Source organism: Gopherus flavomarginatus, chromosome 1 (assembly GCF_025201925.1).
Source record: "Gopherus flavomarginatus isolate rGopFla2 chromosome 1, rGopFla2.mat.asm, whole genome shotgun sequence".
Classification (NCBI taxonomy): domain Eukaryota; kingdom Metazoa; phylum Chordata; order Testudines; family Testudinidae; genus Gopherus; species Gopherus flavomarginatus.
The window spans coordinates 62,142,437-62,286,615 of record NC_066617.1 but is presented as its reverse complement, the minus strand read 5'-3'; positions in this window follow the sequence as shown (position 1 = coordinate 62,286,615).

The following is a 144,179-nucleotide window of genomic DNA, read 5'->3' as shown; positions in this document are numbered from 1 at the left end:
AAAAAAAAAAAAAAGGGAGTTCTCCTAGTATCAGTAGGTGCCCTTGAAAGTAGAATTCTAACCTTCATAGGTATATTGCTAGTGGTTTGTGCGGCATAAGAACATAGGAATGGACATACTTGGTCAGACCAAAGGTCCATCGAGCCCAGTATCCTGTCTTCTGACAGTGGCCACTGTAGCATTTTATGCATATCCTCAGTATATTCTGCACTTCAGGCAGCATACAGAGTTCAGACACTGCATGCCCAGCTGGCACAAGTATAAATAGCAGTAGATGGTAAGACATTGAGTAGATGGTGAGATGCAGTTTAGTTGAGTAGAGTGCCTTGCCTGAACCCCAAGGTATATACCCTACATGGTTCTCTACACTCCCAAGCAGTTCCTCCCTATAGTGAGGTCAGACTCACCAGCACGGTGCCTCCTGCTGATTATTTTGGGAATTAGCTTGATTCCAGCTTGGAGCACCTTCTGCAGGCCAGTATCTCGCCTGCCTTAGGACCCCTGTGTCCCTCCCAGACCCTGGTGCCACTTGCTCTCATGTTCTGCCCACTGCAGCACCCTCACACACTGGGTCTCCTCTCCCAGGGGAACCCCCAACCCTTTAACTCCACCTTGCCTCAGTGGCTACTGCCAGTCATCATCTAGCCCCCTTTCACTGGGGCAAATTGCAGTCTGTAAAAGCCACTCATCACTGGCAAGAGGGTTGGACCAGCCTCGGCCTTAGCCCAGGCTGCACCTTCGGTGACCAGACAGCAAGTGTGAAAAATTGGGACAAGAGGTAGGGGTTAATAGAAGCCTACATAAGAAAAAGACTCAAAAATCAGGACAGTCCCTATAAAATCAGGACATCTGGTCACCCTAGCTGCACCTCCACAACCCCTGTACTGCAAGGCCCATAGCCTGGGGGTTTGCCAGGCTGGAGCTCCACAGCTCCTCTTGCCTTTCCCCAGCCCTGCTTTACTCAGGTACCCTTGCTCCTTTAGGCAGCTAGATCTTTCTCTCTCCAAAGAGAGAGATTCTCCCAGCTTCTGTCCCACAGCCCTCTTATCAAGGCCAGCTGGGCCCTAATTGAGCTGCTCATAGCTTCCCCAATCAGCCTAGTTTGGCTGCTTCTAACCCCTGCCTATCAGAGTAGGGCAGTCACCCCACTACGCTCCCACATCTATTTTTTAGCAGTGAAGCATCCTACTGCCTTTCCTCATCACAGTGCAAGGCTCCATCATCAGGAAAAACTCCGGTAGCTTTTTGCTGCTGAAGTCTTTCTTTGCTGCCAGAGCCTTTCCCTGCCGTACCCCTGCTGCCATAGTAGCTATACACCACAATTACAAGTGTGAACTTCGCCTGCTGTCACTTCAGCCTGTACCCTACGTGCCACCATAAGTGTAGACATACTTTCAAACTCTTCATATTCTGATAGCTAATTCACTGATATCCAATTCTAAAGAAAACTACTAGTATAAGGTTTTGTAGCTAGTCTGCATGTTAGATCCTGAGGAAGGACCCTGGCCTTTAGCTCTTTGAATATATCTACACTGCAGATGGGAGTATTCCTCCCAGATGTGATAGCTCCATTCAAGCTACATTCACTACATTTGCAGCACAGGTTAGTCACCTGAGTATAAGCCTGCCCATTCCCATAGGTCCATGGTCAGCTGGCTAGCCTATGACACAACATCTATGCTGCTATTTTTAGTGCAGTAGCATAGTGGAGCAAGCATCTGTCTGTCTACCCAGTTTGGGAGGCATGATCCCAGCGGCAATGTAGCCATACCCTCTGTGATTAATTGTGAAAGGTTTGTATTCCTGGAAATCCAAATATAATGCTGCAAAATTACAACAAACTTGGGCCAGTCCCTGGCCTATACTATGGAATCTTTCCGTCACCGACTTTCCCCTCTTCAGCCCTTTTGCCTTCCTCAGCCAAGTCAGGGAGGCTAGAGTTGTGGCTAGACTATACTGAGCTCCAGCAATCCTCACCAATGAACCATGCCGGATAGGGCCTTTACAAGCTAGCACTCCTGAGTCAGGTCTAATTTAAGCCCTGGTCCAAGTGGTTCTGGCAGCCCTAAGTGTGAAATCTATCTTGGCTGTGTTCCTCTCACTTAGCCCCCTATAATTTCAGCTGCACCAAGTGGAGCTCATACATACCTGAGAAGACGAGCCTTGGATTTCAACATAGCAAGGTAAGCCATTTTTTTGGTAGCATATGCAGAGATCTGTATGCTTAATGTCTGGTGCAGAGGATTTGTACTGGATGGCACATGTCTAATGTAATAGTATCAGCTTGCTTAAAACTAGAACAATTTACCAAAAATTGCCTTTTTTGTAATCTTACGAGATGTCTGTTTTGAGAAGACTATATTTTATGTCAAGTGTTATGTAATATATCTTCTATGTCACATTCGGCATGGAAGTGTGGTCCATACTAGGTCTCTGGCATTGAATACATGTCTAGTTTGGCTTACAGATAGTTCTTATGGGCCTGATCCTGCACCATTAAAGCCAATGGGAGCTTTGCCACTGATTTCAGTGAGCACAGGATTAGCACTATGGTGTTTCCAGTAAAACAGATTTTAAACTAAATTTCAGTGGGACTGTTTGATTTTAATCAGATTATTCATAAAGTAAAGCACTACTCAACAAGAGTTAAGGGTGGGAGAATCAGCCCTCTGTTTTTTGCTCAGGCATATTCCCAGTGAATGTCCTATAAGAGGTGTGATTTGATGAAATACTGCATTCCTTATTACTGGTCAAGTTAGTGAGTACTGCTTTTTATTTTTAATTTTATTTTATTTTAGTTACTCTTGGATATGGTAATAATTTCTCCCATTTAAAGGCCACACTAATGAGCTACACAGTAGATGTTATGAATAGAGTGAAACATTCTACTCTGAAGTGTTATAGTTAAATCATGACTTAACTTTTTGGTTTCCCCTTGAATTTGAGACTCTAGGAACCATGTACTGTAATTAAATTCATCTGAATAAGTTTTGGCATATTTGTTTGACTTTATAGTATGGTCCTTTTTTCCAGACCAGATTAGGGTAATAACTTTTTAATATTATGCCTTCAGATTGCCAACTGTTCATTCTAATAGTAGTGTGTAATTGACTTTCTTGAGGATCATCTTCTTTAATCGCCACGTGTGATTTTTTTTATATTGGCTAGGTGTGTAGGCAGTTGGCATACCAACATACAAACAACCATTTCCTTTCAAATTGCAGATGCTCTGCATTATTTTTGCACAGCAACATGTTAAATGATTCAGCACAAAATGACACAGCATAACTTGACAATGAACGGTATCCAAAAAAGCACAGCTCCTGAAAAATGTTTGGAAAGTTCTTCTTATTGTTTTTAACTCTGTTCTTTTATAAGCATTCCTTTTAAATATGTTCCCACCAAAGCCACAGCTGCTACAGTATTTAACAACTGCAGTGGACTCCAGCACACCAGAAAAAATTCAGGAATATGGCCCAGCAATTGCCTAGGAACAGGAGGTCTGTCCATGTCCTGCACACAGTGTAGACTGGATTGAATTTACAGGCTTATTGTTCCTCTTCTGTCTCTCTCCTGACAACTTCATCACAGACATAATTTGATGGTGATACAGGGTAAGAGAAGAAAAAGTTGGACATTTACTTGCTGAAAACAATTTCTGTTACTCAAGAATACTGCTGAACTACCTGGAGAAAAGTACATTAGCTAGATGTTTTAGACTAAGCCTAAGTCTTCTCCCATTGACTACTGTGGGAGCAGAAGCTAGCCCATAAAGAGATATATTATTCTGTCAAGATGTTGTAATATTCTTCACCTTGGACAGAATCAGCTTTATCCTTAGGTATAGCGATAGATATTGATTTTAGTATTGCATTGTGTTGTAGATTTTTTGTGTTTACTATGCCAACCCATGAGATAGCTGCCAGCCCCAAAGACCAAATCCTCCTCTCAGTTAACCTCAGCCAATTGCCTTAAATCACTTTGGTTGCATGATTGTAAATGAAAGCAGAATTCGGCCGCAAATCTACATCTATAGATAGTTTTTTCCAGCAGTAAGTTCTTATCCTGCATTTTTAAACTGCATATTTTATAGCACTGCTATAAATATTATTATTTATACTGGAATCAGAGCAACATATTTGGGTTAAAAGCAGAATGCATCCTTCATTTGGTTTCCAGATGCAACAGACCTATGCAAAAATATTTTTTCTGCAGTACTTGTAAAATGTTCAGAGGAGCTGGGAGTTAGATTAAATCTCTTTTAAAGCTTATGTTTCAACTGCATTGACTCATAAAATTTACCCGTTGCAAATCACTTAATTTCTATTTCTCAGTTTTCCCATCTTTAAAAAGGGGATTATCATATCCTCATCTTTGTAAAGCACTTTCAAATCCTCAGAAGAAAAGTGTTAGAAGGGTCTGATCCAAAGCTCAATAGAAAGCCTCCCATTGCCAGACCTCTATATTTGTAACTACTATGAATCTTTCTTAGCAATTTTCCAAATGGTAATATTTTAGCTATTTTAAAACACCCAGAGGACTCAGTTACAGCTGTGTGAAATGTCTGACTTTAAAGCTGAGAATTATCAAAATTAATCTTCATTTAACACTGAACTACATCTGCAAACCAGCCGTGGTTCATTACAGGCTGTATCAGTAGAGCAGACATCTGTCGGATTCCCCAGGTGCTGAGTGATTATTAAACACCACACCATTCAGGCTAAATGAAGGATCAGTTAAATGTCTCTTTGTCTAATTATAGCCAAAACAATAGAAGCCACCACCCAAAAAGCAGAGCTGCATGGCAAGGCTAAGCAGAAGCTACGCCATGTGGACTGATAAGGTTTTTCAGGGGCCAGTAAAGCAAATGCTGGGGCTAAGGCACTGATTGCTGGAGCTGTGTGTGTGTGCATAGGTACGGCTACACTGCACACTTCTTTCAGCAGCATGTAGTATACATACATGTATAGCCCACCTAGCATTAAAAGCAGTGTAGGCAGGGAGGCATGGCTTAGACAAGTAGTGTAAAGACTTCCCTGAAGAATGAGGGTATGTACCCAAGTACATATCCTATATGGCTCTCTTTTTGCCTATTTTTAGCAGTGTAGTCTCCCACTCCTTTCCCACTGCTGGAGTCTTTCCTCCAGGAAAAAACAGGGAGAGGCTCTGGCAGGGGGGCATTAACAGGGAAAAGCTCCATCAGTTGCCCACTGCTGGAGCCTTTCCCCAATGCGGGGAAAACTCTGGCAACAGGGAAAGGCCCATTGCAGGGAAAGACTCCAGCTGCGGGGAGGAAGCAAGGAAAGGCTCTGCCAGCTCCCTGCTGCTGGCGCCCCTCCCCACTATGAGAAAAGACTCCAGCAACAGGGAATCAGCTAGGAGTGACCTATCTTTGTCTCCATGTCACCTGTTTCTGAGTCTAGCAAATAATCTCTCTGTGGAGTCTCCTCCCTCTCTTGGAGTTATCTGTGGATAGTTCTCTGTCTCTCTGGTCTGTTCTCTGGAAGTTCTCCTCTTCCTTTGGATTGCTTGTCCATCTTACGTAATCACCTTGTACGACATGTCACTGCACCCCTCACAACTCCTTTAGTCCACTGCTTCTGGAAGCTGTCTAATGACTGGGTCCTCACAAGATTGCCTGTCTCCAGGGCTGGTAGGCAGGGCCGGTGCTACCATTAAGGCAAACTAAGCGGTTGCCTAGGGCACCAAGATTTGGGGGGGCCAAAAAGCGGTGCTCCCAATTTTTTTTTACAGCTGTTCCTCCCCGAGTGTGCGGTCGCTGCTCCACTTCTCCCACCTCCCAGGCTTGCAGCACCAATCAGCTGCTTGGTGCCGCAAGCCTGGGAGAAGAATTAGAGCGGGGGTGGTGTGCTTGGGGAGGACGCGAAGCAGAGGTGAGCTGGGGTGGGGAGATGCAGCATGGCTCCCCGGGCTGGGGGAATGGGGTGCTGCCTTGGGGGTGCCACCCCAAGCCTGAGGGGAGGAGAATTAGAGCGGGGTGGCATGCTCGGGGAGGACGCGGAGCAGAAATGAGCAAGGGTAGGGAGATGCTGCACGGTTCCGCGGGGTTGGTGAGCTGCCACGAGGGGTGCGCCTCAGGGCAGGGGGGGAGCTGCCATTGGGGGGGGCACCTCAGGGTGGATGGGGGGTGGGGAGCTGCCGCAGGGCTGCAGGGGGGTGGAGGGGCACAAGGTGGAAGTTTCGCCTAGGGCGTGAAACTTCCTTGCACCAGCCCTGCCGGTAGGTCCTCGGCTAACCTGTTGTACTTTAGTGCCTGCTTTCTCTGATAGCTGGCCATTTCCTTCCAGTGGTGTCTCCATGCTTCTGGCTGCAACAGGTCTCCCCTCAATAGAAGCATGGTTTTGGTTCTTCGTCCCATCAATGCCTGTGCTGAACTGTTCTGGCACCCCTGTAATGGGGTATTCCTATGTGCCAAAAATGCTAACTAAGGAGCTGAACCAGAATAAATAGTCTTGTGTAACAGTTTTTTAGCTGTTTTCACAGCTGATCCCACCTTACCGTTACTTTGTGGGTATGCTGGGGAGGATGTGTGGCTGTCAAAGTCCCTTTGCCTGCAAATTCCTTCAGTTCTTCTGAGGCAAGCTGGGGTCTGTTGTCAGTGAATACAGTGTCTGAAATGCCATATCCCAGAAAGTGGGCCTTCAGTTTGCCAGTCACTGATTTGCTTCTTGTTTCTGGCAGGGCATTCAGTTTTTCACTGAAGGTAAATAAGTCTGCTCCCATATTTTCCCATGGTTGGGTGGACAGTTTCTTTTTGCTGGTGGTTATTACATGACCGGCAGATGTCACATCCTTCTATCAAGGAATGGATTCCTGTATTCATTCCCAGCCAGTAAGCATGCTTTTGAGCCTAAGACAGCTGTCAATGAGGTGGGGACAGCAGCTCTCTGTTTTTGAAAAGTGTCCTCTTCCATAGCCACTTTGAATTCCAGCAGCTTTGCTGTTGAAACTGGGAGGCAGTGCGGAATGTTAATGGATTCTGTGTTTTGATCCCCTTCCCCCAACTTGCTGATGCTGATTACACCAGTAATCAATCATCTTGGACAAGATCTGATCTCTACCTGGTAGTGCCAGGGACACTTCAACAGGTGCTGCAATCTCTTTGGAACACTAAGTAGGGGCTTTACCATGATTGTCTCTAGGGGGTTGTGGTCTGATTGAACTATTATTGGATGGACATAAGTGTACGCGTGGCATCACACCAGTCCAAAGCTAGAAGTTCTTTTTCTATTTTGCAAACTCTTGTTCAGTCTCTAACAGGGGTCTGCTGGCATAAGCGACTGGGCGCTCCTGCAAAAAAGTTATACTTCATCCTTTCTCCAATGCATCACACTGGAGTGTCACTGGTTCTTCCGGCTGGTAATACTTCAGGCCAGGGGAATTCAGTATCATTTTTTTCTGTGGGTCAAATGCTTGATGCTGGGGACCTGCCCAGTCCCACTCAACATCCTGCCTTGTGAGCTGACGTATGGGTTCCGCTACTGCAGCCAGGCTTGGACAGAACTTGGACAGGCCATCGTTCCTATGAAGCACTGTACCCCTTTTACCACCACTGGAACTGGCTTGTCCCTGGCTATTTTGATCTTGTTGGGATTTGCTTTCATTCCCTCTGCTGTGAGAAAATGTTCAATGTATGATATCTCATGCTATTTGAGACCATTTTGTCTGGGTTGAATTTTATATTCTTATCCCTGCATCACTACAGATACGTTTTATGTTATGGTCTTGTTCAGCTTCTGAATCATTGCTTCCTTCACCTACAGTGAGAACAGCATCTGCAATTATTTTCATCCCAAGCAGTCCTTCTAGCACTTAGGTGAGTCAACTCTGGGCTTACGCCCATCACCATGTGCAACCATCTGTAAAAAACAAAGACCAAAACCTATTCCTCATGTCACAGACCATAAAGATTCTGAATCTGGAAAGTTCTGGCAAGATGTCATCAAGTAGGCAGTAGATCATGGCAGCTTTTCAATGACTGGTTCAGTAATTGTGGGTCTACGCAGATGTATAATTTGTCTGATGGCATCTTTACCACCACCATGCTGCTTACCCAAGCTATATTGGCATCTACAGGTGCTATGATACACTTGCTCTGAAAACTTTCAGGTTCCTTGCATCTTGGATTGTGTACCTGGAATTGTGATTTGTGGTACGCAGTTTCCACTAAGGGTTTACTTCCAGTGACAGCTTTCTTTCAAGGCACCCGTCCCCTTTGGAAACATGGGTTTTTGGGTAATAAGCAGGAAGAACTGGAAGTGCTAATAAATAAATACAACTATGACATTATTGGCATTACTGAAACTTGGTGAGATAATACACACGACTGGAATGTTGGTGTGGATGGGTATAGTTTGCTCAGGAAGGATAGACAGGGGAAAAAGGGAGGAAGTGTTGCCTTATATATTAAAAATGTACACACTTGGACTGAGGTGGAGATGGACATAGGAGAAGGAAGTGTGGAGAGTCTCTGGGTTAGGCTAAAAGGGGTAAAAAACACAGGTGATGTCGTGCTGGGAGTCTACTACAGGCCACCTAATCAGGTGGAAGAGGTGGATGAGGCTTTTTTCAAACAACTAACAAAATCATCCAAAGCCCAAGATTTGGTGGTGATGGGGGACTTCAACTATCCAGATATATGTTGTGAAAATAACACCGTGGGGCACAGACTATCCAATAAGTTCCTGGACTGCATTGCAGACAACTTTTTATTTCAGAAAGTTGAAAAAGCTACTGGGGAGAAGCTGTTCTAGACTTGATTTTAACAAATAGGGAGGAACTTGTTGAGAATTTGAAAGTAGAAGGAAGCTTGGGTGAAAGTGATCATGAAATCATAGAATTTGCAATTCTAAGGAAGGGTAGAAGGGAGTACAGCAGAATAGAGACAATGGATTTCAGGAAGGCGGATTTTGGTAAGCTCAGAGAGCTGATAGATAAGGTCCCATGGGAATTAAGACTGAGAGGAAAAACAACTGAGGATAGTTGGCAGTTTTTCAAAGGGACACTATTAAGGGCCCAAAAGTAAGTTATTCCGATGGTTAGGAAAGATAGAAAATGTGGCAAAAGACCACCTTGGCTTACCCTTGAGATCTTGCGTGACCTACAAAATAAAAAGGCGTCATATAAAAAATGGAAACTAGGTCAGATCACGAAGGATGAATATAGGCAAATAACACAGGAATGCAGAGGCAAGATTAGAAAAGCAAAGGCACAAAATGAACTCAAACTAGCTATGGGAATAAAGGGAAACAAGAAGATTTTTATCAATACATTAAAAGCAAGAGGAAGACTAAGGACAGGGTAGGCCCACTGCTCAATGAGGAGGGGGAAACAGTAACGGGAGACTTGGAAATGGCAGAGATGCTTAATGACTTCTTTGTTTCAGTCTTCACTGAGAAGTCTGAAGGAATGTCTAGTATAGTGAATGCTTATGGGAAGAGGGTAGGTTTAGAAGAGAAAATAAGAAAAGAGCAAGTAAAAAATCACTTAGAAAAGTTAGATGCCTGCAAGTCACCAGGGCCTGATGAAATGCATCCTAGAATACTCAAGGAGTTAATAGAAGAGGTATCTGAGCCTCTAGCTATTATCTTTGGGAAATCATGGGAGACGGGGGAGATTCCAGAAGACTGGAAGGGGGCAAATATAGTGCCCATCTATAAAAAGGGAAATAAAAACAACCCAGGAAACTACAGACCAGTTAGTTTAACTTCTGTGCCAGGGAAGATAATGGAGCAGGTAATCAAAGAAATCATCTGCAAACACTTGGAAGGTGGTAAGGTGACAGGGAATAGCCAGCATGGATTTGTAAAGAACAAATCGTGTCAAACTAATCTGATAGCGTTCTTTGATAGGATAACGAGCCTTGTGGATAAGGGAGAAGTGGTGGATGTGATATACCTAGACTTTAGTAAGGCATTTGATACAGTCTCGCATGATATTCTTATAGATAAACTAGGAAAGTACAATTTAGATGGGTCTACTATAAGGTGGGTGCATAACTGGCTGGATAACCGTACTCAGAGAGTAGTTGTTAATGGCTCCCAATCCTGCTGGAAAGGTATAACAAGTGGGGTTCCGCAGGGGTCTGTTTTGGGACCGGTTCTGTTCAATATCTTCGTCAACGATTTAGATGTTGGCAAAGAAAGTACGCTTATTAAGTTTGCGGACGATACCAAACTGGGAGGGATTGCAACTGCTTTGGAGGACAGGGTCAAAATTCAAAATGATCTGGACAAATTGGAGAAATGGTCTGAGGTAAACAGGATGAAGTTCAATAAAGATAAATGCAAAGTGCTCCACCTAGGAAGGAACAATCAGTTTCACACATACAGAATGGGAAGAGATTGTCTAGGAAGGAGTATGGCAGAAAGAGATCTAGGGGTCATAGTAGACCACAAGCTTAATATGAGTCAACAGTGTGATACTGTTGCAAAAAAAGCAAACATGATTCTGGGATGCATTAACAGGTGTGTTGTAAACAAGACACGAGAAGTCATTCTTCCGCTTTACTCTGCACTGATTAGGCCTCAACTGGAGTATTGTGTCCAGTTCTGGGCACCGCATTTCAAGAAGGATGTGGAGAAATTGGAGAGGGTCCAGAGAAGAGCAACAAGAATGATTAAAGGTCTTGAGAACATGACCTCTGAAGGAAGGCTGAAGGAATTGGGTTTGTTTAGTTTGGAAAAGAGAAGACTGAGAGGGGACATGATAGCAGTTTTCAGGTATCTAAAAGGGTGTCATCAGGAGGAGGGAGAAAACTTGTTCACCTTAGCCTCCAATGATAGAACAAGAAGCAATGGGCTTAAACTGCAGCAAGGGAGATTTAGGTTGGACATTAGGAAAAAGTTCCTAACTGTCAGGGTAGTTAAACACTGGAATAGATTGCCTAGGGAAGTTGTGGAATCTCCATCTCTGGAGATATTTAAGAGTAGGTTAGATAAATATCTATTAGGGATGGTCTAGACAGTATTTGGTCCTGCCATGAGGGCAGGGGACTGGACTCGATGACCTCTCGAGGTCCCTTCCAGTCCTAGAGTCTATGAGTCTATGAGTCTATCCCCATATGCTTTTAAAATGGTCTCTATTGTTCGTGGGATTCACCTTTTTGCTTCTTGTATAAATTCTGATGATGTCTTCTGATCAGATCCATGGCTTGTATGACTGTATTCCCCAAGGGTTGGGGCATCTGTGGTGCTGACCATTCTTCACCACCACAAACTTTTCTTAGTGCTGTCTGTTATTTTGGGGGTTTGTTATTATTAGTCACATTTTCTTAAGGGTTGCATTATGTTCTCATTGTATCTCCTTAGATTCGGCCTGCTTTTTTTAGTGAGTGTGTTTAAGTCCAATTTACACCAACTAATCTCAATAGAGGAGGCCCTGCTAAGCAGCTGAGATCACGCATACAGGATTCTCCTCTGTGAACTGTCTTCTGATATTAGGTGCCGGTGTGCTTTCTAATTAAAAAAAAAAGAAGAGAATTGGTGCTCCCCCTTATAACTTTTAGCTCAGTGGATAGAGCGCTCATCTGGGATGTGGGAAACCCAGGTTCAGTTCCCACTTCTGACTGATGTGGAGACGTGACTTGAGACTCCTGTATCTCATGAGAGTGCCCTATCTACTGGACCATTGGGTATTCTGGATTTAGGGTCTCTCGGTGTCTCCTGTTGAGGTTCTTCCACTTAGTATTAAAAAATTGAGAGAGAGAGACTCTATAGCCCAGTGGTTAGGGCACTCACTTGGAGTGTGGAGTGTGTCCCAGCCCCCTGCTCAAATGCCTATTGAATTGAATACACAGTGAAACAGCGTCAATAGGGGAGATTGAGAGAGACCTTCCTCCTCTGGTGTTGTTTTGTGGGGAATCTGATCTGGCATGTGGCTTCTGAGAACACCTACCAGATTGGGCCCACAGGTGTGATGGGGGCAATGCCTAGTCTGAGGGTCCTACTGAGGCTTAACTTTGAGCTGGGTACCCAAACACCTTGACTGAGGCAGCTGTTTGCATGCTTACTGGCAGGTTTTTAGGCATCTAGGGCATATAACCAGCAAAAATGTGGGTATCTACAAAGTTAGATAGCATCTGAGCAAAGGGTTTGAGGCTCCAAATTTTGGAGTTAGGCACCTAAAGTGTCAGGCACCTAAATCCCTTTGTTGATCTAGCCCATAGCTATATGCTGGCTCTTATGAAATCAGCTGATCTTTAGAATATCATCTTGTCCCTCACCTCACGGCTGATTAGACAGAGATGGGCCTAAGCCCAACTCCCACAAAAGGCCACTCAACTCTGTGACAGGTCTTTAAGCACTGTTGGCACTGTAGGCACTGTTGGCACTGTTGTGGAAGAATCTCCCTGGGTTTGCTTAGAAGAGCTCTGAATTTTGTTACCAGCAGGCCTGGGACACAAGCAATGTGGGAAGGCAGCCAGCCTGGTTCCTTCCATTGTATTATCCAAACGTGAGACTACTTAGGGACAAAGGAGGACTTCATGAACTCACAACACAATAAATAAATAATGGAGATTTTTATTTACCAAATTTAATTTTCTGGTTGAACTCATGAGCTCTGGAGAGTATATCCCTTCTCAGTAAAAGATCGTACTCACCAGATGGTGCTTTTTTCCCTCTGAACCCTTGTATCTCTATGATAAAACCCTGGCAAAAGCTATCACAGCTCTTACTGTTTAGCAAGATATTTGTGGTGCCATTTCTGTCACCCCCTATAAAGCAACTTACTGCAAGTCCTGACATCAGTATTTTGTTGATACAACAAAACACTTGAAACAAACTTCATTTACAGTATATTTAGGTTATTCATTTATTCACAAGCATGATTTTGCATTATTAGCAGGTTTACGCCTTTAAAACTGGTTATAAAGAATATATAAGTTTGTGAGAAAATATTTTCCTTATCATTTGACTGCTGTGCTTTGGTGTGACCCATCATTCCCTTCTGAACTTGAGCCCAAACTGTTTCAAGTTGGTTCAGTCTATGATCTAATACTTTAAGCCAACCCCTCACCTCCCCCCCAAAAAAACAATGATAGAAAACATGCTCAGGCAAAGTATTTCAGGCTGTGAAAGAATTAGCATAAGAAATAACTTAGAAAGAATGTAGCACTTAGGGAATTAAATGATAAAAGCAATGAAACATACTTCGTTGTAGCAAAAATTTGATTAATAAATAAAATGGCTTATAAGATATAATTGTAGTGAGGAAGCATATTAATTATTTAGACAAACCAAAAGAAAATGAAAGTAACACATATGTAGGACTTTAGTGCAAATTATTTATAAATAGACGTGTGTTCTAATGCTTAGATGACTGTCTATGTTGGATTCAGGAAACAGAATCCTCTTGAACAAGGCTTATACTCTAAACACAGGTACAAATATTTAGATATTACAATTAAGGGCCTAATTTTGCAAGTCTGCACCACACAACACAACTGTTTTTGCCTAAACTAGGAGTTCCACTCACCAGGGGTTTGCAGATTAGGGTCCTGAATGAAAGGCAACTAAGTAGCTTGTCCTTTCGGTGCTGTGGTTCCAAAGTCCAGCGCCTTCTGACGACTTTAGTATCTGTCTGCACCATGATTCATGCATGGCAATCATATAAATAGATCCTTTTGGACTATTGTCATTAGATGAGTGCTTTTGCAACAATATGAACATGATGCTTTCTTTTTTATTTTAAATCTCCCTGACAGCTATAACAAGAAGGATGGTTGTTCCCAATTTTTTTGCCAAAAAGTTTTTCATAAAAAAAGATTTCAGCAAATCAGAATTTTCTTTTGTAGATGCTGAGAAATTATTCAATGGACAGATTTTGTAGATTAAACACATAATTAATTTCAAAGATGGTCACATACAAAGAACAGTGTGCATTTTGAACCAGTAAATGGTAAATGAGAATGCGGACTGGACTGAATAGAAGTTGCTGATAAAGGGGCAAAGTCTCACAACGGAGAGGAAGAGGGTCTGGATCCTGTGAGAACCAATTGGTCTGAGACCACTTCATGGTCCAGTCTTCAGTGAGTACTGTTAAAAGTCCTCACTGGGCCTGCACACTTTTTTCAATTACTGTCCTAAGGGTCCAAGTTCTTTTAGTTCTTTATAGAACTGGAAATTGTTTTAGAAGCTTTCAGAATAACCCACTACAGCAGCACAGCTGCACTATTGTAGTGTTTCAGTGTAGACCAGCTTGCCTACACTGGTGTAGACATGATCTACTTCAACAGGAGAATTTTCCCAGGAGGGATTCTCCCATCAACGTAAATAATCCACATTCCCAAGAGGCAGTACTTAGGAAGAATTCTTCTGTGGACCTAACACTGTCTACACCGAGGATTAGGTCTGTATAGTCACATCTCTCAAGGGGGTGGATTTTTCAATTCCTGTTATATTCAGCCCTCAAAAACAGTTTAATAGAGTCTCTCCTGCCTTTTCCTCTGCATGATCTGTCTAAAAGCCAGCATCAATTTGCCCTGGTGAGATCTTGCCTCATGGACAAGGGAATATTATATATATTGTGCCTGATCTGCATGATGCAAAGGGGTTTTAACACATTTTAGAGAGAGAGAGAGAGAGAGAGAGAGATCTAAAATGTGTTACAACACCTTTGCATCATGCAGATCAGGCACAAGTGTAATAATCTGGCCACAAATGCTCAGCAGAAAATTCCCCTGCTGTGAATTCCTCACATCTGTGCTACTGCCAGATCTTGTACTTTTGCCACACTTTTCCCAAGATGCAAGGGGAAATGGCAAAGGAGGGAAAAGGCAGGCAGGATAGGAAGGGATATGGGTAACTACGCTACACCAGTTCTTCATGTAAGATCCATCCGTTAAGGACGCTATGCAACTGGAACAACTTAGAACAGTCCAGCACACATCTGGGCTGAGACTTGTTGTGAGAATAAGAGCCGTAACCAGCTCCCTAGTACATCTTGCTCTCTCCAGTGCCAACCAGAGCTTTGGTCCACAAGAAAAATCTAGCTCAATATAATTTTTAATTCTAAACCACCACTGATTGTGATGATTTTTTTCATTATGAAACGTATAAAACTATCGAGTTAAATCCTTATCAAGGAAAAAAAACCTCATTGAGGTCAATGTGAATTTTACTTGAATAATAACAGAGTAAGGTCCTCAGTTATTGGTGCAGATACAATTGTATTTTTTCTTAGGTGTGGGGGGAGTAGTGTGTTGGGGAAGATGTTGCATAAAATTGCCCAACTAGAATCAAAGATGTTAATGAAAACACTTGCCCAAGATTTCTTCATCATACTAATATTCATAACCCAACCCAATCTCTTCTGTCTTTCTTGAGATGCTGAACTAGATACATGAGGATGCATGAATTAGTGGTAGCGTCCTCTTAAAAGTAGGCCTTGCATGTCTGAAAAGGTGTTAATTTCGTCTCCAGTGAGTCTCCCATGCACAATATCAGGTATGATTTTATCCAGGTTTTCATATACTTAACCCTTTTTCATAAGCTTTGGAAACTATCCCACTATCAATTAGACTTTGCTGTTATTCTTGCCACTGCTTTCTGTGCTATTTCCTTATAATAATATTGACCATCTAGAGATCAACATAATATTAACAAATGTATGGCCAGATTTTCAACAGTGTTAAGTACCTACCAAGTCCCATTAAGAACAATGAGAACTGTGCTGTGCTGAGCTCTTTTAAAAATTTGGCCAGTGCTCATGATCTGCAAAATTTGGATCTGAATCCTAAATTCCACAGCATCCACTCCAGAGTTTCCAGTCAAGTCTATCTCTTAGGACAATTTTCCATGGCATCAGTTTGGCTCACCAAGTCAACTTGGAATTGTAGCCCTGCCAAATATAAAAGCTCTGCGCTGCTGTTGAATGTCCTAGTGGCATCCAGGAGTTCTGCTGATTTGAATGACATTTAAACAATAGCACAGAAATGTGCAGTAAGTCTGTTAACAAAGGCGTTAATGGAGCCATTTTCAAAGAGGGTAGCATTTTATAACATTCTCATTTCTAGGCACATATTCTGAGCCCATGATCTTTAGTGAATAAGAAATTTATTTCCAAGTATATTCCCACAACTAGTTAAAAGGCCATGTCTAACCATATGTGCTGCCACACAGACAAACAATGGACTTATTAAGATTGTCTTTTGACAGACAATTACTCTTCTCTTAGTTCGGAAGTTTCTTGCTTTTGTGGATTATGATGTCAGGCCTTTATTATTTTAACACTGATTTTTGCATTCAATTTACAGAAATATTCTACAATTGTTAATTAGCACATCATAGTTTCTCAAGAATATTTTAATCGTGCTTTCAGCAGGCCAGACTTAGGACAAAATAACTGAGTGCCTGATTTTTTATCAAGCTGAGAGTCCTGGAAATATTTTGTTGTATTGATTAAGGACTCAGCCTTTCTGTACAACACAGATTGTTTGCATTTCTGGCAATCTGCCAGTACCATGGTGCAATAAGATAGAGAAAAACTAACAAATTTATTTTTTACAACTAAGTTATGTATTGATTTTTATTTTTATTAAATTTACTGTGGATAAAGAAAAAATGTCACATGTTTTTCCTTCCTTGAGGGAGTGCAATTTATAATTTTACAGCTTGTTACTTGGAAGTAGGTTTGGGGGTTTTGTTTGTTTGTTTTTTGCAAATTTGTAGGCACATAGTAATACCCACATCAGGCTGCTTCATGGGGCATGGAAAGTGTATCTGAAATTGGAATGAAATAAAAAAAAATGGAAAATTTTGAGGCAATGCAAAAAATACAATAAAATAAAATCAAGTTTCCACAAACTTGTGAAAGTAGTGATGGCGGGTGGTGACTGATCTATATCAGAGGCTAATGTGGAACTTAGTTCTTAACTACCAGCAGTAGAGGCCCCTTTAGTCTGAGTTGCCTCACATTCAAACCATGGTGATGGTTCTCACACAACTCTAATTCATGGTAGCCTGCTATGTCCTTAGCCACGCATAGGCACCAGAGAAGTTCAGGAAGAAATTTCCTCAGGGTTAGTTGTGGATATGTTACCTTTTTTTTCTGAGGCAGTCAAGATTGGCCACTGTCAGGGACAGGATACTGCTAGACTAGACGGAATGTTAAGGGAAAAGAGAGAAATGATTGATTGATTGATTGATAGATTGATTTACAGGGTTTTCTATAGTTCTCCCAAAGGTATCTTTGAAGCACCACTAACTTAAACAGTTATGGCCTACATTTTCAAAAGTGAGCAATGATTTTAGGTGCAATTTCAGACAATTTAAATTGATCTGACGCTCAAAAAGGGTGTGTTTTGTGAAAATCAGGCCTTTTTTAGGCATCTCAAATTGAGAATGAAAAACGGTCACCTGTCAAGTAAGTACCATGTATCGTAGCCCATTCAAAAGGGGGGGCGGGTAAATTAGATGTAAAAAAGTTTTGTTCAGCAGACCCTAATATTTTTTCTTATAGGTCCAGATTAGCAAAGTACGGTAGCATGTGCATTACTTTAATCACATCCAGGCCATGTCCATGTAAGCTTGGGGTGTGATTCCCAGCTTGCATACATATATTTATGCTAGCTTGATGAGAGCTAGCACTAGTATAAATAATAATGTAGCTGCAGTATCACAAGTAGTGGGAGTGGTGGCATGGCTTAGCTATACCGAGTATATGCCCATGGGATTCAGGTAGGTTGGTACTCAGCACATCTAAGACATGCTACAACTGCATCTGACAGTACTACAAGAGCTACACTCCCATTTACACTAATGCTAGCTCTTATCAAGCTAGCACAAGTATGTGTATGCAATCTAGGAATCACACCCCTGGCTCAGAGTGTAGAGGTGGCTTTTTTTTAAAGCAACTTGTATGTGGAAAAAATACAAAATATTATTATATAGAAATATGTAATTTAGAACACAGTAACACTAACACAGACTATGGATAAATCAAAATTTACTGACCATACTGTTGGATTGAATTTTTTAATCCTTTCTGCATAAAAATATCCCATTAAATCAAAATGCAGGAGATACCATGATGTATTGTCTCATAGAATTGAAAGACCTTGCCTTCTAACTTAAGGGGCATTGACATTTATCAACTTTTAATATTCCCATTCTTATCTATATTCACAATGAAGAACCTACTAGGAAGCAAGGTGTTCAGATTATGATGTTAATTTGTAACTCACTGTATTCCCTGGATCATACCATATTCTCATGAATGATCTGAAAGTCTCTCCTCCTCCATTAGGCTACTCTGAAGTTGACACCTGAGAAAAGTGCCACTGGTGCTCTTCTTTGCAGATTTTTATATATTTTCTTTGGTCTATCATGAAAAGTCACATATGTTATTTGACTTTTTCTCCACAGAAACTTTTTCTCCATAAATAAATGCAGAATAGTTGAAAAAAGCTATCTTAGAGGAACATTGTCTTGTCTACACTAATTCTGTTGCATCTTATCAATACAGTCACAGTCCATTATCCAAATCTCCCTGAACGGATACTATTTTTTAAGAAGTCCTGAACCTAGGATTTTTCTAATAAAAGCTTTGGACTTTTTCTAGATGGTAAACAGTAGAGAGTTCTAATGATTCATTCTCTCTTTGGTTTTATTATTGCCTTCCAGCCTCCAATCTAAAAGCTTTTAGCATCATAATTACCTCTTTTGGCTTTTGCAAAATGTCACAGTGCCTATTTAGCCAATAGATCACATCACGCAAGGCTGCAGCTTCTCTTATAAACACTATATTAATAGTTTAAATGTCTGACAGGCTGAGTTATAAGCTTGGAAACAAAATGGTCTCATTTGTGGCCTTTTCTAGACATCTTTCTCCTACTTTGTAATGGAAAAGCCACATAAATACTTTTCAATGGCAAAATATATCATGGGATCCTGATCTATATATGACTATGTGACTGGTGTGGAGAAAGTAAATAAGGAAGTGTTATTTACTCCTCTTCATAACACAAGAACTAGAGGTCACCAAATGAAATTAATAGGCAGCTGGTTTAAAACAAATAAAAGGAAGTATGCACAATACACAGTTAACCGGTGGGACTCTTTGCCAGAGGATGTTGTGAAGGTCAAGACTGTAACAAGGTTCAAAAAAGAACTAGATAAATTCATGGAAGATAGGTCCATTAGCCAGGATGGGCAGGGATGGTGCCCTTAGCCTCTGTTTGCCAGAAGCTGGGAATGAGTGACAGGGAATTACTTGCTCATTCTCTCTGGAGCATCCGGCATTGGCCACTGTCAGAAGACAGGATAATGGGCTAGATGGACCTTTGGCCATTCTTATGTTCTTATATACTTCGTCTAAGGAAAACTTAAGCTTTTCAAACATGCTTCTAGAAAATATAAAGGTAAGCATTAAACCATCATTATCTAAACATATTTTTCTGGTCATCAACATAAGTTGTTGGTTTTCCATAATATAATATTTGTCCTCTAACAATAAGAAAAAGAAATATGGCTGATTTTTTTCATAATCAGAACTTTCTTCCACCAGTCACCACACCATATGGCATTCCCTCCCTTCTCCTTTCTTAAAGTTGTGGAAGTCTTGTGAGCCCCTGTAGAGGCTGCCTCAGAATGCAGCATAGCTCTTGGGCAATTAGCAGTAAAGTCAAGCTTTCACACTGATTCTATTCCAACATCTGCTAGTCTGTGTTTTCATCATATATATTTAAGTAGCTTTAAGCTCCTCCTCTCAACTGGTCATCAATAAGTTCTTTGATGTCTGGGGTAAACAAAGTGCCATTATTGGCAATAGACAGGCTATGTTTCTTTTAGCAAATAGCTTTTTGCCAAGATGAGAAACTTTTCTATGTGCAGGAGCTGCATTCCATCCCTGTGAAAAGCCTTCAAACAAGAATGTAATTACATGATTTTTTTTCTCCCATCCATTTAGCAGAATATGATACTTGGTTGCTACAGTACTTCTAATGGGAAGTACTTTTAATGGCACTGATGCAACATGACAGACACTGGTTGTTGAGAATGAACATATTGGGGGAACAAAGCACCTAGTGTGTGGATCAATATGTTGATGTGATCCTCAATATGGCGAACTCTAAGATCAAAATGGAATGATAGGATTAGAAGTGAAGTATAAAACAAAAATATATATATATACCCTTATGATCTGTAAAAATAGCTTCAAAGTGATGTTTTATCTTTTAATATTAAAAAAAATCAGGAAGAAAAGTGAGCCATCCTCATACATCACAAATGAGCATCCAGGAACAAAATGTAACCATGAATCATTCACAATACTACATGAATTTAGAGTGAAGGGTATCATGCTCTGTTGAATGTTCTGGACCATTTTGATACAGCATAATTATCCAAACTGGTATTTTGCATGGATTTCGAGGTTAATATCACACTTGAAAAAATAACATGTGATTTTCAATTATCACAGTTATTCAGGGCCTTAGTTTTTGTTATCATGTGAAAAGGACAAAACCTATCACAGAACTCTAAAGAACTAAAGTGGGATTTGGGTTAGTTCAGAATTAGAAAGAAAAATAAGTGCCACTTACTAGGTCACTAACTCTACCTCTTGAGTAGCTTTTAAAAAAAATATTATCCATTTAGTTTTACTTGGGCTTTTTTCATCCAAATACTTACCAAACCCAGATGCTATGAAGTCTGACAGATCATGGCCTGAGGAAATGTGACCTCAGGTATCAACAAAAACAAACCAGAACAAGTCTGGGATCCTTTTCTGAACATTGCATTGCAGTTCCTTTATTTGGAGCAAGTTAAATGTAGGCTGTTAGGTGGCTCAAGTTATATTTGTATACAGCCACCACAGTTACTAAATAGTTTGTGTGAGTGTGCCCACTTGGCTCCTTGTGTCAGCGGTGTATGTTGCCACCCAGAATGCTTGTATTGATGCAGAATGCAGTGTATTATGGGTAGGTAGATCCCTGTGCAATATGCCACTTTCCAGGCCAGGGTCTTTTAGGAAGTTTTTGCAATGCCTGTTGGAGCCAAAACAAGCCAAGCAGGGGTGACTGGGAGCATAGGGTCAACTTCCCATAATACAGTGTTCTCTATCCTGTAATTTTTTCTGCAGTCCACAAAGTCCCACAAGCCTGTAAATCCCTCCTCGCTGTGCACCACCATCTCCAACAGAAGCATGAGGCCTTCACAGCTCTGTACTATTGTCATGAGCATTGCAAACACAGAGCCCCTGATCCTGCAGCATTTGCAGAGCTGCAAGAGGGGCAATAGGGAACATGATGATTCCTTGCAGGCCAATTTGCTGAGGGACATAGAAACAATTTGGAGTTGTTGCTGGTGTTCATGGAAACAGCGGAGTGCTGGTTCTGGGCCCAAGAAACAAGCATTGACTGGTGGGATTGCATTTTCATGAAGGTTTGTGGTGATGAGAAATGGCTGCAGAGCTTTTGTATGCACAAGGCCACGTTTCTGGATCTGTTTGCCAAACTTGCTCATTCCTTCAGTGTAGGGACACCAAAATGAGAGCAGCACTGACAGTGGAGAAGTGAGTGGTGATTGTACTGTGGAAATCTGCCACACCAGATTGCTTCCAGTCAGTTAGCAATCATTTTGGAATTGGGATATCCATCACAGGGGCTGCTGTTATGCAAATATGTGAGGCAATTAATCACATCCTATAAAGGACTGTGGTTCTGGCAATGTGCAGGACATAGTGGATGGTTTTGCACTAATGGGCTTCCAGAACTGTAGTGAGGCGATAGATGACAGACATATCCCTATTTTAACACCAGACTCCCTTGCCACAGAATACATCAACAGAAAGGGCTACTTGTATATGGTTATGCGAGTGCTGGTGGCTTTCCTGACATCAGTATGGGTAGGTCAGGGTAGATGCATGATGTGCTCATCTTTAAGAACACAGGACTGTTCAGAAAGATGAAAGGAGGGACTTTCTTCCCTGACTGGCCGATTACAACTGGCAATGTTGAAATGCCAGTAGTGATCCTGGGAGACGTAGCCTATCTCTTGCTCCCATGGTTTATGAAGCCATACACTGGTCACCTCAACAGTAACAAGGAGTGCTTCAATCATAGACTCAGCAGATGCAGAATGACAGTTGCATGTGCCTTTGGTCATTTGAAGGGTCGCTGGCATTGTTTACTTGCAAGATTGGACTTCAGTGAGAAAAAAATTGTTATAGCTGCCTTCTGTGTCCTGCATAATATCTGTAAAGCAAAAGGGGGGAAAGTTTATGCTGGGATTGAGGTGGAGCAGCTGTCTGCTGAATTTGAACAGCCAGATAAAAGGGCTATTAGAAGAGCTCAACATGGAGCTATACAGCTCAGGGAGGCTTTGAAAGATCATTTTAATAGTGAGTCAGATAAGTGTATGTTGCTATCGTGTGTGCTACCTAGCCTCTCTCTTCTGTGGCCCAGAATGAATCTTGTGCTCATTGCTGTGTATGTAGGAATCTAACATTGTCAGTGCACCTATCAATATTGTTTGTGAATTATATCATAGGGTCTGTGACACAGGGCAGCAATAGGAAATTGATAGCTGTCAGACTGCTCATGTTCTGAACTAATGAAGATTAGTTATGTTCAGGGCCAGCTCCAGGCACCAGCATTCCAAGCTCGTGCTTGGGTCGGCAATCTGCAAGGGGCAGCAGTCTCTGTTGTTTTGCCCCCAAGCAGCGCACGGAATTGCCACCGCGGACAGTGGGGGCAGTCAGTGTGCCTTTAGGGTGGCAGGCGCATTTACGCGGTGGCGGCAATTCGGCAGCAGCTTCTATGTTTAGCTGTCAGTGGTAGCTTCAGCTAAACATAGAAGCTGTCGCTGAATTGCCGCCACCGCGGAAACGCACCTGCCGCCCTAAGGGCAAACGGACTGCCCCCGCTGTCTGCGGTGGCAATTCCGTGCTCTGCTTGGGACGGCGAAAACTGTAGAGCTGGCCCTGGTTGTGTTTCAAAATAGAAGTTTATTCTGTAACATGAACCAGGCAAATAAAAGAAATACTTAGAACTTAATAAAACTTATTAAGAACAGAACTTATGAAGGGGTAAGAACAGTCATTTCCATTTCTGGTACACATACACAAATCATGTTTTTCACAGGTCAGTTTATGTAAAGCAATTATTTTCTTTAATGTCCTCCCGGGTGGAGTGGTGCACCAAACCCTGATGCCATGTGGAATGTTCAGGGGGTATAAGGCGACCCCAGTATAGAGTTGTCTGTGGGATACAGAGGAAGGCAAGCATGGAATTATTGAAACTTCAGGGCCAGCAGAGTTTGCAGCATCTCTGTTTGGTGTTTGAGAAGTGCAGCTCCTACTTTACATCCCTCTCCTTTTCCTGTGCCTTTCTCCTATCTACTCTATCCTTGTCCAGGCTGTCTGCAAGGGTGATCTTCCAGGCCCTGTGCTTGTTTTCCAATGCAGCACTGCCTTGCAGGATCTCCTGGAACGTGTCATCCCGAGTCTTCTTCTTTCTCCTCCTTATCTGGCTCAGGTGTTCCACAAGTGTGGCGGGGGAGACCGTGAGGGCTGTAATGGCAGCAACTGCAGATACAACACACAGAGGTACCATTGTCAGTGCATTCAGGACAGAAATCAAAACTTAAGATGCTGAAGTCCCTTCCCTTTGTCCCCAAAAGTTGTAAGCACTACATTCTCACTTCTGCCTAGGAGTGATTGAGAATGGTGCCAGTCACAGCAACAGCCATTGTGAGTATGCTTGCTTGCATGATTCTAGTTGTACAGGGCAATGGAATTGAATTCTGGCACCATTTTCCATAGGCAGTGGTGATTTTAGGTGATCTCACCCCTGAGGGTAACAGAGGCAGAAAGAGCACAGCTGCTGCTGGGATCCCGATGCTGCCCGATACTGCAGTGGTGCCTGTTGAAGTAATTGCTGAGTGGCCTGGGAAAGTGTCCCACCATGGCGGAAGACATAAAGTAGCCCTCTCCAGAAACCTTTGGCGGAGGGTTGCAGAGTACCTCCATACAAGCTTCACCAAGATCTCTAGGGAGGATTCACAGGAGATCCTAGTACATATAAACAAATTGCTGCATGTGGCCCCCTCTGCCTAACTCTAGAGAGGAATGAAAAGCAGATAGCAACTCTACCATCCTTGGTTATTCCAGTACATCTTCTAGTACAATTAAAAATGAGCAAATCAAAATATGTGTCCTGCTACTTTGGGGTGCCATTCCTGTCATTTCAAAGTAAACCACAGACTTACCAGAGGTTCCTTCCCCTGCATCTAGCTCACCCATGCTTGACTGTTGGGACAGGCTGGACTGTAGTGGAGTCAAAAACAGGCCCTGGCTTGCTGCACAGCTGGATCCTCAGATTGCCTGTCCCCCATACTTCTCCTCTTCCTCGCTGCTCATGGCAGGGGCCTGGGGCTTGGACTTCTCAGAAGTATCCGTGATGCTCTTTGGGGAGGTGGTGGGATCTCTGCTGAAGATGGCGTGCAGCTCTTTGTAAAGGTGTCAAGTCTGCTGTTCTGCCCCAGATTGAGTGTTGGCCTCCCTGGCTTTCTGGTACATCTGACAGAGCTCCTTGGTTTTCACTGATGCTGGTCCCCATTGTAGCCCTTCTCCTGCATCCCTTGAGCAATCTGCTCATACTATACACTGCCTCTTCTCCCCACAAGCCCAGGAGATTCAATCAGACCCAGCTCTAGGTTTTTGCTGCCCCAAGCCAAAAAATTTTTGGCTCTCCCTCTCCCCTCCGGCTTTTTTTTTGGCTTTTATATATGTTTGCACTTTGCAGTTTTGATTTGACTGTTTAAATTTTTTTAAAAATGAAAACAGAGAATTTGTAGTTAGTGAAATAAAACAATTTCCTACTAGTAAAAAGAATAGGAGTACTTGTGGCACCTTAGAGACTAACAAAGTTATTTCAGCATAAGCTTTCATGGGCTACAGCCCACTTCATCGGATGAGCTGTAGCCCATGAATGCTTATGCTGAAATAAATGTGTTAGTCTCTAAGGTACCACAAGGATTCCTGTTCTTTTTGAGGATATAGACTAACACTGCTGCTACTCTGAAACCTTTCCTACTAGTGTAATTTTAACATTTAATTTTAACAAAACCCTCCTGCCTGGCCCAATTCTTACCTTGCTGCAGATCTGGCCCAAGGTGGATTCATCTCCCAACACCGCTGCTCCCAAGGCCAGGGATTGGGGCTGCTGCTGGATCCCAGCCTCGCTCATCCTTCGTCTTCGCCTTGGCCCTGGAACGAGCTGAGCTCAGCCCTGGCTGCCACTCCTCTCCCCTCTCCCCTCCCCTGGCAGGAAGCAGTGCAGAGGGGAGGAGGAGGAGGACACAGAGACGGGGACAAGCCGAGGAGGAGTGACCTGTCCTCTGCAGCTGGGGAAGGGCCATGCTACCAGCTCCCACCGCTCTTCTGCGGTCAGCAGCCAACCACCCCCCCACCACGCAGAAGGAGCTGTTAGCACAGCCCTGTCCCGGCTGCAGAGGACGAGCCACTCCTCAGCTTGTTTGCGCCGCTCTCCCTCGGTCACCAGCCACTCCCGACCCTCCCAGGCGGGAGCAGGTGGCACGGCCCTGCCCCAGCTGCAGAGGACAGGCCATTCCTCCTCAGCTTGTCCCTGCTGCTGCAAGCCAAGGAGCGGTCTGTCCTCTGCAGCCGGGCAGGGCCATGCTACCAGCTCCCGCCTGAGGGGTCAGGGGTGTGAGTTGCCTGGGGGATTGCGGCGGGGACAGGTTCCCCACTTAGCCGGCTCCCTGCCCTGCCGCACTTGGAAGCAGAACAAAAGGTCGGTTACCGCCCCCTGGGGAGATCAGGATCCAGCCCGGATGCCACTTCTGGTATGAGCTGGGGCCCCAGTATTATGCCACCCCATATATTTTGCCGCCCTAGGCACCTGCTTGTTTAGCTGGTGCCTAGAGCTGCCCCGGATTCAATATCTCCTGTGTAGTCTAGGCAGGAACCCATCTGGAATGTGTAGCTCGCATGGTCAGCTGGGCAGTTACTCTCAACAATGGAGAGCTGCTAGGTGTGCTCACCAAGCTGGGAAACTTTGAAAAGGAATTTCAAAAAATTCACAGAGCTTTAAAGGGGAAGGATGGCTTCCTCTCTGCGTGACCCCTGGACAGTAGAGTTCACAACTGTGACCAAAGCAGTTACTGTGGGGGCATTGTGGGACAGCTTCTGGAAGCCAGTAACAGTCAATATAAGTAATGCAGTGTCGACACCATTTACATTGCTGACCTAATTACATTATATTTACATTGCTGACCTAATTACATTGGCTATGACTCTACACCACTCAGGGAGATGGTGTTATTAAGTTAGTGTAATGGGGCACTTACATTGATGGGAGCCAAATTTAAGTGAAGACACTTCCACAGGTAGGTTGACGTAATCTGCCTTGCATTGACCTAACTGTGTAGTGTACACCAGGCCTCAGATTCAGAAGATGAATTTATCTTCCTAACTTGTAACTTAAGGCTCAAGATCAAGAATTCTCTTCGAGCAATTCTAAGTTTGAAACTTCTGTAAACACTGTTCTCTGGTTGTTCAAAGAAAGCAAAAAGTCTGATCCAACATTCTTTATAGATCTAGAATTCCCACTGCATGAAATCCCAGCCTCAGTGAAGTTAATGGCAGTTTTTCCAGAATAAGGAAAGCAGGATTTGGGTTTTAAGGTTTGAGTTTTCTGTCTTAGTGGCTATTGAATGTGCAACCTTTCCAAGTTGGACATCATTAACATTTAAACAATGCAAACAGATTATATGATTCAGAATAGAAATTTCTAGTAGATATTCTAACTACAGCAGTATGAAAAATTCCCATTGATATTTTAAATGGCCAGGAAAGAGAATGCTTCTCTCATTGTGTATCATTTAAACAGTTTCACTAGTGAAAACTGGTAGACATTCACAGCCCTTATTTCCAGATACAAAAAATTTGCTATGGCTCCAATGAAGTTACTCGTGTCCTTCTGCGGAGAATACGGACCTTCTTTTATAAAGTACTTAAATACAGAGAGAGCCATTTTTGTAGCCCGAGAGTACAGTGGCCGAGATCTGGAGATTTGCCATTTAGTACAGGTAGCAAATCTGCTTCACTTCACAGTGCCAGGTCAGCACTTGAACACTGAATGGCAGAAAACTAAAGGATATCTTGCAGTTTTTCTTTGTGTTAGATAGAAATTGAACCATCTGTCCCAGAACAATTATTATAGGCTGACAACCTCTGCATTAAATTTTTAGGCAGAAGATTCATACAACAGTTTCAGGAAATATTTCTATCCAACTATTAAAAGAAAAAAACATGTTAAAAATGGCAATGAAAATAAAACAGTGTGCTTCCTTTGGGGTGTCAAGAAGCAGCTTTATTGTTTGGGGACCAGACCAATGGCTGAATAAGGTAAAAATGGTTTGCATTTGAAAAGCGCTCATCACTTCATGCTTTGATGGATGAGACATCAACATTGTTATGAAAATTCCAACACAGTATAAAAAACAAATTAATTTGAAATAAAGGCATTTCCAGGAGGAGAGGCCCATGTATGGTTTTATTCCAAGAAAAAAGTGTTAATTCTGTTTAATTATGCCAAGTGATTGCAACTAGCAGGGGAAATTAAGGCCTATCTGAGTTATTCTGAGCTGCTCACACTAGATGGGCACTGTTGCACCATGAGAAGAAATCAATAGACAGGATCCAGAAGGAGCCTATGGTGATTCTCAAGCTTGCCAGAGATTTAATGAGAACCTGCACACATGTGGCGCTGCTGTCTCTCACATGCAGCTTTGTTGCATAGGAAACAGGTGTTATTCTACTAAAAGGCTGGATGTTTTTCCTGAAATCCTCCTAGGAAAACAGCAGCTCCAAATCACAAGTAGCTTGAATGTATATTTTCTATTATTTGTTCAGGATGTTATAGAGTCATTGAGTTTAAGGCCAGAAGAGACCACTAGATCATCTAGTCTGACCTCCTGTGTATGACAGGCCACAACCAGCACCCACCAGTCTCACACTAAACCCAACAACCAAAAACAGACCAAAGTATTACAGCCCATGGGAAACTAAATTTTTATATGCCACAGGCAAAGAATAGAAGGGACTGCGGTGCACCAGTATCCAAAGCTCCTGCAATGTCAGGGAAATGATTAAATGAAACATACCCAGATAATCCTGGCAAATGACTCATACCTGCCTGCTTCAGAGGAAGGTGAAAATAAACCAAGGTCATTGCCAGTCTGAGCTGGGGGAAAATTCCTTCCTGACCCCATATATGGCCATCAGTCAGACCCAGGGCATGTGAACAAGAACCAGCCAGCCTAGAAAATGAGAGAGAGAATGTGTAGTGTTACTTCAGAGCACTGACCTACCCCTGTGGCTATCTTTGATGCTTTAGACTCTAAAGTTTAGAGGAAAGAAACAGCTCCCACCCACACACTCCAGAATACATTGGAGTGGAGAATCCCTTCCTGAATCCTGCAGGAGGCCAGCTGAAACCTCAAGCTTTCAGGAACAGAAGACATGAACTGGAAATGAGCCCCAGAGCTGCTAAGACTCTCCCCCTGCAGCCCCACCACAAGTAACCCTGTCATACAATCACACATAAATTTGCCCAGGTTTTTCTTAAAACTAATTGTTTGCCTCAAAAACTCCTATTTGGAGGCTGTTGCAAAAATCTCACCCCTCTGACGGTTAGAATCCTTCTTCTAATTTCCAGCCTGGATTTGCTCATCTCCAGTTTGTATACCTTTATTCTTGTGCCAACGTTGTCCCATGGCTTAAATAGTTTTCACCCTCCCTTTTAAACATTTTTGGGACAGCAAAATATTCCTTCCTGGCTCTCATTCACTTTGGTTTCAATATTGATAATTTCCAGTCTTTATTATTATGATTATTATTATTTATTATTTTGCTTGTTCATTTTTAATTTGCTTCTCCCTGGTTTGGATTTGGATTTTTATTGTTATCAGGAGTGCGCCAGACAGTAGTGAACTGCAATATTTCTGTCTGTTTATTTTCCCCTAGTGGAACTCTTCATGCTGATTAATAAATTGGCCACGCTAAGAACTACCTGGGAAATTTCCAGTCATTTGTTTGACATCACCAGAGGGAGAGCCCAAATAATGTTCTTCTCTTGGGGTCCATCTACTTCATGTTGTTTGGAATCCTACAAAACAGCTCTTTTGGGTAATACAAATATGAGACATGGGATAGCATACACACCCCTGGCTTTAGAGTTTCACTTGTACTAATGTCCAGTGCTTGTTGTGCCAGGAAACAGCTTGACATGCATAAAAAGCTGTTTGCAAGCAGCTGAATTTGAAAGTGGATTTCAAGTAGACCTATTTGTAATCCTGTGATCATAGTTTGCAAACCTATGTGAGGACAATGAATTTTGAACTGTAGTCAAAATTCATTTATACTCAGATTTTTAAAAGCAACACTGATTTTGGATGCCCCAAGTTTGGGATGCTCAGCTTGAGAACTTGGAGTCTGTCTAGTTGGCACTTGAAATCAGTGACTACTTTTGAAAATGTTGACCTTTGTCGTGGAATAGTTGTAAGCTCTTTGGCACTGCAGTCATGTCTTTCCAATGTTCTTGCGCAGTGCCTAGCACAATTGGGTCTCAATCTTCATTGGACCCTTGTGTGACACCACAATATAAATAATAATTGGATTATTAGATGCTTGACGTATTTGCAGTTTTTACCAACTTGTTGCATTTGCTTCACCTGCTTTAGAAAATTCTTCTTATACCTCTTTCTTTCACATGAAAATATTAGGACTGCAATATCAGGTCGGATCCTCAGTTGATGTCAGTTGTCCAGCTAGCTTCACTGAAGTCAACCTTATTTTTGGTGAAATGTTTCATACCACTCTTGTAAGACTCTGTTTAAATTTTTAGAGCTGAATCCAGCTTTCTCTGGAGATAATGGTTTCCCATTGTTCAGTTTGTTAACTTCCAAGTCGCACTCCTTTGGGATAATGCAGGGCAAAAAGCTCACAATGACACAACACTCATGGGGATCCAGCTTTGGAATGGACACAGATTAGACAAATCTAGAATCTGGCCACCTTTAGGAATGCTGCAAATCCTTTTCCCATTGATAAATGTTTTTTGCCATAGCGAGAACAACATTCACAACATCAATCATCCCCGTCTACTGCCAAGAACCAAAGAACCCTACTCCTAGCAGAAGCTAAAATGAAGTCAACAGCAAAATGCCAAGTTGAATAGAGTTGATATTTCACCCAGCTTTTTTAAAAAAAAGCCAAAACAGAAAGGAGCAAGAGAGTCCATGAAGTCCACTTCGAACTTCACTATTGTCTGTGTACTTTCTGTGGGTGGCACTTGGGATGGGCAGCAGCACAAACTCTAAGGTAAACAGACAGACTTCACTGAGAGCAAGATGAAGCCCTACATTAGTATTCCAAAAGGCAACCTATTTTCTCCTAAGAAAGCCAAGTTCTATCATTTTATGATAATACTGTAAATTAATCTAGATTATGTAAACTTGCTGAGGAATGATGCCTGCAAAATAGGTACTCTATGGATATAGAATATTGAGGTTCTGCTCAATAAGTATTTTTTTAATAAGCAAGAAGATTGCTAGTGTTTTGACTACCATGCTGCTGATTAAACTGACCCCTGAAATAACAGAGCTAGAGGAGATAAAAACTTAAAATCCCTAGCAGAAGGATGGATAAAACCTTTTTATTGTCTGAGACATACCTGTGAGTTACCTAATTGTGAAGTGACAATAAATGATTTAATTATTTCCCATCTGTTATGATTTCAATTAGGTGCCACTCAATTTGGATAGTTACAAACTCCCCATCACTCTACTCTGCATTCCCTATCCATGCTCCTACCACTGGAAGATGAATTATGTTATTACCATCTGGGGCAAAAGGACGGAAGGGACTTTCTTTTTAAGAGCTGCTATTTAAGAAAAAATAACCATTCATTGTTATAACCCTACCGTGAAGGAGGTGACATCTGCTTATTGAATTGTATGTGCCCTATTTTCTGGCTCAGAAATGTAAGAACTGTGTCTTACTCCACATTAACAGAGAAGAAAACTTTGTGAACTTTGAGCTAATGTTGCTGCTTTATGCTAATTACATTTACAGTTTAAAACAAATAAACATTGCACCTCTAAAACTATGGACATGAGCAATTAAGAAAGGGGAGATAAACAGTTAAATACATTTACCATTCTCTTATTAAATGTACAAGTATTGAATATCACCTGTCATATTCCAAATACAGCCTTCACTCCTTCCAGCTATCCATCACCCTGTGTCGGCCCAATGCATTGGAGATCCCCTAATACCTCTCTCAAATCATAAATATTTCCCAAATTACCATTCACTCGACTACCACATATGGCCAAGGAAGCATACCACCCGTTTGCTCACTGTTGTTAGATAGAAACACTAACTTCTATCTATCTGCTAGAGTTGTTTGGGAAATGTCAGTGAGAAATAGAGCAAACAGAACTATACAAACAGAAAATTTCTTGAAATCCTCCAACCCCCATTTTCTAATTGGCCCTTCTGTCTAATTTCTCACATAACATCCATCACTGTGATATTAAACACATCTAATAATGTTTTTACAGAGAAGAATCTAGATCCTTGCCAGTCCCAACTACCATATGGTCAAGGAAATACAAATATCACTCTTTATTCTTCCAATATAGTCCAGAAGCACCTTTTCACCATCCGCTATTCTATTCTCAGACAGATAACTCAATCTGCCCCATTTACCTTCCTATATGGAAATCCTATTTCTTTCCCTTTTCACCCTCCAGTTACAAATCAGAGATCCCATCTTCCAGATATAAACCATGCGCCCATCTTTATCCAAGGGATGAAGAATTCACAGTACCCAGTTCATCAGACCAGACCATTTATTATATAATTTATCGTTGGAGACAGAAGGGAATCAATGCGACTGTAGAATGCATTTTTCATTCTGAGCTCAATTATTTCAAAATGCTAAAACCTTTAAATGCTTTGCTCTTAGATATGGTACTAATAATATATGTTCATACAATTCTTGATAACAGAATGTAGTCTTTTCTGCTCACTCAGTCTTAATGTTATATGTGTCACTCCTATTACAGTTCTTTCACCACTATTTAAATTCTAATAATTTAAAATTCATTTTATATTTTAATATCCTGTATTTTTTATGCCCTTGAATTTACTGTAATGCCCAAATTCATTATTTTGCCTGCACTGCAAAGTTTCCTAAGAGAAAAAGATGAGCTGCAAGGCAGGAATCCTATGGTGAAGCAAAATATAACTAAAAACCTGTCCATCATGCAGCATCATTCTTTGCAAATGAAACATGGTGGCACCACTGGAGCTGTGATTTCTCTTGACTGTAGCGGATAGCAGTATGAGCCATGGAACTCCGTCTGAAGGATTTTGCAGACACAAACTGAGCCCAGTGAGGCACCCAGTGGAAGGAGTTTGAGCTGTACTCAGACCTGGCCAGGCAGGATCACAACGGCAATAAACTATTTATTTGATTGGGGAATGAGGCTAAGGGGTCTACAGCACTTTGCAGCTCACCACTTCCTCAAGATTCACAGCAGTCCTAGGAGCCCGGCGACCTGTTGCTCCCCAAAGCAGAACACAACTGTGGAGTTCTTCAGTAAAGACCAACCTGAAGGGGAAGGCCCCTATGTTGCAGCCTTACACATACTGTCTGCTACATGCAATTTTAGGGATTTGACAGACTTCCTAATTCAGGACCAGATAATTTGTGACACTTGGGATCACAACCTGAGAGAGTGGCTGCTCCAGGGAGGTGATCTCACATGCTGAGACATGGGGCATGCAGTGGAAGTGTGAAGAGAAAGGATGAATGCTCTAGGAGGCACAACATTTCCAGAAGAATATTCAAGGAGACGACAGCAAAGGAGAGCAGGTGGGCAGGGTTTGCGATCCTTAGATGTATTTACTGTGGGAGACAGCACGATCAAATGAAGGAGGAGTTCTCTGCACTAAGACAGCATTACCAGGTATGAGGCAAGGTGAAGCATTTCAATAGTGTGTGAAAGAGCAGAAGGATGTCTCAGAAAGATTCTGTCAGACGTGTACAAGAAGGCTGTCATAACTATGAAGGGAAGGGAATAGCTCTCCTGTATACAATACTATAAAATTTCTCCTGGACAGAGACACCAAAATCCTTTTACCTGTAAAGGGTTAAGAAGCTCAGGTAACCTGGCTGACACCTTACCCAAAGGACCAATAAGGGGACAAGATACTTTAAAATCTTGGTGGGGGGAAGGCTTTTGTTTGTGTGCTCTCTGTTTGGGGGTTGTTCCCTCTTGAGACTAAAAGGGACCAGACATCAATCCATGCTCTCCAAATCTTTCTCCTTGTTTTAAGATCCAAGGATTTGGATCGGAGTTCACCAGGAACTTGGTGGAGAAGTCTCTCAAGGCTACTCAAGAAAGGGTTATAGTACTTGAGAGGAAAATATTCTGGGGTGTTTCCTAAATAAATCATAAATAATTTGGGTGGCGGCAGCAAAACCAGATGTAAGCTGGTAGTTAAGCTTAGAGGTTCTCATGCAGGTCCCCACATCTGTACCCTAGAGTTCAGAGTGAGGAAGGAACCTTGACAAAGGTGAAGACTAATGAGACAGTGATGATGACATCATGACTCTCTACTTGAGTCCTAGTGCAGAGATCGGCAACCTTTGGCCTGCGGTCAGTCAGGGTAAGCACCCTGGAGGGCCGGGCTGGTTTGTTTACCTGCCGTGTCCACAGGTTTGGCTAATCATGGCTCTCACTGGCTGCTGTTCTCCACTCCAGGCCAATGGGGGCTGCGGGAGCCGCGATCGGCCAAACCTGTGGACGCGGCAGGTAAACAAACTGGCCAGGCCCATCAGGGTGCTTATCTTGGCAGGCTGCATGCCAAAGGTTGCTGATGCCTGTCCTAGTGCATATAAGGTTTAGGCTGTCGGGAAGGATAACAACAAGGGACACTATCACCCCCCAAGCATGCAACAATGTTAATAGAGAAATGCCCTGTCCAATTTCAGCTGTATATCAGGTCCTCCTGCAGTGTGATTCCTCAGGGTGAAATGGACTCGAACATCCCTTAAGAAGAACAGGCACAATGACAGCATAATGCAACCTGTAAGAAATGTAGTAACTAATAGTAACTAATCCAAAATATAAGATGATACCAACTGTAGTTTGTGGTGGACCCCTCTTGGGGAATATAGACCCCTCTTGGGGAATACAGCCATATAAGCCATAGATCTGATCAGGATGCAGCATCAGAAATCTATACCTGCAGCACAAGAAGCAAAAGGGAGAGTCCAATGGACAATGAAGACAATTTTAAAAGCATATGGGGATATTTTCAAAGGGAACATGTCCGTACCATGGAAAGAAAATTCCAGTGGCACTACGTAATCCAATACACAAGTCGCTCAGAAGTAGAGTAATGACTTCATAGCACCTATCAAGGCCAGTGAAGCCTAGATAAGCAGCATGGTGGTAAATAAGCCATTGGACAAATTATGCATCTGTATAGATCCATAGCTACTGAATCGGGCATGGAAAAGATGCCACTATCCACTGTCCACAACTGATGACATCTTGCCAGAACTTTCCAAAGCCAGAATCTTTGCAGTCTGTGATGTGAAGAATACGTTTTGGCACATAAACCTGAATAAAGAGTCCCAACATATTGACAACGATTGCAACACCGTTTGGTCACTACAGATGGCTGCATACGCTGATGGGCATAAAATGAGCACCAGAGGTGTTCCAGAGAAGACTCACCCAAGTGTTGCAAGGACTGCCTGGAGTGAAAATAATTGCAGATGATATGCTCATTGTAGGTGAACGAGACCATGTCAGAAAATGATAAGCTTTTCTACAGTGATGCAGGGGCAAGAACATAAAATTTAACTCAGAACAAATGTGATGCAAATAGCGTGAGGTGACGTACGCTGGATATTTGCTCACAGCAGAGGGACTGAAAGCAGAACCTAACAAGATCAAGGCAGTCAGAGACATGCCAGCTGCAGTGGATATGAAAAGTGTACAGTGCTTCATAGGAATGATACATTTTCTGTGTGAGTTCTGTCCACGCCTGGCTGCAGTAGCGGAACACATACATCAGTTCACAAGGCAGAATGTTGAGTGGGACTCTGTAGGTCACCAACAGCAAGCATTTGACATGCTGAAACAAATGATAGTGGATGTCTCTGGCTTGAAGTACTAGTATCCATGCGAGCCACTGATATTCTTGTGTGATGTATTGAGAAGGATAGGGTGTAGTTCTTTTGCAGGAGCAGCTGGCCACTTATGCTGGTATAGTCCTGTCAGAGACTGAACAGGGGTTTGCCCAAATAGAAAAAGAGCTTCTGACTGTGGTATTTGGAATAGAGCAATTCCATCGGTACACTTATGGCCACCCAGTAATACATGCAATCAGACCACAAACCCGCAGAGACAATCATGGCAGAGACCCTTCTTAGCACTCCAAAGAGACCAAAGAGATTGCAGTGCACATTGTTGCACCTCTGGCATCACCTGGAAGAGATCAGAGCTTTCTCAAGGATGATTACTGGTGTTAGCTGACACCCTGAGCAGGACATAAATACCCAGCATCAGCAAGTTGGGGGAAGGGGATCAAGACACAGAATCCATTAACATGCTGCATTGCCTCCCGGTTTCAACTGCAAAGCTGATGGAAATCTAAGGGGCTATGGAAAAGGACATTGAGCTACAGGCAGTCAAGGGAGCAATATTAGTAGAGTGCCCAGAAGACAAAAGCCAAACACAGGTAAGAGCAGAAACATTTTTTTTAATTAAAGATGTACTGAGTGTGCAGGATGGAATCACATTTCAAGGACAGAGAGCTGTTGTCTCCACCTCATTACATTAGCATGTCATGCAAAAAATACATGCCTCACACCTTGGCTTTGACAGCTGCCTTAGGCAGTCTCAAGAATGTATTTACTGGCTGGGAATGAATACATGACTACACTCTTTGATAGAAGGGTGTGACACCTGCCAGTTATGTGATAAAAATCAGCACAAAGAGACTCTGTTACAGTAGTGGGCAACCTGTAGCTCACAAAGCAGCATGTGGCCCTTCAGGGTAGTCTTCTGGCAGGCCGCCAGACAGTTTGTTTACATTTGCACAGCTGCCTACAGCACCCAATGGCCATGGTTTGCCGTTTCCGGCCAATGGGAGCTTCCGTAAGCAGTGGCCCACCACTGCTCCATTATCACATGAGCTGCCCATCTGACAATAAGAAAAGGTGGGAGTGAAGTTATTTCCCTTCAAAGAAAAGCAACACTTGATCACAGTTGACTCCTCTTCTCGTTGTAGGTTCGTGCCCTGCTTTGTACAAAAAGGAAGCCAGTAATTGGCAAACTGAGGGCCCACTTTGCAAAAAACTGTATTCACTGACAAGGAACCCCAATTTACCTCAGAAGAATTCAAGGAATTCAAATGGGAGTTTGACCACAACACCTCTTCCTCGGAATGCCCACAGAGTAATGGTAAGGTGGAATAAGCACTGAAAACCACTATGAGACTGTTACACAAGGCTATTCCTTTGGGTTCAGGCCCCTTCTTAGCATTTTTGGCATACAGGAATACTCCATCACAGGGGTGCCAAAACAGTCCAACAGAGGCATAGACGGGATGAAGGACCAAACCCTGCTACAAATGAGTGGAGACTCTTTGCAGCCAGAAGGATGAAGATGTTGCCAAGAGGAGGTGCCCAACAGTCAGATAAAACAGGCACTGGAGTATGACAGATCAGCCAAGGACCTGCTGGTCCCGGAGACAGGCACTCTTGAGTGGATCCAGTCAATAGACACCAGAAGAGGCTGAAAGGAGTTGTGAGGGTGCAATGACACCCAGGTCATATGTGCTGACTATGCAAAAGGGACAAGTGATTCAAAGGAACAGAAGGAACGTACAATCCAGCAGACACAACACCCAGAAAGGGCTTATAGAGATACAGAGATCATCACAGAACTGAGACCAAGAACAATCTAGAGGCCAACCCCACAGAAAGGTAGAAGATTCCACAAAGAGACAGTTTGCTAGACTTGGAGACAGGGAAGCAGAGATAGGTCATTCCTGGTGTGGTCACCTGTTCAAATGCCCAAGCTAGCCTCAAAGACAAATGTAACCAGGTGAGTCTGTGGTGAGGATAAAATTCCAACTAGATTATGTGCTAGCAACCTCTGGCCGAAGGGATACATGGTAGGGACCAGGGCACCAATCATTTGTTTTTAATGTTTATATTTAAATGTTTGCAAAATGAGGAAGATGTATTATGATCTGTGGAACTGGAGTCAGAGAGCCAATGTTCCCTGGAGGCACTGCACATCAGGGAATGGGGGAATTAGGCTGGAAGCAATGCAGCCACATGCACAGAGCAGTGTACAGTCCACTTGTTCAACTTAACCTGCCTTCTGCATCCTTACTTTAGTTCCTTCTATGCTGCTGACACATGGACCAGTCCAGTTTCTCTATTGATTATGATTGCTTGCTAGTTGTAGTATTTCTTCTCAGGGGATGCCAATGCATTGTTTCCTCTGTCAGCCTCTTCTGCCTGTTCTTCCTCGGCCTTGGTTTTCTCTTTTCTCTCTCAGATAGCCAATTCAATGCTTGCTTAGCCTGTCTCCCATCTTCCATACAGTGTACGTGTCCCATCAGCCTGAACGTTCTTCCTTTGATGACATTTTCTAACCTCTGTCAATTCCTTTATTCTCACTTTTTTTTGGTCTTTCCATGAAAAATGTAATATTTTCCTCAGCCATCTGTGATGTCCAGCCTCCAGTCTCTTTTTGTTAGCCACTGTCATTGGCCAAGTCTCTTCTCTGTATAGCAGCAGTGTGTTTACTACACTCACATATATAATCTGCCTGTTAGTTTGGTGTGGAGACCTGTTTGACCAGATGTTGCTCATTCTTCCAAAAGTGGTGTTTGCTTTGCCTAATTATGTATGAATATCTTTATTGCAGCCACCTTCAAATGTTTTCACACTCGCCAGATAGCAGAACTCTGTTTGAGTTCTTTTCCATCCATGTATGTCTTTGCATCTGTTGTATAGTTGCTTACCTTCATAATCTTGGTTTTCTCTGCATTTACTTTCAATCCAATTTTTGCTGCTTCTTGTTTTACCTCTGATGTAAGTGCAATCATTTGTTCCCTGTCAGACTCAATTAAGCAATGTCATCGGTAAAGCCAAGGTTGTGTAACTTATCTCTGCCAACTTATTTTATGCTGTCCACAATGCCTTTTGTTGTTTGCTTCATCATCCAGTCTATTGCTAATGCAAAGAGGATTCTCCCCCTTTTTTGCATTCAGCTTTATTCTTTGTAAATGAAACATTTGTGAAGCAGCAGAGAGGAACTGATGTTTTGCCAATAGACCCAAGATGAATGTGAACCTCAGAAGCTGAAGGCCTGTTCTTAACATTCAAGTGGGTTGAAAGATTAGGCAAAGCCCTATCCAGACGTCATATTTTAAATCATTCCTTAGTGAAAAAATGTTCCTTAAAGCAGTTAGTCTACATGCACATGCAAGTTGTTTGATGTAAGTATTGAACAGCTCTGAGTTTCAATCTAGTAACTGCTATCATTTAATATTTACCATGTAATTCTCAATTGTATTTAATAAGCTGTGTTCTACTCACCTAGATAATATACACTATTATACACAATGGACTAAGTGAAAATGCCAACACACAATCAGGATCACACAAAGGCTGATGTGTTCAGATAAAAGTAAACTGAAGAAAGTGTTAACTTTTATTTCAGGCAAACTGTCTTCTTTTGGTGTTTTGTCTTTGAAACTATGCAGCAAGTTCTTCTGGAAGGGCACAAAGAAAAAAAATCATTATAATCTTATTTAATTCTATGACAGCTCTTCACTCAGACGTGAAAAGCCTCAGGTGACATGACTTAGGCCAATTGTTTCACTTATCAAAAATAGATAACATAAGCCCTAAACAAATCCTGCTGCATGGTTGTTTTTTGACTTCTTATTGAACATTTGTCAATTGTCACTTTGACTCACAGCCCTACATTAAGAAGACTGAAGAATATTGCTTTGTTGGTGTAGATTCATATTGACATAGTTCTTTCTTTAGCAATATATCATCAATGTAATGCTGTGCTCCTCTGATGATTTAGCACACAAAAATATAGCACAAGCCAAAGGACATCGGTAAGGAGCTTATTTATTTCTGGTTTATATTGTTTTACTTGTGCCTGAACATAAAGGTAAATGTTTCAGCTTCATTTTGGGCTTATAGACAGACAGACACAGACAGACTGACAGATTCTCCATTCTGCTAAGGCCCTTTGCATTGTGCAAACTGGCCTTAAATCATTTAAAGGTTCTCAGTGGTGGATTCCTCCTGTGTAGGAGGGGATCTTCACTGGAGTAGAGACACCCTAGCTGTATATTATGTTAGCCGTTCTCACCAACCCCAGCATAAATGGTAAGTAGGAGCATGATGGGTGGGTAGAAGTGTGTGTTACAAATTTGCGAGGCACACGATGGACAATTTTCATTCCTTAAATACTATTCAAAGAGCAGTGAAACATTAAAGGTCTGATGTCTCACAATATTTTGGAGATAGAAATGGGAGCTTTATACCACAGGAAATCTTGTTTCTAAACTTGGATATTACTGAGGAATTGGACTTCACAGCAGCTGAAAAGCTGTATAAAAGCTATTATAGGCAGGGCTGGTAGCACCACTTATTAAGGTTATCAGATAGCTCCCTTAGAAGACCCTGTTTTCAGTTACTTAGAACTTTGCCAAATTTAACCATTCAAACTGAAATTTTCCATGCTGGAAGTTTGCCACAGGCTGCCTTTTCCAAGAATGAGGGTAGGACAAAATATATTCTTTTGACCACATTAAAAAATGCTGGCTACCTTTTCTTTGAAAATCTCTAGTGCCCGTAGACTGTGGGGCAGAGAGTTGAAATCTGTGTGTGTGTGTGTGAAATTTCACTGCAATTGCTGCTCTGGGCTGCTATGGACCAGGTCCAAGCACCAGAACAGAAAGCAGGTAAACTGTGTTTCCTGTGCTCTCAATGACTCGCATGCTGATTCAAATGCAGAGGAGACAAGAAATGAACCTGCAGAAGCAGGGAGAACAGATTGGAAAAAGGATCCAGGGGCAAGGGGTGACTAGTACTGGAGGCTGGCAGGGAGGTGAGGTTAGGTAAACTCTGACTGGGAGTTTGGGGGGTCACTGGGAGCCAAGGGTGGAGGGGAACTGAGCTCAGAAGAGGAGCTGTGGGTGGGGTGAGGGGGAAGCAGTAATTGTTACTCAGAACTAGCAGTTTGGGAGGAATGAAGGAGGGTGGGTGGGAGGGAACAGCTGACACATCTGACAAGGGGCTGGGTACCAAGAGAGAACTGGGACTGAGACTGGATGAGGAGCCCAGAGAGGGAGACTGGGACTGGAAGTAGGTGAGAGCTGGGCACCTGGAAGCCAGAGGGAAGGAGAGAGACAGATAAGATGAAGACCTGGTGAGGGAGGGGGAACTGGGACTGACTGGTCCAGGAGACTGGGGTTGGGATGAGAAATCTGAGGAGTGGAGATTTGCACCAGATAAGGAGAATGGAACTGGGACCCAGAGCCAGGAATGGGGAAGAGACAGGACTCTGACAGAGACGGGTTGGAGTGGGTGGGACTGAAGGGGTCAAACTTGGGGGAAGCAGGCAGAAGAATCTGTGCCTACACAAATACATTCCCTTCGCGGGCCTGGAATGGAACCCTCATTCAGTGCACAGGATGGAGCTGCTCTGGAGATAACGCAGGGTTGTGTTGTCAAGGAGACTATTGTCTGGAGGACTCATGCTTCATTTGTTGCAGAAGTTGGAAGGTGTGGGAGTAGGAGGCAGGGGACTGCAGAAAGAGGAAGGATAGTTCATGGTTAAGGCAATTGAATGCTGCCATATAAAAATGCATTCTATCCCTGCATCTGTTACTGAGTTCCTGTGTGATACTAGACAAGGTACTTAAACCAATTTTTTCATGATTGTCCCTTATTGTGTGGTCCTCATTTTCTGAGTCCCTGACTTGAGATGCTGGAGTTTGATTTGAAGGAGTGCTGAGCCCTCACCGCTGCAACTAAAGTTTATGGAATCTGTGCTTCGATCATACAAAGTGCCATATAATGCTACGTATGCGAAAAATCAAGTCCTAAGTGTTTCAAACTGGGCACCTAAAATTAGTGGCTACATTTTACCTTAGTTTCTCTATGCCTCAGTTCTTCATCTGTAAAATGGGAAGGATAGTACCCCTCATCTCACTGGGTGTTCTATGTTCAGAGCAGGATGTGAGTAATGTGAAGTAAATAGAGCATGAGGCCACACATTAAATGAGCACTGTTCCTCCAGTGCACTAAATAAGGCATGTGGTCATGTACTGAAACACTCCACAAGGGGGCTAAATTAACCTTAATTTTGGCATTTCCTAATTTATGGGTGCTTGATTTTGCTATCTTAATAATGTTGTCTTATATGTTGTTTATATGTCATATTATATATATAGTGTGTACACACATACATATCTGGTAGAGACTGCATCCCATATGGCAATGTGGTGCTATGGATAAGACATTCTATTGAGAGTCAGAAAATGGGGTCTCTATTTCTTTTTTTCTGCCACTAACATGCTGTGAGATCTTGAGCAAGTTATTTCACCTCTGTCCCACAGTTTTCCCATCTAATAATTAGGAATAATTACCGTTCTTTGTGAAGTACTTTGAGATAAACAGACTAACAGCGTTATGGATTAGTGAAAGTGCTAAGTATTATTAGGATACGTTCATTTTATTATGCCCCTCCGACTGCCTCACCTGTACTCCTCTCATTAATCCAGGTCCAACAGGATTTATAGCATTCCAGGCCTTTCAGCAACTTCAGATGCTAAAACAAAACAAACAAACAAAGCCAAACCAAGCAATTTGGCAGATGACATTTCCCTTTTTCAGTCTGTGAAATTTCCATTCCCCAAATTCCCTCCTGGCCTGCATGAGTGAATAAAGATAGAAGCTTTATTCCATTGGAAAAGGGAGCGTGCATAGTCTTAACAGGAAATACAGCTCATGCTTCCAGCTGTGAAAAGTCCCCAGATATTTAGTGTTAAAGTCCATGGCATCTTTATGGATAGAAAACTATTTTAGGTAATTTTGAGGGTTTATAGCATCCTTTATATTTGGACTCATGGCAACTAAAACATCTGACTTCACAGGAAGAGGGATACAAAAAGATCCCAATAAAATTTTAAATTGTTCTCAAACATTTGTCAAATGCTTTCCCCCTCTCTAACCCAAATGGTGTATATGGAATGCACATTGATGTGGACTGACAGGCAGGTTTTACTGCCCGTTAAGATGATCTGCATACCCCTCTCATGGCTTTGCAACTTGTCAATAATGCAGCTATCCCAACTCATTCTGGTAAAACTTTGATATAACACCATAATGCATTCTCTGTAAATATGTGTGTGGTATGTATATATGTAAAAATTTACAAAGACCCACTTTCTGCTCTGAAGAGCTTGAGAAGGGAGGAGATTTGAGTGTTAAAGCCACAAGAGTACCTTCTGTGTGTATGCACTCCTGTCCCCTTACAGAATTCCTGTGCTTTTGAAGCAAAAGAAAGTCTTCAATGCTTGAACTCACTGTTATTTGATGGGATTATTCAGACAGTTGTTGAGGAAATCTGTTGCATGGACAGGTGAATTTCAAGGGAATATGATTGTATCTAATGAAATATGCCCAGTCTGTTAGATTGAGGAAGCAGAAAATGGCCTTGTACATCATTTAGATGGTAAGATCAAATGTGGATTGCCTCAGATTACAATTAAATTCATACTCTTTTGGGTGAGACAATGTCTTTCGATTTATAGAGTGAAGTCCCTAGCAATTTGTTAGCACTGTAAGACAATAACGCGATGGAGCCATGAGAAAACAAATGAAACAACCTGGAGGTGCTCTTCTTCTTGGGAATGTCCCTGTAATGGGGTGGCTGCCTCCCAAGCACTGCTTTATGGCCGAGGTGCCTTAGCACTGCCCTGCTCTGCTTTTCGTCTCTTCAGGGCCCATTTCAGGACTCGTTCAATTCAACGATAGTTCAAACAGTCCCCTGTGGGGGTTCAATTTATTGAAACCTCCAGTGCATACAGCCCTCTAGGCCCTAAACCCAATTCAATGCTTCTCTCTCAATTAATCCAAAACACACACATTCTCTATCCCAGCTAGCCTTTACAGTCTCTCCCCAGTCTCCCAGCCCACGCTTTCTTGCTTCCTTTCTTTCACCACCTTCCTGTAGTGTTTCTAGACATAACTGCAGTTGCTTTTTTTAAATTCTTTAATTCAGCCCTCTGCCTGAACCCGCACTCCCTCCTGCATCCCACACCCCAACTCCCTGCCCTGAGCCCCCTGCTACACCCCACAACCTGAATAGTCTATAATTCTTAAACACGTATTGGCTTATATTCTCTCACTCTGCCCTGTGTCCTTCAGGTAATGTAATAGACCTTTGTAATACTAGCCCATTTTGCCAATATTTTTACTAAATAATATCACAAGTTCCAGCTTCCAACTTTCCCCGGGGGTGCTCAACCCCAAGCCCTGCCTCACTCCATCCCTGTCCGCAACCCCCACACCAGTGCCCTGCTTCTTCCTGCCCATGCTGCACCTCAAGCCCTGCCCCCACTCCACCCATTCCCCCAAAGCCACACCCTTGTCACATCTCTTCCTGCCTTCACTCCGCCCCTACCCGCCTCTTCCCATCCAGTTCTGCCCCTTCTCCCAAGTGGATCCCATCCCCACTTCTTCTCCTCCCTCCCAGTGCTTCCTGCATGCCACGGAACAGCTGGGAGGGAGGGGGAGGAGTCGATTGGTGGGGCTGCCAATGGGTAGGAAGGGAGGAGATCTTGGCTGACAGTGGGTGCTAAGCACCCACTAATTTTTGTCCATGGGTGCTCCAGCCATAATGTGACTCATAACATAATGTGACTTTTGTTTTCTTAAGATGTTTGGATTCTTCAGAAAGCTTTTCCCTCTCTTTATCTGAGCTCTGACATACCCATAAATGGTGATTAGTTGTTTCTTCCACCTTACATAGTGCACATAGTCTATCTTTGCATCTATTTATTCAAAAAAGATTTTTGTTTAAACCACAATGGCCAGTTAGTACTGTCAACAAAATCACTTCAATTTTCCTATTCAGGCCCTGAAGTATGCCCTTATCCTCAACTCTAGGGCACAACTGAAACAATCTTTTTCTTTCTTTGACAGTCCAGGTTTTTTTTTGCCATTTCTCTTTTAAATTGTTCTGTACTAGGCTTTTGAATTCATGTTTACTCAAGGGTATTTCTATTTCAATCTTTCCATTTCTTACAGCATTTTTAGATTGCCTACCATTTCATTTCCTGTTATACCATTATGCACTGGGATCCAAGCTAAGTCTACCTGTATCCTCATCTGTACTAACTCTGTTATTAGAAATAATATGTCATTGATTAAATCATTTCCACATACTGAGGCACCTGTATTTAGCACCATGAGCCTGAGATTGAATCCATCCCCCCCCACCACTACTTCTGGGTGTATGTTCCAGATCCAGTGTGGCCCTTGTCTTGCAACTGCTTCATTCACAGTTTAACTTGAATAGCATGTGTAGTTTTAATATCATGTGTTATAGTTTGCCTGTCAATTTCCCAACAATCCTCATATATTTGTTTGGTGATTTCATTATTATAATTGCCATTAACTTTGGGCCAGAAAGTTAGACCCAATAGTTTCATTCTTAACTGGCATTGCACTAAAGCAGGGTCGGCAACCTTTCAGAAGTGGTGTGCCGAGTCTTCCTTCATTCACTCTAATTTAAGGTTTCGTGCGCCAGTAATACATTTTAATGTTCTTAGAAGTTCTCGTTCTATAAGTCTATAATATATAACTAAACTATTGTCATATGTAAAGTAAATAAGGTTTTAAAAATGTTTAAGAAGCTTCATTTAAAATTAAATAAAATGCAGAGCCCCCTAGACCAGTGGCCAGGACCCAGGTAGTGTGAGTGCCACTGAAAATCAGCTCACGTGCCGCCTTTGGCACATGTGCCATAGGTTGCCTACTCCTGCACTAAAGGCTATCTATAGAATGTATATAGGTGTTGTAATAAATGCCCCACATGCAATTCATACTGCCTAAGCTTGTATCAAATCTATTTTTTTAAGTACTGATTCTGATGCTGTAGTCAATATCTGGTCTGATTAAAGCTCTGTGGACCATCAGCAATATTTTCTTATCCATTCCCCTAATTAGTCCCAGCAAGACTTTTAAGCCGATTAATCCTTCCTGTACATTTATCTTTAACATTGTCTATATGATCTTTCTAAAGTAATTTAGGATCAAATATTACTCCTAGGAATTTAAACTTTTTAACTATACCTATTTGTTCTCTGTACGGATACAGTTTACATTCCTTTGTAACTTTCCTTTTTTGTAAAGATCAGTCCTTTGGTTTTGGCAATGTAGAATTTGAAACCCCATGCATTTCCCCAGTTAGAGGTCTCTCAAAATGCTTTATTGATTTTTTTTCCTGCCACCTCAATAGTCCCACTCCTAATCCACAGAGAATAGTTATCTGTGAATAGATAGCTGCAGTTTCCTGGGCTTCCTACTCTTTTTATTCCGGGATCACCTGATTCAACCCAGGTGTCGCTCATCCCATAATCAGGGCTGGCTTAGCCCTAGGCTCTCCAGCCCATAGGCAAGCCTTTCTGTTACAGATCTCAATGCTGGGCTATGTCAAACAGTGTTTAGTGTACTGCACACCGTATGGAAGGGGATTAAAACTGGCTCTGTAACTTGTGGCTCCTGTTATGTTTTGCAGGTCCCTTATAGAAGAGACAGTGCTTCAGATGGGAGAGTTCCACTGGACCTGCAAATATTCATCTATAGATCCAAAGGACACTTCCTTCAGCTTATTCTGTTCTAGGGCTTTCATAGCTGAAGTATGGCATCTTTTATTTAGTTGTTTCCCCTCCTCCCCTGTCTGTTTTGGACTGATTTATTTTTTGAAGTTTTTGCCATTTCTTTCTTAGATTTAGGCTTATAAGGGTAGTTTATATTGACTTGCAAAGGTAGTTTATATTGATTGTTTTGTAGGTCTAGTTTTTTTTTGCATCTGTATGAAACTGAGTGAATGAGGAAGTAAGCTGAGGAAAAAATATCTATTCAACCCAGGTGTTGAATTGTGAACTATTCACAAACACTATGTAAATTAGAAAATAAATGTTTAGCCATTTTTTTTACCCTTATGTATTCTTTTTCTAAACATTTGCACACGAAAAACATCACTCAGATGTATCTTCATAGAACACTTATTTGGAGCCTATAGCCCAATTTTCATTTTGTGACAAAACCAACATTATTTGGTAGAAGTGTTAGGAGTAGACATTTTGATTTGCTCAACTGGGTTTTCAAATACCATTTTAATGCATGTAAAAGGCAAATTCTATTTACCGATCTAGAATTTTATCAGATTTATAGATATTTAGGCCAAAGGGGAACCCTATGATCAACTTGTCTGACCTCCTGCATAACATAGGTCATAGAATTCATCCTGTAATTCTGGCAGTGGAGAAAATTATTCTTCCCTGCTACCTTAATGGAGATCATTGAGCCCATTTTTTTTTAAAAATAAATCTGCTTTTTCTTTGCAACTGATCACGTTTGTCTGCAGCTAGCAGAAGTCTCAGTGTATGACAATAGAACATTGCTTAACTAACATGACAGAGGGACAGACTCATTAAAATATTTCCTTGACCCCTGGCTAGAGCCTGGAATGAGAAGGCCAGACCCTCAGGTGATGTAAATTGCCACAGGTCCGTTGATTTTGATGTTCATTTGAGCTCAACAGAGCAATGAGAATTCACATCAGCTGAAGATCTGACCCAGAATACATTAGGGAAGCCTACCACATTCCTTCATCTGGGAGAGTGCACATACACACATGCTGAAATTATGATGTATCAGTGTCCTTGGTATTCTGTTTGAAACAGAGCTTTACACTGCTTAACAACTGCACAACACCACAGGGACTGTATTACCTTCCAGATGCTGGGCTAGAGTCCTGACATGGAGGATATCAGGGGGATCTGAGTGTCCTACATGAGCTCTGACTGTGACTGTATGGAGTATAGAGAGCACCTTAGCCACCTTTTAACCATATTACTGAATGGTATTAATATCTTTTTCTGTCCAAGACTTTGGTGAGATTCCAGGATATAGTTAAAACATATTCAAATACTGCATATGATTTGACTTGGAACTGTGTTTTAATTGTGCCAGACAATGATTGTGTTGCAACTGGGTCACAAGGACCCAGTTGCTTTTACAGAGTGGATTGCCCTTTAAAGTTCTTTCCACTTAGCTCAGTGTTTATACTGTGGAACATGTAAAGCCAACATCATAACTGTGCTGAGAAATAACACACACAGTGAATAAAATCTCGTTTTTTGAAACAGATTATGCTTTTGCTAGGTCCAAGAAAGATCCATTTGGAGCACAACGATGAAATAAAGTAGTAAGCTACCAACTTAGTTAAATTGGTGGCTGGAGGGCAAGCCTACATGGTGGCTGTTGCTTTTATTGTCTGCCTTCATCAACCAAAGCCCAGTAGAGCACACACACACCGTGTATATTGTGTGGAAGTGCTACAGTGCCACCTACTGCACGTTTCAGAGGAGGGTGTGGATGCTACTGCAGCAGGATTGCTGTTATCTTGCTTTGTGTGATTATGTGTGTGAGCTTAGAGAAATAATAAAAAAACAGAGCAAAAATCCAAAATAACTGTAGGACCCATAATGGGAAAGCAAGACTTAAGCATCTTGAAGTCTTTATGTTTTGGACAGCACAATTTGAAATCAAAAGGGGGTTATTCATTTAAGTGTTTATGTATGTAAAGAGTAGATAACAATATATAGTATTGGCATCTGTACAATTTTCATATAAAAAGACAATATTTTATATCTGCCTACAGCATTTGTCAGGAAATGAATGTTTTCACTCTCTCTTTAGTACTATCTCATTTAAAACCAGGATAATGCAGAAGCAGTGGACAAGAATTCTGTGATTTGTGCCAGTCTGTTAGCCCTAGTTTTACATTTTTATTAAAGACTATAAGCTTCAAATTCCTGCTTTTATGAACATGAAACCATCCCCTTGTGCAGTCTAAATGTAACTTTGTTTACACTGATTTAGTAACCAGATGAGATTGCATAGTTGCTGTCTTGCGTTCTCTCAGCAGGTGAAATTATTTGCTGAGCAGCATAAAAACATGCTGGGAAATGGCTATGCCATGTGGATCTTTCCAGTATTTATTTAATGTTGTGTTACTGCTTGAGAAAGAAGGGTAGCGATATTTAACATGCAGCCAATATGATGACTAATAACAGACAAAAGAAGCTGGGTAACAAGTGAAACTGTAACTCATATGCAGGATTTTATGCAATTGTCTGTGCCCTTATAACAGCAACTTTCTTTGGGGTTTTGCAAACCACAAACAGTATGTTAGTTATGCGTCTCTTTCTCCGAGTAATAGGTCTCTTTCAGAACTGCTGGCATGCTAGCTCATTAAAGCTGGTGTACTCTGAGTTGCTGCTGCCAGTGCTTTTGAATTATGAAGACTGGAGATCTCAGAGAAAATTCAGGTTCTCAGCCATGATAATTGCATCTCTGGGTGGCAGGAAATTCTCTGAGAATAAATAGGACAATGATACAGTACTACATTTTGGCTTTTTAAGCCAAAGTTTAGTAAATTTATGTTAATTCAAAATTTTAACTATATTACACTAGCTATGGACATTTTGTTTTTTGTAATGTAATATCTAAGATTGGGGCAAGAATTTTTTAATGCATTCAGTTCATCATCATCATTTTCCTTATTGTTAGTAGGCCCAATACTCCATTTATTTTGGCACAAAGGAGCACAGTGGATGAAGGTGGAGCACTGGGTCTGGAAGGGAAAAGTAGCAGTTCTGTGGCATGCTTTTCTCACCCAACGTTGCAGCTGTCCTTTCCCAGGCATTCATCATAGCTGGGAATCAAAAGGTCAAACAGGACTGAGAGGTCTGAGGAGGTGGAAGCAGAACAGCTACTTTACACTCAGTACCAGTGGCTTTCCAGTGAGAAATATACAGGAATTAGCTGCCCTCCACAACTTCCTTGGCTCATTTGAAGAGCCTATAGCTACACATCTCTCTCAAGAATCATGCTTCTCTTTGGAAGATGGCCCAGTGAGCTGTGTGGATGAACTAGGTACCTGTTTGACTTCTAGGGGAGCCTTGGGGATGAAGCTTGCTGTTGTTATTATTTGTGTAGAGATAGTGCGTCTAGGCCCAGCCAAGATTGAGGCCTCACTGTACTAGGCACTGTAAAAACACATAATAAGAGATGACCCTGTCCTGAAGTGCTAACTGGGAAACTGAGGCATAGCAAGGTGAAAAGACTTGCCCAGAGTCACAAATGGCTGAACCTGCCCACCAGTTTACTATCCTTTCCACTAAACCCACTGCCTAATATCCTTGATAATCCTAGCCCTCAGTTTGGATTTCTGGACTCTATCATATCCTCCCTGAGTGAAATAAGGAATCACTACTGGTGGGGAAAATGTGGAGGAGACTTCATGAGGTGAACCTTGAGAAGTTTCCAGCATTTTTTCCCACCTGTGGATTTTTCTTCAACAGGGTAAAACCTGCTCAGTTTTATTTCATTTTCTCTTGCTTATCTTTTCTTGAGTCCAGGTTTCTCTTCAAAGTCAGCAGATATTTCAACAGAATGTCCTGAGTGTTGACGTCGACTTTAGTTATGGGCAGTACCACTTTTGCTGGTTTTCCCTGCAACATTTTCTAGGCTCTTGCTATGCAGATTTTTGTCCATGAGTTTAATGAAAGAAATTAAATGTTTTTAAAGGATCTTCTTATTTGTGAAAGAAAAAAGTATTTCCTCCTTTTTCTCCAGTCCTGCTGCTGGCTGTTCATTTTCTACCAGTAGAGAGCGTCTCTTTTGGAAATGAGTGAATAACCATTTTGAATCAAACATTTACAAATGTGAAGTCTTTTGAAACTTCAAGAAATACATTTTTTAATAAATGAGAGTTCACTGAGACACTACAGAGATAAAATTTACAGGAGCACCTTGCAGCTGACAAGAAGAAACTGCTAATAATTTGAGTGCAAGGCAGAGCACGGTAGCACTTCCCACATCCTTGCTGGAGGGTACATGCATTTGGGTTTGATGCAAAAGTTGTTTCAAAAACTCATTTTTATACACTGACTTTTCACTCTTATTTGTTTAGGGTTGACAGTTATTTTAGTCTATAGACAATGGGAGGTGGATGCTACTGAATTCTGTCCATGAATTAATCAGATCCTACAAAAGGCACATAGAGATTTCCTCTTGAAGGGCTAAATCCAAGGACTCCACTTGAGTCATGAGCTGTGCAATGAGTATTTCTATCAGGGGAAAGGAAGGAATTCTTCTCCACAAGCCATGAAGTGGCTAAGGAACTGTTCAGTGGGAGTTACCTCAGACCAATGCTGAGGAGCTTTCTCTAGCTCCATTGTGTTCTTGCTGCAGAGGAAGCTCTGGATAAGCCAAGAAATGGTGAATCCTCTAGTTCTTCCCCTTTGCTAGCTCAGACCCGCTTCATTCTCATCTGCCCCATGCACTGCCATACAATTAGGACAGGCTGACTGGGCAGGGCAGGCACCACCAAATCCAGCCCACCCTTTCACAACAGAATTGCACTGGTTCACTTCAAGGGGGACTTTTGTGGCAGTGGAGTGAAGAGAGAAAAAGAAGTCCAGTGAAAAATACGATGATTGGTGGCGAAGGAGGGGACAAAAGAGTGGGATAAACCAAATAGAGAGAAAGAGAGAAAATGAAGAGAAGAGAGAGAAAAATTCTAACAAAATGAAACCCAATATACATACAGAGAGGGAAAGCAGGTGCCAACACAGCTCCACCTTCTCTGCTTGGTTTGGGGCAGCACAACTCTTCCTCTTCCTTGGCTTCCTTGAACCACTTAATACAATGACCAATAAAAGAGAGAAAAAAAGATAGGTAACAGACGCAGGGCTGGTGCTTCCATTTAGGCGACCTAGGTGGTCACCTAGGGTGCCAGGATTTGGAAGGGCCACAGACTGCTCAGGTGGACCTCCCGCAGGGATACCTGAGGCAGGTCCACCAGAGCAGCAGGACCAGCAGACCGTCCGCAGGAACGCCTGCAGGAGGTCCACTGGAGCCGCAGGACCGGCGAGCCGGCCCTGCGCCTAGGGCATCAAAAACCCTGGCGCCGCTCCTGAACAGATGAATCTACAAGTGGGATCATTAATGCCAGCCTTCCTCTGAGAGAGTACATGAATAGACAGAAGAGGGACATTCTTCTAGCCTTAAGAGACAGCATCTCTTTGAATAGAATATTTTTAATTGAATCACAAATGTAAAACATGGAGGAAAATATGTAATAATATAGATTCTATGGCCAGAAGGGACCACTGTGATCTTTTATTCTGTATAACATAGGCCATAGACTTCCCAAAATAAAAACAGTTTTGATTGCGTTAACTATGTTTGCAAGCCCTTCAGACCAGTTTGAAAAGGTAACAAAATCTCAAGCTCCCTAAAACTCACCTATCCCTACCACAAATAAACACAAAGGGAAACATGCAGGAAGTTAAGTTAGTCATTTTATTTTAGTATCATTTGACTTTATTATCAATCAGTCTTACAGTATCTGTTGGGTCTCAGAAATCAAGTGCTAAATGAATCCCGAATGTTGTGCTGTTATCTCATTTAAAAGGATCCATTCTAGTGCCATTGCCAAAGCAAAATGATATAACATGCCCATGTATAGTGATATTATGAAACTTCATTATCTTGTGACTCTTAAAAATGTCCAAATAAGATTGAAATTAACAGGTATAATCAGAAAATTTTATTTATTCTGCAATATTCTGGTTTAGGGGTAGATAGTTGTCACCAGCTGTTGTCTAAATAATATTAGGAATTTTATGGCGAGGCTATTAGAACAGTGTATATTAATGCGGTTGTGGTAATAATAAAACAGCTGTGAGAAAATATGTTAATCTGAGAGCAATTTGGCACATACAAGGTCCTCTCTCCCTTAAAGAGATGAAATTGTGAGGGGCTAGAGGTTTCCAAATAATCTCCATCTCAGTGCATTGTCTATTTATGTGCTAAGCAGAATGCTTTTAGTCTTCTATATGTGATTTTTTCCAATGTATTTGTCAAGGCATTTGAGAAGATTGTATTTTTACAGTGTTTCTAATCTTTTAAATCAAAGGGAAAAGGGAGAAAAGAAGCAAAGGTCAAGAATTTGATATCCCTAGTAGTGAAAATATATCCTGCTTTGAGAAAAAGCTCTGTGAAATGAGCTGTCAGAATTTACCGTTTCTCTAGCTGCTACATTGCATGGGCGTGAAGAGAACTGGAGTGGTCGCTGATGCTTTCCTTAGATTCCAATGCACCTAATCATATTTTCAATACTGTACTTTTTCATCACTGCAGAAGATGACAGAATTTTGTGACAATTCGGGGAAATGCTTTCTGATGGTCTCTTTTATGAATTATGAATATTTCACAAAAGCACCACAGTAAATGAAACAGGTTTGTTCTTCACAGACCTAGGAACTGGTTAGCAGTTAATTTCTCTGTTTCTTTTACTTTAGCTCTGATGTTATTACTATTAAGATACCAAATGGACACCTTTGGAAAATGTAGATTTTCTCCAAATTTGAATGACCAAAAAACCAGTTTTGATTTCTATATTTACCCTCAGCTTTGTTTTTCCCAGTGTTTATGAGACTTGTTTTTCCTCCAAATTACTGGTCCAAATTCTGGCCTGGGTTGGAAATGACAGAAAGCCATTATTACCATCTGAAAGTTGTTCAGTAGCTTCCTTGACACCATTTAGCAATTTCAGTCTGCTTCATAAGCAGCAATTGTCTGCATCACTTAAACCACAATAATAGCACTAAATCCCTCCCATTTAATATTCTCAATAGAGAGACCAGGGATACAAGACCTAATCCCAATCCCGCAAAATTATCTGTTAACTTTAATGGGAACAATGCTTGAGTAAGAGCTGAAAGTTTGGACCACTGGACCTGATCCAACTCCCATTAAAGTCAAAGGAAGTCCTTCCAGTGATTTCAAGAGAAGAAATAAGCATGGATAGGTCTGTATTGCCTAAACATGCACAGACACACTCATCGTCCCTTCAAGATAAGGTTGCAGTACATTGTGGGCTCAATATTATCATCCATTCACTGCTTGAATGGGATTCTCTTCCTCCAGTGGGAAACAGCATTCAAAAAATGACTGCATGGGATGCATGAGAGATTATGTGTGGACTATTCCCATAGCTGTCACTGAACGAAGCATGAAGACTACCACAAAAGGCATTATATAATTATGATAGGCAAAACTAGTGCCCACTGTATTTGAAAGCACAATAAAGTCTCCCTGGAGTTTATATATTACTTATCTTACAACATTTATAGTCTCCATGTATGAAATAATTTTGGTTGAAGGAGATTACAAAATCTATAGGCATAACCTGCCTCACAGAATTTAGAGATGGAAAAGATCCACAAGTTCATCCAGTCCATTTCTTTGTCAGTGTACAGTTGTTCCTACTGTCTATTTTCTCATGATCTGTGTAGTCTATCGTTAAATCTACTAAGTGATGGGCTTTCTGTCACTTCTCTTCTGTTCCACACCCTACGAAATCGCATTACCTGGAAGTTTTATTCATAGATGAATTAGGCCAGATTCTCAGCTAGCATGACTCCACTGACTTTACTCAGGTTCAGCTTCCAGCCAGGTGATATTGTTATGCTTCTGTCTAATCGATTGCAGAGCCCTTCGTGCTGGCTAACCACATTGCTGCTAACAGTGTAGGAGAGGAAGCATCTGCAGAGTTGCTACACCCTCATCATTCAGGTGGGCAGGAGGGGTTAGAAAAGGGCAAGGACTGGGCGGAGTAACAATTGTCCTCCTGGGCTGCCTCTGCAGCATGGCAATATTGTGCTTTCCCTTAGTATGGACTTGTGGTAAAGCCATGACTGCGCCCCAAGGGAGCAACATATATGCTGTAGCTTGTAGTAGGTTTTTCTGCTCCTTCTAACCCTGAGCCTTTCCTGTATCTCTTAGGAGCTGAAGCAAACACATCTCCCACTCCCATCAGCCCTTCTGCAATTGCCTTGTAGACTGTTTTAAATTATGCCAGGGACATTTTAGCCCCTGGTTTGCCCAAGGTTAGAGGAGTAGAAAGGGAACTAACACCTTTTCCCCTTCTTCTCCACAGACACGTTGATGGTAAATTTGACACAGCTGAGACTGGCCCAAACAGAATACAGGGTTCAGGTTTTAAGCCTGTCAACTTTTTGCCTTTCACAAGCACAATATTTACTTACAAATGATTTATATCTACATATTGCTGCAGTCATACCTTCACTACAAACTGTTCAGCACCATGAAAGCCAATTGGAAAGGTTTCTTTCAAATATAATTTTATTTTATTATGAAAAATGTGTGCCTTATGAGGTATTTTTGTCAAGGGTACATTGTAAATAAATTAATTATACAGCCAAGAAAGCTATGCAGCATAGCAAAAATACTGGGAAAATTGTTTTAAAGATAGGTTGAAGTAGCTTGAAAAGTCACATTAAGGTAAAAAAAAGCCATCATTCTTTTGCAGAAAATGTAGTATTAATGCACATATTGTCTGTCATAATTTCTTAGGCTCTGATCCTCTCAGGAGCTGTGCTTTTATTGATGTCATAAAAGCAGCTGTTCATATTTTACCCAGGATAACTGGCAACCTATTAAAATTCACATGCTATCTAGCTTTTCACTCATGGGGCAAACTGTTTTTATTTTATTCTTGGTGTTTTGACACAGCAAATAATTTAGTTGCTTTCACACAGGAATGCTAAATGTTCTGTAAACAGTAATTACAGGGTAACTCATGTACATTCATGGTATTCATAAGACATACTAATAGACCATATTTACAATTTATATTTCCACTAAGTATATTTGTCTTCTGGACTACTTACCGTCAGTTGTTCATGGATGAATCTAAACTGTCACCATGGTCTTCACACAACTAAAATGATTCCTTTTCTAATCTGTAATTTGGCTGATTTTGCTTTCATTTACCTATTATAAATTTTTAAACAATGCAAGCTCTTGTTATGTTTGTGTTACAAATAAGTTTAAAATCTTTACTCCTTGTATGTCTTTGTCTGTTTTGAAGGCTTATATATGCAGTTTCTTAACCTAGGATGTTTGTGGTATCATGATGAAGATTAAAAGATTATCCAAATCATTTTAACCAAAGTACGGGTACCTTTGAATGTGGCTGTTGGTGGAGGAGAGTCAATTAGATACTCATATTGTCTCTACTGAGCATTTCCATTCTACTGTATTGAATATATATCTGTCCATCCTTTTTTGGAATTCTCATTAATGGTACTCTGACATTGGAAGATGATCAATGGTTCACATTGTGGTATAAGAACCACAAGAACTTCTATGGTTGGTGGTAATTCTGTTCAGAAGTTTAAAGCCTGATTCAGCAAGGTATTTACATATATGGGTAACTTTAACATGTGAGTAGCCCCGCTGAAGTTAAGCATGTGCCTAAATATTTTGCTGACTTTGGGCCTAAAGTTATAATGCATTGCTCAAAGTGCTTATAGGGAGTTAAAATACATATTTGATATGGGGCTATTCAAATACTTTAAATACTTCTCTCATAGTGTTAACAATCACATTTTATTCCTTAAGAATGCAGAAAATACAGAAAGTAAAGTATTCATTTAAAAAGTGCTGCAAACTGTGAAAATAATCTGTCTTCCACACAAAAATGAATATGTTAAAGAAGAAAGGAAACATGGAGCAGATATTTGCTGTCTCAACAGGCAGTGGGTTAAAATAAGTAGACAGCAAAAAGAAGTAGGATGGTGCTTTGTACTCACATCTAAATAGGTACTGAAAATTTGGGATAAATTGGCATAGCTCCATTAATTTTAATGAAGCAATAGTGATGTACACAGCTGAGATCAGCCCATGGTGTTTGTCCCCCCAATTTTCAGGCTATACCTTTCCATTTCAATTTACAGTCAGATTTGGGAGAATAACATGAGTGTGGACAAAACAAAACTGATCCTGATATTTTTGTTTTCTCTCTGCTGATAGCAAATAAAACCTCTAGGCAACGTTTCATGTTTCTGCTTTGAGTCAATCGTCATCCTCTAATTTCCCATATGGAAAGTGCAGCCATTTTCCAAGCAGCTACTTGAATAAAGCTGGTTTTGGTTACAGTCTGGCCTAGTGGAAATTTAGCCCACTGTGTCTCTGGAAGCTATCAGTTAGTTGGAACATTACAGGATGAAAGGGGTTCAGGGTAGGAACAGCGAACATCACTTGAAATAAGAAGTTTGCATGGAAGATTTTAAGACCATCTATTGCAAATCCTTACTCATGCAAGTGGTCTCATTGACCAGGTTGTGTGAATAAGGATTACTCATGTGAGATAAAGTGAAAACAATTTGACTCTTATGTATTTAATTGTTTATTGATTAGTTTATTGGTTCTGAGTCTGTATAGCCACACTAGGCTAGCAGTAAGCTTTCAGGGAGATTCAAGAGGAAAGTTTTTCAAGCCATCAATTGAGACTTGATAGAATAGCAGCATTCCAGATAAACTCAACTTCCTTTGCAGCCAGTGGAAATTCTGGGGATCATGTGGGGAGTATTTCACACCTTTTAGTTAAATTTGAGTTTTGATTATAGGATCAAGATAATACCTATTTGTTCTGAACTGATTTATGTATCCCATTTATTTACAGATGCAGTGCTCCACAACTTCACTATATAACAGGCAATGGAAAAAAATCTGAAAGGAAAAAATAACTATTTGATTGGTAGCAGCATGAATAATTAAGTATTTGCCAGGTTAAAAAAAAAACAAAACAGCCTGGAGAACTGCTAAGTAACCGGCACCATTTCAAATCGTTTAGCACTTTTTAAATTTGGATTTGCATAAAAATTGAGACATACATCTTGGGATTTATATTTGGAATGTAATAAATTTTTGATTTACTTTTTCCTCTCAATTTAAATGATGCCAAGCTTTGGGTGACCTCTCCCTCTTGAAGAAAATTAGAGATCAAATTATTTCTTCTTGATTAGCATCATGTGGAACGACACTCAATTTAGCCATTGGTATACAAAGTCAAAATCTACTTTCAGGAGAAAATTCAACATGCACTAAGGAAAATTAATCATACTTTTTTCTTTTTTGGCAACTGTTTCTTTCCTTTTCCCCCTTCCTATCCAAACTCCAAATTAAGCCTCAAATGGTGGTGCTGAATTGTTTAATCTCTTTCACACTGCCTGCAGTGATTAGCTGAAGTGACACAATTTCTAATAAAATTTTACACCAGTAAATCCAGCTTGAAGAGCAGATGTAGAAATCCTGCTGATTGTCATGCATTTAGGCATTCATTCATAAGAAAGCACACTACTGTGCATATGTGGGACAGGATGTTTTGCTATGCCAAAAGTGAATCTTCATGCTGTTGAATTTATGCATTTCCCGCTGCTACTAAAATGCTTGTCTGAATGTTCAGGCAGGAGAGAGCTCTCTCCATGGAAAATACTCATCTTCTGTTCAAGTCAAAAGGTCTGACTTGTACGCCATTCCCTAGGATTCAGTCGTAATTTTCAGCCTATGTTTACTTTACCTTCGCAAAATTCACAAAGAAAATTGCTGTGCTAATTTTTAGTTCAGCAAGACTGTGTGAAACAAGTAATAAATGGAGAGGAGAAAAAAAAGAAAACAAACCAGAGATTCCACAAAAATAAATGCAGCATCCCCTTCACCCCATAGAAACAAAATTATTCTGACAGAGTAGGCAATTCCACTTGGCAAACCATCCTAAATTAATTACCTTCTTGACATTTTAAAGGAAGGTTTCAGATTGTAAATTTAACCCAGACAAAGCATTCTTTTTAATCTTATCAGTATGCAAACTACTTTGCACTGCAGTCTGTGAATTATTTATCAGAGAAACTACCCCAAAGGGTGAAAGGAAAAGGAGGAGTATTTGATCTAAGATTCTGCAGCCTGATGTAGTTCTCTGTCTTAGATCTGTACCTGTTGCAATTTGCTTAATATTTTCTTCTTTTGATATTCGTGATATTTAGCATAGGTACTCTGTTTCTCAAAAGCTTAGTTTAAATCATTTTTTCCAATTCAAATGCATTTATTTGAGTTCTAAAACTATATTACCCAGAAAAATAATTATATCGTATATGCTTTCCAGTGCAAAACAAACAAACAAAAAAACCCCAACCCCCGCCAAGAAACAACAACCCCTCCCCCCATTTTTCTGTAACATATGTTTCCATGGTGTAAATGTTTGACATGCATGTTTTTTTGTGCACTCATATGAAAATAGAACTTGAAGAAAGAGATCCTTGAAATTACAAATTACCACTTGCAAATACCAATGCCATGTTAATAATTTTTCAAATGACATAACATTAGAGGAGACGGATGGTCTTGAGGTTAAAGTAGTGGATGGCGACTTGGAAGATCTGGGTACAAATCAGTTCTGTCACAAATTTGCGGTGTGACCTCAGGGAAGTCACTTAATTTCTGTGCTTCAGTTCTGCCATCTACAAAATGAGAATAATAATACTTCCTTCTTCTGTCTTGTCTAATTAGATTCTAAGCTCTTTGAGGCAGCTCTTGTTTTGTGTTTGTTCAGGACTTAGTGTAACTGAACCCTGATCCCAGTGGGGGCCTCTAAGTGCAACTGTAATACAAATATTATTTCTAATTTAGGGAACTGTGCAAATCAGACTTTAGTAGAGAGACACAAAACCCACATTAAACTCTTTCCTATGCTGGGGTATCATGTGAAGAGGGGTCAGATACTTCATGCAGGGGATGGGAGGCCAACAAGGGGTATTGGAGAGGGAACCCACCCAACGCTCACCCTGCAGTGGCAGCTCCCTTCTCTGGCCCATTGGCTCTTTCCACAGTAGCAGATGATGTTCATGTCCACGCGCAGGTGGTACTGTCCCCCGCTAATACCCTGCCCCCCTTCCTGGTGTCACTGGATCACTTTCCACAAGCTTGGCTGTGGTGGACCTAATAAAATGATCTGGTGGATTGAATGTGGCCCTCGAGCTGACAGTTGCCTATTCCTGTAATAGAGAGTCTGATTCTGATCCCACTTACACTGAGGTAAGTCCATTGACTTCATTAAAGTTACCCCATATTTTCGCCCAGATCAGAATTAAAAAAACAGTTTTGTCCACCTACCACAATTGATGATTTTAAGACTCCATGTTTTGGCACCTTATTAATAAAGATGTTCTAGAATATCATAACTAAATAAACTTGCAACACCAATAAAACTCTGCTTTAGTCTCAGAACTTCAATATCTGCATGTACATTGCTAAGCTCCACCAGCACATTAGTTCCTGTTTCATAAATATATAATAGGATGCACTTTAGCTGAGGCTGAGACGCTGTATGAATTTCCTTTCTTTGTAGCTTTCGCTTTTGCTGAAATTTAAACAGACAGTCTATCAACTTGCAGTGAACAACTATAATTCTCTTTAACTCTTGTCATACACCTGAAAAATGGTTTATTTGGCCTGTGGAATTTTCTGCTTCTTGCTGTGAGTTGAAATGAATCTGATAAAGAATGTTAGTGCATTTTCAGTTTTAGTGCATTTCCTAAATGGTTTCATTCTATAGTTCTGATTCTTTGATTGGCTGTTGGGATTTTTCGTAACACCACATTTTCTTTATTTTCATGTGCCAATAGCTAAGTGTTCCAAAGCCAAGATATGTGATACTTCTCCATAATACAAATGAATATAAACAAGGTGGGGATCTCTTTTAGTGCTACTAGATATATTTTTCTAATAGAACAGGTTAGTTCCTACTGAAACCATTTCTTGAAAACAATATTTGTAAAATCAATATTTGAGCTCTGTTCTTACACAGGTGAACATGAGATTTTCATGCTTAATTATTATTCACACTAATTGTAAGTGTATGCCTAAATTCTTCTGTTTATTAGTGACAGATCTGACTGCTCAGTCCATAAGAGTAAGATCATCAAATGAGCTAATTTTAAGGTAATGGCAGTAAATGTGCTCTGAGGCTATAGAAGCTCTTCATTCCATTTCCTTTGCATACCAGAGGCAGGAGACTGGCCTATGTGTATCCTCTAAGTCCTTCTCACCTAACTCCACTTTCCTCATGCGCAGAGCTTAGAATTTATGAAAAATCCACATCTAAGATATGGGATACTTGTACTCATTAAATGTTCCAGGCCCCTGACAGCCACCTACTAAAGGAAAACCCACTCATACTGAGCTACCAATAACACTTAGTCCGCCCAGAAGCCTTAGGGGGTCATCAGGAGACACTGTGTCTCTGAGGGGTGTGCTGCATGAGACTGGGACACAAGAGGAATGCATCAGTGCTAGCCCAGAATCCCAGCTCAAAGTCAGAGCCTAAAATCACTGATAACTGACTCCCCCACTAACAGCTGAAATAACTGAGAACTGTGTTAAGTGATAGGACCTCAAGACATCCCAGAGGATGCCGAACTGAGAGGTGGTGAGAGGCCGGCAGGGCAACCGGCTGAGCGGCGGGGGGTGAGGGCAGTGAGGCAGTAAGCACTCAGACAGTGGAGTGAGTGAGGTGCTTCCCCACCAGGGTGGGAGGTGAGCTCATGTAGATGCACCTCTGAACTCTGGGTCTTCGCTGACCAAGGACAATAACTGTGAGTGTGATGCAGTGGAAGGACAAGGGAGGGGCACATTAAAGGAACTTTGGTTGATGGACTTAAGAACCTGAGACAAAACCCCAACATATTCTGAGGTGGGTGTTTTGCTCATGGTTTATGTTTATGAATCCTGCTTGTGGTGTTTTCTCAAGTTAATGCCAGGTTATTTTCCCCCTTTTATTAATAGTGTCTTTTTTATACTCAGATTCTGTGCTTGCGCCTGGGGCACAATTGCCTCTTAGAGGCACCCAGGGAGTGGTGTGTAATTGTCTCAGGTTACTGGGTGGGGATAGAGTCAGTTCTGTGTTATATGGTCGAAAAGGAAACCCTAGATATTGAACCCGGCCCTTGTTGCTGCCAACTCCAACTGGCAGAAGAGTTACATCTGTTTAGCTTGTAAAGTGCTTTGAGGTCAATGGATGAAAGGATCTAGATAAGGGCGTAGATTTATTAACTCAACTTAAATATTATTTTATGCTAAACTTTGTATCTACACCTTTAAGACTGGGAAAATGGGCACTTATTTATTTTTAGATGTGCATCAACAGCCATCAAACTTTGGTGTCCATTGTTCATGACTTTTTTCTGATTTCCCCCCTCCACCACACACACACATCATTAAAATTAATGGGGGGAAATCCACAAGAAGCAGAGTGTAGATTCATATCTCAGGTAGCTGAAGCTGAACACTTGTAGAGAAAGAGAGCAAGGTAAGAAATAAATCTACTCTATCAAGATATGCACTGGCAGTCTTGGGTGTCTTCCCAAAGTCCAAATCATTCAAGATGAAATTCACTTCTATGCTGCAACAGATAACTCCCAAACAGGGAGTTAGTGGGACTTATCTGGTACATAGGTGGTGTGCTGATATTATGCACAAGAATGAATTTCACCAACAATGTGTTCAGATCTTTATAATTAGAAATATCATCTCCCTGGTTATATAGCTCTTTTATTTCCCAGGGTGTATCATTGAGAGCTTGGAGTCATCACAACTGCTATTTACTTTTAAATTACACTTGCATGGTCACTGATTCCTCTTGCTATGGCTGTTGTTATATGGCTCATTGTGATGGGGTCTACAGACCCCACACTGAACCCTGCCATGGTGGGCAAGACCAAACTGGACAAATGCTCAGTTTTGCCAAAAAAGTGGGGCATGCCCCTGCTAGTGGGGCATGGAGGAATGTTCGGGGTGGAGGGAAGCAAGCAGCAATGACAGGTCCACACAGTGGGGTTCAGGCAAGTGGTGATGCCAGGTGGCTTTTGGGGGGGGGCCCTCAAGCAAACAGCTCCATCTAGCACCACGTGGGTGGGGGGCCTCAAGTGAGTGGCTTGGGCCAGCTCCATGCATGGCAGCGACCACCTCAGGCCAGCAGCTTGGGCCAGGTCCACGTCAGAGGTGTAGGGAGCTTGAACCAGCAGCTAGGGCAGGGGAGTGGGCCTCAGGCAAGCCCCATGCAGTGTCCCATTTTCTCTTTGGAAATATGGTCACCATAGTCCGGTAGGAAATGACCCAGGGAAAAGTGTAAGAATGGCTTTATCTACAACTGGTCTGGACACTTTGACAAATACCTGGGCCTGGGTTGGGATCTGGTGGAGTGGGTGGGCCTGGGTCCCTTATCTTGTCCCCCTGCTTTTTTGTAGCAGTAGAACCTTGAGGGGAGTGATAGGAACCCCGAGGGGAGTGATAGGAACACTCAGAAGAGATTGAGGCCTGCTGTGTACAATGTGTCCAGGGCCTCTTCTGGGATGACTAAGTCAGCTAAAATGACCACTAGGAAAGCTGGTCATTGAACTGTCCTGGTACACCCATCTTTTCCCCTCTGCCTTTCAGGCTGACTTGGTATGTACTGTAGGTTGCTATGAAGTACAAAGCAACATCCAGTATTTACCAATGTTCCTTCTGCAATAGCTCCTGAGTTACCACCCAGAGTTGCATGCAGATAACAAGCTGGTACATTATTATAAGTCTATGTATTGCTAATAGTTCCAGCCCTCTCACTGAGGGGTCAGGACAATACATCTGCTTTTCACTTGGTGAAAATTTTAATGACACAAGGTGAAAATATTTCTGAACTGTACACCAGCACAAATTATTTTTAAAGTAAAATTTGGCATTAAACTAGACGAGATTTGTCTTACATGAGCAAAATCCCCTTTCCCATGAACTGTGATATACGAGTTCAATTTTTCATACTAAAATATATTCAGTAGCTTTAATCAGCATTACTTTCTTTTCACTATATTTTGGTGTTAGTACAAAGTTTTCCCTATGTAGGTCTGGTTCCACTGCTTTGTTTACTAGACATTGTATTAATAAAGTTGTTCAAAATGCAGCCATTTTACTTCTACCTCATAATTGAGTAATTTCCTTTAGTCTAAAAAGACCTTATTAATTGTTCCATTCAAACGTTTGGCTTCCAGTTGGGTGGTATAAGGAGGTGTAATGGATAATGTAGTTTCTTATACGTTCTGGTTGAGCATTTTCTTTTTCTCTGATGATCAGTTTTGCTGCATCTGTGTTTACTTTAGAACCTGTAGCTAAAGTAATTAGTAACAGGTGGCTGGGGTCTTGCTAATAATTTATTTGCCTTTTAGGTGTATTCTTATAAAAAATTCTCAGTTTCTTCTATCCATCTAGCAGACAGTACTGACAGATGATCTCTATATTATATGTTATTTGCATTCCTTTGAACTTGGGAGAGGTTTTAACTTTATAAATTTATCTGAATAGAAGCTAGATAATTTTTCTTAAATAATAAAAAATCATAGTTCAGTTCTTCCAGCATGATGGGATTTTCATGGTAATCGTCTTTCATAGATCTGGTGTAAAGATGTTTCTTGTGATTCTATCCAGCCACAACTTAGCAGAGCCATTTGTTTTATATCCAGTTTCTTGTTCAAGCAACATACACCATTACTGCTCTTTTCATTGTACAGTTTATTTGGTGGACTATTGTGGAGCTGAATACAAAAAACTTCTTTCATTAAAGGTGGAATTGGCAAAGCCAAAATTGGTCTGAATGTAGGAGACTGACTTCTGTGTATGGCCAGTTCTGCACAGGCACATGTAAAAGATTAAAAATGGAAAAGTTAAATGGTAAATGAGCTCTCACTGAAATGTGCTTTTGTCCAGGCCTACTGCTTCAACCTTGTCAGTAGGCTCTTGGGTTTGGCTCTAATTAGGGATGATTTTCCCTTCTCTTCTCAGCATGTGTTGGTCTAGGTTCGGACACCAGTGTTTAGTGTCCTTTCAAATGAAGAGAATTGGATAAGTAAAGGTAGCTGGCCAGTGACTGAGCTGGTTTGCTGGTCCCATAGAATTACAGGACTGGGAGTCATCTTAAGTCCCAGAAGTCAAGGCAGTGAATCTGATGAGACTGCCAGCTAGGACTAAACCTCTTTGGTGAAACACTGAAATTACAGAAGTTGAGGGAGTCTGCTCTGTCACTGTGTCCATAAGACAAGTGGTCCCAGAAGGGAGGCTATAATTTCATTCATCTGATATATTTCAAGCTGAGTAGAGGAAGTGCTACTAGAGGTTTTTGTTGATTGCTGATGTCATTCCCCTAGAAGAAGAGAAAATATCTTATATACAATGATAGCCTGTGAAAAAAGTTTGATAATCTCATGTGGGTTCCTTTCCTTAGGGAAAAGAAAAGAATGATCTCCTGGCGTCATTTTCTCCTGCATATTTGTATGGGATTGCAGTGTCTATGTGGGGGGAGAGTGAATGAGTTCTGGCTTTGTGTGCCATTTCAGCTCTTGTGTACACTGGCTTCTGGCAGAATGCCTGTTTACTGGAAGTTGCAGAGGCACACAGTGGCCAAGGTTCCCCTTATCAAGGCCCTGCAAAGATCTAGTTTAGTCACAAAAGCGTGTGTTGCTCTCAGGGGAGATTATTTGGCTTGGGTGACTGGAAGATGTGCTGATTCAGTACATCCCTGCTGCAACTAGAGTTCTGCTACTCTTGTGGAAACCCCAAGGAAGAATGGCAGTGGGGACACACTTTGTCCTCCCTACAGACATGTGCCTCTCTGGGTGCAGCAGGCATTAAATGGGCAGGGAAGTGCAGTTTTCACTGGACTTCCATTTGTCAGTCTTTCTCTGCACTTTTTAAGAGATTCTCAATGGCCTTCTTATGTATCGTCTGCAACACTGAATAGCTATTGTGAACTGCAAGTATGAATCTGTTCTCCAGAAGTACATATTTATATAACAATATGTGGTTATTATAATATTGCATACACATGTCCAGGTTTCTTAGATATTCAGCCATGAATGCAATGGGAATAAGAAAGCATTAAGTCACACGTGGCAGACTGTATTTGACTAACTGACATTAATGACTATAGATGGGGGATTGTTCAGGCTATCTGAGCAATCAAACTGTGTAGTTACATCAAAAGGCTAAGACTGAGAGCTAGCGTGGTTGGGAACTCCTCCAGAAACTCCATCCTGACATCTGGTGACCAGTGGATTTCACAACTATCCATCATCTTACAATATTAAGGAATCTGGTGCTTTTAATAAACCCGTCATCATAACAGTCATAATCTACAGTTCCTCAGTTGGCTTCCTTTTATAATTAATGATAGGACCAAGTCATGTAGTTTGACCTCATTTATCAAACACCCAAAAGTTTGAGTGTATTTGAACGTGAGGTTTGATTCAGCCCATTTGAAAAATGGGAACCATTCAAGTTAATATTTAGAACAATTTTCTTACCCACCTCTCCTAAAAGGGTTTGGATCTGGGGTTTTGCTTTAGGCTGTACCTGCAATATTGTGGTCTGTCAATAGATTTATGTTCCTCGGTAACCAATAGATCTTTGTGCAGTTCTATAATGACTAGGAAAATGATGCTTTTACCAATGACCATTTTTAAGCTACCATTTTAATAGACAGGCAATGAAACCTCTCAGAATGATACCTCTCAAAATGCTCAACATAGAAAATAATCAGTAATGATATGAAGATAACACTTGACTAGTTACAGAAAATGATAAAATGCACATCTGGAGAACTTCTACGCATAACAACTACACCAGTTGAATAGACTTGTTTAAGAAAGAGAAAATAACGGTATATGTCTATTTCTTGATGTAAAATATTCTTAAGGAAGATTGTGGTGAATTTTCTTTCATAGTTCATAGAAAAGGTACTTATACAGATGCCTGTTTAATTTAAGAATCAAATTATGCTGCAGTTCATTGAGAAGTAGTCAAAACAGTCGATCAGCCATTTCTTATGAATGATTCAGAATATAACAAATAAAAACAGAACATAGAGGAATGCTGAAATAGCCATCACTTAAAACCTTTTGTGAAAACATTAATAAATACTTTACTGCAATGGAAAACAATGAAGAAAACAGGAGCTAAGAAAAAGCAAGCTGCAAAACACACACAAACATACTATTAATCGGTGGCCATGAGATTTCTCAGATCCTAAGATACTTTGATTAAAGAAGTTTTATTTTACAAGATGTAAAACTAAAACAGTTTTTTTATATGCAGGAGGACGTGATGGGGGTATTAAATCCAATTATTTGGTATAAAACACTAAAGGCTAATGAAGTCCTCTGTTCTCATTGATAAACAAAAAGGATAATTAGAAGTGAGAATAAAAGAACTCCTATATATAAATAAAAAATAAGACATGAGACTTGTGTTGTATAAACCTATATAAGACATAATGATTATCCCAGTGGTTCACAGAGAAAAAAGATTTCAGCAATAAAATTCTACAAGGTAAGATTACTGAAAGAGTAGGAATCATGGTTACAGAGAAACATACTTTGCTAGTGGGTATTGGGTTCACAAAGTATAGCAACCTACTGCTGCTACCAGTCAATCAACTCAGCACTGCCAACCTCAAGAGATCAAAAAGCATACATTGGACCTTGTCAGGAGACAAAAAATCATGAGCTTTTTTTTTAAACAAGACCAAATTGTATGGGGTTTTTGGTCTGTCTTGATTACTTTTTTTAGCTCCCTTTGCTCCTCCCCTTGGGCCAAGAGTCAGTGTTGCCCTCTCGCCCAAATTTATTGAGTAAGGTGACTTTGAGTCCTGCCAAAGGAGGTCTCACCTCCACATCTGCCCATCCTTTGCTCAGCAATTCATTCTGCCCCCATCCAGGTTTTACCCCATGAGCTCAATTTCCAACCCCCCTGTTCAGTCTTTCATCAGTTTAGTCCATCCAGACCTTAACCCCATCTGTTCAGCTGACTCTCCCACCCATTAGTTCTGTCCCCATCAGTTCAAATCCTACTCCATCAGTTCAGCCCCCCAGTCTCACCTCTATTCCTCCTGGGGTTGTTCACCCCCTTCTCTCAGGCATGTGAGGGCTGCAGAAAGGTCCCCTCTCTCCTTCCTGGAGTGCTACCCCACCTAGAGTTTTTTTACATGTCTGTGCCCCTTCCCAGGCTGGGTGCTGTGGGGCAGAGGAGGAGCAGAGGCACTTCCCTGTCCCCAGTGTTCACAGTAGGGGAGGAGGGAGTGGAGTTGTCCTAGTCTGCTGAGATCATTAGCTCTATCCTGTGAGAATGGCATCTGGTAAGTGAGGTAGACAAATCTCTGCATGCAGCCACTCCAGTTGGTCATGCTGCCCCAGGAGGCAGGCAATTGAGGCGGGCTAGTCAGACGGCTAAAATTTGTGATAGTTCTGGAGCTTCTTGCATTACTGTAAGACTGGCTCCAGCCACAGCCTAAATCGCATCATTTGAAACAACTCATGAGAGTTGGCAAGATACTGCACATCTAAAAGTCCCTCCCAACCTTGCTGATGACTCAAGTTGGGGGGTCAGTATAGTTGGGGGGGCCACATGATGTAATTTCTCTGGGGGGTGTTCAGTTTTTCTTCTAAAATTGGGAAATTACATCCCAAAAAACTACACTGAAAGAATGTTGAAGTTACAAAGTTAAGCACTCCAAAGTTAGGAAATGCCAGTACTAAGGCTAGGGTGACCATTTGTCCCAATTTTATAGGAACAGTCCTGATTTTTGAGTATTTTTCTTATATAGGCTGCTATTACCTCCCACTCTCTGTCCCGATTTTTCACATTTGCTGTCTGATCACCCTAACTAAAGCTGCCTGTGCAACCTTCATTCACCCTTCTATGTATGTGTAAACAGAGTCAGGATGAGCTCTACCCTGACATCTGGTGGTGAATTATGGGGAGTGTGGAAAGGAATTTCAGGTGTTTGCACTTGCATACCACCCCTCCTTGCATAACCCATGGCAGCCTGGGATGGTTACTTTGACAGCTCTGGGATCCCCAATTTCTTTGTTATTGGGGCAGGAGGAATAAAGTGTTGTCACCCTGACTATGTGAATAAGGAACTATGAAACTGCTTTATGACAGAGAGTCTCACCATCAATTAAGCAGCACTAGCTAGACAAGGGACATGGGTGCCAAAACCCAGTGAATTGTGAGAGGCTGGGGGATAAGTGTCTGTACTTTGTGGTATGGGTGTCTTGTGTGAGCCAAACGCACTAATTGCACCTCCTCCTCTCTCCACTGTTGAATATCAGAGCTAATATTTGATTCCTTTAAGAATCTAAGTTACAGGTTACTGAGCTGAACTCACTTTGGACTAATGGTGCACCAGCACTGAGGCTCCCCCTACTATGAGCTGAAATCACTAAAGAGCTAAAATTACTGAGCTGAGATCACTGAGTGCTGTGCCAACTAGTGAGGGAATCTGAAGCTATATTGTGGAGCAAAGCAGCTGGCAGAGTGCAGCAGTTTGTGGGACAGTTGGAGTGCCCACGGAGTGAGTGGAGCTGAGCAGTTTGCGGGGATGGCTGGAGCGGATCACAGGACGGCTGGTGGAGCAGAGCAGCTGGCGGAGCTGAGTGGAGCTGAGCAGTTTGCTGGGAAGGTGGGAGCAGAATCCCACGGAGAGGCAGGGCAGTAGGCCCTGGACCATGTAAGGTGCCCCTTTCTACCCAGGCTGGCGGGGGGAAATCCCCTGCAGATAGACTCTTGAACTCTGGGGCTGCACTGACCCAGTACAGAGACTTTTGGGTTGAGGGACTTTTGGGACTGTGGATGATTTGGGGGTTGCTGGGCTCAAGAGCCCAGGGAAAAGGACACGGTCCAGTTGAGATGTCTTCCCAATTTAATGCTATGTTGTTTATCTCATGTTGTTAAACATTTTCTGCTACACCAAGTCTCTGTGCTTGCGAGAGGGGAAATATTGCTTCTTTGAGGCACCCAGGGGTGTGTTTAAGATTTTCCCAGGTCACTGGGTGGGGGCTCGAGCTGGTTTGCATTACGTTGTAGGGAAGGGACCCCTATGTATTGAACCCGCCCCTTGCTGCTATCAATTCGGCCTGGCAGAAGCGTTACATATGTATTGTGATATAGTCTTTAATTACATGATTATATTTTTTCCACAGGACTCTGACTTTGTACCCTTAACATTCTTGAAACTTAGGGTTTTGGTTTTTTTTTAATGTAATGTGTATATAGTATTTGGTCTTTTATTAGACAGTTTTAAGGCTTCTTAGCTGTATTTGATTTAATAAAGCCTCCCCTGGCCATTCTTATCCATACTGTAGAAATTATTGATCCTAAGAAAGCAGCATCATGGAATGAAGACTTTTGGAAATAGAACCACCATTGTACAGTGTGAAAAAAGCTTATTTCTTTGTAAAACATATTTGGTTAACTTAAATATCATTCCACCTTTAAAAAAGATGTTACATGGTATAATAAACATATTGACTTATTTTTCCCATTAATATCAAGATTTATTTTCTATGGAGGCACAGAAAATATTGATTTTTTTTGGCTTCTTACTGGTCAAAGTTTACTTGTACAGTCCACAAATCATGCTATTGACTAAAACAATAATCAATATATGCTTATTATTCTTGCTGGTGGTGCTAATAATTTATGTTCTGGAATCAATTTTTTTCCAGTGTAATCATTCTATTTATCATTCTATTTTAATATGTGTTCTCTTATGTGGTTTTTAATTACCAGTTTGAAACACAATTGCTATGTGAGTACTGTGCAACTTTCAAATTTTATCAGTTTCATTTTTCTCTTGCAAACACATGCATTATTAGGGAGATAAGCTATTAATTATAGTCCTTCCTGTGAAGAGCAGAATTAATAAAGTCACAAGAGATGACAGAGTAATACATAAACATAAAGGTTTTGCTCACTGCCAATGAGAGAGGCCCATTTTGCCTTTCCAATTGCTAAATTATTCTAAAATGTTTGAGGCATTGACATATCGAACATCTGAAACTTAACTGCCATTGAAAGGAAAGAAGGAAACACAGAGAAAGAGGCTGGCTAAATATCCACAGATGTTCCAAGCTATTTACAAAATTCTCTCCCACAATGCTCTCACAATCCATGGCCTGCTCATAATTACTATCTTTATTGTGCCTTGTTTTACCTTCATACTCCCTTGTTAAATCAACATCTTTCCATTTTGCTTTATATCAGCTATAAATCTATTGATTGTTCTTTGTGTCTAGTACATTCAGTCCTTATCACTTGTGAATCTGTAGAATTTTGAAGATATTTTAAATTTGGTTAGCAATGGAAGAAGGATTTCAGAAGTGACCATCTGTCCCAAAAATCTAATGTGAGGTGTATATCACTGAGAGGATTTGCAAGGCTTGCTCAAAAAAGTGAAGATAAGGAACATTCTAGCAAGGCTATATATATGGAAAGATGTTGACAAATTGGAGAGAGTCTGGAAGAGAGCAACAAAAACGATAAAAGATTTAGAAAACCTCACCTATGAAGAAAGATTAAAATAACTGGATGTGTTTAGTCTTAAGAAGAATGAGGGAAAACCAGGTAAGTCTTCAAATACGTTAAGGACTGCTACAAAGAGGACAGTGATCAGTTGTTCTCCATGAAGGCAGGACTACAAGTAATCAACCTAAGCTGTAACTAGGGCGACTCAGGTTAGATATTAGGAAAAAAAATTCTAACTATACAGATAGTTAAATACTGGAGCAGGTTACCTAGGGAAGTAGTGGAACACCTGTCAGGGAGGGTCTAGGTATTACTTCATCCTGCCTCAATGTAGGGGGGATGGAAGTAAATGACCTCTTGACATCCCTTCCAGCCCCGCATATTGATTATTCCTATTTTCAATAGGTTTTTAACATCTGGTAGACACACACAAAGCAATTTGGGATATGTGATAGCATTCTTTGAACTCAAACAAATTATACCACTGTAACAGGGAATACTGAGTGGTGTTTTAGAGTGTATTCTTGCCATAAACAGATAGTCAAGGGTTAATAGAACAGAAGTACTTCATGTCTCTTTTGCCTGTAAAGGGTTAAGTTCAGTGAGTCTGGCTGTCACCTGACCAGAGGACCAATCAGGGGACAGGATACTTTCAAATCTTGAAGGAGAGAAGTTTTTGTGTGTGCTGTTAGATTTTGGTGGTTGTTCTCTCTGGGTTCTGAGAGTGACCAGATGTGCAACCAGGTTTCTCTCCAATCTCTCTGATACAGTATTTTATGTGCTCAGAATTGTAAGTACTAGGTAGATAAGGCAAGTTAGGCTTATGTTTGTTTTCTTTATTTGCAAATGTGTATTTGGCTGAGAGGAGTTCAAATGTGTATTTGGCTGGGAAGAGTTCAAATGTGTATTTGGCTGGAAGGAGTTCAAATTTGTATTTTGCTGAAAGGATTTTAATTTGTACTTGTATACTTAGGCTGGGAGGGTATTCCCAGTGTCTATAGCTGAAAGACGCTGTAACATATTCCATCTTAAATTTACAAAGATAATTTTTACTGTTTTTTCTTTCTTTAATTACAAGCTTTTCTTGTTTAAGAACCTGATTGTTTTTTTTATTCTGGTGATACCCCAGGGGACTGGGTCTGGATCCACCAGGGAACTGGTGGGGAGAAAGGAGGGAAGGGAGAGAGAAAGGTTAATTTCTCTCTGTGTTAGGATTACTTTCTCTCTCAAGGAGAGTCTGGGAGGGGGAGAGAGAAGAAGGGGGGAAGGTAGATTTTCCTCTCTGTTTTAAGATTCAAGGAGTTTGAATCACAGTAATCTTCCAGGGTAACCCAGGGAGGGGAAGCCTGGGAGAGGCAACGGTGAGGGAAAGGATTTACTTTCCTTGTGTTAAGATCCAGAGGGACTGGGTCTTGGGGGTCCCTGGGCAAGGTTTTGGGGGGACCAGAGTGTACCAGGCACTGGAATTCCTGGTTGGTGGCAGCGCTACAAGTACTAAGCTCGTAATTGAGCTTAGAGAAATTTATGCTGGTACCCCATCTTTTGGACGCTAAGGTTCAGAGTGGGGAATTATACCATGACAATTCTAGATCCAGCCCTGCGCTGCTTCCTGTTTTCTCCCCAGACCAGAGGGATTCTGAGACTTGTATTCCATAGGAGTTATAGATTGGCAAGGAATGCTGGAAAAGGGGCCAAATGCACATAAACTCCTTTTCCCTAGTACAGAATGAGTTGAGAGGGAACAGGTTGTGCATCTCTCCTGTTGCTGTCTCTACACATAGGGTTGTGTTGAGCTGTTCAGTAACAGCCCTTATTTGTCAGTTACATTGCTACTTATGTCTATATTATTAGCAATTCAACGTACACTAAAATTGTTTGTGATGATGTCTTGCCATTGCCACTCAGAGGTAAGACTGTTTTAGAAGTGTGTAAGCTAAAGTTTGACATGTCCATGGTATTAGTAAGTGAATATATGGGCTGCAATAACAGATATTGCTGTAAAATACCTTAATAGGTAATTTCCATACTTTCTGCCAGAGCTTGTCAAATCACCAAAAAAAAAAGTTCCTGAATAAATTATGAATAAATCATGAATAATCTATTTAACAAATGCTATTTGACCCTCTATGCAGCTGCTTGAAAAGTGAAAAAAAATTAATAGGTGAATCAAGACCTGCTCTTGCAAATCCTTATGTACATGAGTAGGTTTATGCATATGACAGATTGAGAGAAGAATTTTGTCAATATTACCTTTGGGAATATTAGAGAGACAAGGTGGTGAAGTAACATCTTTTATTGGACCAACTTCAACTGTTAGTGCAAGGGACAAGCTCTGGGAACACTACTTATCTGGGTCTACGTGCTAATGCTAAGGTTTTAAACTGTTGTTATAATATAGTTAGTGTACTTACTGTAGTGACCTTAATTTATAGGTATCAAAGGGCCATTTGTTGCCATTGTGAGGTCCAGACCCAGTCTGGAAGCAACACAGAGGTGCCCTGCTCCAGGAGGAGCTCTGAGACCTACAATGCCAGAGTGCTAGGAGAATGTACAGGATGCATTTCCTATCACCCTAAAGGGAACACAAGAAATGCAGTTGTGTAAGGCCCAGCAAGGAGGCCCCAAAGGAAGGCTACTTGTTCTCTCATGTAAAGGCCAGAGCATAATTTTGTCCCAAGTTTTTTATCTTGAACTAGTACCAGATATTATGGTGTAGCTATGATGCTTGGCCTAGCAAGAGTTAAATAACACTGTTAACGAATGATGGTAGTGAAGAAGCAGAAGCCCCTTTTATTATTGACTATTGTCTGTCTTCCTATATTTTCTCCAAAACCAGAAACATACCATAGTATCTTCTGTTCCTCAGCTGTGTATATACAGACACCTGCCTTGTTTAATGGTACAATGAGTCGTTTGTTATCTTTACTCTGATTCCAATTTCCCATTTCAGTCTCAGCATTTTCTCCCTGCGGAGATACAGCTCCTTGTTCCCATAAGGTCATTAATTCCCACACATCCATACTGGCAGTGCTACTACACTGAAGACCCGCATCTTGACTTTCAAAGCAATATACTATATTTGTTAAATCCGCTTCAACCATGTGCTGTCCTTTTTTAATATCCTGGGTAGATTTTTCATCTTCTCTAAGGCTCTCACACAACATTCTTCTTTAAAACCCTTGTATGTTTTTACTTTGATTCTTCCAATCCTTTCTTTGTTCATATTTTTAGAGTCTGCGTCCATTTCCCCTCTCAATCCTTATATTTATTCCCCAAAAAGAGTTAAGGCTGTTAAGTGACAATCATGCACTTACTTTTCACATAATCTACAAAACCTAAGCACTTAAAGAGAAAGGAAATGAAATGTAAAGGATAGCATAAATCTTGCCTGCCCACACAGTCAATATAAACATATTGGGCTCAATCCTCCCAAGTGACTGAGCTTTGATTGGCACTTCTGATGGGGGTCAGAAAGTGGCTAATAGCAACTTTGTGGTTCCCTGATCTTCAGGGGCTAGTGGGAAAATACTGCATTCACTTTGCAAAGATGTAAATGACTACACTGTGCAACTAGAGTTGCCACATCTTGAATGAGGAGTAAAACTAAAACTGAAATGTAGAGTTGTAACCCCAACAATGCCAATGCAGTTTGGGTAACTGCATTCTCTTTAACTTACCCGAAACCCCTCTATAGTTTTAATTGGATATAGTATTCATCTTCACTTATATCTCTAAACTGTTGTGTAGAGTTGTTAAATATAAGTCATGTTTCACTCCCATGGAAGCCATATGTCCATGACTGACTGAAATGATCCCTAGGTATAATTTTGTTTATGGCTTGTAGATTGTAGAGCACATTTGGGTCTTCTGCAGTGAAAGGTGTTGTTTAAATTTAAGATATTTTTCAGATAACAGTAAACTATACATACATCTTAGTTTTGTTAAATTATTGTATCTATGAGGAAAAGAAATGTCTATTTCCGTGTCCTGCTTTGCTCAGTTTACCTTATCAGGAAGTGTCTCTCTGAATGTTTTACACTAGAGAAATAAAAGGAAGTTAAGATTGTGAAACTTGGAATACTTTACTTTAGAGAAAAGACTCAAAGCCCTTTTAAGTGATGAGAACCTTTAATAGCACACTTCTATGGTGCTATTTGGGTTTCCATTCCTTTTTTTGCCCATTCTCTCACAGACGCCTAAGTTTCTGAACATAGATCTATCTTCAAAACTGCACTCAGAACACTTGTGTCTGTACTTCATCCCAACCCAATGCAATATGTCACCTCTGAAATATTGAGTGTTTTAATAGAACAGGGTATTCCAGTTTCCTGCAAGAATGCTAGACTGAGCAAGTTGTGAGCAGAGGCCTACAGAAAGGACTTCACAGAAATAAGTAACATCAAGAGGAGGAGAATAACAATGAGAATTCCAGGTGGACTATATGGGTTCAAATGATTGTTATGAAGAGTTTTTAACATAGTGAAAGGGAAAATGTGAATAGAGGCTCTCAGATAAACTCATTTCACTTATTGTAAATCCCAAGACTTAGTGCCAAGTACAAATACTGAGATAATTCTGTTCAAAATGGTAATTCAGACCTGCTCCTTTCATCTAGAAGGGGGTAAACTCATGGAATTTTCTATCAGCAGCAACTGGAGAAAATAGCATGATTATATTTAAAAACTAGAGCTAGGATTTGAAGGAATACTTTGTGTATATAAGAAGAAAAAATATTATATATTATTAAGTTCAATTCCTAGACACCTGGGGTAAAATCCTGGACCCATTTCAATCAATGGCAAAACTCGCATTGACTTCAGTGAAGTGAAGATTTTACCCCTGGATTGTTAGACTTAATGGCATTGTGAGTCTCTTCTCATGAGTCTCATGACTCCTCACTTCTTAATGTTTTACTTATCTAGGGTGAGGTTTTCAAAAGCTCCTATGTCACTTAGGAGCACAAAGTTCCATAGACCTCAGTGGGACTTGTACTCCAAAGTCACTTAAGTACTTTTGAAAAATTCCACCCCTAGTTGCTGAGCCTTTCCTTTGTTTCTGAGGTAATATTCTTTGTTTTGTTGCCCTCTCTGAACTAAAGTTTGTATGTCATGGTACTGAATTTTTATCTTACCCATAAAGTGAGGAGAAAACTTGATTTCTTTATCTAAAAGCTGGATAGGGCAAGACGAGACCTCTTGGATGTTCTAGTTCAAGCCCCTGCATGAAACTGCATGATTAACTATTATACATAGAGAGCTGTTTAGCAGAGATACACTTTGACACTATAGTACATTGAAAGACTGGACTTTTTCATCCACTAGGCTCACCTTGATCATTTTACATTATGTAACTGTCTCAGAGGTGAGCAGCACAGATCTTAAAACCTTAATCACTTCAGAGCAATCAGATATGACTGAGGGCAGGGAAATAATAGCAGTAAGCTTTCAAAATGATTGGAAGATTTTGGATTTTCATTTCTAAGCTTCTGTGACTTGAGTTGGGAAAGAGGAGAAAAGGAAGCGAAAATGATTTTTGATCATAACTTACAATGGATGTCAAGGTGAAATTCTGCACCGAGCAAGGCTAAGAGAAATATTTGTGTAAAATATGTTCTGCCTTAAAATAAGGAATGAAGTAGTACTGGCAGCAAGCAATGGGATACAAATGATGACCACTTTTTTTACTGAATACCACATGGACCAAATTCATCCCTGTTTCTTCATTGTCTTCAACTGATTTCTACCTGCCTTCACCAGGGCTATATTTGGCCCTGTGATGAGGTATTCACCCTACACTAGCCCTGAAGGGGTTAATATACACAAGAGAGGCCAATTGGCCATAGGCTGCATCTGGAGGGGAGCTAGGATGTGATGAGGCTTAATGGGACTGCAGCTCACCTGAGCAGAAACAGGTGGTGCTTCTATAAAGCCAGAGGGCTGCCAAAAAAGGTAGGGGGAAGAAGAGTAGGCATTTGTAATAGATTGTGTGGGAGGAAGCAGTAAAGGCTGGAATAATGAAGATGTGAGATGCTGGGTCAATGGTCCTTGAATTAGAACCCAGTGCAGAGGCATAAACTACTGTGGGAGTGGCATGTTAGAAGAAGCCTATTTTGGGACTGCTGGAGACAGTTTGTAAGGAGACTTTGATAATATCCCAGAAAGGGGTGGGGGAATTTCCAAGTGATGTGGTGGGAGGGCTAAGCTATGACAAGGAAAGTGCTTCAGCTTTAGAGGCATGAGAGAGGCCATGGATCAAGTGAGCAAGACAGCAGGCTAAGCAACCATAGGAAGGGGCATCAGACCATGTGGTAAATTAATCCCCAGATGGGCCACTAGGAGGTGCCAGTGCAATAAGAGAGAACCCAGTGTGACAGGCTCTGCACAACTCGTAAAGCGACGAGGGCCACATTACTCCAAAGAAAACAGCTGAGGGTCGAAACCCCCCGGCCCCACGGAAATACCCCTTAGTCTCAGATTTGGACCTTAGCGTTCAAAATATGGGGGTTAGCATGAAAACCTCCAAGCTTAGTTACCAGCTTGGACCTGGTACCTGCTGCCACCACCCAAAAAATTAGAGTGTTTTGGGGCACTCTGGTCCCCCTGAAAAACCTTCCCTGGGGACCCCAAGACCCAAATCCCTTGAGTCTCACAACCAAGGGAAATAATCCTTTTTCCCTTCCCCCCTCCAGGTGCTCCTGGAGAGATACACAGACACAAGCTCTGTGAATCCAAACAGAGTGACTCCCCCTCTCCGTTCTCAATCCTGGAAACCAAAAGCACTTTCCTATTCCCCCAGAGGGAATGCAAAATCAGGCTAACAAATCCAACACACAGATCTCCCCTGATTTCTTCCTCCCACCAATTCCCTGGTGAGTACAGACTCAATTTCCCTGAAGTAAAGAAAAACTCCAACAGGTCTTAAAAGAAAGCTTTATGTAAAAAGAAAGAAAAATACATACAAATGGTCTCTCTGTATTAAGGTGATACAATACAGGGTCAATTGCTTAAAAGAATATTGAATAAACAGCCTTATTCAAAAAGAATACAAATCAAAGCACTCCAGCACTTATATTCATGCAAATACCAAAGAAAAGAAACCATATAACTTACTATCTGATCTCTTTGTCCTTACACTTAGAAACAGAAGATTAGAAAACAGAACTACTTCTCCAAAGCTCAGAGAAAGCAGGCAGACAGACAAAAGACTCAGACACAAAATTCCCTCCACCCAAAGTTGAAAAAATCCGGTTTCCTGATTGGTCCTCTGGTCAGGTGCTTCAGGTGAAAGAGACATTAACCCTTAGCTATCTGTTTATGACACTCCCCCCAGGACCTCTCAGCCCCATGGAAACACCCCGCCCCAGCACTGCTCAGCCCTGCAGAAACAAGCCCTTCTTCCCCTGCGCTGCCCCATCAAAACAACTGTGGGCCAAAAAGGAAGTTTGGGAGTGGGGAGGTGATACTTGATTTTAAATCAACCAGGAGCTCCCAGCTGAAGCGGTGGCTGGGAGCTGTCAGGGGCAAATTAAAGGGCCCGGGGCTCTGGCGGCTGGGGGAACCCGGAGCTTTGCAGGGCTGGGGCAGGGATTTAAAGGGCCCAGAGCTCCTGCCACTGAGGGAAGCCCGAGCCCTTTAAATCCCAGCCCCAGCCCATCACCTGGAGCATCGGTCAGGTTTCAAAAGGCTCTGAGCTGCCTGCAGCCACAGGGAGCCCTGAGCCCTTTAAATCTCAGCCGCGGCAGGGATTCCAAAGGGATTTAAAGGGCTCTGGGCTCCCCACTGCTGTGGGCAGTGCAGAGACTTTTGAATCCCAGCTGTGGCTGAGATTTAAAGGGCTGAGGGCTCCCCGCCACTGACGGCAGCCCAGAGTCCTTTGAATCCCGTCCGTGACTGGGATTTAAAGGGCTCTGGGCTCCCCGCGGCTGCAGGCAGCTCAGAGCCTTTTGAATCCCGGCTGCGGGCCGCACAGTGAGCCTCCGCGGGCCGCATGTTGTGCAGGCCTGCTCTATGAGTTGGAGCTCAGAATGGAGTTTAGTGAGTAGGTGGAAAGCAAAGTGTTTTTAATTATCAGTTTAAAGTAGAACTTTCTTTCTTTAACTCCTTTGACTACAGTATTGCTTTATGTTTAATTAATAGCTTCAGGCTTTGAAAATGTATTTCTTCCCCCTGCTTGCCTGGTGGGATATTCCAAGCCTTTCCAGCAGTAATTACTAGTGACTTTCCTTGTATATTCAAAATATTGTCACTCACATGAAATTTTACGTTCTGTCCATGCTGTGATCAAGAGAGTCACTTCATAAATGAGTTCACTTTCATTATTCTCTTCCATGGCATTTGCAAAGGGTGATGTGCCAGGAAATAAGCAGACACCTCCTATAAATTCCAATGGCTTTTCCGTGGAGGTTCCTTTGTAGCCTGCTGACATGTCTCAATCTTTTTCTCCCAGAGGGTCATGAAATCAATTTGTTGCCAAGATCCTTGTCTGCTTTGTTCTACTGCTTAACTTTAGACTTACAGTGATATCATTTCTGATGGGATGGCACAAATATAATGGGGCTGATTCTGAGGTCTGGCCAAACTGCACACAGCAAAATATAGAAGGGCAGTGCAAAGTTCACCTTTGTTCTCCCTTGTTAATGGGGCTGCTATTTGCATGGCCAGTTTCCCAGTGTAAGTTACAGCAACCCAAGCTGAATTTGTCCCGCCTCATCTCTATGCAGAGGAACCCCTTTGAAGAGGGGATGTTCCTAAGAGCTGGCTGTGAAAATCATGATAGTGTAGTGCTGCTGGGATGCATTGCAAGAGAGCCAGAGGTGCAGGAGGAAAGATCAGTTACAGGTCTCCGTAACTGAAACCACACAGAAATGTATTTCCAGAGTGTCCTATTGTCGGAGAGCATGATTAGACTACAGTTACTACATTCAAAACTTTATTTTGAATATATATGCTATGAGCACTAAAGCAATGGCAGCTCTACCATCATAGAGCCAGATGTGCTGCTGTTGTAAATTAACATAGCGCCATTAAAGCTGAAGACCTATGCCCCCCTTAGAACTGTAAACTTCTTTTCATACTTAGGTCATTGAATTTACATGGAAGCTACTGTAACCACTCCCACTCAGAGTGTAGCACTCTGTTCCTCTCTCGTGGTGGCTGGGTCATGGATAGGGGCTGATGAGATGAACCTGCTACCACCTTGTTTGAAAAGAGCTGGATCCTTTAGCTCAAGGGATAGAGGCTCATGCTTTTACAATCAGAAGTCCTGGGCTCAGTCTCTACAGCTGATGATTCACCCAGGGGAAGACGCACTAGAATGAGTAGGCTACATACTCCTCCTGGTTGGGGGAAGCAGTTCACCTGGCTCAAGTCTCTGCATGGGTCACTACTTGTAACCCCACTTTGTTGGCAATGGGGACTGAATGTGGGACCTCTGGTTCTAAAAGCATGAGCCTTTATTGCCTGAGCTATAATACTGTTCCCCAAGGTTGTAGCAGACTCCTACTCACAACTAGAGACGGATAGACCACTGCACTGAGTGATTATGATTGACTCTTGAACCTAGTATATGAATACTCAGACCAGAAGCAAGTGAATGGCTTTAGCTGTTGTTTTGTTCTTTTCTTTTATCATGTTGCTATAAAACAAATAAAATTAAAACACAAAATTATGTTACAGTTCACTGTTAATGCACCTTCCTCCCTAGGCTTCAGAGCCTGAGCCCTAGCCTGTGCCACAACACCTACACAGATATTTTTAGCCCTAAGAGCCTGAGTCTGTCGACCCAGATTCAGAGGCAGGCTGGCTTAGAAGCAAGAAGAAACTTGCCCCGAAAGTGGAATGAACTTTCTGTACCATAGATACTCTTTTTCCAGGCACAAGTGGGGGTGATGTAAAGATATTGGGAGAGTCATGCTTCTGAATTTTCTATTGCCACTTTCAGAAGCGCTCTCTCGCAAAGACAAGTGTTTTGCAGGGGCCTTAGATGAGGTACCACGAATTTTGTGGTCTTTCGCTTTGAAAATGAAAAACGTACAGAGTTTACGACCTCTTATGAAGCCTTTGCCCCATCTCAGCAAGTCTAACTGGAAATGGTTAGAACCAGACAATTACACTTCACAGGAAATTTCAAAGAGCTTTTTTAGTAGGTCATGTAATACTTTAGCTTTTGATAAACTGAAAACCAAACTCTTGTTTCGCCTTCTTTTCTTCCTGCGGAAAGGATATTGAAAAAACAGAAACCGAAAGGCCTATATCTTTGTGTTTTAAATATATCATGTCAAAGAACACAAATTTAAGTGAAAAAAAGGGACTGATGAGAAAGTATTAGCCCACTCCAAGCAAACTGTAATGTTCTTTGTGCTGTTTAACATCTATTTGACATGCTCATTTGAGCCTTTATTTTAAATGAGGCAAAACAAAGAACACTTAATTTATGAAATGTCATAATGTAAGTTTTATGCAGGACACAGGCTAATTAAAATAGATGGGATCTAATAAGTAATAGAAACTGTTATCATTATAAGGCAGTAAAAATGTTCCCCACCTTAAGCCTGTAATTTTTAGTTCAAATGCAGAGACTGGAAAATAACTATTTTTAGTGTGGTATGTGACCAACATTATAACTCTAGTTGCAGACTTAACTAATTGGAAGTCTACAGTTTCACTTATTCAATAGCCATCAACTTTAGAATGGGAATCTATGCTGCTTTCACTAGTATAAAAACAAGTTTGTTTTTCTGAATTGATCTCCAATCAATAAATCTGATGGACAATACAATGGGAGTGGTAGGGCAGGGTGAGGAAGGAACTGCAAAAGAGCATTTGTACAACTGTGAATCTTATTTGTTTTTCAGTTCTGTTTGACCGATTTGCTATCTTAGATATAGGCTGTTAGTCACTTACAAAAATACCCACCTTCCTATCAATTTCTCTGTGACAGATCATTTCTCTGTTCATTTTATTAGCTCACATTGAAATATGCATTCCCTTGGAATTCTTTCACTCCAATGTTTCTGGCATTGAATATATTTATCATCTGTACCAACATGGAGTTCTCTTACTACAGAAGTGTGCTAAAGGAGCAGAGGTCTTGTGGGTAAAGCACTGATCCTGGCCTCTGGAGATCTAAACTCAGTTTATGTCCCTGCCATAGATTTCCTGTATAAGCCATACATAGGACACTTAATTTGTTTACAGTGCCTAATACATTGGGGTTCTAATTGCACCTGGGGACTTCAGGCACTATCATAGTATAAATAAATATTAATAATAAAAATGTAGCTTGGCTAGCAATCGGCTAACAGAGCACCACTGCCTGTAGGGTACATGAAGCATACTCCAGGCTAGTTCTTTTTGAAGCACTGTACAGTTTTTAATTCCTGCTCTCATACATGCGTTATGATTTTGGAGAGTGTTTTTAGTTAGTGGTGAGCAGCAGGATTATTAAATTGAACTAGAAAGTTTGTTTATAAAGCCAAGGAGGTCTTGTTTTAAATAGGACTCCGTCCTACCATTACCCATGCACAGAAGTCTCAATGTGAATGACAGGTCTGAGTGTGAGATAACATCGCTTCTTCTGACTTTTCCAGACCATTGCTTCCCAAATATCTAAAAAGAGTTTTTATGCTGTATTCGCGCTATTCATCTAGGGCTTCATCTAAAGCTTATTGAAGTTTGTGGGAGTCTTTGCCACTGACTTCATTGAGCTTTGGCTCAGGCCCAGGAGTGAAAGTAGAAATAGGGACTTACCAGTATGGGGCTGGGTTGGGGTCGGCTCTGGCCCCCAGAAGGTGCGGGGATGAGGGGGCTGGGTCAGAGTCAGCCCCGGCCCTGTACCAGTAAGTGCCCTCCCCTTCCCCTGCCAGGGTAGCAGCAGCAGCCAGGGTCTCTGGCAACAGTTTAAAGGGCCCAGGGCTCAGCCGCTGCTACCGCCCCAGGCCCTTTAAACCACTGCTGGAGCCCCCGGCTGCCGCTGCTACCCCAGGGCTCTGGCAGCAGGGCTCCGGGGGCTATTTAAAGGGCCCAGGTCTCCACTGCCTCTACTGTCCCAGCCCTTTAAATAGCCCCCAGAGCCCTGCTGCCAGAGCCCTGGGGTAGAAGCGACGGGGCTCCGGTGGCTATTTAAAGGGCACAGGGCAGTAGCGGCAGCAGGAGCCCCTGCCCTTTTAATAACCCCCCGAGCCTCACCGCTACTCCAGGGCTCCAGCAGCAGGGCTCTGGCAGCAATTTAAAGGGCCTGGGGCTCCAGCCGCTGCTGGGAGCCCCAGGGCCTTTAAATTGCTGCCTGGGGAAGCCAGGCCACCCCAGTACAGCGCTCTGGCTCTTGCTAGTATGCCACACCTCTGCTCAGGCCACTGAAAAGCAGTTAACTACTTCTGAGACAGCAGTACCTTGCTGTGAACCAAAAGTGATTTTTCCCTTTCTTCATTTCTTGAATTAGAGTAAAGATGAAAGTAAGTTTCAATGACACATTTATAAATGAAGAATTTAATCCTTACTGTATTATGCATACGTCTACACTAGAAAATAACTAAAGAACACTCCACAAACCTAACTTAATAGCCTGTTTCTCTTATGAATATATTTCCAGGATGCACCCACTAAATTCTTTTGCATGAAGATCTCCTATTGCACATTTTGACAACTAATCTACCAGGAAAGAGTTCCATCATTAAGAAAATGTTTTTTAAATGTAACTTGAACCAGGATCAATTAAGGAAATCAATGGTTAATAAATCCAAACTGCATAATGTGCTAAATATGACTTCTTTTCTCCCCTTTCTCAGAAATCGAGAGGGGTGATAATGTTGCTTTTATAGGAATTGGTGACATTTTCATTCCAGATGGCTGGGACAGGTCCTCATGGAGCTATGCCAGTTGCATGAACTGATGATCAATATTTGTATTGCATATTTTCATTGTAACCCAGCCTGTTCTTTGTAATGTTCAGGACAAGTTCCATTTTGGGTAAGAGACCCATTCCTTTAGACTCAGTTGAAAAGCTTTGCACTTCGAGGTACTGTAGTAAAATCTTCCTGCTAATTAACTAGCTCCAGTAGGACTTACTTTTCCAGTTTAGCTGCAGCTTTCACTGATTGACAGTAGTTTCACTGATTGACAGTAGTTTAAAAAAAATCTTTTTTAACTAGCTCCAGTAGGACTTACTTTTCCAGTTTAGCTGCAGCTTTCACTGATTGACAGTAGTTTCACTGATTGACAGTAGTTTAAAAAAAATCTTTCTGAGGTACATTTTTACTCCTCCTCCTACAAATAAACACGTCATTCTGTACATTAACAAGATATGCTAGGGCATATCATAAAGAACCCCTTTAAACTAAGAACTACATAACGTCTCTATTCCTTCCAATACCTAGCAAGATATTGAATAAATCAATCAATTTGAGGCTTGCTGCAGCTCCCAAAAATAGGGTGACCTAGGGTTTCCAACTTTGTGATTGCAGAAAACTAAACACCCTTGCCCCGCCTCTTCCTAAGGCTCTGCCCCTTCCCGAGGCCCCACCTCTGCCTGACCCCTTATCTGAAGCCCAGCCTGCACTCACTCCATTCCCCCTTCCTCCATCACTCGCTCTCCCCTACCATTGCTTAGCTGCTCATTTTCACTGGCTGGGGAAGGGTATTGGCATGCGGAAGAGGGTCAGGGCTCTGGCTGGGGGGGCAGACTCCAGGATGGGGCCAGGGATGATGGGACTCCAGACTGGGGGTTGGGCAGAGGGTTTTGGAGTGTGGGAGGGGGCCTGAGCTGGGGTTGGGTGTTAAGGTACGGAGGCATGAGGGTTCCAGCTGGGGGCAGGGGGCTCTGGTGTGGGGCTAGGGATGAGGAGACTGGGGTGCAGGAGGGGGCTATGGGCTGGGGGTTGGAGTGTGGGAAGGGGTGCAGAGTTTGGTTTCCGAGAAGGGACTCAGGGCTGGGGCAGGGAGCTGGGATGCAAGAGGGGGTTTGGGATGCAGGCTCCAGGTGGCACGTACCTCAGGTGGCTCCCGGGAAGCGGCCAGCATGTCCAACACTTACGCAAAGCCAGGAGGCTCCGCGTACTACCCCAACCCACAGGCAGCACCACCCACAGCTCCCATTGGCCATGGTTCTTGGCCAATGGGAGCTATGAAGCTGATGCTCTGGGCAGGGGCAGCCCCCTGACCCCCTGCGCCTAGGAGCCAGACATGCTGGCTGCTTCCTGGGAGTCATGCAGAGCCAGGGCAGGCAGGGAACCTACCTAGGCTAAGCCCCACTGTGCCGATGACCAAACTTTTAGTAGCCTGGTCAGCAGTGCTGACCAGAGCAGCCAGGGTCCCTTTTCAACAGGGCATTCTGGTAAAAAAAAACAGACACCTTGCACCTCGGGTGACCAGATAGCAAGTGTGAAAAATTGGGCCAGGAGGGGTGTATGTGTGTGTATGGGGGGTGATAATAGTTACCTACATAAGACAAAGCCCCTAATGTCAGGATGGTCCTGATAATGTCAAGACATCTGGCCACTCTAGCTGAGCATAGTATGAAGTGTCTCATAAATAATACATAAGTGGAAAATTTGGACACTTTAAAGCAAATAATCTTGAGGATTAGAAAGCCCACTCTGCTGATGCAGTCACAGCATATGGGGAAACAAACATGTTGTCCACAGTTGGCAATAGAAAGAAGCAGGGCATTCTGCTAATATTCTTTTGCGCTTCATTTCCTGAAGAAACTGTTAATCTGAGTATACATAAATTGTGAAATAAAGGTTTGTTTTAAGGAAACTTTTCCTTTTCCTGGAAGAGTGCCAGGTGGCTTCTTTGAAGGGTTGATTAATTATGTATTTTCTACAAATGCATTGTGCCAGCATTATAGACTAATGGTTGGCATTATGGTATTATTAGCCTCAGTAGTTGGTGTAGAACCTTCCATATCAGGAGCAGTACAGAAGGTTACAGAAAACTATTAAAAACAAAGAAAAAACATAAAAGGTGCCATGTTTGGAAAAGTTTTTAATTCTTTCAGTAATTTTATTAAAACATGGCATCACTTAAATTTGTCCTGGGTGACTGCCCCTAAGAATTCATTCTTGAGGGAAAAAATTTGAGATAATGTATAAGATGGCAACTGTAAATCTCAATGGTCCAGGGTATGTTGTTTTTTAAAGTCTCTGATATCTAGTCTTGATCTTTTTTTCTCCTATCCAAAACAGTAACTTTTCATTTAAGTCCTGAATCAACACCCACTGAAGGCAATGAAAAGACACCCACTGATAATAATGGCAATTAGATCAGGCCCCTACAATAGTGTTACATCAGATTTATGCAAGTTTCAATGAGAGCAATACCTGGCACACAATTTTTAGGAATAATATCAAACATCATGTTTTACTTTTATAGGTTTGAAGGGTGCGTAGGCATCAATTGCTAATTTTCAGACATACCTTGTTTGGTTATTTTGTAATATTAAACAAACTAAATCCATATTTTTGGATGTCTGGATTTTGTTTAAAATCAGTTTCAACAATTCTTGTTCTGTCCTCTACTTTCCAACATGGAAAGTTTTTTCCTCATCGATTTAACGTACATTTTCTGCTCTCCAAATGAGAAAATTGGTTTTGTCTAAAGTTGTTGATAGAGTAATCTCGGTAGGATAATTTTTATTAGTTGTTTAATTTTCTTCTTAACTAAGTGTTCAAAGCCCTACTGGCCAGAACATATTCAGGATCCAAAGGAAAGCTGCAGATTAGAGCATAAAATAGTAGGGTAAATGTCCACAACTGAAACCCAAGTTCATTCTACACTATGGCTCAACTAAAATGGATCAAAGTAGGATTGATTGAATGGTTCCTAAGAAGCTGGACTTTGGCAACCAAAAATCCACTTGATCATTGATTTAAGCTTTTCGGGGGCAGATTTTTAGAGGGATTTAGGGCTTATCTGCATCTTTAGGCACCTAAATGCCTTTAAAATCTGACTGATCTTTTGGAGGTGGTTTTACATTTTCAAGGCTGAAAGTTTGCCATTGACGTCACCCTGCTAGTGTTCCCTTCTTAAAAGTTAAGATCCAAATTTTGAAAAATGTCCACTAATTTTTGGGTGCCTCAGTTTATGGGTACTCAATTTGAGGCACTCAGTTGAATGGACCCTTTTGCAAATTTGAACCCACTTCGATGCTAGACAACACCAGTGGCTGTTTCAACCCATAGTGCAATTCACTACACTTCCATTCTCAATAGAGTAGTGATATTAAAATGTCAAGGGAGACCCTGCTTGTCAGGCAAGATTTGGTAACAGGTTTTATGAAGTATCAATGATATTTAAGAAACAGAGGTATAATAAGCCATGGCAGAAAAAGGTGGGCAAGTGTTTGGAGCCAGAGACAAAAAGAAATCAAGAATCTTAAGTGAGAATTTCTCTTCAGCTATGAAGAGAGTGAGTAGAAAATAGTTGGTTTCAAAATATTTCCAGACTTATTTCTGGAAATAATATAGCAGTTCAGATTTCTCAGTTTAATGTGGAGGCCTTTGTCATCCAATTTCCTGGAACATGCTCTGGGAAGGAAAATTTTAGTCACAAATTTTCAAAAGCACTTTTGAGATTTTTACTCATGTCAATTAAAGGGCATTTGTTGGTTGATAGTGCAAGAATGTTAAATAATTACATACATGAAAACTAAACACAAGGCAAAAACTAATACAAGTGTATCTGTGTGGAACAAGAAAAATAAAGGATACCATGTACCTATTTTGGGTTTTTTTTAGAGGTATAAAGTCACATGGTAAAAAGGAAGCAGATTTTTGTTTGAGGGAGGGTGGATGGTTCAGTGGAGAGGAAATGAAGAACATGAATCTGTCCTCTCTTGTTCTATTTTGGATTCTAACTCCTATAAGGCTTTAAAACTCCTCAGCCTCCTTTATTCCTTAGGGGATTCATTTTTATGTTCTCAAACATCCATATTCTATGGACCTACAATAACTCAACTGCCAAAACCAGAGGTTTTTCATGAAAAGTATTGGGAATCATTTCTAAGTAAATGGGGTTCAGCCCTGGCAGGCTATGATATCATATGAATGCCAGAGTGATCTTTCATGACAGCATTCAATTCCCAGTAGGTCAGGTTTTGTTTGTAGTGTGTAAAGCTGCTAACCCTGGTTAGGAAGCGCACACACAAACTGAGAGGAATGTGTCAGCATTGCTAAATGTGTGCTAGAATAAACAATAGATCTGTAAAATCAGAGGTTTGGGTTTATGATCTGTGAGAAAACAAAATATCTTCTCTGTTCTATTAATTGATCTGGAAGTTCATTAGCTAGACTCAAATTGAACTTCTCTGCTACATTAGATTAACTACTGTATCTCTAATACAATTGTGAAAATGAGATGATTCTTGGCAGAATAGGATCCCAATAAACTATTCAGAATAAATAATTGGATGTGGGAATATCAGCTGTCTCTGCAAATCCCACTAATTTAAAAACTGCTTACCCTGAATAGTTAACTGGACTAATACTCATAGTGTAATGATTTTTAGGGACTATACAAATGATAATACAAACCCAGGACAGCTACTGCACTGCCTCAATCACAATATAATGAAATTGGACCTTTTTGTCAACAGTCTGAAATATTTCAGCCTTGCTGAGGTGATCAGTACAGTGTTAGTGTTTAAGGTGACTTCATAATTGAGTCTATATGATCCAGATCCATACTGAATGCAGTTGTTGAGATTTAATCTTGCCTAGGGAAACCAGGAACATTGTATACAGCACATGCTCTCAGTCCACCATCAACTCAGCTGGTCAGTCCAATAGTGACTGTAACTCCTTTTCCCCCCAGTATTTGATTGCACTACAACAACACAGAATATAGCACTGGCAGGTAGGATGTTTTATTTATTTGTCTGATCTTTTGTGAATGCAATGCACACTAATGTCAGGAGTGGCACAGTGCAATTGGAAGGTAAGAGTTTTCTTCTGCTCTTCAACCACAGAGCACATCTTGGGCTGCCAGCAGTATCTTCATTTTAATTCTTTGTGTTCCGGGTAACTTATGCTTTAAAAAGGCCACTCTCCTCAGGACATAAAGGGCCTTTGAAAGCTAGAGTGGTGGGATTTGAGTGAGACTAAATTAAAAGTTTTGTACCAAATGAAGAAGCAAGATAGATTGAAAAAGAAAAATGTGTGTTTGAAATGCATTTACCAAGGGAACCACATTCAGAAGAAGCTGAGCTTTAGTCTTACAAACAAAGTAGTAAATCCCTTCTTTGTTTTTTGGAAATTAATCCCTCTAGGATTCCTGAAAAGAAAACAAAGAAATATGCTATGTGTTTGGTAAAGATACAAATCCTCAAATTGATTACAAAGGCCACTTAGGGCTTACTGTGACTGCTAGTGCTGTTGAATCATGCTCACAGTAATGCCAAGGCATGATTTCAACAGAGAACAGTGTGCACACAGAGCCAGCACAGTAGCTCAGCAATCTGATGATGATGTTTCTGAGGATCTTGATTCAAGACAGGGAGCCCTAGGTTGGGTCACAGATTTATTCCTTAGTGTCAAATGGCAGATTTTTTTCAAATCAGTCTCCATGGTGACAAGTTTGACTGTTTCCCTTGGGAAGAGCTGAAAGCTGTTTTACAAAGCTCCCATTGGCAGATTTGCCATCATCACTGCTATGTGCGACAGCACAGAATTCTGAGAGTACAGATCATTGATATGCTGCACTAGAAAAACTCATTCCTCTCTTGAGATATAGAAGTTACTTAAACTCTACTTCAGCTGTTTTGTTCTGATAGCCTATCTGATACATTACTTGCTAGCAAGAACGTGCCATGTTAGATATTATCTAGCAAATTACAGAATAAGGAGGCCTTCCTTTTGTGAAAACAATTAACAGGGAATTGAAATAGGACATTTTAAAAAACGGCAAAACACAACTTGCAGCTCTTACCTCATTAAATATCTCAAAAAGATCTCCCCTACTTTTTCTTTGTTATCCGGATTATGTGGGAAATCAGAGAGAGACAGATAACTTAAATTAAATTAACCCAGAGAGCAAGTGTGAGAAAACACTGAACTCCAGCTTTGCAACAGTTGTAGCTGATCATTTAGTATGATGACAATTTAATATTACTTTTGATTGCATGCTGGCAAACCTTTCTAAAATTATTGAATGAAATTAAAAGAATTAAATGCTCCTCTTTTAAATTATTATAAATTCGTGATTATTTTCATTTCACTTTGGAGGGGATTATGTGCTGGTTTGGGAGAGTTAAGAGCTTCATTCCTGCAATGAGCTCCATGCAGGCTCCGCTTGGGCACAGACATCTGACTTCATGGAGTTCATGGCAGGTTTGGGGTGTAAATTTGTATCCATCCATTAACTTCTCAGATTTTCAGGTTAATTGATACAATTTGTTAAAATAACATACTGATAAGTGTGTGCTTGTAACTAGAGCAGCTTGGGAAACTTCAAAAGACTCAATGGTAACTGGAAAAGAATTTGTGAGAAAATGTTTCACATAATTTGTTGTCCATTATTCAACCAGCACTAATGGCAACAGTAAAAAAAGGTCTAAAAAGTATAGAAGGTTTGTGTGCAGGCAATTGTCACATAGACTGAGATTTTTCCAACAATACAGTGGATTTGGCCAAACATCATCTTCCATTAAAATCAGTGGAAGATGTGTATAGTTAAATCCCTCAGACCTGAGCTGAAAATCTTAACCATAACATTTGGGAAAATAATATTGCTGAATCCTGGCAAATGTTGATATCATTGATAAATGATTCAGTGTGTGTTTTAGGTTTTCTGCATGCATCTTCTGAACACTAGTTATACATACTATAAAATGAGTTATGTATTGATTTCTGGGACATTTTGCTTCTAATGATGTCTCCTGGAATTCTGGATACACATGGAATGACCCATAGCTGCACACATAGATGGGGGATTGAACAGAGACCTCTGAGCACCAAGAACATAGGTCTGTACCTCTGGAGCTAAAGGTCTTGCCCAATTTTTTAGCAGCTATTGATTTCCAATTAACTATTAATTAAAGAGTAGGTAATGTTGGGTTTTTAGTCCCAGTATCAGGCACAACAGAATCAAGGTGATTAAATTCAATATCTGGTTGGGAACCCCAATGTGCTCAATGAAGACATTCTCACTGAGGGAAAAACAAAACTTGAAGCAATTTTATTAGCACAGCAAATAAAGACACGTGTTCCATGTTGCATAAAAATATAGCAGTAATATAATAAGGTAATCTCTTGTACCATTCCTCACATATAGTCACACCCTTTCTTGGAGAACCGGTGGTGAAAGACAAAGGTCCGACTCATCCCAGGCATGCCAAACAAATCGGACAGTCCAAATCTCTCTTATATGGTGGTCTGGCCTATGATAGTGCCTAGGGGCTGTCATGAATATTCATATCAATACCCAGCCTCCTTTATCCACATGTAATTTCTTCACCCTAATAATGTTGGGGGATCCTTATTCTATACATTAGTATGTTAATGATCTTGACCTATTGTTACATAAGTCAATTCATTGCCATTGGAAAGAATCTCCCAGCATCTCTATATCCTAAAATATTCAAGCCTTATATCAGTTCAGTGTTCCTGGAGCTTACCTGGTATCACCTTGTACAGACTTCCCGATTAAGCACACTGTTCTCAGTTCCCCAGAACTCAGGGGCACTATTGGGCCAGTTATGTTTGCTAAAGTTCATAGGCCTCAAAGCCTTATGTTAACAGCTTACAGGATGTAGGCCTGTCGGTTCCTTATATTACTGCTAAATAGAATGCTAAGTTAGCTCTGTGGGCTACATAGGAAAGCTCCTTTATCTGTGATGAAGTAGCAGGTAGCAACTTTAGTGAGACATGATCACATACTCTAAGCCAATTATACACTCACATGGATTGGACAAATTATTTTGCATATACATTTTGATATTAATTGGGAATGTTTAGAGCCACTAGGGAGCATCATAGCAAGAGGTAAGAGTCTGTAATCAGGAAATATAGTCTTGCATTCACCCTAACTACAACATTCTGAGTCTCTGTAATTTCTATGTGCATCATGGAAGTGTACTGTGCAAGTGTGCACCACAAACTCTTCACTCATACACTGGAACGCTTGTGTTTTACACTCGACATGGAATCTGAGTTGCATGACTGCAGAAATAAAGTTGTGCCATGCTGAAAATTACTGTCATGCTATAGAATTTGGGTTATCTGAGATTGTACTGTGAAATGTATGAAGCATGCATACATGTCATGTCTGCATGCATCCTGCACTTATGTCATGTGTTATGGACCATGTGTCATGCATGTGTTGTGCAACTCTTTCTGACATTTTAAGTTTTGCACTTCTGAGGCAATGTAGATGAGAAGGGTAAATTCAAATTCAGTGGCACTGTGGTGTGAGGCAAGAATGTCAAATGATCAAAAATATTTACATTTCAGTACATTCACTGCAACCTTAATATTCATAACAATAGTGCTTCCAAATCCCATTAAAATGAGAGCTAATTTGGCTCTGTCTTTTGTCATTAATTAACCTGTGACATGCATTTAATAAGTTCATAATTTATCTAGAATGGTGAGGAAAACAGATGAAAACCAAGAACAAATTTATTGTGTTGTCTTTTTTTCCATTCTTTTTATTTTTAGTATTTTTTCAGTATTGTAGTGTACATTGGAATCCTGAGAAAGGGGTAATGGATACAGACACTGTTAGATACATTCTATCTTATTGACAACAAATATTATTCTTGTTACAGTGTCTATGAAATCTGAAAAATGTTATTTCACTCTTGGGTGGACTTTGCTATTCAGCACTAATTAAACTGAAAGGAAAATAGTCAAGAATGGAGCATTAGGGTTGCAGGTGTAGGCTAAAAGAGTTCCCTTATTCTCCCTTCAGCCTACAATCAGCTTACTGCATTATTGCTAAAATATTAACTCTGCTGGTGCCAAAGAGAGAAGCTTACCCGAAACAGCATTTCCAAAAAACGTTCACTGCAAACTGAGGGATTTACCTACAGTCTTCCCCAAAATATCTTCCTTAATTTTGCATCAATGTGTTAACTAGCTGACATCTATCAAAGGCTAAATATAGACATGCTGTAAATGGAAAAACTTCCCCTTAAAGGTGAATGACCAAATCTAAAATAGCTATAGCTGTCCTAGCCAGCTAGCTGGCTTGAGGAGAAAAAAGGAGTTGTGTTTCAAGACTGAAAATACAGGACTGTGGTTAGAGGTCTGGTTGCTGAAAAAAATAATGAGCTTGTGACAGTTAAACTTAAGGAGTTTCTCAGATATTATCTAAAATCCCTTTGAGCACCCTCTGAATACCACTAATAAAGGGTGCAAAAAGTAAGTATTCATAAGGAAAAAAAATCCACAACTGCTACATACCAAAATCCAGCTCTAAGAACATTCATGATCAAATGAGAAAACAAGATTTCAAACTGACGCCGAACTCAAAAATAACAGTAAAGACAAGGTGTGCAATAAACTCCTTGTACATCATTGCACCAGCAGTCTGACAGTAAAGAAAATGTTTAATGCATCATTTTGAGTGACTGAGCTAATGAGATAGCCAGGGCGAGCAAGCTTGCACTTGGGGCGGCAGATTCTAAGGGGTGGCATTCCCTCAAATCCTTTTTTTTTGCTTTGTTGCTTCGGCTGCTTTCTTTTTGGTTCGCTGCTCTGGCCTCCCTGTAGGAGGCGGTGGCGTGGAGGAGGGGAGCACCCTACTGGGAGTGGGCTGTGCCCTCGGTCTGTCCCAGCTGGTGCCAGGTCTGTAGCAAGCCTGGCAGGGCAGCCCACATCCTTCCCTCCCTGCCGACCGGAGCAGAGCAGAGCCCTCCTGGCAGGAGATGAGGCAGGAAGTCCTGGCCGCCTCCCTTCTCTCTGCCCCCCCCGCTCCCTCCCCCCACTACCCAGGACATGTCTGCAGCACCGGGAGTCCCCCTGCACTTGTGCTCCGTCCACCCTGCACAGTTTTTTTTGCTCTGTCGCTCCAGCCGCCCCACAGGTTTGCTTTTTTTTGGCTTCGGTGCTCCGACCGCCCCGCAGGTTTGTTTTTCTGTTTGTTTTTTTTTTTGCTTGGGGCAGCTAAAAAGCCAGAGCCAGCCCTGGAGACAGCATATCTAATAGTCTTAAAAAAGAAAGGTGGGAAATGTGCACTTAACTAAAAGTTACCTTTTATATAGTCCTGGTCTATACTACGAGTTTAGGTTGAATTTAGCAGTGTTAGATCGATTTAACCCTGCACCCGTCCACACAACAAAGCCATTTTTGTCAACTTAAAGGGCTCTTAGAATCAATTTCTGTACTTCTTTCTGAGGAGGGGATTAGAGCTGAAATTGACATCGCCCGGTTGAATTTGGGGTAGTGTGGATGCAATTCTACGGTATTGGCCTCCGGGAGCTATCCCAGAGTGCTCCATTGTGACCACTCTGGACAGCACTCTCAATTCAGATGCACTGGCCAGGTAGACAGGAAAATCCCTGCAAACTTTTGAATTTCATTTCCTGTTTGCCCAGCGTGCCAAACTGATCAGCACAAGTGACTGTGCAGAGCTCATCAGCAGAGGTAACCATGGAGTTCAAGAATCGCCAAAGAGCTCCAGCATGGACCGAATGGGAGGTACTGGATCTGACTGCTGTATGGGGAGACGAATACGTGCCATAAGAACTCTGTTCCAAAAGACGAAATGCCAAAATATTTGAAAAAATCTCAAGGGCAGAGGATATAACAGGGACCCACAGCAGTGCTGTGTGAAACTTAAGGAGCTCAGGCAAGCCTACCAAAAAAACAAAGAGGCAAATGGCCGCTCTGGATCAGACCCCAAGACATGCTGCTTCTATGATGAGCTGTATGCAATTCTGGGGGGTGCCCTCACCACTACCCCAACCCTGTTCATGGACTCCTGCAAGGGGGGAGTCTCACGCAACAGGATGAGAATTTTGGGGACGAGGAAGATGATGACGAGGAGGAGAAGAAGGATAGTGCACAGCAGACAAGTGGAGAAACCATTCTCCTCAACAGCCAGAAACTGTTTATCGCCCTGGAGACAATATCCTCTCAACCCTCCCAAGGCAGACTCCCTGACCTTGAAGGTGGAGAAGGCACTTCTGATGAGTGTACCTTTGTAAATATAATACATTGTTTAAAAGCAAGCATGTTTAATGATTAATTTGTCCTGAAGACTTGGGATGTGTTCGTGGCCAGTACAGCTACTGGAATGCATTCAAGCAACATCCATTCTTTATCTCTCTATGTTATCTCAGGAAAGTGATATCATTCATGGTCACTTGATTGAAATAGTGGGATTTTACTAAGGGGACATTCATTCCCATATGTTATGAAGGTTAAAGAAGTCAAAAGACTGTGGCTTACCATGGCTGCCTGCAAGCTGAATTCTGTTGCCTGGCCCTGTTTGTGTGATCTCTCACACCAAACCAACCTTGTACAGAAAGCACATGTGCTATGTAATGTTAATAGCTTGGTTCACCATGAAAGAGTCTACCCAATGTTCTCTAAAATGTGTCTTTTTAAATACAACTCTACCTTTTTTCTTCCTCCCACAGTTGCAAATGTTTCAACACTCCCCCTATCATCTCTGTCCCAGAGGCTGGCACAGATAAGAAGGTGAAAAAAATGCACTTGCAATGAAATGTTCTCTGAGCTCATACAGTCCTCCCGCACTGAAAGAGCTCAGCAAAATGCGTGGAGGCAGACAATGTCAGAGTCCAGGAAAGCACAAAATGAAAGCGAGGACAGGAAGGAAGCGCAAGTGGACAGGTGGTGGCAGCAAGATGATAGGTGGTGGGAATAAAATGATAGGTGGTGGCAGAGTGATGAGAGGAGGCAGGATGCAATGCTGAGGCTACTGGAGGATCAAACTGATATGCTCCAGTGTATGGCTGAGCTACAGGAAAGGCAGCAGGAGTACAGATCGCTGCTGCAGACCTTGTGTAACTGACTGCCCTCCTCCCCAAGTTCCATAGCGTCCTCACCCAGACATCCAAGAACACAGAGGGGGGCCCTCCGGGCACCCAACCACTCCACCGCAGAGGACTGCCCAAGCAACAGAAGGATGGCATTCAATACATTTTGAAGTGCAGTGTGGCCTTGTCCTTCCTTCCTCCCCTTCTCCCCCACCCCATCTGCTGCTTCCTTCCTCCCTCACGCCTTCAGGGCTATCTTGGCAGTTATCCCCCTATTTGCATGACAAATTAATAAAGAATGCATGAATTTGAAACAACAATAACTTTATTGCCTCTGCAAGTGGTGATCAAAGTGGGGAGGTTGGTTGGGTTACAGGGAAGTAGAGTGAACCAAGGGGACAGATTTTCATCAAGGAGAAACAAACAGAACTTTCACATCATAGCCTGGCCATGAAACTGGTTTTCAAAGCTTCTTTCATGTGCAACACGCCCTGCTGTGCTCTTCTAATCACCCTGATGTCTGGATGCATGTAATCAGCAACCAAGCAATTTGCCTCAACCTCCCATCCCACCATAAATGTCTCCCCCTTACTCTCACAGATATTGTGGAGCACACCGCAAGCAGTAATAGCAACGGGAATACTGGTTTTGCTGAGGTCTAACTGAGTCAGTAAACTGCACCAGCGTGCTTTTAAATGTCTAAATGCACATTCTACCACCATTCTGCATTTGCTCAGCCTGACTACTGTCCAGGGTGCCTGTGTATGGCTTCATGAGCCATGGCATTAAGGGGTAGCCTGAGTCCCCAAGGATAACTGTAGGTATTTCAACCTCCTCAGTGGTTATTTTCTGGTCTGGAAAGTAAGTCTCTTGCTGCAGCTGTTCAAACAGACCAGAGTTCTTGAAGATGTGCGTGTTATGTATCTTTCCCGGCCATCCCACGTTGATGTTGGTGAAACGTCCCTTATGATCTACCAGTGCTTGCAGCACCATTGAAAAGTACCCCTTGCGGTTTATGTACTGGCTGCCAAGGTGGTCCGGTCCCAAGATAGGGCTATGCATTCTGTCTATCGCCCCACCACAATTAGGGAATCCCATTGCAGCAAAGCCATCCACTATGACTTGCACATTTCCCAGAGTCATTACCCTTGATATCAGCAGCTCAGTGCTTGCATTGGCTACTTGCATCACAGCAGCCCCCACAGTAGATTTGCCCACTCCAAATTGATTCCTGACTAACCAGTAGCTGTCTGGCATTGCAAGCTTCCAGAAGGCTATCGCCACTCACTTCTCAACTGTGAGGGCTGCTCTCATCTTGGTATTCTTGCACTTCAGGGCAGGGGTAAGCAAGTCATAAAGTTCCATGAAAATGCCCTTACACGTGCAAAAGTTTTGCAGCCACTGGAAATCATCCCAGACCTGCAACACTACGTGGTCCCATCGGTCTGTGCTTGTTTCTCGGGCCCAGAATCAGCGTTCCATGGGATGAGCCTGCCCCATTGCCACCAGGATGTCCAGATTGCCCGGGTCTATACTTTGAGAGAAGTCCGTCCATGTCCTCATCACTCTTGTCACCGTGCTGCTGTTGCCTCCTCACCTGCTTTTACAGGTTCTGGTATTGAACATAGTGCAGGATACTGCGTGAGGTGTTTACAATGCTCATAACTGCAGCAGTGAGCTGAGCGGGCTCCATGCTTGCCATGGTAAGGAATCTGCAGGAGAGCACTAGAGCAGAGTTGCAGTGGAAGCGGTAGCTGATGACGGATGCCACGAGAATAGATATTTATAGAGAGACACCACGAGAATAGATATTTATAGACAACAATGAGAGGAAGTGCAAGGTGGATTCATGAGACCAGGAGAGTAGAGTTGACAGCCAACATGGAGAAATTCACTATCGATTGAGAAAAGAGCAGGAGAGCAGACTGGCAGCGGAAGTAGTAGTTGGAAGACCAGTTTTTCATACCTATTGGACCATCTGCTGCCAGCAGCACCAGGACACAACAGCGATGGTGTCCGTTAGCTGAGCTGAGCGAGCTGCACGCTTGCCATGGTATGGCGAGACAAGAGCTGGAGAGCAGAGTTGCAGCAGAAGCGATGGATGATGACAGTCATATAGAGGACCTGAAAGGTGGATTCATGGCACCAGGAGAGCAGAGTTGCAGCAGAGGTGGTCTTTTGATGATGACGGTTAGGAGTCCTACTGCACTGTCTGCTGAAAGCAGTATGGGGTCCGCAAGGAAAAAGGGCACAAAACGATTGTCTGCCACTGCTTTCAAGGAGGGAGGGGCGACTGATGACATGTACCCAAAACCACCAGAGACAATGTTTTTGCCCCATCAAGGCATTGGGAGCTTAACCCAGAATTCCAATGGCTACCCACAGTGCAACACTCCGAAAGTTGATGCTAGCCACGGAACTGTGGACACACTCTACCAGCTTAATGCGCTTAGCGGGCACACACACAATCAACTGTATAAAATCGCTTCCTAAAAAATCGACTTCTATAAATTCGACCTAATTTTGTAGTGTAGACATATTCTTAGATAGTGTTGTTGCAGAAGTGGGAGGATCAAGGTGCATTAGAATCTAATGCAGGCTATGCTGTAGAGGATAAATGGACTAGAGACCATATCATGCATAAATCTGTAGTACACAGTACACATGTTTGTGACAGAAGAGACATCCACTGCATGTCAATCTCTCTCTAGAGACAAAAATATACTGTAGGTATATAGATAACAGAGATCAATACAATAGATGGAACTGCTGTACTAAATGGAAATAATTAAGCTAGTGTGACTGTGACACTTCAACATGTAGGATCTGCTGCCATAGTCTTACAAGAAGAACTTCCCTTCCCAACAGTGATTTACTTATTTTTTGTCTGTGTAAGGAACGGAATATAAGATCAGTTCCATAGAATACATTAAGCATGAAATTCACCCACCCCAGTGCAACTTGTAAGCACACAGTGAATTTCATCCCAAAACTCAATAATTAATATTGCAGGATTGGAGTGTTGGCATTGCCCTGTGACCCCACTCAGTGGATACACTCTACTAAACTGTACTGTAAGCATGGTATGAAACAACACACAAAATAAAAACAAAGAGAGCATGAAACAATGAGAGCCCCAGCAGGGGATGGTCCACTGAGAGGAGTCTGAGGCAGGCTTCAGCACAGGGCTTGGTCTGCTCCACGCAGCTGCCCTGGGACCAGTTCTGGTTACTCACAACATTGAGAGAGACCCAGCCCACGATACAGTGGGGGAAACAGGTCTGCTCAGCATCCAGGCCTGTCATAAACAGATAGCTAAGGGTTAATGTCTCTTACACCTGGAAAGAGGTAACCTGAAGCACCTGACCAGAGGACCAATCAGGAAACCAGACTTTTTCAGGTCTGGGTGGAGGGAAGTTTGTGTGTGAGTCCTTTGTTCTGGTCTTCTGCCTGTCTCTCTCTCGGCTATGGGAGGATTTCTGTCTCTTGCTTTCTAATCTTCTGTTTCCCAGTTGTAAGTACAAAAGATCAGATAGTGATTTATATGTTTTTTTGTATTTTACATGTGTGTAGTTGCTGGAATGTTTTCAATAGGGCTGTTTGTTCATATTTCTTTTAAGCAATTGACCCTGTATTTGTCACCTTAATACAGAGAGACCATTTTTATGTATTTTTCTTTCTTTTTACATAAAGCTTTCTTTTTAAGACCTGTTGGAGTTTTTCTTTAGTGGGGAACTCCAGGGAATTGAGACTGTGCTCACCAGGGAATTGGTGGGAGGAAGAAGTCAGGGGGAAATCTGTGTGTGTTAGATTTACTAGGCTGACTTTGCATTCCCTCTGGGTGAGGGGGGAAGAGAGATTAGCTCTCGGTACTTCTGTTTTCCAAGGCTGGAAATGAGGAGGGTGGAATCCCTCTGGTTAGATTCACGGAGTTTGCTTCTGTTTATTTCTCGAGAAACATCTGGAGGGGGGAAGGGAAAAGGCTTATTTTCCTTTGTTGTGAGACTCAAGGGATTTGGGTCTTCGGGTCCCCAGGGAAGGTTTGGGGGGACCAGAGTGCCCCAAAACACTCTAATTTTTTGGGTGGTGGCAGCTTTACCAGGTCCAAGCTGGTAACTAAGCTTGGAGGTTTTCATGCTAACCCCCATATTTTGGATGCTAAGGTCCAAATCTGGGACTAGGTTTTGACATGGTGTGCAGTGGTGAGATAGATAGAATCCAGAAGCCAGTAGGAATATTATATTTTTCTTTTCTCTGCTAGGGGCTTTTAAACAGAGAGAAACAGTTTGGTTTTAAAAGGAACCAGAGATAATTTTTTTTCTCTGCTCTCTCTTGCAGTTTTTGGCTTGCATATTAAGCAAGGAACCATTAAGGGACTATTACGGGTCTTTTGTGACACAATAGCACTCCCATTAGGAGTCAAATACCAGCACAATACACATGCAAATAAAGTGGTTTTTCTGGTTTACTTTACATTGAAAAGATTAGCTAGAGGAAGAAAGGAAAAAGGCACTGTTGCTAGGCAGACCCCAGGAGGCAACAGAGCCTGCAGTTCATACAATAAACACCGGAGGGCACCTCAACACAAGAAAACAGGAACCATGCCTTCCAATACAAAAATGGAGGCCGAAGAACAAATCAAAGAAGCTGAACACAGGCGACAACTGGAAAAAAGACAAAAAGAGGTGGAGCGGAAAGAAAAGGAAGAAAGCATCAAACTGGCAGCCTACAAAAGAGAACAAGCAGCCAAAGAGGCAGCCCACAAAAGAAAACTAGAAGAAGAAGAGGTGGCCCACCGAAGGAAACAAGAAGAAGAAGAGGCGGCCCACCGCCGAGACCTGGAAAAACAACAAAAAGAGATGGAACTCCAGAAGGAAACCCACCGACAGGCCATGGAATTAGAAAAGGCTAAGCAACAGGCTCCAGCCAATCCTAACAACCCTTCGCCAATTATGGTTCCACATCCCAGGAAATTTCCCACCTACAAGGCAGGAGATGACACTGAGGCCTTCTTGGAAAATTTTGAAAGAGCCTGTCTTGGGTACAGCATCTCTGAAGACCAGTACATGGTAGAATTGAGGCCACAGCTCAGTGGACCTTTAGCAGAGGTGGCAGCTGAAATGCCTAAGGAAAATATGAACGACTATAAACTTTTTCAAACCAAGGCCAGATACAGAATGGGGATAACCCTGGATCATGCCCGTCGGCGTTTCAGAACCCAAAAGTGGAAACCAGATGTGTCATTTCCCAAACACGCCTACTACGTTGGGAAAAATTATGAGGCCTGGATATCAGGACACAATGTTAAATCCTTGGAAGAACTGCACCTCCTCATACAAATGGAGCAGTTCTTGGTGTTCCTGAGGACATAACACAGTACATACAAGATGGAAAACCCCAAAATCTCACCGAGGCGGGGGAGATTGGAGCCAAATGGATGGAACTGGCAGAAAGCAAGAAAGCTACTGTCAAGGGGAACGAATAACCCAGAGGGCACACCGACCATAAACCCTACAACCGAGGGCAGCCAAAAACCCCACCTACAACCCAAGTAAAGCCACAGACACACTATTCTTCCACCTCACCAGTCTCCAGTAACTCACCTCGACCCAGTGACCCATCAGATGGAAGATGCTTTAAGTGTAATGAACTGGGACATATCAAGGCCAACTGTCCAAAGAACACCATGCGAGTGCAGTTCATTACACCACCATCACCCAAAAGATCCCCAGGCCCAGATGCCTCTCAAATACCCTTGGAGAGGAGGGAAAATTTGAGAGTGGGCAGAAAGAAGATTACTGCATGGAGAGACACGGGGGCACAAGTGTCAGCTATCCACCAATCCTTCGTAGACCCCAAATTCATCAACCCAAAGGCCCAAGTGACAATTTACCCCTTCATGTCACAAGCTGTAGACTTGCCTACAGCTCAACTGCCTGTCCAGTACAAAGGCTGGTCAGGAATGTGGACTTTTGCAGTCTATGACAATTATCCTATCCCCATGCTACTGGGGGAAGACTTGACCAACCAGGTGAAGCGGGCCAAGCGAGTGGGAATGGTTAACCGTAGCCAAACCAGGCAAGCTTCCAGACCCATTCCTGTTCCTGAGCCGTCCACAGACGCCCCGTCTGTGTTACCAGAGACCCAGACAGAGATAGTGGACCCGGATTCCATGCCAACCACTGAAACAGCCACAGCGCCTCCAGTCCCAGGCCCGGAACTGGAACAGCAACCAGCACCAGCAATTGCAACCACATCTTCAAACTCAATGCCAGAGGGCACCAGCGAGCCAGAACTGGCAGAAGTAACAGACAGCCGTACCCAAAAGTCTCAGCCAGAGCCTGAAATACCCTCAGGTGCACCAGCGGAGAGCGGTTCACCAGCAACGGAAACAACCCCATCACCTACATCGCTTCCAGAGGGACCAAGCCCAAATCCACAGTCTGAGGAAGAACTGGCGACCCCAGCCTCAAGGGAACAGTTCCAGACTGAGCAGGAAGCAGATGACAATCTTCAGAAAGCTTGGGCGGCGGCACGAAGCACCCCACTGGCTCTCAGCTCTTCTAATCGATCCCGGTTTGTTATAGACCAAGGACTTTTATACAAGGAGATTCTTTCTGGTGGACACTGGGAAGAATGGCAGCCGCAAAAACAGTTGGTGGTTCCAACTAAGTACCGGGGGAAGCTCTTAAGCTTAGCCCATGATCATCCCAGTGGCCATGCTGGGGTGAACAGAACCAAGGACCGGTTGGGGAAGTCCTTCCACTGGGAGGGGATGGGCAAGGACGTTGCCAAGTATGTCCGGTCTTGTGAGGTATGCCAAAGAGTGGGAAAACCCCAAGACCAGGTCAAGGCCCCTCTCCAGCCACTCCCCATGATTGAGGTCCCATTTCAGCAATAGCTGTAGATATTCTGGGTCCTTTCCCAAAAAAGACACCCAGAGGAAAGCAGTACATACTAACTTTCATGGACTTTGCTACCCGATGGCCGGAAGCAGTAGCTCTAGGCAACACCAGGGCTAACACTGTGTGCCTGGCCCTAACAGACATTTTTGCCAGGGTAGGTTGGCCCTCCGACATCCTTACTGATTCAGGATCTAATTTCCTGGCAGGGACCATGCAAAAACTGTGGGAAACACATGGGGTGAACCACTTGGTTGCCACCCCGTACCACCATCAAACCAATGGCCTGGTGGAGAGGTTTAATGGAACTTTGGGGGCCATAATACGTAAATTCGTCAACGAACACTCCAATAATTGGGACCTAGTGTTGCAGCAGTTGCTGTTTGCCTACAGGGCTGTACCACATCCCAGTTAAGGGTTTTCACCGTTTGAACTTGTGTATGGTCACGAGGTTAAGGGGCCATTACAGTTGGTAAAGCAGCAATGGGAGGGGTTTACGCCTTCTCCAGGAACTAACATTCTGGACTTTGTAAGCAACCTACAAAGCACCCTCCAACACTCCTTAGCCCTTGCTAAAGAGAACCTAAAGGATGCTCAGGAAGAGCAAAAGGCCTGGTATGACAGACATGCCAGAGAACGCTCCTTCAAGGTAGGAGACCAGGTTATGGTCTTGAAGGCGCAACAGGCCCATAAGATGGAAGCATCATGGGAAGGGCCATTCACGGTCCAAGAGTGCCTGGGAACTGTGAACTACCTCATAGCATTTCCCAATTCCTCACTAAAGCCTAGAGTGTACCATGTTAATTCTCTCAAGCCTTTCTATTCCAGAGACTTACAGGTTTGTCAGTTTACAGTCCAGGGAGATGATGCTAAGTGGCCTGACGGTGTCTACTACGACGGGAAAAAAAGACGGTGGCGTGGAAGAGGTGAACCTCTCAACCACCCTGGAACGTCTGCAGCGGCGACAAATCAAGGAGCTGTGCACTAGCTTCACCCCATTGTTCTCAGCCACTCCAGGACGGACTGAATGGGCATACCACTCCATTGACACAGGTAATGCTCACCCCATTAGAACCCCACCCTACCGGGTGTCTCCTCATGCCCAAGCTGCTATAGAACGGGAGATCCACAACATGCTACAGATGGGTATAATCTGCTCATCTACCAGTGCATGGGCATCTCCAATGGTTCTGGTACCCAAACCAGATGGTAAAATATGCTTTTGCGTGGACTACCGTAAGCTAAATGTGGTAACTCGTCCGGACAACTATCCAATGCCATGCACCGATGAGCTATTGGAGAAGTTGGGACGTGCCCCGTTCATCTCTACAATAGACTTAACCAAGGGGTACTGGCAAGTACCGCTAAATGAACCTGCCAAGGAGAGGTCAGCATTCGTCACCCATGCGGGGGTGTATGAATTTAATGTCCTTCCTTTCGGGCTTCGAAATGCACCCGCCACCTTCCAGAGGCTGGTAGATGGTCTACTAGCTGGACTGGGAGAATTTGCAGTTGCCTACCTCGATGATGTGGCCATTTTTTCAGACTCCTGGCCCAAACACCTACTACACCTGGAAAAGGTCTTTGAGCGCATCAGGCAGGCAGAACTAACTGTTAAGGCCAAAAAGTGTCAAATAGGCCAAAATAGAGTGACTTACCTGGGGCACCAGGTGGGTCGAGGAACCATAAACCCCCTACAGGCCAAGGTGGATGCTATCCAAAAGTGCCCTGTCCCAAGGTCAAAGAAACAGGTCCAATCCTTCTTAGGCTTGGCTGGGTACTATAGGCGATTTGTACCACACTACAGCCAAATCACTGCCCCACTGACCGACCTGACCAAAAAGACCCAGCCAAATGCCGTTAAGTGGACTGATGAGTGTCAAAAGGCCTTTACCCAACTTAAGGCAACGCTCATGTCTGACCCTGTGCTCAGGGCCCCGGACTTTGACAAGCCATTCCTAGTAACCACGGATGCATCTGAGCGTGGTATAGGAGCAGTTCTCATGCAGGAAGCAACGGATCACAACTTCCATCCTGTCGTGTTTCTCAGCAAGAAACTGTCTGAGAGGAAAAGTCACTGGTCAGTCAGTGAAAAGGAATGCTATGCCATTGTGTACGCCCTGGAAAAGCTACGCCCATATGTTTGGGGACGGCGGTTCCAGCTACAAACTGACCATGCTGCACTAAAGTGGCTTCATACTGCCAAGGGGTACAACAAGAAACTTCTTCGTTGGAGTTTAGCTCTCCAAGATTTTGATTTTGAAATTCAGCACATCTCAGGAGCTTCTAACAAAGTAGCTGATGCACTCTTCCCATGAGAGTTTCCCAGAATCCAGTAGTTAAAAAGTGTTCTTAAAATGTAGAAGTCTGTTAGTTATATACTTAGTGGTATATGTAAAGGTGCATGTGTTGTATTAATCTGTTTATTTTAAAGTTCTAGGAGAAAATCGCCGCCAGTGAGCTTCCGCACTGTCTGCAATTTGTGGGGTGTGTCATAAACAGATAGCTAAGGGTTAATGTCTCTTACACCTGGAAAGAGGTAACCTGAAGCACCTGACCAGAGGACCAATCAGGAAACCAGACTTTTTCAGGTCTGGGTGGAGGGAAGTTTGTGTGTGAGTCCTTTGTTCTGGTCTTCTGCCTGTCTCTCTCTCGGCTATGGGAGGATTTCTGTCTCTTGCTTTCTAATCTTCTGTTTCCCAGTTGTAAGTACAAAAGATCAGATAGTGATTTATATGTTTTTTTGTATTTTACATGTGTGTAGTTGCTGGAATGTTTTCAATAGGGCTGTTTATTCATATTTCTTTTAAGCAATTGACCCTGTATTTGTCACCTTAATACAGAGAGACCATTTTTATGTATTTTTCTTTCTTTTTACATAAAGCTTTCTTTTTAAGACCTGTTGGAGTTTTTCTTTAGTGGGGAACTCCAGGGAATTGAGTCTGTGCTCACCAGGGAATTGGTGGGAGGAAGAAGTCAGGGGGAAATCTGTGTGTTTTAGATTTACTAGGCTGACTTTGCATTCCCTCTGGGTGAGGGGGGAAGAGAGATTAGCTCTTGGTACTTCTGTTTTCCAAGGCTGGAAACGGGGAGGGTGGAATCCCTCTGGTTAGATTCACGGAGTTTGCTTCTGTTTATCTCTCCAGAAACACCTGGAGGGGGGAAGGGAAAAGATTTATTTTCCTTTGTTGTGAGACTCAAGGGATTTGGGTCTTCGGGTCCCCAGGGAAGGTTTGGGGGGACCAGAGTGCCCCAAAACACTCTAATTTTTTGGGTGGTGGCAGCTTTACCAGGTCCAAGCTGGTAACTAAGCTTGGAGGTTTTCATGCTAACCCCCATATTTTGGACGCTAAGGTCCAAATCTGGGACTAGGTTTTGACAAGGCTGAGCTGCTGAGAACAGGAAGAAGCCCTGCCACAAGCCCAGTGCTCCATCCCTACTGCCTGGAGATTGGGACACACTGAGGCATTGCCCTGTCCCTGCCCTTCCCCTCTGGCAAATGTTGCTCTTTTAGCTTCCATAGTGGCTAAATATATAACACTGCCATCACCATGCAGCAACGTGGCAGGGAGCAGCTCTGCCATGACACAGGGCCCAGGCTATGAAGCCACACATGATTCCTTGTGCAAAGGAGCAAACACAGCTTCTTCCTCCACTAGACCATCACCCAGAGTATGTTCCCCCCTGACCCATGTCATGATTTCTGTGAGTTCAGTAAAGCCCATGAACCCTCTGCTAAAGTCACCCCTGCCATTGCTAATAGGTATATGTTGATGAAATATATAAAATATAAGGATCACAGGGTTCACTTTCAAATACTAGCTATGTATTTATCTCACCAGTGGTGTGTTTTGGTGGTTTTCAGAGGCTCAGAAAATGCAAGGATGATCCATATTACTAAGGAAAAGATTTTGTCATGGATATATTTAGTAAAAGTCAGGGACAGGTCACAGGTAATAAATAAAACGTCATGGAAACCATGACTTGTCCCTAACTTTTACTAAAAACATTCCTAACAAAATGGGGAGGGAGGAGGGTCCAGCACCCTGCCCTCCCCGCAGCAGCTGGGAACCGCAGGGACCCCGTTACCCAGTGGCTGGGAGGGTTTCCCCTTTTGCCCTGTGGGCCTAGAGCTGAGTGGAGGCCCAGGGCTGGGAGCTGTGGAGTGGAGGCTCTGCCAGTGGTGGAGGCTGGGGAGCTGCGGGTGGCCCACTCCCACTGAGCAGTTCCAGTGTCCCTTTGCTACCGTCAGCTGGAAGTTGTGCCCCCCACCCCCACCCCCGCCTGCAGCCGCTGAGCACCTCTGGGGTCCCTCTGACACTGCCACCAGAGACTGGAAGCTGTGAGAGTGGAGGGCAGGATGCTTGCGCTCGCTTAGCAGCTGCATGGGGTGCCCCTGCTAGTGGCTGGGGAGCTGCAGGGGGCCGCCCAACCTGCAGCTGTTGAGCAGCTCTAGGATCCTTCTGCCACTGCTGGCTGGGAGCTGTGGAGGACCCTGGCTGCTTGCGGTGGCAGCTGGGCAGCTCAGCGGTTGCTGGTGGCAGTGGCGGCTGGTCAGTTGTGCGGTGTCCCGCTACCCACAGCTGTTGGGCTGCTGCAGGGTCCCCTGCTGCCGGCAGCAGCTGGTCAGCTGTGGGGGCCCCCAATGTCCCAGAGGTCCCTGGAAGTCATGGAATCTGTGACTTCTGCAACCTCCGTGACATAATTGTAGCCTTACAAATTACACATTACACCATAGATTTATCAGTAGGGTCAAAATGTATGTTGTTTAATTACAAACAGCACATGATTATTGATGTCAATAACTTGCCTGCATCTATTCCTATTTAATTATGCAGGGAAAGCTACAATTGTTCTGTATAATGACAATCTTTCTGGCAAAAGTATGCTGCAATGTCAGAGGAATATCTATTAATAATTACAGAAGTGGTGGGGATTTCTTGCATTTTAAAACATAGCTTTAATAATTGAGTATTCTTGAGCTGTCAGTTTTATTGCAAAAAGAGAGAGAGATTATTTGGTTTAATGTTATTTTGAAAAATAAACCCATAACTGCTGTAAAATATCCAGAAGACATCACATTGAGAAGGTACAAGGTGAAGCAGGAGTTCTTGTTTATCACATCCTAGCTATTTATATTACATTGTGCCAGATTATCACTTAAGAAATTAGTGATTGAGCTCCAGAAAAATCTCAGTGGTTAATACCTTTCAATACTGATTCCTTGTATAATGAGAGTAATGGTTTGTGTACTTAATAGCTATATTTAATGTCTTGCCATATGGTCGAGAGTTAGTGCTGCTCTTTCCTGGAGTTCTAACACAAGGCAAGTATCATACAGATAGAGCCAAGGTGTGTCTGGTCATAACCAGGTTAAAGATAGTAAGATCCCACTCCACAGCTGCATTAGCTTTAGGCCTCCACACATCATGACCCTCTGAGTAGTGGACCGTAAAGGCTGCAGGCCTAGTACACTCCCTTTTCCTTAGGGCAGGGGTTCTAAAACTGTAGTCCGTGGACCACCAGTGGTTTGCAAGCTCCATTCAGGTGATCCGTGGATAGTTCCCTCTAAAGTGCATGCCTGGGCAGATGCATACAAGAGAAAGAAGGGTCACCCACCTAATTAGTGGAGCCACGCAGGCATGGCTCTGCTAATTAGGTGCCTGGACCCTGAAGAAGATGCACATGTAAGGTGAGTTGGTGGCCTTGGGGGGAATAGAGGGTAGGTGGGAAGGGGTAGTGGGGTGAGAAGAGGGGGTGGGGAAAATTTGGGATATGCAGGGCTGCAGCAGCCAGAGAAAGAGGTGACTTTCCCCAGCTTCAGGGCTGCAGCTGCTGGGGAGAGGCAGCCTGCCTTCCCAGCCTCAGCTGTGTGGCAGCTGTGACGGGGAAGATATCCCCCCTTCTTCCCAGCCTGGGGGCTGCCAAAGTGGGGGTGGAGAGGGAGAGATCCGCTCTCCTTCTCAGACCCAGCTCGGGGGCTGCCATGGTGCAGGAGAGAGGGCACATCCATCACATTAGAAAGGTAAAACTACTGATATTAAAATATGAGTTGTGTGCTCTTATTTGTAGAACAAAAAAAGTTAATTATTTTTTATATATAGCACTTTTATCCAAAGAGTTTTATATAGCACTTTTATCAAAAGTGCTTTACAATAGTTAGCTAACAGTACAAACAACATTTGGAAAGATCATTAAGTGGTCTGCTGAGACCCTCAGCAATTTTCAATTGGTTGGTGAAAAAAAAAGTTTGAAAACCACTGTCCTAGTGGATAGATGTGGAGGGGAAACAAACTACTAAGAAAGAAAGGTGCAGAGACAAAGCTCTATCTCCTTCCCCTTCCTCCTATGGCTAATGGAGGCAAACAGATACAAGGGAGAAAGTAATTTAGGACTGCGGTAAATTATTTCCCCATGCTTTCCTACCCCCACTCTGCCCTGGAAAAGGGGAGAGGAAGAAGCTGGGGCGATTGCTACTCCAAGTTACAGTTCCTTTCTTGGGCTGCATCTAGGGCAACAACGCTATATGCTGCCCCATATGGTCCCAGCTAAATGTTAGTCTAATCCATAATCATCTAGTGCATGCAGCACAACCTGGGACTGCTGTTTACAACACTGATCATTATCCTCTCCTATTTATCTTGTGTGCCACTTGCCTATTGTCTCTAGTCTTAGGGTAATGTCTTCACTACCAGACGGATCGAAGGGCAGCGATCAATCCAGCGGGGATAACTTGATCCCCAAGTGCTCTCCCATCGACTCCTGTACTCCAGGTTGACGAGAAGCGCAAGCAGAGTGGACAGAGAAGCAGCAGCAGTAGACTCACCGTAGTGAAGACACCACAGTAAGTCGATCTAAGTATGTTGACTTCAGCTATGTTATTCACATAGCTGAAGTTGCATAACTTAGATCAACCTCCTCACCCCAGTGTAAACCAGGCCTAAGACTATATGTGCTTTAGGGAAAGGTCTGTCTATTTTATGTTAGTACATTGCCTAGCAAAATGGGGCTGAGACCTCTAAACACTACTGCTGTATAAAGAATAAATAATAGTGTAAAATATGAAAGCAGAAGTATGGATCATCAATTTTCTTCAGAACTAGTTACTTCTCTTTGAAAGACAATAGAGTAAATGTTTTGGAGTTTGAATGTTTTCCACAGAAGAAATTAGAAGGTTGAATTTGAAGAGAGTTTTACAAAGCTGAAGGCAGATTTAGCTTTTCAGAGTTATTTCCAGTTTCCTAAAATACTTATAGTCCCACCTTCTGTTTTTAAATGTAATTTGTCATGTCCAGTTATGCTGGTAAGTAGTTAGGAAAGTCACAGAGGTTGAGTTTGGAAAAAAAGAATCCAAGAACAGAACATTTTTCAGACATTTGATCTAGTGTATTTCACATATATTAAGGAACACTAAATATAAATAAGCAAGACAAGTTTCATCATCCCCTGGGAAAGAGAGAGGCAGAAGCAGCTGTGAAAAGTTGAAAGTGAGCTCTTCCCGGCTCCTACATGTAGTACACTCGCGCACCTGGCCTGCCTTCCTACCTAAATAGGTTAGCTTGGTAAGCAAATGACTCAGTTTTACAAGCGTTATGTGTTCTTGCAGCTGCATAACCCAGTCAGAATACACCTGTTCATAAGTATCTGAACCTCCCTGGCATGCTTTAGGGTTGGGGGTGGGGATATTTCTGTATGAATGTTTTTCCATCTTTCCTTTTGTTGTGAAGCACTGAGAGCTGCTTGTTCATGCCACACATTTGCCATTCAGTAGATTCCCAGTCTTTTTGCTGAAGTCTCCAGATGTGATTGTTCCCTATCTTCCAAACAATCTGCCCCTTAATGTCCCTTAATGCCATACCCTGACACATTCACCATATCTCTGACTCTTCTATCTAATCTCTCCTCTTCTATCTCTCTCTTTTATGAACAATTTTTTTCTGTGTACATTAGTTTCTGTCCTTTATTTTCTTGTTTTATTCATGTTACTGGCTCTGTCCTGGATCCTTCAGTTTCCCATTCCTCACTTACCACAGGGCTACACTCATGCTGAGAGTTACCTGTTGGTGGCGCTGTGATGCTGAAAGAAATGGTTCTTGGAGCTGAGATTTGTGAGAGCAGAGGCACAAAGCTTGGTCTGGAAGATGGCTACATGAGCCTGCAACCCGGTATGTGTGTGAGCTATTCCCCAAACCAGGGACTGTCATCAGGGCCGCCCAGAGGATTCAGGGGGCCTGGGGCAAAGTGGGGGAGCTGCGGTGCTTGTACTCACTCGGCAGTGGTCCGGGTCTTCGGTGACTGGGGGTCCTTCAGTCACTCCGTGTCTTTGGCAGCACTGAAGGCCCCCCCGCCACCGAAATGCCACTGAAGACCCAGACCGCCGCTGGGTCAGGGCTTGTGGGGCCCCTGTGGGTCTCAGGGCCAGGAGCAAATTGCCCCACTTGCCCCCCCCCCGGGTGGCCCTGACTGTCATAGGAGCAGAGAGGGAATCTGAATGGCTTTCAAGAAGCTGCTTGCCACAGAAGCATTCTTGTCGTGGATGAGAGGGGTATAGAGTAGGTCCAGTGTTGGTGAAGCGTTTCAGGCTCCCAATGCACCTCTTCTCTACTATGTACTCCTATAGATTACTTAGGAGTTCCACCCCTGTATTTACACAATGGCCCTGCCCTCTAGGATGGCAAACAGCATCACAAAGCTATTTCCCAAAGTGTATATCAACCGCTCTAGTGAACTACTTTAGCTTTCCAGCAGTGTCATGAGATAACACAATATGCAGTAATCATACCATGTTCAGCAGCAGTTCTAGCTGTCAGCATGTCCCTTGAAAAAGGTGACTTCCATTTACTGTAGGCCACGAGGAAATTATAGTATATTACATTAAGTCCTGTGACAGTCCTGTAAGTGACAAGGTTAATCAATGAGGATACTGGAGCCTGTCTCATGCACCCTCAGCATCGCTGCCAAAGAAGAGAGAAACTCCAGCTAGCTCTTACTCTTATTTTGATAGCTGGTGAGAATGAAGAAGGTGAGTCAGCTAAATTGTCAATAAAAAGCTGTTGTTTAAAACTGAGCATTCATGACACAAAGAGTCTAGTTATTTATTTTAAGCCAAATTGTTCTTACTTAGAGATGGACCAGATGTGGGGGGGAAGCTGTTCTAGACTTGATTTTAACAAATAGAGAGGAACTCGTTGAGAATTTGAAAGTAGAAGGAAGCTTGGGTGAAAGTGATCATGAAATCATGGAGTTTGCAATTCTAAGGAACGGTAGAAGAGAGTACAGCAAAATAGAGACAATGGATTTCAGGAAGGCGGATTTTGGTAAGCTCAGAGAGCTGATAGGTAAGGTCCCATGGGAATCAAGACTGAGGGGAAAAACAACTGAGGAGAGTTGGCAGTTTTTCAAAGGGATGCTATTAAGGGCCCAAAACTAAGCTATTCCTATGGTTAGCAAAGATAGAAAATGTGGCAAAAGACCACCTTGGCTTAACCACGAGATCTTGCGTGACCTACAAAATAAAAAGGCGTCATATAAAAAATGGAAACTAGGTCAGATTACAAAGGATGAATATAGATAAATAACACAGGAATGCAGAGGCAAGATTAGAAAGGCAGAGGCACAAAATGAGCTCAAACTAGCTATGGGAATAAAGGGAAACAAGAAGACTTTTTATCAATACATTAGAAGCAAGAGGAAGACCAAGGACAGGGTAGGCCCACTGCTCAGTGAGGAGGGGGAAACAGTAACGGGAGACTTGGAAATGGCACAGATGCTTAATGACTTCTTTGTTTCAGTCTTCACTGAGAAGTCTGAAGGAATGTCCAATATAGTGAATGCTTACGGGAAGAGGGTAGGTTTAGAAGATAAAATAAAAAAAGAGCAAGTAAAAAATCACCTAGAAAAGTTAGATGCCTGCAAGTCACCAGGGCCTGATGAAATGCATCCTAGAATACTCAAGGAGTTAATAGAGGAGGTATCTGAGCCTCTAGCTATTATCTTTGGGAAATCATGGGAGATGGGGGAGATTCCAGAAGACTGGAAGTGGGCAAATATAGTGCCCATCTACAAAAAGGGAAATAAAAACAACCCAGGAAACTACAGACCAGTTAGTTTAACTTCTGTGCCAGGGAAGATAATGGAGCAGGTAATTAAAGAAATCATCTGCAAACACTTGGAAGGTGGTAAGATGATAGGGAATAGCCAGCATGGATTTGTAAAGAACAAATCGTGTCAAACTAATCTGATAGCATTCTTTGATAGGATAACGAGCCTTGTGGATAAGAGAGAAGCGGTGGATGTGATATACCTAGACTTAGCAAGGCATTTGATACGGTCTTGCATGATATTTTTATAGATAAACTAGGAAAGTACAATTTAGATGGGGCTATTATAAGGTGGGTGCATAACTGGCTGGATAACTGTACTCAGAGAGTAGTTATTAATGGCTCCCAATCCTGCTGGAAAGGTATAACAAGTGGGGTTCCGCAGGGGTCTGTTTTGGGACCGGCTCTGTTCAATATCTTCATCAACGATTTAGATGTAGGCATAGAAAGTACACTTATTAAGTTTGCAGACGATACCAAACTGGGAGGGATTGCAACTGCTTTGGAGGACAGGGTCAAAATTCAAAATGATCTGGACAAATTGGAGAAATGGTCTGAGGTAAACAGGATGAAGTTCAATAAAGATAAATGCAAAGTGCTCCACTTAGGAAGGAACAATCAGTTTCACACTTACAGAATGGGAAGAGACTGTCTAGGAAGGAGTATGGCAGAAAGAGATCTAGGGGTCATAGTAGACCACAAGCTTAATATGAGTCAACAGTGTGATACTGTTGCAAAAAAAACAAACGTGATTCTGGGATGCATTAACAGGTGTGTTGTAAACAAGACACGAGAAGTCATTCTTCCGCTTTACTCTGCGCTGGTTAGGCCTCAACAGGAGTATTGTGTCCAGTTCTGGGCACTGCATTTCAAGAAAGATGTGGAGAAATTGGAGAGGGTCCAGAGAAGAGCAACAAGAATGATTAAAGGTCTTGAGAACATGACCTCTGAAGGAAGGCTGAAGGAATTGGGTTTGTTTAGTTTGGAAAAGAGAAGACTGAGAGGGGACATGATAGCAGTTTTCAGGTATCTAAAAGGGTGTCATCAGGAGGAGGGAGAAAACTTGTTCACCTTAGCCTCCAATGATAGAACAAGAAGCAATGGGATTAAACTGCAGCAAGGGAGATTTAGGTTGGACATTAGGAAAAAGTTCCTAACTGTCAGGGTAGTTAAACACTGGAATAGATTGCCTAGGAAAGTTGTGGAATCTCCATCTCTGGAGATATTTAAGAGTAGGTTAGATAAATGTCTATTAGGGATGGTCTAGACAGTATTTGGTCCTGCCATGAGGGCAGGGGACTGGACTCGATGACCTCTCGAGGTCCCTTCCAGTCCTAGAGTCTATGAGTCTATGTGGGGATAAATCGTGCCTTTAGTCTACGCATATAACAGGTGTGTTTGCAGAATGCTGTGGCCAGAAAACAAATTTTTACCATCCTCCTGGCTTCCCCAAAACCAATGAAATTCACATTCTGTTGTCTCCCCTCACCACAGGCTTTCAGCATTCGGAATTTATGAGGAGGAAGCATGGTCTGGATCTGCCTGTGACCCCTGTACACTCTTTCCCTTTCCCCTTCCAATCTCCTGTGTTCCTCCTCTGGTGGCAGAAGTTAATTGCACTATATGGAGCTTGTGAATTTATGCAATAATTTGCACCAGTTTTGGAGGGAAATGTGAAGAGAACCTTGCATTGGCCCACAGTCTTTCAACTGAGGAAACATTATGTAACCCACACACCTGGGTGGGGTGTTCTGTCCCATCTAGTAGTCCCAAGACCACTTAAGAGTGAGATAAAATGAGTCTGCTCTATAGTCTTAGCTAGCAGGCAGTTGGCTTTCAGCTCATGCGGTAAGCTCCAGAAATACCAGGTTCGATCCCGCCCACCAATGACCAGGGTCTGTTGGTGTTACAATAACACCCTGTATTTCAGTTTCACCATTGGCTTCCTCCCTCTTAGTAGGCATATACACTGGCAAGAGATGGTTTGTAATTGACTATAAATAGAAAAATGAAATAAAACAAACTACCAGAGAATAAAACTGGTAAAATATATTGGATTCTTGATGAGTTAGCTTTCCCTGAAAATGTACATTGAGAGGATTATGCAAAAGTTCAGTGAAAAAGTCTTATAATTTTAGTTAAAAAACTCTGTGTGACTCATACTATAATACATATGTTAGCAACATTGAACACAATCTATAAAAACTTTGAGCAGCATCTTATGGGATTGAAAAGTCTTTTTCCTAGCTTGTAAACTAGATATAACTTTAATTATGTTCCCATGGATACCAGCATGCTGTGTTTGATAATAAAGCTGAGGAATCTGAAAAACAGGAAGAAATCTCATACCTCTGCGTTTCTGTAGGACGGGGAATTCTACCAATTTGCATATTCAGTTTATTCACTATCACTGTTGTTAAGGCATTTTTCTTTCCCTCTGTTTTTCTCTACAGTGTTATTAGAATATCTCACTATTCACTTCAACACACCTCTCTTGAGAGCTGCTGATCTTTTGCCAAACACACAGGAAAATACATCTTGCCACTTTTTCTGTTAATAAAAGAAATAATCAGACTGCACAGTGTGCACATGAATTGGGAAAAGAATTCAATAGCTCTTTCCTTTGTCACTGAACATACTGGGAAAATCTAGTGGGTTGCAAATACAGTCTATATATTGCATTTTACTCTTTGTATTTGCTGAATGCTGATAGTGTGATCAGTGTTGTACAGCACTAAGAGAACAGTGCACTGCCATCAAAGAGATTATAGTCTAAATAGACAAAGAAAATATAGACAGAGATTGGGTACAAATTGCTTAATTAGCTCACAGGGGTGTTGTATAGAGTAGGCTCTTTGTTGGAAGAACAAAGGTTTATAGGCTTACACAGGATTCTATGCATCTCAACATATTTGTTGCAAGGACTATGGTTTATAAAACAAGTACATCTTAAGGAATGATTTGAAGGAACGTAGGTGCAGGCATAGATGATCAGCTCAGGAATGGAGTTCCACATTCATAGAAGACGGCACAGAGATGAGATGAAAGAAAAGTGCCTTAACAACAGTGATAGTAAATAAATACAGCTTTGGAGATGTCCAGGAATAGTAAATAATAGTGGCAGAAAGATGTGGAGCATCAAGTTTTTAAAGAGCACTGAAACTAAGAACAAGGAGTTCAGATCTGATGACAAAATCAAAAGGAAGCTATTGCGGGAAGTCAAAGAGGGAATGGCCAACTAGATGATTTTTGCAGTAACATTTTGGCTAGACAGAAGGGGCAAGGTGAAAGAAGTTTGCAGTAGTTGTAGTGAGAGATAACTGCACTTGTGCAAGGCTCTTGGCAGAGGAAATAAAGAAAAAGATTGAGCTTAGAGATGAAAAGGGGAAATAGAGAGAGAAGAGTGGAAAATGATACTGAATTCATGAGTCTGCAAACAGAGAATGGTGCGTTTGCCGATGGTGATGAAGGATGGGGGGGACGGGACATGGATCAGCATTCACGTCATACCCCCCCCCATCAGTACCCGGTCCACTCTGGGGAAGCTAATGATCCAACCAATGGACCAAATTCGGTGATGTATCCTGGTCACATGCCATCTGAGGCACGATATGCATACACTAATAAGAATGGAGGAAGAATGTACTTGTCAGGAAAGACATTCGTTTTTCACCATGGTCAGTTTCATCTGACAGTGGGACAACTGGGATAGTACATCTGAGAAGTAGTCAGTAATGAGAGATTGAATGGAAGAAAGGTTGGCACAAAGAGATGGGCTTTTGAGACATCAGTATGGAAGTAATGGAAGATGTGTGACTGAATGAGATCATCCATGGTCAGGGATAACATGTAGATGGAGAAGAGAAGTGAACTGAATACAAGAGGAGCCCAGAGAGACACCAATGCTGAATGTAAGAGAGGTAGAGCTACTGCAGAATATACTGATGGAGCAGTTGAAAAGGAAGCATGTGAACCAGGCAACCATGGTGCCATGTAAGACTAAGGAGGAGCGAGTGCTTGACTGCTGAAAGCAGTCAATAGATTGAGAATGATGGTTAATTGGACCTTGAAACTTAGCTAAGAAAAGGTTATTGTAAGGCTAGTTTCAGTGGAGTGGACAGGACAGAAACCAGGCAGCAAAGGTATAAGGAGAGAGTTTTGTGAAGAGGAAATCAATGCAACTGAAGTAGATAGCATGTTGAACTTTAGAAACAAGGGAAGAAGGCAAAATAGTTGAAAAGGCAAGCAGGCTCAAGGGAGGAATTTAGTGAGGCAATGGAATAATAAAAGGAAAAGAAAAGAAGAAAGATGAGAGAGAAGAAAGGTTCAAGATGAAGATGAGGGAGTAGAACAAAGTGAGAGAAGCCAGGAAGCTAATCGGTTAAGAGATCAGGTTAAGGGGCTAGCAGAGAAGAGCAGAAGGGACACTCATATGTCAGAGATGGGTGTAGGAAGCAAAAAGGTAATATGCATGTGGGTCAGGAGGAGAGAGATGAGAGCGGAAGATGTGGCATTATATCAGCGTGATATATAGCTGAGTTATATCCAGTTAAAGCTTAATCTTTCATACTATGTCATGTTAGTCTGTGACATGACAAAATTTAGCACAGAGGAAAGGAGGAAATGTGAAATGACAATCAACATTTAACCCACATTTTATTTAGTGGGTTTCAGCCTGTATTTTTGGTGGAGAAGTAGTTCTAGGAATGATTTTATGAACATAGTCAATACTCCTATATCAGCCCCAATTAATTTTCTTGTGCCCCTTTTGTATGACCATAGATGGCTTAAAATTTTGGGATCCCCCAGCAAAGTTAGACTGAGAGGATGAGGATGGACCTCAGGGATATATTTTCCCCCTAAAAACCACTCTTTCTTCCACAAGATATATTTTAAACCCCGACCCCATCCCCTCCAAAGACTAGATCAATCTGATCAAGGTACTCCAGCCCGTCTTGGTCCCTGCAAAGACAATTGCAAATTTCCCATTGACTTGAATGTGATTTGGATTTGGTACTGGCAAATCCCAGTATCAAATGCCAAATTTGTGAATATCCTGCTAATTTGGGCCCTCTCCATTAATTTTTGGGTCTGCGTCAGCTGCCAGTTTCTCATGTCCTTTGTGTGTATGATGGGCTATTTAGAAAAACTGGATGAGCACTGTATCCGAGCGTGCTAAAGGAGTTGGCGGATGTGATTGCAGAGCCATTGGCCATTATCTCTGAAAAATCATGGCAATCATGCGAGGTCCCGGATGACTGGAAAAAGGCTAATATAGTACCCATATTTAGAAAAGGGAGGAGGAGGATCTGAGGAACTACAGGCCAGTCAGCCTCAACTCAGTCCCTGGAAAAATCACGAAGCAGGTCCCCAAGGAATCAATTTTGAAGCACTTTGAGGAGAGGAAAGTGATCAGGAAGTCAGCATGGATTCATCAAGGGCAAGCCATGTCTGACTAACCTAATTGCCTTCAGTTGCCATCCACTGGCTCTGTGAATGAGGAGAAAGCAGTGGACATGTTATTCCTTGACTTTAGCAAAGCTTTTGATACAGTCTCCAACAGAATTTTTGCCAGCAAGTTGAAGAAGTATGGGCTGGACGAATGGACTATAAGGTGAATAGAAAGTTGACTAGATCATTGGGCTCAATGAGTAGTGATCAGAGGCTCCATATCTAGTTGCTGGCTGGTATCAAGCGGAGTGCCCCAAGGGTCAGTCTTGTGGCTGGTTTTGTCAATATCTTCATTAATGATCTGGAAGATGGCATGGATTGCACCCTCAGCAAGTTTGTAGATGATACTAAACTCGAAGGAGTGGTAGATACACTGGAGGATAGGGATAGGATACAGAGGAACCTAGACAAATTAGAGGATTGGGCCAAAAGAAATCTGATGAGGTTAAACAAGGACAAGTGCAGAGTCCTACCCTTAGGAAGGAAGAATCCCATGCACTGCTACAGTCTAGGGACCGAGTGGCTAGGAAGCAGTTCTGCAGAAAAGGTCCTAGGGGTTACAGTGGATGAGAAACTGGATATGAGTCAACAGTGTGCCCTTGTTGCCAAGAAGGCTAATGGCATTTTGGACTGTATAAGTCGGAGCATTGCCAGCAGACCGAGGGACATGATCATTCCCCTCAGTTCGACATTGGTGACGCCTCATCTGGAGTATTGTGTCCAGTTTTGGGCCCCACGCTACAAGAAGGATGTGGAAAAATTGGAAAGAGTCCAGCAGAGAGTAACAAAAATGATTAGGGGGGTTGGAACATATGATTTATGAGGAGAGGCTGAGGGAACTGGGATTATTTAGTCAGCAGAAGAGAAGAATGAGGGGGGATTTGATAGCTGCTTGCAACTACCTGAAAGGGGGTTCTATAGAGGATGGATCTAGACTGTTCTCAGTGATACCAGATGACAGAACAAGAAGTAATGGTCTCAAGTTGCAGTGGGGTAGGCTTAGGTTGGATATTAGGAAAAACGATTTCACTAGAAGAGTGATGAAGCTCTGGAGGGGGTTACCTAGGGAGGTGGTGGAATCTCCTTCCTTAGAGGTTTTTAAGGTTGAGTTTGACAAAGCCCTGGCTGGGATGATTTAGTTGGGGATTAGGTCCTGCTTTGAGCAGGGGGTTGGACTAGATGACCTCCTGAGGTCCCTTCCAACCCTGATATTCTATGAATCTATGATTTCATGACCTCTGTTTCACCTCTAAAGTTCTGAATTAAGGAAGTTATATTCTAAAGTAAATTACCACTCACACATTTCTTACTTGTGTAATAAAAATAGTAGATTATAGGTATACCCTTTTTCTACTCTTTGTGTGTTCAATTAGAATGATCTAACTAAACAAGTTCTGAAAGAGCAAAAATACACACCCTGCAATTTCACATCTAGAAATTCCCTGTTTTATTAGTTTTCTATCTCCTGGAAAAGTTAAAATTCTTCCTTAAAGATAGGATGGGCAGATGATTACTTTTTTACATTGCTCCTATTCTCAGGATCTGGTCCACTTCCTTCATGGCATGTGGCGGGGGGGGGGGGGCAGGGTACATAGTGTCCCAGATCATTTCCCTAAGAACTTGAATTGCAAATATCTGGTCCTGCTCGTATTGAAGGAATTTTGCCATTTCATTTAATGGGGAAAGGATTGGGTCCTAAATAGAAAAGAAAGGAGGAAGAAAGAAAGATAGAACATAATAAAAATCAGTTTGATTGAATGGTGAAAATAATAATTTATCTTGTTCCAGGAATTCTGTATAATTTCTAACCGTATTGAGTATCATTTTTGAATTTTGTTGGTGTCCTGGACTGTACTTTTCTTAGATTACTTGTTGATACACTGATCCATATCTAATGCTTTGGGTTTTCAATGCTGCCTCACAATGAATGTAAAAATGTTTCTGTGTCAATGTGTGGAGATTAATTTGCTTTATAGAAGCAATAGAATGCTTTATTTTCAAAGTTTGCCAAGTAACCTGGATGTCTCCTCTCCTCTTTCGAAATTTTAATTAAAGTAATGGGTTACCAGCATGGACTTGCTGTGGATCTATTTGTCATCCCAAAATTAAAACAAAATCAGCATCTTACATGTGATTTTTGTTAAAATTATCACAAGTAAGATTTTCATATTTATTCATAAAGTCTTGCTCTACTAATTTTAACTTTGATTATGTTGCAATGAATTTACGTAAAGATTATACCAGAGAGATTTAGATTAATAGAATAATATAACAAACAGGAAAGCAAGAAATATGCATCTTCACCTTTCTCCCATATTAGTTATCTGAAGATAATGTAAAGCTGGTGTTTATATGCCCTACAGTCTACTCTTGCAGGCAATTATGTCATAGATGTCAAGATTTAGCACAAAATCTGATGTGCCAGCCTTGCCTTTGGCAGACTATCTCGCCAGGTGTTCAACAATTGTATCAGAACACATACTAGACTTTTAGTTTATAAAGTGGTGGTAATCCCAACTCTCCTCTATGGCTGTGAGACTTGGGTGATCTATAGAACACCTGAAAAACCTGGAACACCAGCACCAGCACTTTCTTTGGAAGATCCTCAATATAAAGTGGGAGTATCGTCACACTAAAGTCAGTATCCTCACAGGGGCCAACATCTTTAGTGCTGAGGCCTTGATTATCCAGCACCAGCTGAGGTGGAGCAGGCATTGAGTGTGCATGCCTGATATATGCTTACCAAAACAACTGCTGTATGCCCAACTCACCAAAGGAGAATGCAATCAGGGAGGCCAAAAGAAACAGTTTAAAGATACCCTAAAGATAAACATCAAGAGATGTGGCATCAACAGCACACAGTGGGAGACAGCAGCCCAGGATAGGGATAACTGGCAAAGACTTGTCAGAGAGGGAACATCCACTTTTGAGGAAAATCACCTTGTCCTTGTTGCAGAAAAACACCAGAAAAGAAAAGAAAGACAACCGTCACGCAGCAATCATGGCCCAACTCTGTCTTCCACCACCACCTGCAACATCTGCCAATGAACATGTGGTTCAAGTATCGGACTCCTCAGTCACCAAAGGACGCATGAAAAATAAAACCTGTGAAAAGCAACAGAGAGTCCTGTGGCAACTTTAAGCTAACAGATGTATTGGAGCATAAGCTTTCGTGGGTGAATACCCACTTCCTCAGATGCATGGGTCTGATTCACCCACGAAAGCTTATGCTCCAATACATCTGTTAGTCTTAAAGGTGTCACAGGACTCTCTGTTGCTTTTTACAGATTCAGACTAACATGGCTACCCCTCTGATACCTGTGAAAGAGATCATCCTTGACCCTGAGGGATCTCCGATGATGAGGCAATTAATTTTTTTAATAGATCAGGAAGTCAAAATTGATTAAACACTTTTTGATTTTAAAGCAAACAGTGCAGAATTACTATTAGGTCTTAAATGAAGATACTTTCATGCCCAAACTGTCACTCTGTGCAATCCTTAGTAAAGGATTCTCCATCATAAGGATCATGAGTTTCTAATTTTTTTTCCTCACTATATAAGGGTGTGTTTTCATAAGGGAAAAAATTTTGATAGGGTTTTTTTTTATGTGGACCTTGGGCCACCAGTGGCTGGATATCATTTCACTGCCAAATGTGCAGTGATAATTAAAAATGAACTGAGCTCTAAATCCCAGATCAGAATCTTAACCCCTTGAATCTTAGGAGATTCAGACCCAGAGAATTTTTTTGGTCCACCATAGAAAATGGGTGCAGCTATGTAGTGCAAATAAGCATCTAAATTTCCCCAAAGCTAAGGGTGTTTGCCTCTGGTAGTTTTTATTCAGGACCATGTTTTGTGTGAATAATTCTCTGATTTGCAGGTGAGCTGAATTAGCATGAATGATATTTTATTTACATAGTATGGATGAATTATCAAAGGAAGTAAATCTGAAATTTAAGTGATAAAATAATTCCCTCTCTTTTTCTGGAATTGTAATTATAATAATAATAATAATACCTAGCTCATTTACAACACTTTTAATCAGTGGATCTCCAAATATTTCACAATCTTTCTCTCCTGTATATTTATTCTCACACCCTTGTGAAGCAGAGATGTACATATATACACACAGATATATATACGCAAACACTGAGGTATTCCTCTTCTCCTTTCTGCTCTGTAAAGACATATTTTCTAGTGAGAGCTGTAAATATCCAGAGTGGCAGGACCTTGTAAATTTCAAAGAGGTTAGGCTCATGCTTAGATTGAGTTTCCAGCAAAGCTTTTCTGGCTTTATAGAATGAAAAGGAGTAGTATCAAAAGAAAGAGAGAACTTTCCAAAATGGGGAGATAAATCAAATATTGAACTGTTATTGCAGAGCATGATGGAAACCACTCTGTGTACTACGTCCATGTGGTGGAAATATGCCAGATAGTCCTTGATGTTTTAGAGAATGCTTAACTAATTCTCCACTGTCATCTTGAACAGAATAATGGCTAATTTTATTTAAAAAGGAATACCTAGCTCAGCAAAATTACATACATGTTCTGTACTGGAAAGAGTTAATTCGTAAACCAAGGAGAGAAAGGAGGGAAAAGCAGAGGATTAAATACAGAGGAATAACTGAAGATGGACTTGAATAACAAAAAAGAGATCAATTCCTTTGTGGATGTGCTCATATGACCTCTGTTAATAGGAATCACATGCATGGCACATCAACAAGAAAACATATCATGAAATTTATATTTTTCAGTGACAAAATGATGACCAAAACTTAAAGATCATAATGCAAAGATGTTGGTGGTTGATCTCCAGCTATGATCTAACACAGGGATCGGCAAAATTTGACACGCGGCCCTCCAGGGTAAGCACCCTGGGGGGCTGGACCAGGTTGTTTACCCGCCGCGTCCACAGGTTAGGCTGATTGCGGCTCCCACTGGCCGCAGTTCACCGCTGCAGGACAATGGAGGCTGCGGGAAGCCGTGTGGGCCGAGGGATGTGCTGGCCGCTGCTTCCTGCCACCCCCATTGGCCTCAAGCAGCAAACCATGGCCAGTGGGAGCCGTGATTGGCCGAACCTGTGGGCGTGGCAAGTAAACAAACTGGCCCGGCCTGCCAGGGTGCTTACGCTGGCGGGCCACGTGCCAAAGATTGCCAATCCCTGATCTAAAGAGTGGAATGCAAGTTTAGGAAAAAAAATAAGTGGAAGGCATTATATATACATTTAAAAACAAGCAATTTAATTATATTGTTTTAAACTATTATTAGACATTTGAGTTTCACTGCTAAGTGCATAATGCATGCTAATAGGTATTTAATGATTAAATTAGAGGTAAAAAATTTGCAGTGTTAAACTAGTGGATACCAAATTTAGATCTTAATTGTACAATGTCAGAAGTTAAAAGCATGTAGCTTGCAAATTATTAAAATCCAAGGTTAAAGCATCCATGTTCAAGTGGATAATGGGGAAAGTACGGCTATATCCCTTAGTCCTCAAGCTGTGATAAAAGTACTTAAAGATAAGAAAACGTTTTGTGTATTTGCAGTTCATGTACTGCATAAGAATTGTATAACTTTGTGAAGAGTTGATAAAGGTCAAAAGATCATGAAAGGCTGAGGTTCAGCTAACACATGCGAAAAGCAGTGAATTGTTTTCAGATGGCGGAACATGTTAGTGAATGATCAGTTAGGGTGACATAGATATGTCTACACTGAAATTAGACACCCTCAGCTGGCCCGTGCCAGCTGACTCAGGGTTCCAGGGCTTGAGCTAAGGGGTTGTTTAACTTGCAGTGTTAGTCTGTATCAGCGAAAAGAACAGGAGTTCTTGTGGCACTTTAGAGACTAACAAATTTATTTGAGCATAAGCTGTAGCCCACGAAAGCTTATGCTCAAATAAATTTGTTAATCTCTAAGGTGCCACAAGTACTCCTTGTAGTTTGATGTTGATGTGCTCTACTTCTTTTGCACATCCCACGTCCCACTGATGCAGTGAGAATACCTTGGATCTATCACAAAGTTTCTTCCTCAGGCAATCCTTCCGTTCCTTGGATAATGGTGAATCTTCAAAGTCAAACTTTGCAAGATCTATTGCAAGAACTTCAGTTTCACACTGGGGTCTTACAATGATTTCAGGCTCAAAGAGGTCTGCTATCTTCTGACCTTGCTTCACAAAAACATCATGGCTTGTTTCATTAGCAATCAATATAATTGACTTTCCCTGGGTTCATCAGGTAGGTTTATGACTCTACTGGGGACCAGAACCCCTTCAAGAAGCTCTCCTTCAGCTGATTGCTCTACCATTGCTAATGCCCCTTTACTACCTTTCAGTCAGGTACTCATGACAAGCACTTCTTGCTCCATCCTTGCAGTCACTACTAAGGAGATCGTGCCCATGTACCTCAGTGCTCCAACATCTTCTTTTTTAGTGCCCTCACTTTTTCTATAGTTTTCAGCACAAAATGTATGGATCATCAGGGTGTTTAGGTATTGGTCCCCAGCTCTTTGTCTGCAGTAATCCGTGAGCACCTTGAAGAGACTGGAATTGGTCCCTATCAGGACAGGCACATCAGACATTCTTTTAGGGTCAGGGCATATTAAGGCAGCAGTGCCTACCTCTTCTCTTACCCTGGCAACCTCTTCTGGAAATTCCAGGTGCACTATGGCATACCTTTGGTAGGGGTATTCACCCATCACTTCAATTTTCCTGATAGAAAATCTTTTTTTCTTTTTTCCTTTTTTTTTTTTGTGAAAATTTCAATTTTACCATTGAAAATTTCAGTTTTGTGAAAAGGGCACTTTCTATTGGAATGCTGATGGTTTCTACTTTTAGCCAAAGTTGTCCTCTTTTTCTTGATTGTATAATCATGCCTTTTTGACAATCTAATAAATTCTTCTAAAAACTCCCAATTTTCATTCATATTCTTCAGTCTAAATTCAATCTCCAAGTCAATTTTCCTCACCTTTGGGAAATTTAGTCCTTTGTGTAGTGGCTGAACAGCCTGATACAGAGTCATCAAGGACTGAAAATTACATAGATCTCTGCTGTGTTTGTGTGAGTGTGTGTCTTAACATTCTCGCCTGCAGGCTAAAATTACTCTAGTTTCCCATCTTTGACAAGGGCGGTTCAGTCCCTAATAACATCACTTTCTCCTCCATTCCCTATATGTCTCCCTAATGACATACAAAACTAGTGATTCTGTGTGATGACTCAGAAAATGTATGATATTTAGGGAAAGAATATGTTCTGCAATCCTGGAATTGCAAAGCTCAGCTAAACTCAAACTATTTCTGTGATACCTAATAATCAGGGCTATCGCTTCTGGTTTTACCATAGTAGACCTACCATTTGACTTGCACTATGTGACTCTTCTTAATGAATCTCAATAAAATCTGAAATTTAAGTTGAAAACTCATGGGCTAGATTCTGAAATGCGATCTCTCCCCTTTGCAACAAGTCATGCCAAAGGTCAAATTCTGGCTACAAATGGTCCTCAGGGAATTCCCTTCTTGTCTGGGAAAACCCTGCTGATACCAATCTGTTGCCATTTGTTCCTGTGCATTGGGCATGGATGGGTGGAGCGAGGATCCACTCCACTACACCAATCTTTACTGACAGTAAGGAATTCATGCCAGTGGTATAAATTAGGACATGGGTCTCAGAGCCCAGGCTCCAACCTAAGCCCAAATGTCTACACCACTATTTTTACCACTATGCCATGGGTATTTTTTTTCTTGTTGTTGTGCAGGGGAGGCATCCCTTTAGAGCAGCTCCATAATTCTTCTAATCTTGTTCAGAGTGAGACTGGACCAGACCAGCTCTTAAAATCAAAAAGCTGTAACTGACTCCCTGGTGGTTCCCTCACAAACCCATGCTCTTCTGAGCTTCGTCGCTGGTGAAAACCTGGCCTGTCATCTAAAGATTCATGCATATCTTCACCAAAAGATTTGTAGCACTAAAAGAAGTTCCAACATATACATCTAGCTGAATTTTTGCTGTTGTTCACGAAAACCTGAATCTAGATGGGGTCCTGGGTTTGCAGATGATGTTTCAAGAAGCTGAGTAGCTGAACTGAAATAAAAGCAGAAAATTAAAATTCGGTGATCACAAAATTGATAATTTTATATGTGAAATCAGCAGATACCTCAACTTGGGTGTAAGATACAGAAAATTAAAAACCTCATTTAAATGGAATTCTTGTGCTTTTATGAAAAAAACAGAGCATATTGCTGAGATTTTAATAAATCCTGTTCCCCAGCACTTATTATAATATATGCCATATACTGAGGAGGTTGCTTAATGCCAGTGGAGTCAACTTGCATAAAAAATGTGTATTCCATCTCAAACTGAGACAGTTTACAAATTAAAACAAAACATAGAAATTAAGTAAAGGATCATCCATAAGTTAACAGTGCCTGGAGGCAGCCTTAATGTTAATGCCAACAAATCATGCAGGTTTTACACAGTTATTCACTCTGGTATTCAATAAAAAATGAAGTTACTGTAGCAATACCAAGCACATACTTAAAGAAACACACTCAACAATATGTCATGTGCACTTTACACTGCACTGAAGGAGGTTGATTCATTGTAGATTTAGATTACACAGATTTTCTGAGGCTTTGTAATTTAGGAATAAATTCTAACATTAAAACAGCTTTGTGTACCTCTGGAAATTTGTAATAAGCTATGTAACTGAGTGGTTAACAGAAATAATTGCCTGACTGGTTTACACACAACAGCTTGTCCACCCAAAATTATCATTTTCAAATGTAGCTGGTGCTAGGGTTGCCAGGAGTCTGGTTTTCGACAAGAACATCTGGTCGAAAAGGAACCCTGGCATCTCCAGTCAGCACCACTGACTGGATTGTTAAAAGTCTGTCAACAGTGTGCCACAGCTAAGGCAGGCTCCCTGCCTGCTGTGGCTCCAGGTGGCTCCCAGAAACAGCAGCATGTCCACCCTCCAGTTCCTAGGAGAAGGAGTGGAACCTCAGATAAGGGGTGGGGCAAGGGTGCTCGATTTTGTGTAGGCAGAAAGTTCGCGCCTCTAGCTGGTGCTCAGCTAGTGACTAACAGGTGCAAATGCTGGTTTGCATGCCAGACTTAAACATAAATATATAGGAATTTGAGACAGAAAATTTGGCCAAAGTGATACTTATTAATCCTAAAACAGCCAGTTAGCACATTGATCAGATATGTCCTTTAATAAGGCCTTGGAATCAGCCTGTAATGTGTGCACTGTGTGAACTCAGACAAAGTTAGCTAGAGGTTAACTACTGATTAAGTTAACCTGTCCCACTCTTACATCCATGACTGGCAAATGCTACATTCTCCAGCTGAAATCACTCCTTTTCTAATTATCTCTGAAGGGCCTATGTCCTGACTTCTTGTTTACAATCATGTGTGCAGTGCTTGTTTTTTAACCAAAACACCTTTGCTCTGTCTTCAGTTTAACCTTTTTATAATAAAGGTAGGGCCGGCGCTTCCATTTAGGCGACCTAGGCGGTCACCTAGGGCGCCAGGATTTGGTGGGATGGCATTTTGCCACCCTTGGTGGCAATTCAGCGGCGGGGGGTCCTTCCGCGCTCTGGGTCGGCGGTGGCAATTCTGCGGCGGGTCCTTCACTTGCTCTGGGACCTGCTGCTGAAGTGGCCCGAAGACCGGGAGCTGCAGAAGGACCCTTCCGCCGCAGAATTGCCGCCGACCGGGAGCGTGGGAAGGACCCCCGCCTAGGTTTGCCTGCTGAGGGTCCGCTGGTCCCGCTGCTCCGGTGGAGCATCCGCAGGCACGCCTGCGGCAGGTCCACTGGAGTTGCGGGACCGGCGAGTGGCAGAGCGCCCCCCACGGCATGCCGCCGTGCTTGGGGCAGTGAAATGGTTAATGCCGGCCCTGCGCCTAGGGCACCAAAAACCCTGGCCCTGCTCCTGAATAAAGGATTTTTTTATATGTTTGAAATTTAAAGAAACAGTGCTTATGAACTTAGAAATTCGCATTGTCAAATAGCAGCTTGTGCAATTGGAGGTGATCTCTTGCCCTTCATTTTTATGCAGTACTCTTGATCTTAGTCTAAAATAAAGGATAGCCTAAAATGAAATACTTCCTGTAACAGAAGAATGTAGTTATTCCTAATATAAGGAAAATGTCAGGACTATACTCCAGTGACCTTGCGGGTAACATGTAATAGATGGAAAGCAAAGTCAGTAACTTAGATATTAGGCAATTGTCTGAGGTAATCATCCTGCTTGCACTATTGCAGGCCTCCTCATTCACTACGGAATCAATGGTTTAACTGAGGGGAATTTCTAGACAAGAATGATGTACCATTTTGTTAATAGCCACACAGCCTGATTCACAGGATGGTGCCCTTCTAATTTTTCTTACTCCTTCACTGTTCTTACTTGTTTTTGATTATTCCATCTTATTTGTTCATAGTCAATGGTGACTAATACTGTTGTGTTAAGCATAATAGTCCTACTGGTGTGTGTGAGTGAGATAAAGGCACTTTTAAAAAGGGGTTACAACCTTCATCGTGGACTGAGTCTCCTGTACGTTTTCAAATTGCATTTAGTCTTGTCCTTAAACCCTGGTGGGCTGCATCCTCAACTGATATAAGTCAGTATAGCGCCATTCACTTTGGAGCTAGACTGATCTATCCCTACTGAGGATCTGGCCCTTTGTCTGAATAACAGGCTGTGGGTACATCAATCAGCAGCAGTGTCTCAAAGGATACATCTTGTTTTATTTTGGATTAGTGACACCAAGAAGTGACGTTAGTTATCTGGGTTCCATTTCCTACTCTACCACCAAATTCCTAGTGACCTTCACAAACCATTTAATCACCTGGAAAATGGGGGTAACACTATTCGCCGGCATCTCTTGGAGCCACGGTGAAGGCACAGTGCATCTGCATTGAAGAGGCTGTCCATTCTGTAAATCTCTCGGTAAGTGCGAAACTCAAGGGTTGGGAGATGTCCCTTCTATAGGGAGGACAACACTCCATCCTACTAGAAGAGTACAGGGAAAATTCCGAAGCTTCCACCATAGGGAAAGGTATTCTGTTGGATAGGAGGAAAGTGGTATGACTGTCTTTCTATCTTTGATTATAAACCTACAGTAAAGTTAGGCAAATCTTGGTCTGCTGGTAAAGAGAAGAATACCATATTTTGGCCATAAAATAAAATAAAGATACAGCATGTGTAAAATAAGACATGCACTAATAACCCTTCTTAAAGGGGTGCTGTCCCAAATATGGGAAGCTGCAAGCAACACTGAGATTAATGTACTTAAGGAAAACAGGTTAAATGTTTGGATGCAACATTTTCAAGCTGCTCAAAATATGGCCTCGTAGTCTTGACAAATGGCTCAATGAAACTACAGGTAGTTATAATACACACAAATAGAAAATATTTACTGTGTGTGAAATTAGGATAGTATAACTCAGTCACAGTAAATATCCTCTTTCAAGGCTGTGGAGCCAATTGAGAATTTTGGATATTTTTGTGGAAACTACATTGGAAAAAGGATAATGGAGGTATTTGGATTTGTTCAAAAATAGAATAATCAGGCAATCTGATATCTGTTCCTTGGAGGATTTCTTATCTGTGTTTTCTTTATTACAAATAAGCTCTCTGCTGTGATAATTCTTAATAATAATTTGTCAAATTTGGAAACTAACTCAGTCCTCATTATTTTCAGCATCATCTCATATTCTGATGGTGCAGCTCACCAAACAAAAATTATTTATTTTCATAACTATAGACGGGCATAGTCCTTTACTAACAAACTATGGTACAGAGATAAATGCTTCATAACATGTATTGCACATCTGAAGGAGTTATTAATTGATTTCAATGCTGCTTTACTAATGGATTCTTCAAGCAGCCATCTTTCTATAATGATAGGGAGAGGGATCAATAAAATAAATAAATAAATAGACCAGAAATAGAACAAATCAGTCTCCTGTTGCCACAAAAGGAAGTGGTGCTTAATGTAATTTTACTTATAATAGTGTACTAAATGGCACAGTGACAATATTTCACACCAATAAATTACATTTTTGGTGCTGCTGTAAAATAGAAATATTTCTTGATTGTTTCAGCCTGGAATGTGCACTGTGACAGAACTGTAGCTGCTCAGGGAAAATTTTCTTTTGTACTAAAGAAACCATTTTTAATATTCATCTTAACTTTGCTAAAAACAATCACACACAACTGTTTTGCCAAACACTGATTCATAACTTAAAGACCAACAGTGACCTCTAGTGGGATAAGTAAAATTATCTTACTTCCCAGAAAAAGAAGGTTGATGTCCTGTAGCCTTGGGAGACACAAAACAAACTACCCAACAAAAATTGGATAGCATCTATATGCTACCAGTGCTCCTCAAAAAGGAGAGATGACATTTAGTAATGAAGTACATTATTGAAAGGTGTGTGTACATATAAAAGACATGCAAGTCCAATTTTAATATAACGTAGTGTTTCTCCTCTAGAATGTTGTCCAAAGAGCAAAGCAGTTTGCATGATAGAACAAAGTTTAGGCTATAAAAAGGAAATATTTAATGCAGTTGAAGTCAAAAGTATGCAGAATACTGCAGAGAAAAGCTTTGGGAAAACGATAAGCAGATATGATGGGTATATGATGAATGTTCCCCTTTTGATTTTTCTGTTGATGTGCTTAAACGTAACATTCATTTAAGTGCTTTTGTTGGATTGTGGCCAGAGTGAATATTTTACTGGATCAAGCAGGCTGGAGCAAAGACAAGCAGTGCAGCAGGTACAGCTACATTATGGAGTGGGGTGGGAAAGGGAGAACCAAGACCTAGCTGGTGTTACACATTTCTACCTCTGCATGGAGGAGGATGAGACAGTCCTTCTCTGGACACAACAGGGCTCATGAGGTTCCCCTTAAGCCACATGAGCTTGGGGACAAAAACTGTTGGGAGTGGTCACCCACAGCTGTGCCAGCAGGAACAGAGACAGTGAGCTACTGCATAGACTGTTGGACACTGAGATCATTGGAATCTGACAGCCTTAAGATAGTCTCTCTGCTGTTCATTCAAATACCCTTCCCATACCCCTCCCACAATTTCTTCGCTTCTGTCAACCTGCCCCTTTTTTCCCCCTCTCCCCTCTTCTCTCTGTTTAGCTAAATCTTTCTCAGCGAAAGCCCACTCAGACAAAACAAGGAATGAGAAACTAACGAAGAAATCATGGAACTAGCATTACTTTTGGAAACCATCACATTGTCTGTATGTATGTTGTATCCCTTCTTACGCAACCCTCTGTCTTGTCTGCTTAGATTGTAATCTCTTGGGGCAGGGTCTGTCTTATGCTATCTGAATGGTCAAGCACAATGGGGGCCTCAGTCCTGGTTGTGGTCTCTAGGTATGTCTGTAATACAAATATATGAAAATAGCAATTTGATACAGAAGCAACTCTGATCTGACACAGCCTTGCCACAATATTAAGTGTTCTTGCTTTCCTTGCTATTTATTTCAGACACAGTTCTGCTTGGATCCACATGACAGTTCTTAATTTTGGTATTCTGTTCCCCTTCCATGCATATGAACTGTAATCGACAGCAGCGAGAGTAGGGAGCATGTAAATCTAAATGATATGTATAGGATTCAGAGCCTACTCTGCAGATCTAAGGCCTGGTCTAGGCTACACATTTAAACCTAATTTAGCAGCGTTACACTGAATTAAACCTACACCCATCCACACAATAAATCCCTTTATATTGATATAAAGGGCTCTTTAAACCGATTTCTGTACTCCTCCCTGACGAGAGGAGTAGCGCTGAAATCGGTATTGCCATTTCGGATTAGGGTTAGTGTGGCTGCAATTCGACGGTATTGGCCTCTGGGCAGTATCCCACAGTGCACCATTGTGACCGCTCTGGAAAGCAATCTGAACTTGGATGCACTGGCCAGGTAGACAGGAAAAGCCCCACTAACTTTTGAATTTCATTTCCTGTTTGTCCAGCATGGAGCTCTGATCAGCATGGGTGGCATGGGTGGCGATGCAGTCCCAAATCCAAAAAGGGCTCCAGCATGGACCGTATGGGAGATACTGGATCTCATCGCTGTTTGAGGAGACAAACCTGTTCTATCAGAGCTCTGTTTCAGAAGACAAAATGACAAAGCATTTGAAAAAATCTCCAGGCTATGATAGACAGATGCCACAGCAGGGACTCAGCACAGTGCTGCGTGACAAGAGTAATGGAAAGCCAAAGAATCAAATGGATGCTCATGGATGGAGGGAGGACTCCAGCTATCCTACAGTCCCCGCAGTCTCCGAAAAGCATTTGCATTCTTGGCTGAGCTCCCAATGCCTGAAGGGTCAAAAACATTTTCCCGGGTGTTTCAGGATGTATGTCATCAATTTACACCCTTCTCTCCCCTCCCCGAAAGAAAAGGGAAAAAAATCGTTTCTCACCTTTTTTCAGTGTCACTCTATGTCTACTGTATGCTGCTGCTAGACAGGGTGCTGCAGCGCCGAACACCAGCATCTCCTTCCCCGTGGCAGATGGTGCAAAATGACTGGTAGCCATAGTCATCATCAGCCCGTGAGTGATCCTGGTTGGCCTTGGTGAGGTTGGCCGGGGGCACCTGGGTAAAAATGGGAATGACTCCCTGTCATTCCCGGCAGACAGTACAAAAGGCTTGGTAACTGTCCTCATCATAGCAGCTGGAGCCTGAACTCCATCAGCCCCCCCCCCCACCTTTCATGTCTAAGGAAGATTCTGTACTCTCTGGATTATCATAGCAGCGAGAGGCTGCGCTTCTCTCCTCCCCACCCTTTAATGTCCTGCCTGGACTATCATAGCAGCTGGAGGTTGCATCCTCCTCATTTTATCTCACTAAAAACTAGGTGTTTCTTATTCCTGCATTCTTTATTACTTCGTCACACAAATGGGGGGACACTGCCACGGTAGCCCAGGAGGGTTGAGGGAGGAGGGAAGCAACAGGTGGGGTTGTTGCAGGGGCATCCCCTAGAATGGCATGCAGCTCATCATTTCTGCAGGATCTCTGGGGCTCTGACCCGGAACAGCTGTGCTCTCTGGTTCTCTAGTACACTTGTCCCATATTCTAGGCAGGACTGACTCTTTTTAGACCAAACATAAAGAAGGGAATGACCCAGGGATTCATTCCCATTTTTGTCCATGCACCCCCAGCTGACCTCAGCGAGGCCAGCCTGGAGCACCCATGACAGAAGCAGACAGTATAAAAGGATTGATAACCATCATCGCCAATTTCCAATTGCAATCGCTGCAAAATGACTGATAATTATCATCTCATAGCCAATTTACAATGGCAGACAGTGCAATAGGGATGGTAACTGTCTCTGCTACCTTGCAAAAGCAAATGAATGTTGCTGTGTAGCACTGCAGTACCGTGTCTGTCAGCAGCATCCAGTACACATACGGTGACAGTGACAAAAGGCAAAACAGGCTCCACGGTTGCCATGCTATGGCGTCTGCAAGGGCAATCCAGGGAAAAAGGGCACAAAATGATTGTCTGTTGTTGCTTTCACGGAGGAAGGATTGAGTGACAACATTTACCCAGAATCATCCGCAACACTGTTTTTGCACCATCATGCACTGGGATCTCAACCCAGAATTCCAATGGCGGGGGAGACTGCGGGAACTACGGGATAGCTACGGGATAGCTACCAACAGTGCAACGCTCCAGAAATAGACGCTAGCCTCAATACATGGACGCACACCACCGAATTAATGTGCTTAGTCTGGCCGTGTGCACTCGACTTTATACAATCTGTTTTAAAAAACCAGTTTCTGTAAAATTGGAATAATCCTGTAGCGTAGACATACCCTTTATAATGAGCCAGCACAAGCACTAAGAGCAAAACTGTCTTCATGTCCTCTCAGGGAATCTTGCAGTCAGTATTCTGCTCTCTAAGTGTGTGTAACTCCCATTCCCAGTTCTGCATGTGTACAAAGAGCAGGATGCTGGATTGCACATTTGCTGGGCAAGTTTTTATCTATAGTGTTAAATAGCTGTTTGCATTCCTCACCTGTGGTCACAGCTGGCGTAATAGCTGCAGATTTGATTGAGGTTCCGCAAGACTTATAAGGACTCAAGACCATGGATTAAGGGAGTGTTTCCTCCGTGGAAAGCCTTGTGCTCCTCCACTGACCAACCAAGATTATTTGAGGCTGACATTTATGAAGCCCAGTTAAAAGAAGTGTACCATTTATCTTAGGTATGTCTGACACACCCCATTAATGCAGTATGTGAGATCCTAGCAGTCTTTAATGTAGTTATTCTCAACTCCCCTGGGAAGTATGGTTGTTGTTGAGTCTTCTAACAGTTATTTTTAGTCAGCATGCTGGGTCTTTTAGGCCAGCACCCTGATCACCAGACCATCCTATCCTTATGTATGATAGCTGACACTGATATATTTAGACTGAAGAAGTTGCATAAAGAATATGTACAAATATCAACTACAACTGTGTGCTAAGTAAGAAAAGGGGGGAAACGAGTTCAAATGTTATTAGATTTCTGGCTCTTAAATTCAGACGTATCCTTTGCTGGTCAAGGCTAATAACTGTCAAGAGAGTGAAAGTTTTCACCTGTTTAATGATGAATTAGAATCCAGATTACTAGTGTTAACATTTGAAATAAATCTATGAATTTTACCAACTTCCTGCTTTACTAATTATGTATAGCTTAGTGACTGCAAGACTATTTACTTATGGAAGCAACTAGATATTTCACTTTGCATCACAGATGAAAGTCTGCATAGTTGTATCTATATAGATAGACAGACGTTTTGGAGGAGATTTTTAATGTTTTTTGCCTTGTATATTGTACTGATACTTAAATTGGTCATGAACATTTCCAGAGGTGTTAGCAAAGCTCTTTTCTCAAGTTATGCATTTAGTATGGAAACTAATGCAATGTACCTTTCCCACAAATTGTAGGTCTATGGCAAGCAGGTGGTCATTACAATTTTCAACTAAAGTTCTCATGATTAATAGAAATTTTAAGGAGAACCACTAATGGGTAACTTACATTGTGGTAAGTACTACCTCATATACAACCCTAATTTGTGTAGCTTAAATACATATTGCATAGCATTATTGTATATTTAAAATTCATTTGCTAAAAAGAACAAATCCCATATGAAATACTCAACATACAATGTTAAATAACTTTCTAATGAATCTATAATGAAATCCACTGTCAATAGCAACTATAAAGAATTCTATATAAAACACTGCATTCCAACCCCACCCCCTAAGAAGTCCCCAGATTTTTAATTCTTATGCGTAAGTTTCAAATAAACCAATGGGCAGAGCTGTTGGAGGGAAAGCAAGAGCTGGTTTCGCAGTGAACACTAGGGAGGAGGCTGCAGGAATGGAAAAAGGACAACAGTAGGATGTCCAGAGCTCTACATATGGAAACAGCAGCCAAAGCGAGAAAGGGGATGCTGTTGGTATACAGAAGAATAGAAGGTGTGCCCTCCCAGGGCATGAATCTAGGGTTTATCTCTAGGTGTTACAAACTTTAAAAAGGTGTGTGCGCATGTGTTTCAACTATGGCAATTTAATTCCAATTAGGGAGGCTGAGCATTTTAACTACTCAGGTTTGATACTAGGCAGTAAAACAACTGGACTCTGAGATCTTTATTCTGGATGGAGGTGTATATGCTAATTATTATCTGCACCCTAAATATACCAATACATGTAACAAAGGAAGACTTGGGTACTGAACAAAATGCCACCATTACTAAAAGTGTCACTACAAAGTAGGAAAACTTTCAGATAGACTGACTATCTTTCCCCTTCCTATTAATCCTCACTATCCCAGTTAAAAAAACCATTAAAATAATATGAGGAAGGACCCCTCCCACACCAAGTACATACATACCCTCCTACCTATCACTATTTACTTAGATGTAGAGGTGGGTCCTCTTGTGGTATTAACCTTTCCTTTCACTAGAGGCCATAGCCTCAGCTTCTGGCAAGAAGCCTTTTCAGAGGGCCAGATAGGTGGCCCTCAGCAATCCTTTTATTTTATTTTCTTTCCTCCCACCCTTCTGTTGTTCAACTGGACAGAGTAATTGTGTTGCACGTGGGTGCTTTCCATTCTGCTTTTTTCCTTTATCCAGTGGATTCCATCCACTTCTGTTTGTGCTGGTCGGGTGTTGTCTAGATGGTAATATATTGTTGTGACACTTCCCAGAGTTACCCAGCATGGGGAGGCATCTTGCTACCATTCACCCTTAGTGTGAGGAAGCCTTGTCTGTGAGTGCTGGGTGTCAGCTCCCCTCTTAGCAACACAAGCACTTCCCTCTTAGCCTACACAGGTTCTCCTATCATTCTGCAGGTAAGCAATAGGCACACTCTGACCCCCAAGCACTCTGAGGATCATCCTGGAGTGTCCTTCTGTTCCACTTGACGCTCACAGGATTCACAGATTTGCTGTTCCCAAAGGAACAGTACCCCTCAGCTGACCAATTACACCTGGATCACAGCCCAGCTTAACACAGTACTTAGATATGTTTATAGTGAAAACAAGTGTAGGCTTATTTAACAAAGAGTAGAGATTCCAATGAAAGCAAGTAGAAGTGTTGGAAACAATATGGTTATATATAAAACAAAATCCTAAGGTGCATTCTAGAGCCTAGACATAGTTAACAAGATACTTCCCTGTCTGAAGTTTTGCTCACCCAAAGTCTTTGCAGCATTTTCAAGCCAGGTTGGCTGTGACCCTCATTTCAAAAGACAGAACATGCTGACAGTTCATCTCCTCTGTGTCCTTGGCTCCTCAGTAACCAGAGTTGTACCCTCAAAATGCATTGTCTTTACATATAAACAGGATATCCCTCTGCTGTTTTTTTAACCCCTGGAGCTCTCCTATCTTGTGATTTCACAATCTCTTGATTAATATCAGGCTCAGTGGTGCAAATAGGCCTGAATTGTGATATATACAATGCACAATACATGCCTGACCAGACAGAGAGAAATAAGCATCTCCTACCCAGTGCCAGAATAGAAGCTATCCAAGGCCTGTCACCTCCTGATGACCTGCTTTTAATTTTAAGGCTTTAAGAACATAATTTCTGGTATAGACACATAATTTCTTACCAAATGTATGTATGGATAATATTTAATGACTTTGTTGACCAGTAAGCTACTGGATCTCAGTAGAGACCATACATGCCACCTTTTGATGAATTACTATGCATACACTTGACCCAAGAGATTCCTGTAAAATCCTATGCATCCTTTATGTGGCCTGAGTCAACTGGCATCAAGAGATCTCTGGATCACAAACCCTGTTATACCACTGTCTCCTTGGACACTCACAGCCTCTCTCATCAGGTACCCTTCCACAGAGGACAATTTTAGGCATTTGGTACAGAGTCTTTTTAGCAACATGGCCAAACGACTGTAATCTGGCACCCTTTGAGTGTAGTCACACCGTGCATTTTCAGTCTTCTACATATGTCTTCATTAGTCTAGCTAGCCTTTGCATGCCTAGGAAATGGCACGGGCACTTCATTTCATATGTCTTCATTCCTTAGTCTAGCTTGCCTTCACATGCCTAGGAAATGGCACAGGCACCTCATTTCATCTGTTTGCAGCTTTTGCTCAAGATGCTTTCTCAATACCATGTTTTGCAACTGTAAGGTAATGTGAGTACAATGAGCATTGTATGTAATCTGATTTTAGCTGTCCTGGACACCGAATTAAGTTTCCAAACATCTATAGTAAGGCATGTAAACATTCTGCTGGCAGTAGTTGTCTACTTGCCAATGTCACTTTCATAGAAGTTGTCATATGGTAGGACCCAAAGTAGCAGAAACTGTTTACTTGTTCAATGTATAAACTGTTAATGACTAATTTAACTGTTGATGACTAATTTAACCTGTTTTTATATATATATATATATATATATATATATATATATATATATATATATATATATTACCATTACTTTGGTCTTCTGTTCATTTATTTTTAATTGCAGTTCTCTGAGTGCTAATTGATGCTGCTTGGTTGTATTCCTGCATAGGCATTATCTGTACAATATCATCTTTAAAGGTAAGGTGACTGATAATTTGCCCTTATGTCATACAGCCCCTACCAATGCTACTAAAGGAGTTGGACCAAATGTTTTTCTTTGCCTGCTATTGACAAATCGGTCTGGGTAGGTGGCCTGCTGCCCTAGAAATGCTGTGAAATGGGGTGAGGGAAGAATTTGTCTACATCTTACTCCAAAGTTTGAAGATGGGAGACTTGGCCAGCTGGTCAATCCAAAGAAGTCAGGATAGGCAGTGGTTAAAGTAGACTGAAACAGAAGGTGAGCTCTCTCTGCACCAGCAGAGGAGGAGGAACTATGTGGGACCAATGCTTAACCAAACCAGGAAGAGACCGCAATCCATGCCCATAGTTTCTCCACCGAGGAGAAGGAAGATGGCTAGATTATTCCCAGTTGTCTCTTCCGCACCCTGCAACAGAGTGCATCTTATTGTAAGTGGGTGTTTGGGCCTGCTGTTGTTGAGAATCTCAAAGATTGCTATTGAGAGGGAGGGAGGTGGGTGACCAAAACTGGTTATTACACATAATTATAATTCTTATGGTAAGAAATTATGAAGAATTATCTTTCAGTTTAATATAAAATTGCCCATTCTGACACCAGTATCAACCCTGTGCTGAGCAATAGCAGAGTTCCAGGACTTTGCAAGTGTAATCAAAACATGCTACACTTTATTTACATGTATACACTGGAATAGAGGGGGTCAAACAGTACTCAGGCTATACCTTCAAGGAATCTTGGCCCAACATCAATGCCTAGTACTCTGGGAGTAACTCTGCTTGAAGAATTTACTCTAATTGGAGACCAAGGCAAAGAGACCTCTCCAGCTGCTCTCAACGTCTATTCCGAACTCAGTCATTGTCCTGCTGGGAGCCTTAGACAAATAACATATTTGTGCCTCAGATTCCTTATCTGTGAAAAGGAGGCAATGATACTGACTACCTTTTGTAAAGCACATTGAGATGTATGTAATTATGAAAAGCACTGTAAAAGAACTATTATTTATTACAGAAAACCTTGCATAGCAACTAACATAGCATCTTTGGCTACGACTGAACACTTGCTCACACACTAAGAAAAACCTTGGACGACTGTAACAATACCACCTGATGATCCCTGCCATCACAACACAAGGTTAATCCATCCTTAATATATAGGTAGGCACATGTGCACATCACCACATATATTGTAACTTATGATGTGCACATGTGCCTACCTATATATTAAGGATGGATTAACCTTGTGTTGGTCTAAGTGGGTCCACAACTAGTTCAAACCTCTAACCCTTTTATATTGTAGCCTATACTCGAAGGATGGTTTGGCTTATGAAAGCCCTGTTAAGGCTCAAACGCGGTACTGATGTCACACCTCAATGGCCCCCTCCCCTTAGAGAGTCCCTCTTAGGAGGTTCCCCTAAGAGGAGTTTGTCACACTGGTATCCTTGCTTCTGTGGAATCGTCCTGTAGCTTTTGGAAAGTATGGTGCCATTTCTCAGGGGCATCTGTGGGAGAACTTCCCTTCTTTCCATTGTAACTGAGCCCATTGCAGTGCATGCAGTGTTTGACTGCCTATATTGTATGCATAAATTTGCCCAGACAGATGCCAGACTAATGTATGAATTCCACATAATTATAGCCTTAATGGAATTTTAAACATTACAAGATTTACAAAACTGTCTGAAAACAAATATGCACAATATGTTCCACAAATAGAGACATCTCCCTGATAAACATCTACAGAACTTTCGCCTGCCTAATTGACACAAACTCAGGGTATGTTTACACTACAGGATTATTCCAATTTTACAGAAACCGGTTTTGTAAAACAGATTGTATAAAGTCGAGTGCACACGGCCACACAAAGCACAATAATTCAGCGGTGTGCGTCCATGTACTGAGGCTAGTGTTGATTTCTGGAGCGTTGCACTGTGGGTAGCTATTCCATAGTTCCCGCAGTCTCACTCACTCATTGGAATTCTGGGTTGAGATCCCAATGCATGATGATGCAAAAACAGTGCTGCGGGTGATTCTGGGTAAATGTCGTCACTCAATCCTTCCTCCGTGAAAGCAACAACAGACAATCATTTTGCGCCCTTTTTCCCTGGATTGCCCTGGCAGATGCCATAGCATGACAACCATAGAGCCTGTTTTGCCTTTTGTCACTGTCACCGTATGTGTACTGGATGCTGCTGACAGACACGGTGCTGCAGTGCTACACAGCAGCATTCATTTGCCGTTGCAAGGTAGCAGAGACAGTTACCATCCCTATCGCACCGTCTGCCATTGTAAATTGGCTATAAGATGATGGTTATCAGTCATTTTGCAGCGTTTGCAATTGGGAATTGGTGATGACGGTTATCAATCCTTTTGTGCCGTCTGCTGCTGTCATGGGTGCTCCCGGCTGGCCTCGCTGAGGTTGGCTGGGGGCGCATGGACAAAAATGGGAATGACTCCCTGGGTCATTCCCTTCTTTATGTTTGGTCTAAAAATAGAGTCAGTCCTGCCTAGAATATGGGGCAAGTCTACTAGAGAGCCAGAGAGCACAGCTGCTCCGGGTCAGAGCCCCAGAGATCCCGCAGAAATGATGAGCTGCATGCCATTCTAGGGGGTGCCCCTGCAACAATCCCACCTGTTGCTTCTCTCCTCCCACACCCCTCCTGGGCTACCATGGCAGTGTCTCCCATTTGTGTGATGAAGTAATAAAGAATGCAGGAATAAGGAACACTGAATTTTTAGCGAGATAAAGTGAGGGAGAGGCAGCCTCCAGCTGCTATGGTAGTCCAGGCAAGACATTAAAGAGTGGAGGGGAGAGGAACGCAGCCTCCCGCTGCTATGATAGCCCAGGGAGTACAGAATCTTTTCTTTAGACACGAAAGGGGGGGGAAGGGCTGATGGAGCTCAGGCTCCAGCTGCTATGACGAGGACGGTGACCCAGAATTTTGTACCGTCTGCCAGGAATGACAGGGAGTCATTCCCATTTTTACCCAGGCACCCTCGGCCAACCTCACCGAGGGCAGCCAGAAGCAGTCAGGGGATGATGACTAGGACAGCTATCAGTTATTTTGTACTGTACCGTCTGCCACTGGGGAAGGGTGGGGAGAAGATGCTGCTGTTTAGCGCTGCAGCATCCCGTCTACCAGTAGCCTCCAGTAGACATACGGTGACATTGAAATGTGGCAAGAAAAGATTTTGTTCTCTTTTCTTTGAGGGGAGTGAGGGGGTAAATTGACGACATATTCCCTGAACTACTGGTGCCAATGTTTTTGACCCTTCAGGCATTGGGACCTCAGCCAAGAATGCAAATACTTTTTGGAGAGTGCAGGAACTGTGGAATAGGTCGAGTCCTCAGTCCCCCCTCCCTCCCTCCATGAGCGTCCATTTGATTCTTTGGCTTTCCATTACACTTGTCACACAGCACTGTGCTGTAGACTCTGTATCATAGCCTGGAGATTTTTTAAAAGTTTTGTCATTTCGTCTTCTGTAACGGAGCTCTGATAGAACAGATTTCTCTCCCCATACAGCGATCAGATCCAGTATCTCCCATACAGTCCATGCTGGAGCTCTTTTTGGATTTGGGACTGCATCGCCACCCGTGCTGATCAGAGCTCCACGCTGGGCAAACAGGAAATGAAATTCAGAAGTTCACAGGGCTTTTCCTGTCTACCTGGCCAGTGCATCCGAGTTCAGATTGCTTTCCAGAGCAGTCACAATGGTGCACTGTGGGATATCGCATGGAGGCCAATACCGTTAATTTGCGGCCACACTAACCCTAATCTGACATGGCAATATCGATTTCAGCACTACTCCTCTCATTGGGGAGGAGTACAGAAACTGGTTTAAAGAGCCTTTTATATCGATATAAAGGGCCTCGTTGTGTGGACGGGTGCAGGGTTAAATTGGTTTAACGCTGCTAAATTCGGTTTAAAAGCATAGTGTAGACCAGGCCTTAGGGACAGAATTCTAACATTGTCAACAAACCTTTGAAATACTTTTTTTTCTTTGCTTTTACTGGTTGTTAGAGATGTTACAGTTAATGGTTCCTGAGTGTGTTTCAAAATTTCCAATCATTCCACTTACACTATAAACATAGCAAACATCTCATGTTTACATTAAAATATTATATCTGAGCCAGTTGTGATTATAGTTAAGAGGCTGTCAGCATTTCCATTATAAACCCAATTTAAATATCCTGGCCTCTGTCATTTTAAAGAACATCATTAAGGATACTACTTAAACATAACCTGCCATAACTAAATCCAAGAACTAACTTGAAACCTAACTGGCAATTCTTTTTTAAAATAATTTCCCAAAATATCTAACTTCCCACTTATGCACATATTCCTGTTTTGGATTATCCTTGTATTCTGAAGACTCTCGGTAATTTGGTGTCAGAATTAATAGTTAAAGTAGTTTTATGGGGGCGAGGGACATTATACTTTAAGAAGAGGACAAACTCATAAGATCAATGCACCCATCCACACTCTGTCAATTCCAATCCCCCCTTCCTTTAGCACTTGGCCTTCTTTCCAGAAGCAAGTTGAGGTAAATGATTTATATAACTTGTTGAAAACCAGTTGTTTTAATGCCTGTTTTTGGCAAAGTCGCAAGATCTTCTCTGCTCTTTTGTGTGGTGTAGCAGCTGCTAGCCATGGATACCATGGTAACTCCATCTAATTACTTGTAGATTTAGGCCTACAGCATGCTGGGATTGGTTGCTCAGCGATACACACCAGAGGTAGCCAGCAAATTTCTTTGCTGTGGACAGGCAACCTGATAAGACTTTCACCAAAAAGGTGGGATATAAAGGTAGTCCCCAGGAGTAATCCTTGAAAGTAAATTGTAAGAGTATGTCAACACAGTAACTAGACACCTGCGGCTGACCTGTGCCAGCCAACTTGGGTTTGTGGGGCTGTTCCGTTGCTGGGTAGACTTCCAGGCTCAGGCTAGAGCCCAAGCTCTAGGTACTGAAGCTTGGGCTCAAGCCCAACCCTCAAAGTCTACATAGCAATGTGTGACGGTGTGCGGCCGGGGCTCGACCCTCCCTGGGAGGAGGGGAGCCACACTGCCTCACTACGCGTCGTCTGACGGCCTCTGCCCTTGAGGTTGAGTGGTCAACAGTTCAGGCAGCTCGGACCCTGTAGACAGGACCGAACATGGGCACAGTCAAAATGGGGCCCAGCCCTTGGTTCGGGCGGGGCACCAAACCCACAGGTACAGTAGCTCAGACCCTTGTGACTCAGGGCCAAGCAGTTAGCAGTTCAGGCAGCTCGGGCCCTGGAGACAGGACCGAGCAGTGGCACAGTCAAAGGGGGCCCAGCCCTTGGTTCGGGCAGGGCACCAAACCCACAGGTACAGTAGCTCAGACCCTTGTGACTCAGGGCCAAGCAGTTAGCAGTTCAGGCATTGATGGCCTCCTTAGGCCGGGGAGAGGGGGATTCTGCCACTCGGGTATGGGTGGCAGGGGGAACGCAGGCCCACCTACTCCATTGCATTCCAGCCCGGGGCCCTAACAGCGGTTAACACCGTTAACAGTCAGTGGGGAATCCTGACCGAAACACACTGACATGGGTTCCGCCATACTTGCAGTCTGACTGGGGTCAGCTGCCCCCGGGCTACTTCCTATCTCCCCCTCTGGTCCTACCTGATCGGGGTCATCCGTCCCTGGGAAGCTTAGTAGCATGGGCTCCTCCCGGCCAGGGCTGGGCGGTAGATCTGGTAGTACCTCAGGAAAGTCCGGCCAGGCCTGGTCCGGGAGTTCCTCAGGGTAGTAGCAGGGATGGGGCATCTCTGGCAGCTCCTTGTTATAGCGGGCGCGGGGCAGCTCCAGCAGCTCCTCGGCGTAACGGGGAAGTTCTGGCCAGTCAGGGCAATGGCCCTGGGCCTCCACAGCTTCCCAGTCAGGAGCACCCTCTAGTAGGTCCACTCCCGACGGTGGCAGGGCTCCAACTGAGGGCTGAGGGCCCGCTTTTATACTTCCGGGGCGCCTCCTGACCCTCTGAGGGGCGGGACTACCACTCAGTGGCCCCGCCCCTTTTGGC